This window comes from Lissotriton vulgaris, chromosome 4_1 (genome assembly GCF_964263255.1).
Source record: "Lissotriton vulgaris chromosome 4_1, aLisVul1.2, whole genome shotgun sequence".
NCBI classification, from domain to species: domain Eukaryota; kingdom Metazoa; phylum Chordata; class Amphibia; order Caudata; family Salamandridae; genus Lissotriton; species Lissotriton vulgaris.
Window position 1 is genome coordinate 598459270 of NC_141691.1, and position 144179 is coordinate 598603448.

The window sequence follows — 144179 nt, forward strand, 5'->3', positions numbered from 1 at the left end:
TCAAGTGCAACCCTGACAAATCTGAGGTGCTTTTCTTCGGGTGTCAGGCTGACCCACCATGGCAGGATTGGTGGCCTGTGAATATGTTCCCTCCCTCATCTTCCTCCTTGGTTGCTAAGAACTTTTGGGGTCAAAATTGACAATAGTCTATCGTTGAAGTCCCAGATCTTGGGCTTAACTGGTACTTGTTTTGGTCTTCTTAAAATGCTGCGCAAGTTTCTTCCTTTGCTCCCTCTGGTGCATAGGAAGACGACGGTCCAGGCCTTAATCTGTTCCGGGCTCGATTACTCAAATGTATTATATTTGGGTCTTCCGGACTACCTATTACAAAAACTTCAGGTGGTCCAAAACTCGGCGGCTAGGGCAATTTTTGGCCTTCCCCGCCATGCCAGAGCCTCGGATTTTTTACTCTCCCTTCACTGGCTTCCTGTCAGGAAGCGGATTGTTTTTAAGGCACTTACACTGGCGCACAAGGCACTCCATGAGGTAGGTGCTGAGTACATCCAGAAACGCCTTACCTTCTACAAGCCGACAAGATCCCTCAGATCAGAATCCCTTGGTCTGGCAACGGTCCCTACTATCAGGAAAGCTAGGGCAGGGGGACGCTCTTTGAAACATCTTGCTCCCAAGTTGTGGAACACCCTCCCCCTGGCGCTCCGTTGTACTTCGAACCTTCTGGCCTTTAGAAAAGGTTTGAAAACTTAGCTCTATGGTCAATGATGGGTCTGCCTTCCCTTTTATCTTTTCCTTTCTGTTTCAGCTATGGGTCAGAAAGCGCCGGGACACTTCTCGGAGTAGCCGAGCGCTATATAAGACACCCATAACAACAACAGTGAGCCTCCGATGAGCATTCGGAATCTCACCCCGACATCATTATATTAATGTGGTAAACTCACACAGGAAACTTGTGCTAAGTGCAAAATTATGTCAATTCTTTGTGACGTGTTAAGGTGGAGTCAAGATTACGCTGCTCCAATGTCTTTTATTATGGCATGAGTGATGTGATATGTGAGGTTATAAGCAATGCATGGTGGGGACATAAGTTAAATTAAGCTCAGTAATCTATCACTGGTGTATTCCAGTGTTCTTTTTGTTTTTAAACATTAGCTTTTATATTTTTATATCACCTAAATATATCATTTTCACCTTTGTTCTTTTCAGTGAACTCCTCTGTTTTTATAACATAAGGTAAAATCTTAGTACCTCATTCAACTATAACCTCACTTTAACCCTTTTTTAGTAAATTTCTGATGTTTTTTTTATAAATCAAACATCGTATTACCAAACTGAACTATAATGTCTATTTAACCTTTGTTATGGCATCGGGTTGGCTATAGAACCTGTGCCCAACCCTCTGGAGTAGCTACCCCTCCTCCATTCAATGCATTTGGCTGTATGGGGCAGTGGTTTGCAATCTGTGATTTGTCTGAGACCACTATACACTGAAGATTCTAAGTACTCATATCTAGATCCAATAGCTGCTGGTTAATTTGCCTCCCAATGCCCACCAAGGTGTAGATGTATTTGCCTTACTTCACTACTTGAAGGCCTCCCATTCTGTTAAGTGTGAATGAGTCGATCCTTTATTCTCTTCAAAGTGGTGTCCTTTTAGTTCTCTTGAGGCCATGCAGATTGTTATATCATCCAAAGTATCACACCGAGATTTCCATGTGGGGATGGGTGATATTTCTCTTCTCTGGGAAATGTGTACCTGAAATGGATAGTGATCAGAGATGATCCAGCCTAAATATTCACCTGAATCAATCGCAATAGCAAGGTTCTGGGGAAAACTATTCCAAATATTCTGACCCGCCAGTGACAATCTTGCACCATGCGCTCAAGGAAGAAGTGGACTTGTGCGGTATAGAAGTGCCCAAAACCATTGCACTAGCTTTGTTGTTCTGGTCCCCAGGTTAATATTTTTAAACTCAAATGTGTAATGGCCTGCAAGTCAGTGTGTTATCTATTGGATCTGGGCTGCCAGATAGTGCAGTTCAAAGTCAGAACCCCCCAGGCCTCCTTGACCGACCCTTATTTTCAAAGTGTCCAAAGCCAGTTAGAGGCAACCGTCATTCCATATCGAGTCAAGAACGAGAGTGTCCAATTCTTTGAAATGCTGTTTAGGGATTATGTCTAGCAGGTTCATGTAGTAATAAAGTTCACAAGATATATTCTTAGACAGGGCTGTGTGGCCAGTTGTTGTTCTTGGAAGGGACTGCCAAAAGATCAGCGGCAGCATGAGACATTTTACAGTTCACCCAATGTTGCCATCTGAAGGGTACCCCGAAATATCGAAACTTGGAGGTCTCCTACTTTGGGAAGGTCTCCACAAGACCCTTCAATGTTAGGTTGGCTCTGAGTTTGAACATATAAATGTAAATGTAAAGTATTTGTAGAGCGCACTGCTACCAAGCGGTTTCGTGGCGCTATTACTCATACCGCTGTGGAACCCTTCCTGGCTTTCCCTGTGAAGTGTCCACTCCTGGGAACCCCCAGGGTGAAGCCAGGCATCCTAGCGCTGTTGGGGCCGTTGTGGAGATTAAGCAAGCTATTGCCCAGAGTTGCAGCGTGGGACCCATGATTGGAATAGGCACTGAGGCGAGAATATCAGGTCCGAGGAATTTTTGAGCCCGAGACCCGCCGAGGTGGGAATCGATCCCTGGTCCTGGGCCAGAGCTCTGCATCAAGGTCTGCCACTCTAACCATTGAGCCACACTTCTCCACATACAGGCTGGTTTCACCCCAGATCTCCTACAGCCTGCATGAACTTCCCAAGATGTGAAGTTCTTTGATGACTGAGTCATTGAGAGAGATGATATCAAATGTCTCCCAGTTTTGGGGGACCCAATCCCGACTAACGTTTTGGAGCTACATGGCAAACGGTTTGCTTGCTAAAGTGAATAAGAGAGAGGAGATGGGGCAGCTGTGTCCGGTACCTAGAAAGACCTCATATTGCTCTTAGATCACCCAGCCCATACGCATTTTTGCGATAGGCAGGGTATAAAGGACATCTATCCATCTGCAAAAAATGTGCCCAAGGCCAAATTAATTCAAAATCATTTGGAGGTATCAAGGGGGCCTTTGCAAATATCCTATTGCAAGGGATTGGAACAAGATGCGCTAGAAAAGATGATAGAAAGCACCCATAAGAAGTTCCTATGATTTTTGGCAACAACTTCCATTAATTTGACAAAAGAGAGCAGGAGCTACTTAGACTAGGGGTGGGCAGCAAATTCCGTTCCGTATGCGGAACTTGCAAAATGTTGGCATTTTCTCGTTCCGCACGAAACGCAAAAATTTCAAAACTTCCGCGATCCGCAGCGGAACAGAATTCGGGGGCATGACGGCAGTAGAAAGTACTCCAGTTGAGTAGAGGTATTGCAAAAAACGGCGGCATCTTCCTGGATAAATAGTGCAGGGCAGGATTCATTCTGGCACGGTGCTCCTGTCACAAAAATATACTTGGAACCTGTCACTAGGTCATAAGCTAGTGTGTCATTCCAACCAAGCCCAAACCCCTGCAAAAATCCTGAGTTGCTGTTTCCTCATTCTGAACATACACGCCACGGAGATTATGAAATAACTAAGGCAATGTGGGGGAGCGGAGGCCGGAAACGGATTCGAACCAAACCATCCTACTCTGAAAGGAACCGGCCCTAAACAACACAGTGTCATAAAGATTTTATATTGCTGACAAATGCCGTGCATTGCAGTAATAAGTATCTCTTGCCTTCTTTGTCTTTTGGCTGTTAACAAGTGGAAAGAAACACGAATATAATTATCTGATAAGATTAAATACTGCGTTTGTTTTCTCCCAGGCAGATTTTCCTCTGTCTTTTAACCCCGGGCGCGCGGGCCGGCACTGCCTGTCCAGACGTGTTAATTAACCGGTAGGGCAAGAGGAACGCTCTTCGATAGCGCCGGAGATGTGACATGTTGGCGACGTATGGGCACAGACCCTTGCTGTACTTTAATGGTGTGTAAGAAAACACTTTCCTGGAGACCACATAACACACTGACGTTGTATGCTGCTAATTGCTGATGATGAAAACCGAGACACTCATTGAATACTTGCTGAACAGATAGGAAAAAAAGTGCTTCATGTTAAAAAATAAGGGCAGGAGTCCAAAGGTTTTCTTAGCCCCTTCCGCAGTGCTGCTGAATGCTGGGATTTCCAAGGCTGCCTAGTTTTGATTCCACCTCATAACTCTTCTTTCCATCATCCTACACTTACTGTATCTCGCTCTTTCAATTTTTTAAAACATTTCTTTTCTGCTTTTGTAACTGTGTTCTTGTCTTTACCGTGCTCCTCATTGCTCTCTTTTCACTCTTTCTCTCTCATCTTCTTGGTCGAAGCCCTATGAGGAAAAGTTAAGCTCGGACACTTACAGTGAGAGCTGATACCTGCCACCTCCAGAAAGCACCTTGCCAAATTTAAACACTGATGGGTAGAGAAAGGGGTAGAAAGATGGCTGGAGACACTGAAGGAAAATAAACAATAGCCAGGCCAAAAAAGAGTAAAACAATGAAAATTAGTATAACATTTTCTCACAGATATAATATCAGTTGAATATATATGGACTTTGCATGTGTGAACTTGCAAAGAAGCCCTGCCCCCGAAATCTCTGCGAGCACGCGAAATTCCGTGTGTTCCCGGAGAGTTTTTGCCGTTTCGTGGAATTTTGCGAAAGGCAATTTCGCTAATTCCGCCCACCCCTACTTAACACCCCAATGGAATTATCCCCTGCACGTTATCAATGGTACATCACTTGTAGGTTTCATTGATAATTCATGGCCTCCTATCATTTTCAAAAGCTGCATACCCCACACATCAATTTCATAACAAGCTTTACGTAATACACATACAACAGGATACTCCATCACCTTCAGCCACACCATCAAAGTCCCATGGACTGATCATTGATACTTCTACTTCTACTTCACCTTCAGAACACCCACCATCCACAGACACCAGCACCTGCTCCCATGAAGAAACTGGACCAGAATCACCGATGACCAACTAACCTCATCACTCAGCAACTCCACCCCAACCATTGCAAAAAACGATGACCTCAACACCTTAGCCCAGAACCATGCACAGATGAATCTCCGACAGCGCCAACACCTTTGCCCCCCTCAAGAAAAACAACAATACCCACACCAAGAAAGGTAGATGGTTCACAACCAAACTTCGAGAGTCCAGGCTCACTTGCCGCTGCCTCGAAAAGGCCTGGGGGAAACCAAATTCACAGAAGCCCACAACAACTTCAGAACTACCACCAACGCCCACCACCAATTCATCAGAAAATCGAGGAAAAAAACGATTACAGCCAGAATCTCCACTCTTGCACACAAAAGCAAAAAACTCTTCAACATCATTAAGGAGTTTGCCCAACCCACCAGCTAGTCCACCAACATTCCTCCCTCACAAGACCTCTGCGACAAACTCAGCACCTTTTTCCACCACAAAATCAAGAGCATCTACGACAACTTCGATGAAGACAACCAACACACTGAACCCCCACCAACCACCCCCGACACCCTGAAGCCAGCGACTGACAACTGGACAGCCCTTTACCACCAAAGACACACTGAGGACGATGAAGTCAATCCACTCCGGGCCCCCACGGACCCCTGCCACACCACATTTTCAACAGAGCTGCCGACACCATTGGACCTTTGCTTTGCCACACCATCAACTGCTCCCTGGCAACCGCCTCGTTCCCTGACGACTGGAAACACGCTGAGATCAACCTCCTCCCGAAGAAACCCTCGCTGAACCCCACCGACCTAAAAAACTACAGACCCATATCCCTGCTCCCGTTCCCAGTGAAAGTCATTGAGAAAGCCATCAACAGCCAACTGGCCACATTCATCGAAGAGCACAACATCCTCAAAATGCTCCCAATCTGGATTCAGAAAAAAACACAGTACAGAAAAGCGCCCTCCTCACCGCAACAGGCGTCATCCGTACCTTATTGGACAAAGGAGAAACAGCAGCCCTCATCCTCCTCGATCTCTCAGTGGCGTTTGACACAGTCTCTCACTGCACCCGAATACGCAGAATCCAAAATGCAGGGATCCAAGACAAGGCCCTCGACTGAATCCGCTCCATCCTCTCCGGCAGAACGCAGTGGGTCAGACTCCCCCCTTTCCTCTTTGACCATACACCTACCACCTGTGCAGTCCCCCACCCAGGGGTCCTCCCTCAGCCCTATACTCTTCAACGTCTACCTGGCTCTACTCTCCTCCATCGTCAGAACCTACGGACTCAACATTGTGTCATACGCAGACGACACCCATCTCATCCTCTCCCTATCCAACAAACCCAACACCGCCAGACACAACTTTTGAGAAGGCATGGAAGCCATTGCCAAATGAATGAAAAACAGCTGCCTACAACTACACACCAACAAAACGGAAGTACTCATCATGGGCCCAAACCCTGATGCCTGGAACAACACCTCGTGGCCCCCCGCCCTCCGAAGCCCGCCCAGCCGCATGGACCACGCATGCAACCTTGGAATCTTCCTGGACTCAGAGGTCAAAATGTACCGTCAGATCAACTCGGTCTCGTCCTCCTGCTTCGCACCCTCTGCCTACTACGTAAGAACTTCAAATGGATCCCCCTTGAACACAGAAAGACCGTCACTCACGCCAGGGTCACCAGCAGGCACGACTACGTCAACGCACTCTATGCCGGAATAAACAAAAACCTCACCCGCAAGCTACAGAACATCCAAAACACCGCCGCAAGACTGGTCCTCAACCTGCGAAGACACTGGCACATCTCCCAGCACCTGCACACACTCCACTGGCTGCCCATCAAACCTAGAGTCACCTTCAAGATGCTAATCCACGCTCACAAGGCCCTCCATGACACCGGAATAGCATACCTGAACAGCCGACTCAAATTCCACGCACCCCAAAGGACCCTACGATCGGCCCTGCTCTCCTATGCCGCGGTCACCCTCACTAGAAAGACCAGATCGGGAGGCCGCTCCTCCTCCTTCTGCACGGCCAGAGCCTGAAACGACCTTCTGCTCCACCTCAGACAGATAACATCTCTCCCCATCTTCGCAAGCAACCTCAATACCTGGCTGTTCGACAGACCCCCCGCCTTGATGGACTGGAACCTGCGACCCCCCCTCCCACCCTCCAGCACCTTTAGACCCTTACCGATGAGTAGTCGCGCTTAACAAACACCTGATAGATTGATTGACACATTCTTAATCACTTACCTGATCTAGCTACTAAAAGGTTTTTTAACTGTTTGATGCAAATGAATAGACTTTGCTTAAAAGAAAACCGCACATTATCTGTAGTATACCTCTGTTCACTTGACATACATAATAATAACATGGACAGGTACAGTGACTAAATAAAAACTAGAGATATAAAATGTTGCAGATATACAATGTAATAACGTAATGCAACAATGAATTGCTGACGCAAATGCACTATGGCCTATTTGTTATTTTAATAATACCTTAATATCAATTCTACAATGTATATGGTTTACTTTGGAATCACAATAATGAAGATTGTAAAAAATATATTAGGATAGGCCAATAATCTCAGATGTTTACTACTGTTGGTTCTAAAAACAATAGTAACTGAAAACCACTTGCATGTCATATAGACAGTTGGCAGGTATGAGCCTGACCCCAGAAGCAGGGATGAGGAAGGCTAGGAGATTATCGGGCCTACTACTGTCAAATTAAAGCTCTTTTGTGGTGAAGGTTTTCTCAAAAGTTGGAAACAAAGTGAATCAAGAACCTGCAGGAGAAGTATTTACTCTAATGGCATCTGCAGTACAAGCTGGGAGTAAAGTAGGCGTGCTACGTGGAAGAGAAAGCACCCCTCAGGAGGCCCCTAAGATATATGCAGTGTTTTCTATTACTTGTGCACTTTCAAAAGCAACAAAGGTTGCTGTTCAATATAATTGTGTGAGGATATACAGATGTTGGTAATGTGGATATGTGTAATTTATTCTGAAATTAACTCTTTCTTACCTTCAGCAAGGTCCTATGGGCCACTGGTTACTCATGAAAATGTTTTTGACCATTTACAAAGGTAAAGGAGTTCCCTTTCGAGACAGTGGCGTAACGAAACATGACGTGGCCCCCCGCAAAGTACATGCAGGCCCCGCCCCACGCTCTGGACCCAATCCCAAGGTCTCAGGCTAGGGGCCTGCCAGTGCCGGAGGAGGACCCCAGAGCTCGCCTCTCCCCCCTGCATTGCGAGGGGGCTTTTATTTCGCCACTGCTTTGAGACCCCTTCCTGTTTGTGAAAGGGTTAGCATTACCCAGTGTTTAATTTGAGCTCGTGGTTTCCGGCGCTCAGCACCAGCACTTAATTGTCAACACCAGCACTTCTTACAGTCTACAACAAGGTGGTGCTGTCTGGCTAATTTAGAGATTACCACAACAAATGTGAATTATTAAATACATATACAATAAAAATTACTATTACCTGAAGTCCAAGCCATTCTTATAGCTTTGGGGGCCTGAAATAGTCGGAATTGTCACACTTGTAGTACTGTGATGGTTAGTAGTTGTGTTGTTACTATCATTGTCAGAATGGCAGGGGCAATGTGTGGTGCAAACTGCAGTGGCCTCCTGACCAGAGGCCTGGCACTTACTTATGTGTTTACAAATTAACCACCGCCATTACCTTTCAGCAGTCTGTGAAATATCAATTATGTGCGACTGGATTTCGGTCGCAAGACATTAATTCATTTCAAATGGAACAGGTATTTGGAAGGGACGACCTAAACATTCCCCTTCCGAATACTGATTCGGTATAGCTTCCTATCCCCATTTAGTAAATTAGTAACCCGTAACCGAATCAGTAAATGGGTTTAGTACTTTCAAAAACACATTTCGATGTCGAAATCACTGTGATTTGCCAAATCGCAGGGTTTGTGACCAGTAGAGGCTTCATATATCTTCCCTTAAGTAACTTGATTTTTCTAAAAAACTCAATGTCCATCACTCAATATGCATTCTGCTATATGGGGGTGGTACAGATCAGAATACAGAGGGTTGTATACTGTACTGAAATTGAATGAATAAGAGAAACAGACTGCTAAATAGAGAGCAAAAGTTAAGCTCAGAATTGTGCAGAGTTAAAAAACACACATGCCCCGCTGGTAATGTGAGAGCTCCACATCAGGCGCCAAACGGATAAGAGTTCAGACAGTGGGGCCAAAGTGGTGATACTTGCCAGCACCTGCAGATAGGAGGCAAGTAATTGGCATATGTTAAAAAAAAGTTGTTAGATGTTAGCATTTTCTAAGCGAGTCTGGCAGGAGCTCCAGAGAGGAATTTAATCAGCGGGCCTGTTTAAACGGGGCTTTGAACACAAGCCCTTTGCTGTTAGTCATGAACTTCAAATCGTCTGCAACTCCTGTTTGCTGACGACATTCAATTTGTTAATTCTGCAGACGGTGATAGGGGTCAGATATAGAAGTGACGATTGTTTTGTGACATTCCAGTCCTTGCTCATAGTTTTCTGATTAATCCCTATAGCATTCACAGGCCAAGTTAAAGAATGCTCAAGAGAGGGATTGCGATTAAATGTTATTTTAATTCTAACCAGGTTTAACAATTCTATTGGAACGGGAGGGAATGCAAGAAGACTAAAATACATTTTAAGAAACACTTATTTTGCCACCTAACTCTTGTATACATCGTATTTTGCACAGCTTCATAATATAAACAATTAGAGGCAGTGGCAAAATTTATAAACAGCAGAAAAAAATGTGTGTAGGTAGCTCATCCAGGACAGGTATTTTGCTCTGTGTTCTGTAACTTTTATATTAAGACTACAAGTCTCAGAATGGAAGGTTAAAAACCTTGACTGGGTGACTTATCCACGAATGGACCTGCTAAACTTGAGAGCTCTGAAGAATACACCCCTTTTTGTGCATAGGCACCTCAGAAGGCAGCACAGTAGACACAAAGCCATGAGTTCCTAATTCTCAGGTCGAAGCTACTGGCTTTACCCGTCCAAAACCACTTGAATTTTGCTTCAAAAGTTCTGTGAATGACAAATGGTTTATATGGTGAATTTCATATTTTGAGGATTTTTCCACGTATGGTTATGAGTGGCTCAACTAGTCTTGAATTTTCTTTTGCATACTGGGACTCGTAGTCCTCATTTCTAATGAGATAGAAAAGACTACAATTCCCAGAATGGAAGGAAACAACGGACTAGACAATTCCATTACATATGGAACTAGCCTAGAACACCCAAGAGGTCTGCAAATAAGTCTAGGTTTATCTGAAGTGCCTGCTTACTGCTGATAACTCCACCTAAACAGCAGCAGAGATGGCCTAAACGTTAAGGGACTGGAGCGTGTGATTTGTAATGTGCTCCCAAATCCCGGTAATGCATTACAAATTGACAGACAACGCATCAGCCGCAGGTCATGGGAAACCTGCGGTGGTGGAAACAAGGCAACAGAATTTATATGATAAGCTGATAAACTAATCGAACAAATTAGGTATCTTTTTTTCTTTGGGATGTTTTAACTGCAACAGGTGATATAAGAATCATCACTTGCCTATCCGCAAACTGGCAAATATGTAGGAATCAGTGAATATATCACACATAAAAACACTAATATATGTAGTCATATGTCCCTCTGGTAAATTCTACTTTGGGCAAATATCACAGAAAATTGAAGATTCAGATCTCAGAGCATAAATCTACAATCTGAAAGGGGGGCAATCACTTTAGTTTAACTCTTCATTTCATTGACACGACCATACTAATAGCACAGCGTCCATTTCAAGCATGTGAAACTGTGAAATGTCCACATGTGAGTGCGATATATGGATTACTTACTGGAAAAGCTGAGCAGTAGGAGGAATTTTTGGTTGTTAAATTGTGTCGGTTTCATGACTACAGAACTTTTATTGGCAGTGAGCTGTGGGACGTAGGTCTTACAGATCTGTTATATTCTTTTGGTGGTATAAAATCAAGAAGAGTTTTCAGAAATTTCACATTATAATTAAATAAGGTGCTTTTCTTGCTTGATGGATTATAATTGAGAAATACTCTCCTGAAGAGGGGAATTGTCCTGAAGCATGATGATAGATTTCTGTTTATTGGAACTAATCACATTTGGTTTGAAATACGTTATTGAACAATCAAAATCTTATTGGAAACAGGATAATTTTTTGGCTCAAGCTTTACTGTTGAAAGGAAATTATTTACATAAAGTGTGCTTTTTTTAATTGAGTAGTCTGCATCAAAAAAGGCTGATATTGGTGTTATATGATATAATGTGGGTTGCGGACTTTAGCAAAAACAGTTGTTAAGACTGTGAAACGTTAAAAATATCTGTCTGGAGGTGAAAAGTTGTTATGCATCTTGAAATTGATTCAGAAATGCATTTATTAGTATATGAAATAGTATTTCAGGAGCACTACTTCATGCACTTTTAAACCTTCACCTTTGTGAATTGGCCTAAAAAAAGCCAATGCCTTATTAGTAAAAATATATAGCGATCACAGTCCGTTTTTTTGCACTAGTTGCACATGAATATTCTCTTATTATTCCTAGTTTATTCCCAAAATTGATGTTTTGATGCCAATTAGCAAAGGAATTTAAGAGTTATGCGAAGTACTACTACGGGTGTACTACTTCATGTACTCCTGAATGGCATTGTGGGTTGTACCCACAACCTTTGCAATACACATTTAGGAAAAAAAGCATAGCACATGGGCTGAGAAGCAACCATTTGGTCATAGGGGTCAGAACTAAGGGCCTCTTTAGGATGGCGGACGGACCTGCGTCCGTCCGCCACCCCCGAGGTGGAGGGACCGTCCGCAGGGGCAGCGGTGGTCCCTCCGTGCGAATTAGATGTGACCACCACCCTGCCGGTCACATCCTGTATATTTAACATTGCAGCGGGTGCTGCTTGAAGTAGCACCCGCCGCAAGGTTAAATATGCATGCTTTTCATTTGCATGCACAAAACGGCAGGCACCGCACTGTGCCTGCCACCTTGTACATGCATATGCTGGGGGGTACCATAGATACCCCCCATGTGCACCCCTCGACACCGTGGGGGCCCACAAGGGCCGCCCCCTAAAGCTATTTTCCACATGCTTTTCCATGGCGGTAAATCCGCCGCGGAAAAGCATGTTTTGACACACATTGTAATTTGGCTGGCGGTGTCTTGCAGACACCGCTACCAAATTGCGGCCAACACCCCGTGGATCAGCGGCGGACGGATCTGCCGTCCGCCGCTGATCCCACCGCCATCCTAATCTGGCGGTGGGTGTTTTGAAGGGCCGCATCGGTGATTCCGCATCCTTCGGGCCGGCGGTGGCTTCCGCCGGCCCGGAGGATGCGGAATCACCGCAATCCTAATCGGCCCCTTAGTGTCTACTATATTCTAAACTATTTTTAGATTCTAAACACTAAATTTGAAATTGCATAAACCAGCTTATTTCACTCTCTTCAACAATATGTCCCGGGTACATAGTGTACAAATGTAAAACATGTAAGCTGCATACACTTGTATGTTCAAAAGTGTAACATAGGCTGGCTTTAGTGCCATTTTGCTAGCTAGGTTGCAGAAACTTGAAACTTTTGTAAATTTGTGCAGTGTCAGAAGACTAATTCTTTTAACTTTATCTGGGGAGAAGATAAGAACAGTATTCTTGTGCCATGTAACCAATTAGTAAACACATATTTGTATTTTATAAGCCAGAAGAATGACTTTTGATATGGTTGCTACTTTACCGCCATAACCTCAGCCAATTTAAACCCGCGGGCTGTGTCTGGATAGCTTGTGGGACTTCAAATAAGGTATCTATATTTAGTTTTTCTCACTCAAGGAGAGGTTTGAAGATTCGCCTATAGGTCATAGATCCAAAGCTCTTTTGGTACAATATACTTCCTGAGCTTCTGGCCCCTCCTGTTTGACAGCAGGGTTGCCACCTTTATTACTGACCGCCATAGAAAAACACTGGCCAGGCAGGTAAAAATCAGCTGAGGTGGCAACTCTATCTGATAGTCATCCATCAAAAGCATAAAGTAACGGGTCATAGGCCTAATCAGACAAAAAAATGGCAGCTTGCACTGCTTTCTGTTCTGACATGGGAAGTTTGACATTCTGTAAGGCTAGTATGTTGATTCCTATTTAGCAACTGAATGTCATAGAAAAAGAACTAAAGTGCATCATTTTAAAACTGTGCAGGCAGGCAGATAATCAGGAACCTTACTCCAACAGGAAGTAGAAGAGGGATATTTAGAATGGATGTATTTCATTTCGATCATGTAGGAACAGGAAAGGGTGGAGTCTGGTGTGCACAGAAAAATTCCTATTGGAACTAACTAAGCAGATTTTCTTTTAGGAGTAATCCACTACTTGATAGAGGATCAGTATTGATCTTTTTTTAGGAGGGGGCAGACATAAGTACTTTAATAGGGGACTTGGAGAGAACAATGTTGAAAAAAGGCATTAATGATCTGCAGTCAGTGAGGATTCAGATCAGTTTATGCTCCTTTGCAAGAGAAGGAACAATAAGGCCAGAGGTGTAGTGTGATGATTTGATGTCAGATATCACTTTGTTAAAGACTCAGCAAGTAATACCGGTGAATTTATTCTGGAAAGAGATCTGATTTTTCTAGTTAAAGTTATCTTCATCAAAGTAGACGAAGGAGTAAGAAGTCCACCTCTTAATTTTGAGGATTGTGTTTTTTGAACTGCAAATTCATTGAATTTTAACCTACGGAACATGTTGTCGACAGATGGATGGTAGATCCTGGTAAATACTGAGCCTGGTAAATTGCAACCTATATTCACATATTACTCTCTGCATACATGTCAGGATTATTTAGACTATTATTTAACATACACTTCCATATTATAGATCAATGATAGCCATGTGTCAAATACATTTTATAATGGGTGACCTTTTAGTTCTAATGTCTCGGTCCTTATGCCACTTCCATTGTGCAGCTTCACTAGTAAATAAATGCATATATCTCTCTTCACCCAGCCGATCTACCCATTTTCCTATTGCACACAATTGTTGAACGATATGTTTTTTTGGTACAGTACCTACTACTTTTCAGGAAATGTCAGTGTGTGGGTGCAAATATTATCTTTATCTAGCTACCTGTAACTGAGGAGGGTTTATGTGTGTGTTTATGTACTGTCTAATACTATCATCTTTACAGTGATAACGTTTGTGTAAGTGATATGTCCTTACTCTGTATCTGTCTCTCTTCACAGCATCAGTGATAACACAGCCCCTGGATTCAACACTAGACAACATCATGCAAGCAAGAGTTGGATCCTCTTCCAATCATAAGTCTGGTCACTCTGAGATCATAATACATGCACTCCTGTCTACATCTATGTGTAACTTATTTTCACTCTTTGTCATTTCTAAACACCTCTAACAGCTGTCTGTCTTGTGACCTATTTCTCTAGGTAAAGGAAATATGCCATTTATCCTTTTGATTTTTTTCAGCCTTTATACCATATGTGTTACAATTCAAAGCTCTCCTCAATCCCACTGTCACAATTCAGAAGGTTTTCTTTATTTTTTTCACCAGTTGCTGAATTGAGGGATGCTTTCTCAGGACATGATAGTTCGGCAGCTGACATTTATCAGTCTTTCCACAAAGGAAACATATGTTGTTGTAGCATGTAAGAACGTGTGTTATATATGAATTATATGTGTGCATGCTAACCAGCAAAGCACATTGTATAGTATTCTAATGCGTCATATGCATCATAATGCTTAAGTGTCATCTGTTGATGGGAGCAATTGTTCCATATCTCTGGTTGAGGCATGCACACAATTTCTAATTTTATCATACTAAATATTTTACAATTTTGTTTTAGCCTATGGGGACCAAGAGCTGAATGGTGATGCCATAGCATGCACAAACGGAGGATAGTGTTCAATCCCATGAGAAAACCCCAACCATTTACAATCTGACATGTATGGTGTTTCTTGAAAAGGAGGAGGTGATTGCTGGTCCCACCCAGGAGAACATCTAAAAAAAGACCTCAAGGCCAGCCAACAGTCTTACTATTATGGAAATCCTGTAAATTACAAGTTTCCAAGCAAAGCTAAAAAGTCATACCCAGAGGTCCAAATCCAGTTTTCTCTCTATTTTCTGAGAGAGAAGAAAACCCTGGTGAAGAAAATGTCTCCCTCATTTAAAAATCTCTCCCACACAACCTTCCAGATGTCAACACTCTATATAATGGACATTCTACTACCATTGTCAAATGGCCACAGTGTAGTTGTGGGGTTGGCATTGGCAAATCATGTCCTTTTGAAGAGCAAATACATGGTGGTGTTGAAAATTACAGCTTTTACCTTTTCTTTAAAAATATAAAACAGTAATTGGGGCATGGGCTTTTTGGATAAGTCAAATGTCCTTCAGAAGGGGGGAAGGATGAAAAAAATGCCAGGGAGGAAGAGTTGACTTTGAAGGGGCGGGCAATGGCCAAAAACTCATTTGGAATATCTGGGGGCCAGTCTATGCTCAAATTCCAATGGAGATAGCACATAAAAACTGTCCAAAAATAGGGTCCAATTCAAATTCAAAAGCCCAAAAGCAATATTAAAATCCAGGATAAAAGTCAAATGAACAGCAAAGATTTAAAGTCCAGACCCAGGTGGAGTAACTTATATGTTACTATGGATTAAGGCCAGGGACCAAGGTCCTACACATCGGACATAAGGACACCCTGGATCTACTCCTCAGGCCCAGGAAACTTGGGGTTGAGGGGCAGAATCAGACACATGCTGAGAATCTGCACACAGTATGGTTGGTTTAGTGACAGACCAGCAGTCGACTGGCTCATGGCCACTTGGAAAGGAGCCATGGTCACATACTCAGGGGCTGGAGGTGGGACGTTACATTATGTGAGAGCTCAGGGGTTTCAGGTGAGAATCTTTACCTTAGCCGCAGATCTTGTGGGTGGCCACTTGTAGTAGGAAGTGGAGTAACAGATGGTTCAGCTGGAGACGATGCTGTGTTTGGGACCTCCAGAGTGGCTTAGTGTGTGGTTTGAGGCCATGATGATGGAGGAGTGTGCTACTCAGGCACCACAGATGTATCTTGTTGCTGGTCAGGAGAATGCCCACTTTCCAACCTCTCTGGCATGCGTTGTTCAGATATACCACCCTCTCAGAGGTTTCCTCAGCTTCCACTTGGATTCTCTCTGATTGGCAGCCAGACACTGTCCTGGTGGGTGCACCTTCTCCTCTGAACGATGCTTCATCCTCCTGTATCCTGGTGTTATCCTCTTCCAGATCAAATTCTTCATTTAGGCCACTAGAACGTATTGTGCCAAAACGTTCACCATGTTTCACGACTTTTTAGAATATTAATTATATTTCCAACCCATAGAGGTTGGTTTGCTACTTTGAATTCTTGGAATCACAGATGAGTAAGTGTTTGGTTATATTCAACAAAATGTCTTGCCAAGGCTGATCTTGTACTTTGGCGCAGACTATTGATTTATGCTCAGTTATTCCATCTTTTACTTCACATAAAAACTGTTCAACATATATTTTTCCCCAAAGACACTTCCCATAGTATACCACTCTTCTTCTATCTCAAGTCATGTAATCAAATATTTGTCCTGACTGGCTGTCATAGGTATAATTATTGTTTCTTTAATCACAGAATTGCAGCTTGAACACCCCAGCACTGTTGATTGTTTTAGTATATAGTCCTACCCAAAATTGCATTCCACTTGTACCGAGGCATCTTTAATATTAGTTTTGTGACAGTAAAAAAAGTAACACTTATTGCCTTTGTGAATGTTTTTTTCTGAATGCAACCATGTCCTTTTAAGACACCCTGGCTTCACTCAGGAAACAAAATGTCATTTTGTGTACGCAAGGATGGAGGTATGCTGTCTTGAGTAGACCTCTTTAGTGCAGCATACTTCAATCTGTGCATTTACTGGCAATCAGTAAGTTTTGCAGAATTGAATCCTACTTCAGTAATATTAGTGAGCTAGGATGCTGCTAATTCTATCGAGGGGTGCATTTAGTACTATGATGAATTTCTACATCTACTGTGGCACAAAATATAAAGGGCCTCATTAGGATTGCGGTTTTTCCGCATCCTCCGGGCCGGCGGAAGTGTTCGCCGGCCCGGTGGATGCGGAAAAACTGCTGCGGTGCCTTCAAAGACCCCCCGCCAGATTAGGATGGCTGGGGCGTCAGGAAGACCGTCTGCCGCTTTTCCGCCGCGGTCGCCTTACGACCGCGGCGGAAAAGCTCTAATATGGATGCGGTGTCTAACAGACACCGCCAGCCATAATAGGATGGGGGTAAACAGATGTCTTTCCGCTGTGGCTTCTCCGCCGTGGAAAGGCATACGAAGATTTATTTGGGGGCCCGTTGCGGGCCCCCAGGGTGACGGGAATGGGGGTGCACATGGGGGGCACCTATGGTACCCCCCTGCATTTGCATGCACAAAGCGGCAGGCACAGCGCAGTGCCTGCCGCTTTGTGCATGCAAATGCGAAGCATGCATTTTTAACATTGCGGCGGGTGCTGCTTCAAGCAGCACCCGCCGCAATGTTAAACATACAGGATGTGACCGCCAGGGTGGCGGTCACATCCTAATCTGCACGGAGGGACCGCCGCTGCCCCTGCGGACGGTCCCTCCTACTCTGGGGTGGCGGACGGACGAAGGTCCGTCCGCCATCCTAATGAGGCCCTAAGTTGTGAAACTGTCCGAGTGCCAACACACTGACTAGTTTGTGACCCAACATTTAGTGCATTGAATACTAAAATACCCATATCCGATATGAATCATTAAGATACAGAATTTTTTAAATAAAACCGGTTAATGTGTTACTAGCCTTTTCAGAACAAGAAATTTGTCATTGTTTGGCAAGATGTCATTCTCACCAGGACTGTCGAAAACATGACATGAAAATGTGTTACATTCTATAACGAGGTGGGCACGGGTAAGAAGGCACAAAGAGTTGCTGCAATCTCAAAAACTCCTGATTTTTGGATGAAATTCCTAGAACGAGAAACTTTCTAATTGATGAAGTTTGCTAAGCTTGAACTTCCTTTACTTCACAAAATTTGACTGAAGTCTCAGAACGGTTCTTTTACTTATGCATAGTGGCATATGGATATGGAGAAACCAAAACAGGGACAAAAAAGTGGGACATGAGCAAAAAGTATAATTCAACATTTGCTGTCCTACCTGAAGATTTGCTAGTTGTTATTACTTTAGTTATAGAGTAGAAATACTGGATTTTATGTCAAAAATGGTACAGTTGATTGGCACTTTAAAAAAAGTTAAAGGATAGATTTGAAAAAATGTTTTTAGTTACATGAATGACTAAAAGCATTTACGTACAAAGACGTCGGAGGGAAAGGTGAGCTAAGTTGTGATTACAAGGTTTTCGAATATAGTCAGGAGAAAGCTAAGGATGCCCTCGGTTCTCACTAGGAAGGGAGGCATCGAGGCTTCTCGGGGACATACAAATCGGCGAGAAGCTCCCAATGAGACACATGCACTGAGGCTTTGAGGCAGTGATTCATTGCTGGGGACATTGCGGACTTTACACAGAAACAAAGTAGACCTGAACCTTTCACCTTCTGAATAATTCTGCATCGCCTCCACTTGTTGAAAGGGCCCAAAATTCCAGTTGAAGGGAGATGTTTTATCTAGGAGTGTATGCACTTTTTACACGTTTGTAGAAACAGAATTAAAATCCAGTGACAGATATATATTTTCGTGAAGCTGATTCTCCTTCACCCCCCCTTGCTGTGAGACTTGCCAGAGTCTCTTTTCATAGTCTCTCGCCCTCAAATGCCACGCCTTCTGAACACATCAGCACCTGCAAACACTATTTATCCAAATTGTGATTTTTACTGCTCCTATATTGTAGTCATCAAAATTAAAGACGTCACCTGCTCCCCGAATGCCTTTAAATATAAGCCCCCCCCCAGCGTATGACCACCCAATCAAGTAGTGCCTGCTTGTTGTGACATCCATCCATCTAAAGTACTGTGTACTTTACTAACATCCATCCATCTAATGTAAAATGTACTTTACTGTTTGCCACGTGCTGCTGTAATATCTTACTAAAATGTGCCTTGTCAGATCGCATCAGTATGTCATCATTCATGATTATTAGCACTCCAACGAGATCTGAACATAAAACAGCTACACCTAAGCTAGGGTGGCGTATATCTTTCTATGATTACACTGATTCTTTTAAGACGAGAATATGTCTGGGTATACAAAGGCAGTGACCCAATAGGAGTGGGAGGTACAGAGCCATGAAAAAAGAACAATTGATTGACAGAATGCAGAACAATGTCATACATTCACCCCAGTACAGAGATCTGGGCCTAAATCCATCGTTTTTTTGCTAACCATGCCATTCCAGTTTGGACCCCGCATATGCAAATCAATCTTGACCCTTCGCCCAATGGAAACAGTACAGCCCAAACTACCAGGCCAGGTCCTCCCTGGACTGGAAACAAGCATCCTACGACCGGTTTCGGGGTTTCACCCCTCTTCAGCCAGGATAGCTCGACTCCAGTGGCATGGAGAGGAGGGGTCCCCTTTGGGGTGATGAATGCAAAAAGAACAGTTGATGGACAGAATGCAGAGCAATGTCATACATTCACCCCAGTAGAGAGATCTGGGCCTAAATCCATAGTTTTTTTTTTCTCACCATGCCATACCAGTTTGGATCCTGCCATATGCAAATCAGTCTTGACCCTGCGCCCCATGGGAACAGTCCAGCCGGAACTGCCAGGAAAGGTCCTCCCTGAACTGGAAACAAGCATCCTAGGACTGGTTTCAGGGTTTCACCCCTCTTCAGCCAGGATAGCTTGCCTCCAGTGGCATGGAGAGCACAGGACTCACATCTGGCCAGACCCGTCCCACTCTGGGTGACAAATGCAAAAAGAACAATTGATGTACAGAATTCAGAACAATGTCATACATGCACCCGAATAGAGAGATCTGGGTCTGAATCCATTGTTTTTTTGCTCACCATGCAATTCCAGTTTGGACCCAGCCATATGCAAATCAGTCTTGACCCTGCGTCCAATGGGAATAGTCCAGCCCGAACTGCCAGGACAGGTCCTCCCTGAACTGGAAACAAGCATTCTAGGACCGGTTTGGGGTTTCACCCCTCTTCAGCCAGGATAGCTTGACCCCAGTGGCATGGAGAGCATGGGACCCATGTCTGGGCATACCCATGCCACTTGGGGTGACAAATGCAAAAAGGACAATTGATGTACAGAATTTAGAACAATGTCAATCATTCACCCCAGTACAGAGATATGGGCCTAAATCCTTCTTTTTTGCTCACCATGCCATTCCAGTTTGGACCCAGCCATATGCAAATCAGTCTTGACCCTCCGCCCAATATGAACAGTCCAGCCTGAACTGCCAGGCCAGTTCCTCCTTGGACTGTAAACAAGACTCAAAGGGCCAGATGTATCAAAGGGTTTTGCCCATTCTGTGTCTATGGGAAAATGTGTTGATACATATGGCCCATAGTGTTGTAGAGCTTTCTAGGACCCTAGTGTAATTTTCCAGATTCATGCCCTTATATAGGTACAAATCACCTTGCCCTTATATAGGAATAGAAATCATACCCATATTTAGACATAGCTCATGCAGTCCAAATACAGGCATAGCTACTTCCACTAGTTCTAAAAAGCCACAATGATTTCTTGGAAAACTCGGCTTCAGCAGTCAGGGACAACCCATTTCTTGAATATTGATTTGTCCTAGAAATCATGGCGTTTTCAAAGAACTACCATTCCCTTGGTGTTCTTTAGTGACGTTATTATGGCCGACTTTACGTCAAACCATGCACCTTCAAGGTATAAATATGCCTACACTTGCCCAAGCAAACACACGGTGGTTTGGAGCAGTTCGACTATCTACTTGCCCGACGCAGCTCGCTACAGCAAGTGCCGAAGGAAGCCGACCCTCCAGCTGATGCACTGACAGAGAGGCTGCCTTTCTCTCGCTGAGAATCCAGCTCCAGTGTTTCCAAGCTCCGATTGCGGGGTGTTGGGAAATCGAGTCCCGAGACAGAGATACCAGACCTCCTTCATTCTAAACCAAGGTACGGAGCTGATTAGACCCTAAGAGAAATCTTGGATAGATTCTTGGCAAAGAAACTAAACTTATGCTACACCTCAATTACTTCTTCCCTCGGACTAGACTTAGGTTAGGTACATCGGGGTAGGTGTATTTTATAAGCACCAGTTGAGTACTTTTAGTCTTTGTTATTTATGTATGTATTTTATGGCTTAAAAACCATACCATGCTTTTACAGTATTATTTTATAATACTCTTCTTGCTGTATGCATTATACTTTACAGACAGTATTACGATTGTAGCAGTTAATTTCTTCTGCATGAGAAAGAAGACTGTTCAATAAATACTTTTATTGAAAACACCCGTCTCTCTATTTCTCTGCACCTCTGATGAAACGAAGCATGCATGATTGACTGAGTGAAATATCTATCTATTGTTTCCACGACTCTAGAGATACTTCTTATTCTTGGGAAACAGTTGTCATTTTTATGCGGTTGTCAGAAACTAATCCCTTCTTGTTTATTCGAGAACGTTTCTAGTGATCTCTGAGCTAGCTGGCACTCACAAATAAGTCTAATATATTCAATAGAGACCAAGTTCTAAGTAACATCTATAGGATATATTATTCCAATGCGCAGAGCCTATTGGGAATATAGGAACTACACTACACTAGGACCAGTTTTGGGGTTTCACCCCTCTTCAGTCAGGATAGCTTGACTCCAGTGGCATGGAGAGCAGGGGTCCCCCTTGTGGTGATGAATGCAAAAAGAACAGTTGATGGACAGAATACAGAACAATGTCATGCATTCACCCCAGTAGAGAGTTCTGGGCCAAAAGCCATCGTTTTTTTGCTCACCATGCCAAACCAGTTTGGACGCAGCCAAATGCAAATCAGTCATGACATTGCCCCCAATGGGAACAGTCCAGCCTGGATTGCCAGGCCAGGTCCTCCCTGTACTGAAAACAAGCGTCCTAGGACCGGTTTCAGGGTTTCACCCCTCTTCAGGCAAGATAGCTTGACTCTATTGGCATGGAGAGCACAGGACCCACATCTGGGTATGCCCATCCCATTCAGGGTGGAAAATGCAAAAAGAACAATTGATGGACAGAATCCAGAACAATGTCATACATTCACCCCAGTACAGATATCTGGGCCTGAATCCATTGTTTTCTTGATCACCATGCCATTCCAGTTTGGACCTAGTCATATGCAAATCAGTCTTGAACCTGCGTGCAATGGGAACAGTCCATCCCGAACTGCCAGGCCAGGTCTTCCCTGGACAGGAAACAAGCATCTTAGGACCAGATTTGGAGTTTCACCCCATCTTCAGCCTGGATAGCTTGACTCCAGTGACACGGAGAGCACGGAACCCACGTCTGGGCATGCTTATCCCACTCGGGGTGACAAATGCAAAACGAACAATTGATGGACAGAATGCAGAACAATGTTATACATTCACCCCAGTACAGATATCTGGGCCTGAATCCGTTGTTTTTTGCTCACCATGCTATTCTAGTTTGGACCGATCCATATCCAAATCATTCTTGACCCTGCGCCCATTAGGAACAGTCCAACCCGAACTGCCAGGCCAGGTCCTCCCTGGACTTGAAACAATCATCCTAGGACTGGTTTGGGGGTTTCACCCCTCTTCAGCACAGTATAACTTGACTCCAGTGGCATGGAGAGCACCGAGCCATGCCTCAGGTGAGACATGAATAAGGAACAGTGGGACAGGCACAGCAGTGCTCAACTAATTTGACCCATCTTTCCAGGTTTATTATATATTATATACCAAGCACAGCATACAATTACTCACCTCTGGTGTTTTCTGTTTATAGGGTGAGGGTTATGCCCAAAGAGGGACAGCCAATACTTGAGCATGTCTAGCACTAAGTGCACAAAGTTGTTCCCTTGGTGCCTTGCATGTTTGGTAGTACACTGAGGTTCCGTGACGGTTCCGTGACGATTTGAACCCGTGTTTTCAAGTTTGTCAGAAATACATAATATTGGTATCAGTGAACCGCAAATGATCCATTTAGCATACCCTGGTGTTTTCGCTACGCTACAAGCAAGAGCACTCCTTTTATTGACATATTTCTAATCTACCCACGGCATCCATCTTAGATCATGGCAGCCATTTTGTGTTTCTTGCCCTCACATACGCAATAACCTCTGATCATTTCATTTCGATTAAGGACACGTAGCCTTAGCCGGAGATTCACCTCTTTCTTGACACGTGCACCTTAAACCAGATCACGCTGTAGCTGCATGACTCGACAAAGACTGCCTCCTCTGCCCGAGGCCAGTCCTGCCAAACTGGTCTTCGTGTCCATTGTCCTGATCATGATTAGGCGGCCGAAGCCGGTAGCCTTGCCCATTTACAACCCACAAGCATCTCTTATCCCGCTTTCCTATCTTCCACACCTGGCTCCGTTCCTTTCTTTCTGAAACTTTATTAGGGGGAGGTAACGAACTTTACGATGAGGCGGTCCGGGTCCTGAATGCAATATTGACAGGGAATTGTGATGAACTAGTGAGAACCCCTCTTCGTAGATGCTTTGTATCAGATTTTATCAACGGTTCCTGTGCACGCCAAATATTTATTGTCTATGACACAAAGGTTTTGGGAATGTACCAACATGTGAAGAATTCGCCTGAAGGCCAAAAACTAGTATATAAGGAGCAACCCGCTTTGTACAATTTGAACAGGCTCCTAGATTCTGCCCGTGTGTAGTATCTGTGACTTCTGTGTCCCTGCAGTAATAAACCTTTGGTCTTTGACGCCACCATCGAGAAGCCCGTGTTTCTGTTCATTTGTGCACCAAGGCAGGTGGAACTCCGGGGTCTTTGGGTGTTGTTCCCTGACACCTCTGGACGGAACCAAAAAGTCCAGAACTCCAATTGGCGCCCATAGTGGGGCGACGTCATTCGGTACCGGTCCAAAAGCCTGAAGGGTTCGAGAAGCTTCGTGTGAAGATTCCTGAGGGAGGCGCCCCACTTCATCGATCCCGGCATATCGCAAAAGTGGCCTGAAGTTCTCTTCCACGAGGGTTTCCCGTTCAGGACGGCTGCAGTGGGCCGTTGCCTTGACCGTCGCCCTGTCTTGGACCCGAGGTGCAGTCCTTAGTACGGCGAAACGTGACGGGTTTCTCCTTGGTGACGTCTTCAGTGACTCAGTTAAGTATTTAGTGATAGCTAGCTGGTTACTTTGTGAGGATTGTTAAAATCCTTGATTGGTTCTTGGTTTGGTTTGGTTCTTGGTAGGATTATCACAGGTTGTTCTGGTTAAGATAATCTATTTGGTTTAGTTTGGGTATTGATACAACAGTTCGTTTTGGTAGGCCTAAATTCTTGGTTCAAGTGCACATATCTGTTTTGTGTTTTGTTTGTTTTGTGTTCCGGACTGAAAAATGGTAAGTCGGAAAATGTTGTCGTGCTTTGGTTGCAACCGTGACTCACGATTGGAGGACTCTTGTCTGGTTCCTCCGATTGGGACTCCCCTATATGATTTATATTGTAAACATGGTGTGGGTCCTATATCTTATAATGAGGTATGGGTCCGTTACACTGCGAAGGATGGTGTCCTTAGTTGGCCACTGCATGGTAGTTTTGAACCCGAGATTCTCGACAACTTAGAAGCGAAATTGTTTAGGAAGAAAGCCCGGCCGGCAATGTTTGATTCTTTCCGTTATTGGCGAAAAGAATCCAAACAGAGAGAAATGAAAAGGTTGAAGAAAGAACAGAAAGAACAAGAAGAGTTGACTCTAGAGCAAGCGGCTAAGCAGTTGCAGGCTAACGAGTGTGAGAAGGCCATAGATGTAGCCATTAGAGAGCATAACTTAGCGATTGACAAGTGCTATCCTGCCTTGCCATCGAAAATGGCTAAGATACTGGAGGATTCCGAAAACGATCCTCTGTTATCTTATCTGTTACGGTCACCTCCACCGTATGCACAAGGTGCTGCGGCTCCACTTGTCCCGAATGTTCAATTGCCGGTTGCTGGACAACCTGGTGTTCCTGCTCCTGTCCCCCAGAATCAAGTTCCCGTACCTCCTGTGATGAATGTGAATGTTCCTACAGCTCCTCCTCTTCCTGCACTGCCAGCCTCTATACCTACATCTGTACCTACTGTTCCACAAACTATTTTTCTCGACACTCCTACTGTTCCGTTATCTATTCCTACCTCTACTGCGTTCTCTACGTCTGCGAGTGTGCTAACTCCACTTTCTGTTCGTCGAAGAATCACTGATTCTGTTACTAATATGCTGTCTCCTTTATATAAAACTTTAATTAAGACTCCTACTCCTGATTCAGTTCAGAGACGTAGTCAGCTTCCAAGTACTGAGGAACGGGGAATTTTAGATTCCACGGCTCTCAGATGGATTTCGAAGAGTAGAAGATATAGTACGAGAGATGTGCTAGACACATTTATGCAGTGGGGGGAACCAACGCAACGGTATGTCTTTGATGAGATGTGCTCGTTGTTACGTGAAGAAATAGAAGAAGATGATGTTGAATCAGATTTGGAAGATTTAATTAAAGTTCAAAAAGAGTTCGCTGCAGGAATGATAGTGGGTGAGAATATAAAAGAAGCAATGGAACTTATTTTAAGTTTTAGGAATGATCCATCTCTTCGTTCGCCGAGAGATTTAGAAAAAGGTAAAATGAAGCTAAGTCGCCAATATCCTATGAGGGAAGTTCCTCCAATCTGGCGCGAAGCAATAGCACGTGATGATAATGCTGGTATTGCAGCTGCTCCAGCACAGTTCCAAAGAGTGTGGATACATATTCCATGGAAGCGAGCTGAAGTGCTAGCGGTGAAACAGGCCTTGCCAGATCCACGCAAGAATCCTGCTGGATATTACAAGGAATTAACACAGACAGTTGAGGCTTGTATAATGAACTTAGCCGACATCAATATGTTATTTGGCAATGTAGTACCGCAACCAGTGTGGGCTAAAATTCGTAGAGAGGATCATCAAGCTGCCTTAGGTGGTGATTGGGCAGCTATCACTGCAGCAGATGGTCAGCAAATAGGTAGTGCGAAACCCGAACCTCTAATTGCTAATCTACCAGGTAGAATAATTGATCTAATGAAGACTCTGATGCCAGCATTGCGTGTAAATTGGGACAAGCTGTCAGCATGCAGGCAGAAGAAAGACGAAAGTGTCTCCGACTTCTTCACGAGGTTTGAAGAGACTTTTGTAGATCATAGTGGTCAGGACATGAGTACAGAAGGAGGACAAAGACTGTTTGTCGATAAATTTGTGCATAATTTGTTACCTGAATTATGCAATAAATTAAAAGACTCAGAAAGTGCGTGGGCTGTATCTACAACAGCGCAAATACTTGCGACTGCGCAGTACTACGAAAATAGGGATAAAGAGGAAAAGGAAAAATCAGAAAAGAAAACGAAAGATTTAAAAACTAAAGTTCTTTTGCAGCAGGCGTATCCGCCTCGCACGAATCAATCTAATACGCAGCAAGGTTCGTACCAAAGGACAGATTATAGCTCATCAAGACCTCAATACCAGTGGAATCAGTGTGCGTACTGTAAGAAAGAGGGTCACTATAAAAATGAATGTCCGATCTTAGCGCAAAATAATGCAGCAGCAGCTCAGAGAGGTCGTGGTGGTTTTGTGCAGAATTCTAGAGGTCGAGGACGAGGTGCTATGCCTCCACAAACGAATGATCGTCCCTCCAATCACTTTGATCAACGAAATGGACAATCTACTCAGCAGAATAGATCTCAACAATATCTTGTTGAGGACTATAATGAAATAGATGAGGGTTTTCAGCAAAATGGGTACTAGGACAGCCATGGACAGAGAGAGGGAGTAGTATCAGTTCCAGTGGATCAGAGTGGGCCTTATGTCGCAGTAGCAACATCAGGTGTAGTCGAACCGTTTCTGTTGGATACTGGTGCCGCAAAAAGTTCTATCATTCATGCGAAACTCCCTGGCGCACCTTTGTCCGGCTCAACAAATGTTTCCGTAGGTTTTTCAGGCGCCCCTGTTTACAACCCGATATCTGGCCCTTTGTCTATTTCTGTTGGACCGTGCCAATTGAAAGCACCCCTGATTTTGACGACAGGTTGTAATGAAAATCTGCTTGGTTTAGATTTGTTAAAACGACTATATGCGACATTGTACTGTTCTCCGGAAGGAGTACAACTCACGTTGGGTAAAAATATCACCTCTCCGATGTACTTGTCAATGGACGCACTCCCGCCAGAGCTACGCTCACTCCCTGATTCTCTTTGGGCGACTGGTCCTAATGATGTAGGTCTCCTAGAAATTCCACCGTATGTGGTAACCTTGAAAACAAATGTAAAATTTCCAAGAATTCCCCAATATAAAATATCTAGTGAAGGAGAGCGTGCACTTTTATTGATTGTGCAAGATTTGATTAAGAAAGGTGTGGTTGAAGAAACTAGAGGAAATGTCTGTAACAGTCCTGTATTGCCGATTCTGAAACGAACTGATCCTACAAAACCTCCAGTGTACAGGTTTGTCATAGACCTTAGAGAAGTTAATAAGATTGTGGTTCCGCAGTTTCCTGTGGTTCCGGACATTACTGCCTTGCTAACATTGATTCCTGCTACAGCCACATGGTTCTCAGTTTGTTGACTTAAAGAATGCCTTTTTCAGCATTCCGATAGCCGAAGAAAGTAGAGATATTTTCGGCTTCTGTCTAGGAGGTCGCAGTTTCAGATTTAAACGCGCTCCACAAGGCTATTGTGAGAGTCCATCCATTTACAGTCAAGCATTAAAAAGCCAGTTAGATTCTTTTGTCCTTCCTCCAGGTTCTGCCCTAGTACAGTACGTAGACGATCTTCTAGTGGCTGCCGAAGACAAGGAAACTTCCAAAGCAGCTACAATTTCCTTATTGCATCATTTGTCTAATTTGAATCACAAGGTATCTCCTTCCAAAATGCAATATTGCTGCCAAGAAGTGACCTACCTAGGTCATCTCTTGTCAAAGGAGGGAAGGAAGTTGACCCCAGAAAGAATAAAAGCAATTACACAGATGAGCGTTCCACGCACACAGAGAGAAGTACGTGCCTTTCTAGGTATTACCTCTTACTGTAGGCAGTGGATCCCAAATTTTTCTCTTTTAGCGAAACCATTGGTAGCCTTGACTGGGAAAAATGTTCCGAGTCCAGTGCCATGGTCTGATGAATGTCAAGGAAGTTTTACTGAATTACGAAAAGCATTGTGTTCAGCTCCTGTATTGGGTACACCTGATTACAGTAAGCCATTCACGCTCTACGTTCACGAGAGAGAAGGTTGCGCGTTGAGTGTTCTGACACAGAAGTTTGGTGATAAACAACGCCCTTGTGCGTATTTTTCATCAACATTAGATCCGGTAGCCAGAGCGTTGCCTAGTTGTTTGAGAGCTACAGCGGCAGCTGCGGCTTCCATTCGACAATCTGCTGGTTTGGTGATGAACAACATGCTAGTGGTCATGGTTCCTCATGCAGTGGATACACTCATGAACCGAACGAAGACACAACACCTTACTAGTGCGAGATTATCTGGTTACGAGCTGACATTACTAGCGAGTCATATTCAGATCAAAAGATGTAATGTATTGAATCCAGCAACACTGTTGCCGACTGATCAAGAGTCGAGTGATTCCGAGCCACATGATTGCTATTTTAAAACGGAGGAAGAGACAAAAGGACGCATTGATTTGAAGGATACTCCGTTATCAGATCCGGATGGTACGCTGTATGTGGACGGGTCATGTTTTAAATTGGAAAATGGTGATGTGACTGCTGCTTACGCAGTAACGACTTTGAAGACGATTGTGGAGACTGCAAGAGTGAGTCAGAATTCTGCCCAAGCTGCAGAATTAATAGCTCTAACGAGAGCATGTGCTTTAGCTGAGGGAAAGAGAGTGAATGTGTTTACAGATAGTCAGTACGCATTTGGCGTGGCCCATAGTTTTGGCCGGTTGTGGAGAGAAAGAGGTTTCATTACGTCCCATGGGACTAAGATCCAACATGGTCAGCTAGTTAATGACTTGTTGGAATCTCTAACCTTGCCGACTGAAGTTGCGATTGTGAAGTGCAGTGCTCATAAAGCAATCACGGATGATGTTGGTCGTGGGAATGCTTTTGCTGATGAAATTGCTAAACAGACAGCTAGAGACACGATGAGCAGAATGTATGTTGCTACGTCTGCAAGATGGATTGCTGAGTCTGGAATGTGTGAGGATACTATGGAAAGTGTGAAAGAGATTCAGAAAGAAGCAACTGAGGAAGAGAAACGTGTATGGAGAGAAAGAAGGGCAAGTTGGACTCGAATGGATGTTGGATTGATTTGACAGAACAGCAGCGTTGGATGTTGCCCGATGCGTATGTGCTTGCAGTAGTAACGATGGCGCATGGAGTAGCGCATATAAGTTCTAAAGGGATATGTAAGATGTTGGCTCCGGTCTGGAAGAATGAGGGAATCAGTAAGTGTGCAGAGAGAGTGGTGAAAAATTGTATGGTGTGCTTGATGCATAATCCTGGCAAGGGAACTCCAACTCCAGCTGGTCATTTCGCTCCTCCTTCCTGCCCCTTTGAAGTGATTCAGTTAGACTTCATTCACATGGAGCGCTGCAATAATTTGAAGTATGTCCTGGTGGTAGTTTGTGCTTTTTCCAGGTGGATAGAAGCATATCCACTAAAGGACAACACTGCCCTATCAACTGCCAAAATTCTTCTCAAGGAATATTTCCCTAGATTTGGAATGCCACGGATTGTATGGTCAGATAACGGAAGTGAGTTTATAGGGAAAGTTATGCAGAGTGTGTGTGCCGGCCTAGGGCTGAAACAGAAATTCCACAGTGCAAACCATCCCCAGTCTGCTAGTTTAGTGGAGGGTTACAATGGCACCCTCAAGCTGAAAATAGCTAAAATACAAGCATCCACAGGATTAGCCTGGCCAGACGCACTTCCTTTGGCCTTGTTATCAACGAGAGCAACAGTACATTCTAGAATAGGGCTTAGTCCTTATGAAATAGTCTTTGGTCGCCCGGCAAATATCTGGGGTGTGCCAAGGCCTAAAGAATTTCGTTCCATAGAATACCCTATGTTGATAGACTACCTTTACGACTTGACTGCTAAATTGAGTCTTATTCATCAACAGGTTTTCGATGCTTTGCAAAAACCTCCGGAGAGTCCAGGGCATCAGCTGAAACCAGGAGACTTCGTTGTCATCAAAAACTTCGCGAGGACGAAGAACCTTCAGCCGAGATTTGTGGGGCCCTACCAAATCCTACTGGCAACGAGGACAGCAGTTCGTGTAGCTGGCCGCAAGCACTGGGTACACGCATCACATGTTAAGCGTGTCCCTTTGCCGCTCCCTTACGACGACTGGGTGAAGAAGGGAATTGGTGCCTCCGAATCTGAAAACACACCGAAGTTCATCTCTTTCAGCGATGCCGAATTGATTACTGACACTCCGAAATCTGACTCTCCTCCTGAAAAGACTCCTTTGAACACTGAACATTTGTCTCCAGCATCAGAAGAAACTTTGCTATCTGCGAACTTAAACACTGCAACAGCTGCTAGTGATACACTATTTTCCGATCAGACAGTACCAGCGAAACAGAGATATAACTTAAGAAGCCGTAAAATGGACAAATAAAGCAGGCAACTGCATATTGTGATTTTGATATATTGAACTTTTGCCTTCAGCCAGGAAGTTTGCTATTGTTTATTGTTTTTAAAATTGCCTTGCCGTCTGGGTAGCCGTAGGGTCGTGGCTGTGTACCTAGTTGAATCTGCAGGGGTCTGACACAAGGTCGATCTTTCTGTTGGTTCTGGGAACTCCCAGGGCTGATAGAGGCATTTTCATCTACGTACACATCATCAGTGGTCGCGAGCGGATTGTAGAAGATGGAGCTTCCTGCGCTGCAACGAGAAAATGTGATTTATGTTCGCAGAAACAGACTTCATAGAATTCTTCATAGCAAATGCTTTTTGATGCAATGTGCCATTACATTCTTGATTATTTTAGCAACATTGGTGGGTGGAATTGTCTTTAGTATAAATTTGATTTTTGTGCCAGTTACTACAGTACCTCCCCTTGATCCTGCCATTTCTACTGTTTCTTCTATACACTCTTTTCACTCGTTTCCGGAACATGAGCAAGCCCGACGCTCAGAATTCACCAACAACACTTTTGTACAGCTCTTGCACCAACACCAACTGGTAGTTAACACTACAGACTGCTGGGTGTGTGGCTTGATACCCCACACTATGGATAAAGGTATTCCCTATCTGGTTTTGCCTTACAGCTACAATGGATCATTTCAGGCCCTCCAAACCATCTTTGCTTATGCCCTTGAAACCTATCCTCCACGTCCACCGCGTTCCACTAAATATAACTCTGCCAACAAAGCCTTAGTCCAGGGAATTATTGACATGGTCAAGGACGTCAATAATACTCCATCTTACCCTAGAGACGAATTGCGAGTATATTTAAGTTGGAATACTTCAGAGTATCGCCTTAGTTTAGGAGAAAGCAAGCGTAAAAGCTCAACTCCAATCTGGGTCGTACCTCACCGAGGTCAGGTCTGTTTGCAAGGTAATGGGAGAAATCCAAGAGCTCAGCTAGGGAGGAGTGAGTGCGTAGAGACTTATGTGTTTCCGGCTAACTCTTCCCCTGCCTTTCTCACTGCTAGGGGTACCTACTTCATTTGTCGAGACAGAGCTTATACATGGTTGCCTGCCGACTTTTCAGGATCATGTTATATTGCTCGATTGTTGCCTCCGACATACACTGCTTCATCTGATTACCACAGAACCAGAGTAGCGAGAGGTGTCTTCAGCAAGGAAGATACCGCTGGTCAGGAAGCTGTAGACTTCTTCAAAGGCTTCCTTCCGTTCTGGGGACCTATGGCCAATAGTAGAAACATACGTCAGCTAACACGGGTAGTTGAATCTACTATTACCGAAACTGCTGGTGCCCTTAGCAACTTGACAGCTGAGCTTCAGGCGGATAGACTCATGACGTTGCAGAACCGTATGGTTCTAGACGTTATACTTGCAGATCGAGGTGGGGTATGCAGAATGATCCAATCGAGCTGCTGTGTCTTTATTCCTAATAATGCTCCAACAGTCTATGAGGCGATCTCTAAAATACACAAGATTTCCGACTCTATACATGTAGACAAGGGAAACTGGTCCTTCATGGAGTGGTTTTGGACTCTGATATCAGCGTGGGGATGGAAGGTTCTAATGGTCATTGGTGTCATCTTAGTATTCCTATTCTCATGCTGCCTGATTATCCAGTGTGGTCCTGCTCTGTGTAGTCTTTGTGCTGCAACTTGTCTCAGAAAACCACCTGCATTTGGAGAAAAGGCACGAGAAAGGATGATGATACAACAGCATGTCACTGACCTGATGAGCATAGAACTAGATTCTGACATAGACTGAGTAATTGCCTATGTAAGGGCAAAAGGAGGGTCTGAGGTTCCGTGACGGTTCCGTGACGATTTGAACCCGTGTTTTCAAGTTTGTCAGAAATACATAATATTGGTATCAGTGAACCGCAAATGATCCATTTAGCATACCCTGGTGTTTTCGCTACGCTACAAGCAAGAGCACTCCTTTTATTGACATATTTCTAATCTACCCACGGCATCCATCTTAGATCATGGCAGCCATTTTGTGTTTCTTGCCCTCACATACGCAATAACCTCTGATCATTTCATTTCGATTAAGGACACGTAGCCTTAGCCGGAGATTCACCTCTTTCTTGACACGTGCACCTTAAACCAGATCACGCTGTAGCTGCATGACTCGACAAAGACTGCCTCCTCTGCCCGAGGCCAGTCCTGCCAAACTGGTCTTCGTGTCCATTGTCCTGATCATGATTAGGCGGCCGAAGCCGGTAGCCTTGCCCATTTACAACCCACAAGCATCTCTTATCCCGCTTTCCTATCTTCCACACCTGGCTCCGTTCCTTTCTTTCTGAAACTTTATTAGGGGGAGGTAACGAACTTTACGATGAGGCGGTCCAGGTCCTGAATGCAATATTGACAGGGAATTGTGATGAACTAGTGAGAACCCCTCTTCGTAGATGCTTTGTATCAGATTTTATCAACGGTTCCTGTGCACGCCAAATATTTATTGTCTATGACACAAAGGTTTTGGGAATGTACCAACATGTGAAGAATTCGCCTGAAGGCCAAAAACTAGTATATAAGGAGCAACCCGCTTTGTACAATTTGAACAGGCTCCTAGATTCTGCCCGTGTGTAGTATCTGTGACTTCTGTGTCCCTGCAGTAATAAACCTTTGGTCTTTGACGCCACCATCGAGAAGCCCGTGTTTCTGTTCATTTGTGCACCAAGGCAGGTGGAACTCCGGGGTCTTTGGGTGTTGTTCCCTGACACCTCTGGACGGAACCAAAAAGTCCAGAACTCCAACACTACACATGAGTACTGGGCTCAGTCTTCACCAACAAAGCCTCGCGGGTTCACCAACATACAATGCATGTAACCAACCTAAAATAAATAGCCAAAGATAATGGTGATACTGCAACAATGAATGTCAGTTCAGACCCATGCAAAGGGGACCAAAATAACCACGTGGTCTAGGATTAATTAGGAACAGAGAAGGTCCCGATTTCGAAAGGTTATACAATTCTAAGGAGTGAAGTGCTTGACCAGGAAAGCAACCAAGCAGGTGTGATTAGCTTTCTAGAATGACTTTACAATATGTTTGTGATGTGTTAGGTGCATGAATTATTACACTGGTTTTGTCCACCAACCACCCGCTAATGGGATCTTTCCAGATTTTATCACCTCACAAAACTATACTTTGGAAAGGGATGGGCCGTCTGCAGAGAAGATAATGTGAACTATTTCTTTGTGGATTGCTAAATGATTGATTAATTTATTTGTGTTTTTTGTAGAACACACACACACCTCCAGGTAGCTTCTTGGGACTAGAAAAACACCAAGTTGGAAAATCAACTGGAAAAGAAAATTCAGGAGAGATCATTGATAAAAAGACAAACGACTAAGGGTAAAGACAACAAAGTTGACCCAGTAGCATTAAAAATAAAAGGTTTCATGAGTGCCTAGTGGTATATAATTTGATATAAGTGGAGCAGGTGGTCATTTCAAAACTTCAGTGCAAGGTACTTGTTGGACTTGGCCCTTTTTACAGGGTTGTCCCCAAACATTTTGCTTCTTCCTCCTATTTTTCCCTGACCTGTGGTTGTTAGTTTTAGGACTCTGGGCACTTTACCACTGCTGATCAGTATTAAAGTGCATATGCTCTCTGTGAAAATTGTGAACATGATTAGTTATCCATGATTGGCATATTTGACTTACTGGTCAGTCCCTAGTAAAGTGCACTTAGTGCGCCAGGGCTGGTAAATCAAATGCTACTAGTAGGCCTGCAGAACTGATTGTGCCACCCACATGAGTAGCACTGAAAAGGTAACACACACCTGCAACTGCTGTGTCTGTGCACAGTTGTTAACTGCCATGTCAACTTGGCAAGTGCACCCACTTGCCAGGCCCTAACCTTCACATTTTCTTACATGTTAGTCACCCCTAAGGTAGGCCCAAGGTACCTCTGTGGGCAGGGTACAGTGTATGTGAAAGGTAGAACATTGCCCTGATGCGCGAGGCATGTCAAAATTGTGAATTACTGCCAATTTCGTTTTTTACTATTGCAAGGCAACCTGTTCCTATAGGACAGAATGGGGAGTTTGTTTATAACATCTGATAAACATAACTGCCCCTGGGAACAAGGTAGGAAAATAAAGTTTAGTATACCTGAACTCAGAATGTTAAAATGCATCTTTTAGTGATGGTGAGTTTTACATTCTGTGTTTGAAAATACCACTTTTAGAAATAGGTATTTTCTTGTTTAACCATTCTGCGTGCCTCTACCTGTTTGTGTATTTCTGTTTTCTGCCAAGGAAAGGAGAAAGACTTTGCTGTGTGCTGTGTGTCCTGCATGAGGAAAGTCTCCAAGGGCTTGAGTAGAGCTTGCCTCCTATTTTGAAGTCTCAGAAACACAAAGACTTTACCCACAGCTCCTGTGAACTTCCTTGCTGGGAGTTCTGACCTGCCAAGAGGTGCCTGTGACTGTCTTGGGCCTCTGGAGGTTGTTTCTGCTGCTGGGATCTGGAAAAGCAACTCAACTACAAGGAAATAGACACATCGCTCTTCTTGCGACCGTTTTTTCAATGCAAAGCCATGGTGTGGATCTCCTCACATCACTGCCGTAGCCAATGCATCGATTGTCGCAGTGGCAAGAATTGATGCATGAAGGGATCGTGGCTGAAAAGGTTGCCTCAGCGCTGCCTGCGGCCTCTTCATCGTTCGCCCACACATCTTGGATTTCCATGCATATTCCCTGTGCTGTAAGTTTTCCCCGAGGCAACCCGCGGATCAGAGTCATCTCAGAATTGACGCATCGCTTCCCTCTACAGACCGGACCTGACACATCGCTCCCCTGTGTACAGCAGAACTGTTGCATCGCATCCACAAAAATCTCAGGAATGACACATCTCTTTGTTTTTCAATGCTTCTCATCGCTGCGGCTGTTTGGCTTGGTGGATTTTGTCTCAACAACAGGTACTTTGCAAGAAATCACACATCTATAGTTTTCTATGGACTCAGTTGCTAAAACCTGTTGAAAGTCATTTTTCTTAATACTTGTATGTTGAATTTTTGTTGTTTTGGTCTTTTTAAGTTTAGATAAAGATACTTTATTGATCTAAACCGGTGTGGTGTCCATTCATGGTGTTATCACTATGTTACTGTGAGTGTACGTACAAATACTTTACACATTGCCTTTGAGATATGCCTGTCTACTTGTGCCAAGCTACCAAGGGGGTGAGTGGGGGTTATCTAAAGTGTGTATCCCCCTTACCCTGACTAGAAGCAAGGGTCCCTATTTGGATAAAGGCACCTACCTCTGCCAACTAGAGACCCCAATATCTAGCAGTAATGGTAGAATTGCCCTCAAACTGACCACACTTTATGATTGGCTTCTGTAGCAACATTTAATCTCTGGACCTCAGAAAACCCCAGAATAGATTAGAAACTGACATCTTTAGGAAACAGACTGACAGGAACAACACACTCCATTACAACATTTTCCATCAACAATTGCTAAAACATCACTTGCCGTATTCTCAATTACTCAGAGTCAAGAGAATAGTATCCAACCCCATCAAAGCCTCCGAACAGATGGAAAACATATTAAACAGATTTGCAGAATGTGAGTACACCAAACAGGTCTTGGAACAAGCTAAAGTACGCTACCACACAAAAACTCACAATGAACTGCTTTCCGACAAGATTAAATCCACACCAAACCGTATGGTAGTTGTGTCCACATTTTCTACCATGAGTGGCTCTTTCAAACAAATCATCAAACAACATTGGCCTATTTTGGCACTGGAACCTGATTTCAAACAATTATTTGCAGAAAACCCAATCTTTGCCTATCAGAGGGGGACAAATCTATGAGAGATTTTGACAAGTCACAAGGAGAACACTCAACAAACCAAACCAAAAGGGACAGTCCTGTGTCATAAATGCAACAATAGCCATAACATCATTCAAGGTTTCACTATGACAAACCCTAGAAAAGGCACCAAGATCAATTTGAAATTTTCAGCAACTTGCAACACCATGGATGTGATCCACCTGTTAAAATGCCCGTGTGGCAAAGTATACATCGGAAAAACCGATAGAAAAATTGAAACTAGGATCAACGAACATAAAAGCAATAGCAGAACCAAGAATATGAAATATGTTGTAACTAGCCATTTCCTTGAACAGAACCACAACATCAGCCTATTGAAATTTTTAGTCGTTGAAGTTGCAGCAAAAAGTGAGGGTAGAGACAATAACAACTACCTATTACAAAGGCAGAACTTTTGGATCAGACATCTTGATGCATCAAATCCACCTGGAATGAATGACAGGATGGAATTTCAATGTTATTTGTGATATTTTATTTCCGTAGATTTTTTGTTCCATTTCTTCTTTTAGTCCTTATAGTTAATTTACTACTTCAATTGAACTCGTTTTGCCACTTCAAATTTGATGATCTTGTTTTGATCACTACCATTTCTTTTTTTTTTTTGGAAAACCTTTATTTATAGAAAAAGTACACCGCTATTCAGCCATACATCCCGGAGGCCAGGCAGCATGAAGTCAACAGGAAGGTTGTGCACAACACCATAAGCAGAAGCGATCAGGTTTAATTTTTAATTAAGAGTGAACTCAAAAATAAATAAACCATGAGGTAGAAAGGCCCAGAAAGGGCCAAAAGAAAAAGGTGTGCAGAAAGCACGATAAACAGCGGAAAAGAAAGAGAAGGAGGCTGAGGACAGTACAGATATAGCGGGCTTTTGTAGCGGGAGGGGGTCGGAGGCCCGACACCCAAGGTTGTGCACAATAAGAATGACAACTGTGAATTATGTGGGGGGTAGCACAGCAGGAGACATAAAGTGGAGTCCCGGGTAGGGGGTACTACGGGGAAGGCAGGGTCTCGGAATCGAGTTCCACGGGGGGGTCGCAGATGTCGCCCCTATAGGAGTTCCAGGCACCCCACACAGACTTCCACATTCTAGGCTTACCCCTAGCCACATACACCGTCTTCTCACGCAGCATGCACCAGTCCATATTTGATTCCCAGAGGCTGAGCGAGGGGGGAGCTGGCGCACCCCATTTCTGGGCGATATCCCTTTTGGCCACCATGTTACCCAAGGTGACCCATCGGGCCTGCGCAACACTATAATCAGACGGGCCCCAGATGTTAAGGAGACATCTCCGGGCCTCAGCCGGCAGGGTCACACCAGTTACTTCTGCCATCACGGCATGTACACGCGCCCAATATCGAGTCACACAAGGGCATTCCCATATGATATGTAGGAAGGTCCCAAGCATTCCACATCCCCTTCGGCACATGCCATCCGTTGACAGCCCCATGTGTATTAGTCTGGGGCCGGTGACATACACCCTGTGCAGTATCTTCAGCTGCACCAGGCGGAGACGCGCCGAAATTGCCACTTCTCTGGGAGAGGAAATCGCCGATTGCCACTCCTCATCATCCACCTCAATTCCGTCATGCACCCAAAGCTCTCTCAATCGCACCAGCAAGTCAACTCGCACATTAATAAGTTTTTTGTAAGTTAGGGAGATAGCGCTGTCCGGCATATGGCCGTCCAACACCCGATCCTCCAGGGGAGATGATTCGGGGATCGCTTCCGCCCCCGACACATAAGGGGAAAGAGCATGGCTAAGCTGAGCGTGTCGGAAATATTCCGTTGCCGCCAATTGGTACTCTGATTGCAACACATCGAAAGACTTGACCCTACCCCTTGCCACCATGTCCCCAACCTTGGATATCCCGATGGTGTCCCACCTGTCGAAGCCCTTCGTGTGTCACAACTTCCCCAATACGTCCGATTCAAACAGCGGGGTGGCCATGGTAACCCTATTGTGCCAGCCCAAAGTTTTAGTAACTGCACGCCAGATATGAACCATAGTCTTAGTGGGACCCGTAAGCTTCTGATCCAGAGACCTAGAGTATAACGCTCTGTAGTAATTCCCGTCCCCCACGAGCCATCGATCCATAGCATAGCCTGGGTTAACCGCCGGGCCGTAGAGGCCGTGATTGATTGCCGCAAGTTGGGACGCCCAGTAATATCGCCGCACGTCGGGCAACGCAATACCCCCATCATAACTCGGTATAGTCAGCTTGGCCAGCGAAATCCGCGGCCTGCCGTCCCACAGCAACGCTCGTTGGAGGGATTCGATTTGCGCAAAGTATTTAGCTGTCACAGGGTCCTGGGTGTTCTGCAGGGCATACAGGAAGCGAGGTAACGCCATCATTTTAAAAAGGGCGGCTCTGCCCATAAGGGAGATCGGCAACTTCCGCCAGCCCTCGACGTCCCGGCGCAGCCGCTCCAACGGTGGAAGGAGGTTGTGTGAATAACGGGCTCGGGAGTCCCGCGACACGTAGATGCCTAAATACCGGAAGCCCTGTTGGGCCACCTGGATTGAGCATCCCCGGGGGAGACGCGGCGTATCTCCGGACAGTACATACAGCGAGGACTTAGCCCAGTTGATTACCAGGCCCGAGTGGGCCCCAAAGGTCCCCAAGAGATCGAAAGCCACTATGAGTGAGTGACAGGGAGAAGTGAGGTATAAAAGGATGTCGTCAGCATAGAGCGACACCCGGTCTTCAAACCCCGGGGACCACGATATGCCAGAGATATCGGGGTGCGTTCTGATCCACGCCGCCAATGGCTCAAGTGCCAGAGCGAATAGAAGCGGGGAAAGCGGACAACCCTGTCTAGTCCCTCTGAGTAGTGCGAAAGAGGCCGACAGCCGACCATTAACCGCCACGTTGGCCAGTGGTGCAGAGTACAGTAGTCGGACCCAGCCAATGAATGCGGGTCCAAACCCCAACTTGGCCAGTACAGCCCACAGGTAATTCCACTCCAACGAGTCGAAAGCCATAGTGGCGTCGAGAGAGGCGAGGACAGCAGGCTCACGAAGCAGGTGCACACGTGCCATTACTGCGTGAAGTCGTCTCAGGTTGAGCGCTGTGTTCCGGTGCGGTATGAAGCCGGACTGGTCCGGGTGGACCAGGTCCGAAATCACGCCCACTAGCCGGTTAGCCAGTATCTTAGCCAGTATCTTAGGCTCAGCGTTCAAAAGGGAGATGGGTCGGTAAGACCGGCAAAGCTCGCGCGGTTTCCCCGCCTTGTGTATCACCACGATGGTAGCCAACCGCTGGTCTGGGGGGAGTTCTCCCACAGCACGGGCCTCAAGGAACATGTTCAACAAGGGCCCGGCAAGCGAGTCAGCCCTGAGTTTGTAGAGCTCAACCGGGATGCCGTTAGGCCCCGGCGCTTTGCCAGAACGCAAGGATTTGATAGCCAAGGCCACCTCGTCCGCCGTCAACGTCCGATCCATGTCGTCTCGCTCAAGGTCCGAGAGACAGGGAAGCTCTATATCTTCCAAAAATGAGGCCGACGCAGACTCCGGAAGAGGGTCCGCTGAGGCGTAGACCTCCTCGAAATAGTCCGCGAAGGATCCAACTATCGCCGCCGGGTCCGTCAAGGTGACGCCATCCGCTCCCACCAACTCCGGGACCACTCGAGACGCAAGTTCCCTTCTATCTAGCCACGCCAAGAGCTTACCAGCCTTGTCCCCGGCGTCGTATATCCTACCTTGTTGCTCCCTACTCAGGGCTTTCGCCGCATCCGTGGCAGACGTGCGGAGCTCGGACTGTTTAAGGGAGAGCGTGTGAAGCAGTTCGGGAGATGGGTCTAGCTCCAATTGGGAGTTTAGCTCAGCAAGGTCGGATTCCAGCCGAACAACATCCTCATCCCGCTGGCGGCGGGCCTCCGCAATCAAGGAGAAGGCCTCGCCGCGCAGCACGGTCTTGAAAGCCTCCCAGAGGGAGACGGCTGAGTCAACTGAGCCGGTGTTTTCGGCAAAGTACCGATCCATTGCTTTGGTCAGTAGCGACCTGGACTTCGGGTCACGGAAGTACCACGGGTTAATGGGGGCCACTCGCGATGACGCGGGGATTTGAAAATCAAAGGAAACCCAAACTGGGGAATGGTCCGAGATACCCCTAGCCAGGAGACGCGCCGTGGATACGGACTGCGCCTGGGCAGCCGGGGTGAGAACGTAGTCTATCCTGGATAGGCTACCATGGGCGCCGGAGAGAAACGTGTACTGTCGCTGGGAGGGGTGCATCAACCGCCAGCAATCAACCATCCCCATCGAACCCAGAAAGTCAGGCAAACAGGACTGGGAAGGACGCAGGTCTCTGGATGGGAAGCGGTCCAGGGTTCCGGACACGACAGAGTTGAAGTCCCCACCCACCAACAACAGACCCTCGGGGAGACCCAAAATGGCGGCAGCCAGGTCCCTAAAAGTAGTTTCCTGTAACCCCGGGGGAATGTAAACTGAAACCAAAACCAGAGTACGGCCCTCCCATTTGCCCACCACAGCCACATATCTGCCTCTCTCATCCGCAGTCACTGACTCCACCTCCAACGGGAGGGACATGCGCACCATGATGCCCACCCCTCGTGATCCCGAAGAGAACCCCGAGTGTGCCACCATTTTAAATCCACGTCTGCTCAGTGCTTTACAAGTGTGTCCCACTAGATGGGTCTCCTGTAGGAAAATGACATCAGGCGAATAACGTTTAAGCATCTGCAAAACAACACCCCTCTTAATGCGGTCCCCTAACCCGTTGACATTCCAGCTCAACAAGTTTAAAGATTTACCCCCCATCGTCAAGGAAGCTGCACCCCCTCCCCACCCCCCGCAATGGCGCCCACCACAACGACATAACAGTCCAAGGAACCCTCAGCCAGAACAAAGAAGAAGACAGAAAAGAAAGTTGAAAAATCACACCCCAACTACCCCCCACCCTGCACCCCTGCATTAGACTATAATCCACCCCAACTAGCAGTGTGCCTGTCGCCCCTTAACTAATCTACAAGAAGTCTACAGAGGAGAAAGGAGACATCCTATCGCCCCCCGTCGTCCCCCATATTAATGACAAAATGAGTCAAAACCAATAGCAGCAATGTCTGAAGTTGAGGTCTCATACGGTCACCCAGCTAGCGGAAAGTCAAACTGAAAACCATCACTCCCGTGCTTCCGCGCCTCCGGTAGCCTCCTCCGTCTGGTCAGCCGGTTCTTGTCGCTCCTGGGGAAGGGTGTCCAGCCAGTGTCCCACCTCATCCGGAAAGTCAAAAAACAAGGTCCGGTGGTCACGCTCAATCCGAAGCTTGGCTGGGTAGAGCATTGAGTACCGCAGGCCCATTTCCCTCAGTCGCCGTTTCACCCCAGTAAAACTCTGACGTTTTTTCTGCACGGCCTGGGTGAAGTCCGGAAAGAAGTTAACTTCGGAGTTTTGGAAACGCAGAGGGCCCGCGGTCCTCGATGCCTGCAGGATAGCGTCTCTGTCCCTAAAGTTAAAGAGCCGTGCGATAATAGGGCGAGGGAAGGCGCCTGACTTCGGCGGTCCCCCCGGTATCCTGTGAGCCCGCTCCACCGAGAAGAACTTACTTAAGCCTCCGGGCATCAAGTTCTTAAGCACCAGATCCTCCATGAAAAGTTCCACCGAGTCCTCCTCGGCCTTCTCCGGGACCCCAGTAATGCGGACATTCTGGCGTCGCGCACGGCCTTTGAAATCGTCCAGCCGGCGCGCCAGCATACCGTTCGCCAGTTTCAAGTCACGCACCTCCGTCTGTATATCCGACACATCGGTGGTCAGGCTAGTCGTCTTAAGGTCCAGCGATTTGACCCGGTCGTTGGTTTTTCCGAGGTCAGTTCTGATGAGGTTCAACTCAATCTTCAGGGAGTCGACCTTGCTGGACAGTTCCTCTCGGAGAGTATGCATTTCTGATTGCACTCCCGTGATTGCACCCATAACGTCCCGAAGCGTTATCTCAGAGTCCTCCGGCGATCGATCCCTAGTCGGGTCTTTAGCACGGCCTGCCAGAACCGGCGAGCCTTTCGACTGGGAGAAGCGCTCTGGGATGGTAGATTGGGACTGGGATGGTTTTCTGTTGACCCGTTGGGACTTGCCTTTGTCCAGGTCCCCCCTGCCCGCCATATTGGCGCGTCCAACAAGATGATCAACAGGGACCAAGAAGTCCAGTGGGAGGTGCGCCACACATTCAATGATGTTACCAGGGTCCGATACACCGGCCGAGTATCAGGGAGTTCAGATATCGGAGTCACACACCGCAGGGTCCAGGCGTATACAAAGGAGCGCCCACATGGGAGCACCGCTGCGCACCACAGCAATAGACCAGTGTCACGGGCGGAGCCACCGAGGTCCGTCGAGCTAACGGGGTCCAGGAATGTCCGATTTTCACTCCGAAAGCGGGCGCCGCATCAGGACCCACTCAGCAATTGATTCCCACAATTGTGGGACAGGATAGGCCTCAGGATTATTGCGGAGGATCGGGAGGTCTTCGGAGCTCCGAGCTCACGCGGCCATCTTGATCGCCGGCGAAGCTCCTCCCCCTCACTACCATTTCTTAATTACTCTTTGTGTACTTTGGTATTATTTAGGGTGTTTGTATTTACTTATTTTCCCATAAGCCACTGCATGTTTCTCATATCCAGGCTTTAACTGGGTGCTTTCTCCATACTCCAAAATGGGGACCGTGAAATAACAAACCTAGAACCAACACGCGAGTCCTTCTTTTCTTTACCTTTTTTTTCTCATTGGTCTTAATAGTCCTCTTTCACTGGTCTTTCTTTCTAAAGCGCGTCCTGATCGCGCTCATCCAACTTCTGGTTTATCACTGCATGCAGGAGGACACTACATGCACGCTTTAGGAGTGAGTATTAAGATTGTGAGCCTATTTTAAATTGCACCTGTTACTTATCATTTCAAATCCATGACTGACCTTGGGGCTTATGGCGTTGCTAATCCACAGCAGGATGAACTCACATGCGTTATGACTAGCACAAGCATTCACTTACGGTCATGTTTTTTTCAACACACTCCAGACGGGTAAAGTTCTGTGTCACGACCATTACGTTGTGACCGCCAAGAGAGCTTGATGGTTGTTTAGCACATTTCTTTTTATTTGCTGCACTTTTTGGAATCGTACACTATACCTTCTTGTGTTTTAGTTCAACAGCACTTTGAATAGCAGATTATTATATATTTGTGGTTCTCACTAAAGCATGATTGATGGAGTATCATGACAGCAGGTTCTTTTAGCCCCGCTACACTGACGCATGTTTACCTCACACCAAACAGAATCATCACGTGGTGTCTTTACACCAGGGATTGTGAGCAGGATGGTTTCCTCACTATGTTATATTCTTTTTGCATCACAGAATTGTCCCATGACGAAGGGCTGAGTGCCCGAAATACATTGAGATGGGCATGAAGTGAGAGGAGGATAATTGCGGTGTAAAACTTTTTATTTGGATTCATCGTTACCATTTCAATTAAAAGAGCATATATAATTTCCTCCATGAATATTGGATAAACCCATTAAATATCCTACAAACTGTTAATGATCTTTTTTGTTGAGATACAAAGTGTTGAATACCCTTTGCAGGGTTTCAGGTTGTGACTAGGGGGACCAACCCTATTCAGGGTGCACTACCTCATGCTTTGAACATTTGACACTCTAAATTGGAGAGCAAAACCCCAGGAGCACACCGCAAATAGGAAAACCTGATTTTTCATTTATCAGGTACATAGGTTGTGCCTGTTCATCATCTTAAAATGTGATTTTACCATTAAAGAGGGTTTGCAATTGCAATTCTTTAGACACCAAACTCTGTATTCCTAGTTGCTGCCAATCGAAAGTTGGCACTTATTAAATGTAATAAAGTAGCCCAATGCTATATTATAGGAGAGGGAGGCCTTGCAGTAGTAAAATATGAATTTAAGAGTTTTTCACCACGAGGTAAAGGTTTAAAATACATGTCCAACTTTTTAAATATACTTCACCCTGCCCTATTGACTGTGTAGTGTCTACCCTATGGGTAATTTATATGCATTAAAAAGGAAAGTATCGACCTAGAAAAAAGGGTTATTTTACCAGGTCAAAATGGCTATTTAGATCTGCACACAAAGTCTGCAAAGTCAGGCCTGAGACTCGTTTTAAAGGCTATTTATGAGGGTGTCACAATTAGTGCTGGATACCCACTAGAACAGAGGTATTCAAACTTTTCCAGGTTGAGCCCCCCAGCTGAATTCCCCCAGATGTTGGGCCCCCCCACCACCCGGCCGAAACCTCGGGAATCCAGCACACCACATGATCGACTGCAACGCGCACACCACGGGCCATATCCGGCAAACAATGCTCAACACAACAAGAGTGCCTAGCAAACTGCAGGCCTGTGAGTGGGTGTGGCGAAATGACAGAGGCGTACCTCACAGCTCAAAACACAATCCTCCAAGGCAAAGGAAGTCATCACAATCCTCCCCATCCATCATGTACACCTTGTCATCCACCAACTCCCCCAACCATTCATTCTGTCCCTCCATCTGTGCCCCATCCACATCCAAACCCCTTCAACCACTTGCAAACCCATCCACCATCCATCCCTCTATCCATCATCTCACCCATCCATCCCTCCATCCACCCCCTCACCCATTCATCCATCATCCATCCATCCCTTCACCCAATCCATCCCCTCACCAATCCATCCACTCTTCCACCCATCCATCCACCCACTCATCCATCCAACCACTCACCCCTTCACCAAGCTATCCTCCCACTCATCCATCCACTCCTCCATTCATCCATCCACTCTTCCACCCATCCATCCACTCCTCCACCCATCCATCCACTCACTCATCCATCCAACCACCCACCCTCTCACCCATCCAGCCATCCCCCCACCCACTCATCCATCCACCCAGTCACTCATCCGTCCACCCACTCAACCCCCCACTCATCCATCCACCTGCCCATCCATCCCCCCCACTCTCCACCCTCCCCCCACTCATGCATGCACTCTCTAACCCATCCATCTCCATGCTCCTCTCCTCACCCATCCATGCACACACCTGCCCATCCACTCTGCCAATCATTCATCCATGTCCTCACTCATCCATCCATCCACCCTCCCCCTCTATCTCCATTCCCCCCTCACCCAGCCACCCATCCCTCCATCCACCCTTCACCCATCCACCCACTCATCAATCCACTCATCCACTCATGAATCCATCCATTGACCTCTCACCCAGCCCTTCACTCCTCCATCCACCCCCCCGCCCATCCACCCTCCTCATTCACCCATCCATCCCCACATCCACCCCTTCACTCATCGATCCATCCATTCATTCATTCACCCCTTCACCCATCAATACATCAATCAATCATCACCTCTCTCATCCATCCACCCACCGACTCGTCCACCATCCACCCCCCATCGATCCATCCACCATTTCACTGATCCATCCATCCCTCCACCCATCCATCTACCCTTCCAACCATACACACATCCATCCTCTCCCATCCATCCCTCCACTCATGCATCCATCCTCTCTCCCACCATCCATCCACCCCTTCACCCATCCATCCATCCCCTCACTCATCCATCCAACCCCCACCCATACATCCACCATGTCACCCACACATCCACCATTCCACCCATCACTCCACCCATACATCCACCACTCCACCCATACATCTATTCACCCACATGGCAACATAACGGACGTCTGGTGGCCGGCTCCACCCGACATCCCTCACACATTTGATGATTCAAATTCGAATCTGCAGACCAACATCCCTGAACACAGACACTTCGGTGCCCCACACAAAGATCCTCATGAGTTGATGACCGCAGACCAGAGCCCACCATCCCGATTCATGGCCCAAACCCGGATTGCAACCTCTCCCTCCCTTCCCAAAATAACTGAAGGACTCCTGCCCCCCCCCCCTCACTCCCAGCCCCCTTGAAAGGCTCGGGCCCTGGGCCAGAGCCCACCCCGCCCGTGCCTCAAACCCTCTCCGGAAACCTTTTCTCCCTTCTGGGAAGAGCTAACTCTCACAGGAGGGGGCCAATTCACGGAGTCGACAGCTTCAGCTGCAGTGGGAGGCAAGGGGTCTCCTCTGCTAAAGCTGAAAGCGTCTGTTTGTTTGCTTTCGTTTTTAGCAGAGGAGACTCTTTGACTGCACTGCAGCCGAAGCTGTCGATTCCATGAATTGGCCCCCTCCTGGGAGAATCACCCAGACAAAGGAATGGGCACAAAGGGAAGATCGGAGTGGAGCGCGCGCCCCCCCTGGGATGGTGCCGCGCCCCCCCAGGGGGGCACGCCCCACAGTTTGAAGAACCCTGCACTAGAAGTATTTAACATACAGGCCCTCTGTATGGGTAGTACCACTTTACTAGGGGCTAACAATTAAATTAAATGTGCCATAAGGGTGTGCGCCAATTTTACAATCTTTAAGGGAAGGAGCACAAGCACTCTAGTACAAAGCATTTTCAGAAAACAGGAGAGTGAAGGGAAAAGGTTTGGGCAATTATCATAAAGTCCATCTACCATAATGAAATTGGGAACATTTGCTGGGATGCTACCAGTATTCCCCCTCCACCAGCATGGTAGTTGGTGTCTAAACTCCAGCCACGTTGGGGCTGGGATCAGAAGGCGCCTTGATCTTTGCTCTCCTCGAGTGTGCATGTCTTTTATGGTTCAGGATGCACAGGCTTTGCTTCACTAAATTATTTTTCTGCAAAATCTTTTTCATTTGCCATATTAGTGTAATAATGCTTAATTTATTTCTTATGCGTTTATTGAGGCTAGTCAACCTCATGTGCTAAAGCCATGTTGTACCATGCATTTATTCTCTGTTTTTTTAGAGGGCAGTATGGTGCACTGTATGAACAGGCTGGTTATGCTGATGTACAGCTGGTTCTTTTGGCAAATGAAAAATTCCAAAGCCTATTGCAGTGCAGCTGTTTCCAGTCACTATTCTATGCCATGTGTTTTTGATTGCGGAATTGCATGGTTCAGTTCCATCAGCATGGCAGTGCTATGTGCAGCGTGGTAGTGTGGGCATTCTAGTTGTGAACAACAGGGGGGGAATAAGACATGTCCCCATAGATGAATGTGCATAGTATGCTGACCAGTAGGTGGGAACCAAGAATTTGATACACGTGCTACTGTGGAGACTACTGACGGTTCACCATTCAGGAAGTGGGACTGTATGGATGGTGGATAAGCGAAACTGTGCATTGAGTCTACATGCATAGCATCTGCAGTAACAGAGTCTTCAGCGACATATATCAGTGCAATGCAAGAATAATTGTGATGTAACCAGGACAGTGTTAGAAGATAGGGCAAGGTGTGATTTGGGAGTTTTGGGGAGCTACAGTGTACCATAGAGGTTTTTTTTTCCACGTTAAGGCCTTAGATATGTGCACAGCAATGGTCATGCCAGTTATAGTGCGATTCTCAGTGATTCAATGATTGGATTGTCCCATGGGATGGCATCGCACCAGTTACATGTTTCTGAAGTGCCAGAAAGCCAGATGTTTCCCAGTAAAGAATGAGATCAGCAAACATGCAATGCATTGTAAAATATTATACTATAGAATAACCTGGTTTAAGGGCCCAGGCCAAATCTTGTAGAACTCTTACACCAGTTATTCTAACTAGGCCAGTAAATCCCTTTACCAGATTAATCGCGAATAATGGACCATGGGGACAATGGCTCTTTCTCCAACGTATTTTTATGAAGTGCGGTTTCCAGTTTTACCCATCACTTTCAGATGTTCCTGCATCTAAGTTACTGCTGTGTGTAGATTAGCTTCCTTAATAACCACTTCCTCCTGCTTTGCACTAGCAATTTATAGCGATTTCTACTTCTAGTTGTGAATAATCTCTTGCGGCTAAAAAGTCTGACTTTTCTACTGTGCATACAGCGCATGTTTATAAGGCACTGCCACCGTTATAAAAAAACATCAGCCACCAATAATTGTAAAGGTCCCATATTGATTCAACATGATCAATGGCTCGACATTAAACTATGAACAACAGTAACATGGTAAACACAGAGCGATCAATCACTACAAATCAGTGTTAGTTTATAGACAGCACAAATGCATCTCCTGCTCAGAACACGGCTAAAATCTGTGTAAAACAGATTAAAAAAAATATAGGCTGAGATCCCCATTCTTAGAAAGCACAGTGCAGGTCATTAATATTGCGGAGAGGGTGATTAGCATAGAGCCCCCTACATTTGTGGCAGCTGTCTTGATGTGTAATGAAAAGGGAGAAAGTAGAATTTAAACTTTACAAAAGGCAAACTTATGCCTTTGTGATGCCTGTGTATAGTGTCTGATTTTGTACACTGTACAAACAGACATATAGCGTTTAATATTAATTGGACCACACTGTATGGTTAACTATTTTTTAACTTTTTGACGGCATCTATATAGAAAGCTGTCAAGTCGGAGCTGTCAAAGGTATTGCACAGATTGTGTGTTAATTAACCAACAGCATGGGTCTTCGTTCTGGTATAGTTTTCTCTTAATGTATGTATTAACAGGTGTCTATTCCTCAATTATTATCGCATTATTGTCCACTGTCCAGGGGGCTGAAGACTAAAGAAAGAGGATTTTATGACTGGTATAGCCCCAGGCAAAATATCTAAAATTCTATTAGAACATTCATCGACTGAGGGTAAAATGCTTTAAATTCACCATGGGAAAGCAGCAAGTCAAGCACTGGAAGGTTGGAGCACCTGTAAATCAGACATTAGTGGCCTAACAATGGGGCATATTTACAAACACATTGCGCCACTTTTGCGTCAATTGTCTCATGTTAAAAGGGATGCAAAAGCGGCGCAAGGGGCTTCTAAATCTGCCCCAATGTTTTTAAGCAAGATTCCCAAGTCCATAGGGGCATATTTACGAGTTCTGGCGCATCTCTGCATATCAGCAAAGATGCGCCAGAACAGATGCGTCACGCAAAACTACCCTTGCATCACGGCAGATGCGCCACATTTACAATGCGGCACGCCATGGAGCAAGGGTAGGCAGATGCGTGATGCATCTCGTGATGTAAGGGCGGCGCATTGCTGGAGTCGCATCGCAAGCGCAACGCAACTCCAGCAATGCTCAGGGCCACCCAATACTTAACAGGCTGCTTCAGTCCTTACGCCTGCTTCAAGCAGGCATAGGGAATTGACGTAGCATCGTCGCGGAAGTGCCTACGTGAAATCTTGTAGATTTCACGCAGGCACTTTTGCAAGGCGCACAGGCGCCGGAACGCCCACCCTGCGTGGGAACGCCCCCATTGTTGCGCTGGGCTTTATAACTTAACGCATCTCCCTAGATGCGTCACGTTGTAAATGCCTCGTAGGGATGCATTACGTTTACGCCGCTGTTGCGTCACGCAAGGCGGCGTAAACATGGCGCAAGGGGCTTGTAAATCTGCCCCCAAGTGTCTAACATTCAGAGCTCGATTCACAACGGCCTTCGCACCGTGGAGACGGGCCCGCAGTCGAGGTGGGGGGCCGCACTCCTGGTGGGACCTCCGCAATGAGAAACTGCAGTGCCCTCAGTGTTCAGTATCATAATTTCGTCATTTCTCATTCTCATGCACTTTATTTAGGGATAGCGTGGTAGATTAACACAGCCCATTGCCTTGCACATGGTCAGAGAACAGGCACAATGACACAGTCTGATACCTAGGATGGTACCTTAGAGCGCGGGCTGTGACAGTAACCCTGCTTCGGGACAGGCACCACAACACCGTCCGGTTCCTCCAAAGGGTGCAGCTGGATAACACAGTTTTGTGACCATTTAAAGTAGCGCATGCGCAGCTAGAGGTCTGGCTCATTGTCCACCTGGTATCTGGGGCGCAGAATACACCTTTATCACTTCTATTTCCCTGTGTATATTAACATATTTCTCCTCCTCCCCCGCAGTGTGCCCTGCCTATACCTCTCCTCCATCTATTACTACCGCAGGTGCCTTGACACAGAACCGGGGTGTAAAGGACTCACTACATGACGGTTATGGCACGGTCATGGCTGTCTTCCTGGGTTGTGTTAGAGGTCAAAGGGGTCCATCCTGAAGCTTATTATTGTTCCCACTTAAGGGTAGAGTCAATCCCAAGGCAACCAGGAATGTGTGGCACTCATAAAATTTGCTTTTGCGTAAATATACAACATTTTGGAAAAGGTATGCGCAATGCAAATCCCGACATTTGGCGCTGTGTTTTAGTACAAAAAGTGTCATTGCGTCTATTTTGGACACAAGTGCGCATTTGGTGCTAAAAAAACACTAAACACATACATGCCACAAACAGCAGCCACTTGCATTCTGATCGCACATATTTTGTATCTGAATGGCGCATGATTACATGATGTGGTGAAGAATAGCATAACAAGTGTAATGTAAAATTACCAACATTATTTGAGATTTCACCAACGTAACGGAAGTGTCACCTAGGCCGAAAGGCAACTCTGCCACAGAATTCCATTTCACTGTCATTATTTGGAGAAACGAAGGTAGAGAATACAGACCAATGCTCTATTGCAGTGGGACTGACCACACCAGCTCTCTATGATCTCACGAGGCTGAACGTTTTTCATTTGAAATAATAAATAAATGAATATTCGACGTACAAAGCCCACAGGCATGTATATGCATTTTTAGTGGTCCTGGTGTTTCCGCAGTCACAACAAGGATGCACAAACGATGTCGATGACATATTAATGCGCATAGAGACTTATAGGGGACAATTTCCCACAGTAAGTCACCCCAGTCGCATATCACATGACATTAACAGTTTCCTAACAGACACATTTCCTGCTACAGGGTGATTTTGAGGCTTTCCTCAAACCCCGACAAAAACAGTGACAAAAAAGCAAAGTAATGCTTCCTGAAAAACTGCTAGAAATACACTGGAAAAGCAAGCCGTTTGTTTGTACAAGTATGAGCAATGAAAACACCTCCGGCTAATTTGAAATAACATATCCTCTGTCAAATTACCATCGAACGTAAGCAATCATTTCAGAATACGCATTTTAGGATAAAACAGATTTTTTGTATCATGTTTACAAAATGAGTTTATATAAACATACATTTTATACTTATTAGTTATTTTATTCAATTGACGCGAATCACCAAGTCCTCAAGAACTTGGTATTTCAAAAACGTACTAATATGCACTGGTGGTTGTGTCTATATAAAAATCATTGCAACATAAGGGTCTGTGAAAGAAATTGTTATTTTGGCTTTCTACAAACGCAGCGTCAGCAAACAGCCTTTCGAAGGGGCAACACCACTCACTCTGCCCAGCCTATTGTATAACGATTCCAAGAGTGCTCTAGGTTGCTTTCCCTGCCACAGGTGGACGTTACTTAAGAGTTTGAGTTTGCTAAAACGTAATCCCTGGTTTTGAAGAAGATTAGAGGTAAAACATATTTTCTTATGAGATGGGGAAATTCATCTCATGTTTCTCCAGCCCAAATCATAAATTAGCTTGCAAATTGCTATATCGCCAATAATGCCCTCTGGTACAATCTCAAACACCTGTTTCTTTTGCATATGTCGCCCTAAGTGGGAAGGGTATGCCCAGACATGGATCCCGTGCTCACTACACAACTGGATTCAAGCTAGCCCGGCTGATGAAAGTTGATGCCCTGAAACCGTCCCAAGATGCTTATTTCCGGTCCAGGGAATACCTGGCTTGGCAGTTCGGGCTGGACTGTTCCCACAAGGAACAGGGTCAAGACTGATTTGCATATGACTGAGTCCAAACTGGGATCGTGTGGTGAGCAAAAGAATGATGGATTAATCCCAGAACTTTGTGACTGGGGGTGAATGTTTGCATTGTCCAGCATTCAGTCCATCAATTGTTTCTTTTGCATGTGTTCTTTGGACCAGGCACGCAGTATGTCAATGAACAGATTACTGCTCTCTATACAGTACAATTGCATATCTTCCAAAAACTATAAATTAAAGTATATCCTAGAAGCGCAGAGAAGAAGGTATTGTGAGTCACAAAACAAGTCTAAATATATATTTACAGACATTCTATACACAGTTCACATATACTACTAGTGTTCTAGAAATCAAATCGTGCAATACCCTATGTATTTATATATATATATATATATACTAGCAGCCCGCCCCGACCTTGTCCGGGAGCAACAGGCTTCCTTGACCCCCGCCCGCCCCGACATTGTCCAGCAGCCCGGGCCCCCGCCCGGCCCGTCCCGTCCCCCACCTGCCCCGACACCCGCCTGCCCAGACATGGGTCCCCTTACCTCAGCCGCCGCTCCTCCCGCCTGTCCGCTGCTGATATACTGCTTTAAATATGTCTGTTCTTCTTTGCAGAGGTGTAGAGCTGACTAATTCGTTCTACAGAGTGCACATTGGCTGGGAAAGCTTACATCATAGCTAATCTTTTTGGTCTAGAGGTGTGTTAATGATTGCTGTTTCACCATAAAAACACGGGATCATTCTATTTTCTCCTGCAGCCTGGGCCCCCGCCCAGCCCGTCCCCCGCCTTCCCCGACATTGGTCCCCTTACCTCAGCCGCCGCTCCTCCCGCCTGTCCGCTGCTCGCACCGCCGCTGGCCTGTCCGCTGCTCCTCACGTCACCGATCCTCCCCCGCGCCATGTCCGCGCTCCCTTACCTCAGCCGCCGCTCCTCCAGCCTGTCCGCTGCTCGCACCGCCGCTGGCCTGTCTGCTGCTCCTCACATCATCGCTCCTCCCCCGCGCCATGTCCACCGCTCCTCGTCGCGCTCCTGGACGCCGCTCCTCTCTGCGCTCCTGACGTGAGCACGCACGTCGCGGCCGGCGCTACTTCGGAGGGACTACTTTTTTTTTTACTTTAAATTTTTTTTATGACCTCTTTTTTAAAATTTATATAGCCTATAACCACCTACACACCCTGACGATTCCAACGGTGTATCGGGTGTGTGGATTGGCGCTGTGGTTCCCGAGTTTACCCGCCTCAAAGACTGAAAGTTCTTCCTTTATTATTGTAGTACATATATATATGTAAACACGGAGGAATTTCAATCCCCTTTTTATCCCTTGCCCACACCCATTAAAGAGCTGTATACATGCCGTACAGATCACGCTGTATATGTTTTGGAGTGTAAATGCAAACTTAAATATGTGGGAAGCACCAAGTTACAGGTGTTTAACCGCATTTTGCAACATCTCAGGGCAATAGTGAACTCCGACTCCAACTATCCTGTTGCCCGGCATTTTGAACTTGTACACGCTAAGAATTTGAACCATTTAACCTACTTTGTTATTGACTCTGTCCCTAAAAACATCCGGGGAGGGGATCGTGAAAAGACTTTGCGACAATTAGAGAGCAAGTACATTGTCCTCTTAAATACCCGAATACCCAATGGGCTTAACAGGGGGGAAGATTTACAAGTTTTTCTGTAAATTCACCTTTGAATCAACCCCTCTTGCTCTTTTCTTGATTGCAATAATCACTGTCAATATTTTTCATTTTCCCACTGTAATTTGTGGAATCCGTTCTTTAATTGTTGACCCAATGTTCAGTAGAACTGTATAAATTACAATAAGCTTTGCTTAACTTATCTGATTAATTCACTTTTGGTCTAGGCATTTAAACTTTATTTAGTCACTATGGCTATAGTGAACATTGAGCAACAGCAGTAATGCCTATTTGTTTTTAACTGTGAAGGGTATCTTTACACTAGCGCAGGTACATGGGGTTCATGACATCACCGTGTCATAACTAATTGCTTTCATAGCATATATGTACTTTCTGCGAAACCTTTATGCACTATGAGCACTTGAGCACTTTTCCTTTGATAACATAAATGGAGGGCGTGTATTAAGTTTTTTGGACATGTTTGGATAAATTGTGCATTTATGTGTTGACGGTCATAATATATGAAATCAGTCTATTTCTCATTTGGCATTTATGTATATATCTGTAAATACGATTATTAATTATTGCACTAGCACTTTATTCTATTTTCAAGATAATGTAATGTCCATTTGAGTATTCGTATTTTGCACATATGCACATAACGAAAGTATTTTTTCTATGTCCTTGACCCCCTTAACTTACTGTTATCATTTCTACCTCTATGTTTGACACAGTATTTAAAGACCCCCATTGGTAATTTGAGGCCATGTGATCAAGGCCGTTTTGTGACGGCCGAAACGCGTCATGCCGATGGCGAGGAAAAATAAAGCCACATCTTAAATCTTATTTTGGAGTTTTGGTGATCTGTTCCACGGTGGTGCGAGGAGACGCATTGCAGGACCCTTTGTTTTGATATATATATATATATATATATATATATATATATATATATATATATATATATATATATATATATATTCACATGATGTTGGACTTCGCATCGCAACCCTACAGCTTCATCAGAACTGACAATGCCCCAGGCAACCTTGATGCAGGGCTTCACATCGCAAGCCCCTTGTTGACGGCATCCTGGATGAGGCAGGATTTAGCATCGTAGCCCCACAGCTCCTCGGAACAGCTGCTGCATGATGCATCCCCAACATGGGATCTCTCTGCAAACTAAGATTTAGGGTACTTTGTTCAACAGGCCTGTAGTGGGCTCATTCTCCATTGTGGTCGAACTAAACTAGTGAATTTATCCTGGTCCACAGTAACCAGATAACCACAGGTGGCACTTTGTTCTTTTATGCACTATTTTCACTTAACTCTTTTAAACTGCATATCTCTGGTTCTACTGATTGGAATTTTGTTGTTTTTGTCTCAAGTAATTTATTAAATGGTACTCTAGTTTTCTAAAGTGGTGTGGGATTTTTTTGCGTTGTGTTTTCCCTTTATTACTATTTGAAGTGCTGCATAAGTACACATTGCCCCTAAGGGGAAACATCCTTTACAACGCAACTTTTACCACGCAGTGCTTTTACATCGCATCTTTTACAACGCAAACCATTACAACGCATTGAGCTGGGGGGCGCTCTAGGATAGGGAATAGATTTAATTTACTATCCAACACCTTCCCTACTATCCACGGGGACTGGAGTTGGAATAGTAAATTAAACTGTTCACTATCCAGCACCCCTCAACACTATGCGTTGTAAAAGCATGCGTTGTAAAAGTTGCGATGTAAAAGCATGCGATGTAAAAGCATGCGTTTTAATGTCATACATCCCCCCTAAGTTAAGCCAGACTGTTTTGTATTAAGCTACCTGATGGTTGGGGTTTGCTTGTTTCTCACCATGACTGAGATTATGGTTTCTGCTTGAGGAGTGCTTCACCCCCTCAACCAGTAAACCAATTTCCAAGAGGAAGTAAATGAAGGGCTGCAGTGAAGGGGTACGTGCAAAGCAAAGGAACTGAGAGGATGCCCTTGTTGACGGCATCCTCGATGAGGCAGGATTTAGCATCGTAGCCCAACAGCTCCTCGGAACTGCTGCTGCATGATGCATCCCCAACATGGGATCTCTCTGCAAACTAAGATTTAGGGTACTTTGTTCAACAGGCATGTAGTAGGCTCATTCTCCATTGTGGTCGAACTAAACTAGTGAATTTATCCTGGTCCAGAGTAACCAGATAACCACAGGTGGCACTTTGTTCTTTTATGCATGGTACTCTAGTTTTCTAAAGTGGTGGTGTATTTTTTAGCGTTGTGTTTTCCCTTTTTACTATTTTAAGTGCTGCATAAGTACACATTGCCCCCTAAATTAACCCAGACTGTTTTGTATTAAGCTACCTGAGGGTTGGGGTTTGCTTGTGTCTCACTGAGATTATGGTTCCTGCTTGAGGAGTGTTTCACCCCCTCAACCAGTAAAACAATTTCCAACATTAAGTAAATGAAGTGCTGCAGTGAAGGGGTACGTGCAGAGCAAAGGGACTGAGAGCACAGTGTACTAGGTCCTGTACCCAAACCAGTATAAGATAATTACACATAAACTTCACATTGTGATGCAACAGATCAATCACATTGCAAAGTGTGCAAACAATGATGGTCACAGAGCATTTTGCCCCACGAATGTTAATGATCCCTTGAGAGTGCCTGCAAATGCAAGGATGGAGGCTTTCCAGTAACAGAAGAACTCCATTCATGTGTTTGCATTTCTTCCAAGTGAACTTTTCTTTAAATATAGGCTCCTTAATTTGTTTTAAAGTAGTAGTAGTGACATCTTTGGGAGCATGAAGTGGTTCCCTGAAAACTGTCTGTATTTACCCCATGGTCACATACCATGAGTTCCAATGTCAAAGCTGCGCCGCAGGGATGACTTCCCTTTTGTGAATCAATTATGACCCAAAGTTGGGTGTTGGTAATGGAGCAACAATTTGTGACCACAACTGCAGTCTCAAACCATCAATCCTTTTATTGTGACACGCAAATAGGAGGAAAACGCCTGATCTTGCAGTTCAGAATGAGTCACAAAAGTTGCTTTGCAAGTTGGAAAAACGTTTCATAATGTAACTTTTTTCAATTGCAATTTAACTCGTTGCGGATGCAAAACCAGTGATTTTGTGAATCACATGCTTTGCAATGAAAAAACCTTTGTGCATCGGACCTCAAATTTCAAGTCAGCATGAGGGAGCATAGTCAGAAAGTACTACATTGTTTAGTGGTGGGAGAGGATCTTGATTCTGAAGAAGACAATGTAAATAAGACGGATTTTGCCTGGCAATAGATCGACTTGAAATCAAAGGTGATAAAAGTGAATAGGATCCTATCTTAAATTGAGAGCCAGGCAGGTGGCCATGTGACAAATAGAAGACCTGGGCTTGGCACGTGTGTCATTTAATAGAGTACTGGTCACAAAAATATATCAGCCAAAGGGATGGGGTCCCGAGGTCTTGAGAACGTTCAGGACGGTGGCTGCATGTCCCCTCTCCTTTAAAACGTGATCAAACCCCCGGAAAATAAGTCGTGAAGGGAGCCACATGCCTCCCTCCCCATTAAGAAAGTGATCAGTCTTGAGGAAAAGGGTCCCCAATGCCTTGAAAACACTTGGGGGAGTGATGCATCCCTCCTCCGTTTAAAAAGTAATCACACCCTGGGGTCCATGAAATGCTTTCCCCTCCCCAAATAAAAATACAAATAAAGCAGGAATGTGAAATGAGTGGGGTAGCCTCCAGCTGGGGAGTGCCCCATGATGCCCTGCAAGGACATTTTAAAGATATTTGTTGATGCTCGTGGTGCCTCTAGAAGGGGAAGGGGCACCACCAAGCTTCCTTCTCATCTCCTCATTCTGAATAAGTTGTGGCTGCCACTGAGCACCATACTGGGATAATTAAAACTGATAGGGCACAAGAGGTATGTTGAGTCTACTCCGACTCCAACCCTATGTTTGGGGCCCAATACAGCTTCTCCACATTAAATGATTATTAAAAAATATTTTTTATAGAAATTCTTGAATCCAGTGCTGGAAGGGAGCGATTGTATCCCATTGCAGATTCGCAATTTTTTGTTGAACATTAAATTTGGTGTGCGAGTTATGGTCTGCTTGGTTGTTGTACGGTTTATGGATTCTGGTCTCAGCTATATCTTGTAAATTTCAGGTTTTTGTGACATTAATTTATAACAAAACCCGCACTTTAAATAGATATGTATGTTTTACGTGAGTTTCTGAGGTTTTTGTAAACAAACACCCAGGTGTTATAACAATAGCTAAATCATATTAACCTTTGCAATCAGATTTTTCATTAAAAAACATATAATACTGACTGCAATAGTGTCAGTGTAGTTATGTTTATGTCTGTTTCCAAAGGAAAGACGCTTTTTGTTTTCTTACAAGCTTTTGTGATAATTGACGAATCTGCCCAACACTTTAAAAAAAAGGTACATCCGCTGTGGGTTCTTCTTAATCGCCAAATGCGATGCAGCGCGTAATGAAATTTGTTTTATTTATTTATTTGTATACTTACCTCCATTAGGCCATAATCCGGAGTTTACTACCCCCCACCCTGCTCCTTCCCCCTCCTGCATCGCTGCCCGGCAGCCCTCCCTCCAGCAGCCGCTACTGGGCCGGAGTGCAGTTCTAATTGCTGTATACTTACACCAATAATATTTCTATGCTTTACAGGGCATGTGAGTGGGTCCCAGTTCTGAGAGTTACAGGACATAAGGGAGGCCTGATGAAGTTGTAAGGTGAGGCGCCCATGGAAGAAAATATGTTGGCTGAGGGCACAGGACCAATAAAGAACGGATATTTAATATCAACAGACTATTGTAATTTGGATAATACTTGTTACAAATGTGTATTTATTTTGAATGTGCTGAAGGCTTGGTTCTCAGAATTAAAAATGTAAACAATTCAAACAAATATTGACATTGAATATGTTGATATGGATATATAGGAGAATGTTAATTTTTCAACAGTTGAAAAAAGCTGCTTTTACCTGCCTAGTAGGATTCTGTACTTACTACTAGTGTAGGAACATTATAAAACATGGGTTGTAAGTAGTGGATTCATCCTTCTCCGATGCATATGTTTTGAAGGAGTCCTTAGATAGTACTAACTTGTAACAAAAAGCATGTGTGACCTATTTAAGCAGGGCAAGGTTCTTACTTGCCTAACACTGAGGATTACAGAACTGCTGGGAAAATGTATATGTTGAGACTTTGTCTAATTTGCAGAACTGGATAATGGTTGAGAGACAATGTTTTCACTGAGACATTATTGCAATTTGGAGAGAGCACACTCTGAAGAGTAGTGAAATGACAGAACGTTGAGATTGACATTTAAAATTCAATTATTTTGTTCATCAGAAAAACACTAAACAGACAACACACTTTGTTCCTTTTGACAAAGCTTTGAACACCTATTGGCCCCATTAGAGGACAAGTGTCATTGCCAAGTGACAAGTGTGTTCACTCACTCGCCATCTCATGAGCACTACATCACATGCATCATACGTAGGGGTGGGCGGACATTTCCATTCCGCCCACGGAATGTGCGGCAATTTGCATCTTCTGCATTCCGCAAAGAAGGCAAAAAAACGGGGCAAATTTCCGCACATTCGCAGGCAGAACGGAAGTTGGCCGCCCGCCCGCCTCCCGCTTCCCGCCCGCCTCCCGCCCACCTTATCAAATTATATTTGAACTGGCTAAAATACAAATTAAATAAAACTTACCTTATTGCGCTGCAAACTTCCCCATCGCGGCTTCATCTTAGAAACTGCGCATGCGCGAGAGCCTGTGCATGCGCATTCCTGGCGAGGAATGTGCATACGCAGGCTCCCGCGCATGCGCAGTTTCAGAGATGAAGCTGCGATGGGGAAGTTTGCGGTGCAATAAGGTAAGTTTTATTTAAGTTGTATTTAGCCAGTTTAAATATAATTTAATAAGGCGGGCGGGAAGCAGACGGCGGGCTGGAAGTGGGCGGGTGGGCTTGCGTACCAGAAATGTTGTGGAAAGGCACGGAGATTGGTTCAATCTCCGTGCCTCTCTGCGATAGTCCCTTCCGCGACTTCCGCCCACCCCTAATCATACGGCCAGAATTAAAAAGATCTCTGTAAAAGTGGCCCATCTGGGGACCTGTAGGGCATTACAGCACCGGCTGACAAGGAGCAACCACCCTATGATGAAGCATGACATCCCTTGAGATGTGTGAGGGCAACAATTAAGAGTCTTGCTGACTCTCTCATCTACCCCCTAGACCAACCTTTCTTCCTTTAGGAACAGTAACCCTTCGTTTTGGATTATGCAGTTTATTTTAAACAATTGCAGCATTTCACTATTATTAGATACAATTATATATAATGTGCCATTCTACCCGTTTATGTTTAAATTAGTTTTATTGTTCCTGCATGAATAGACAAGAAAACACATTAAGCCACTGAGAATGTTTGTCAGCTTGGCATTAACATTCAGCCATGGCTGGCTTTGCAGGGGGCTCGTTGAATGGGGGCTGCAGGGAAGCCGGCAGGGCCTCCTTTGGATTCTGCAGGGTCACAATAATGTCATTGGCATATAACGTTATTAGATGTTATTCACCACCGAACTGTATACCCGTGATTCCACTGTCATCTCGAACCCTCTGTGCAATATATAAGGTGAACAGCAAAGGAGAAATTGTACATCCCTGCCATGTGACCCTTCCGGTCTGAACATTCTCTGAATTTTTGCCATTCACCTGAACAGAAGCACTTGGGGGGAGCTAAATCCACTAAAGATTCAGGAGCAAAAGTGGTCCCCGAAACAAGGCATCTCAGCACCACAGCTAAGCATGGCCAGTGTACTCGCTCAAACGCTTTTTCAGCGTCGATGGAAAAAAGCATTGTCTCATGTTGGAAATGTGTGGCCTTGTCAATTACGTGTAAAATTATTTTAGTGATCCTTCCAGCGACAGAAACGCATTTACTCAGTTAGCCTGATGATGTATGCATTCCAATTCCAGAACTTGTTGTTGCAGCTGTGCTCGTTTGTCACGTACTATTTTATTATCTGCCGAGGCTAGTGCAGTAATTTTCCCTCTTAGAACTGCTTTCATAGCTTCCCATTCCATAGACAGAGGGACCTCAGTGATATCATTAATCACTAAATAATCTTCTATCTCTCTCTCGAGCTGCGTGATTACCTCAGGTCTTCGGAGGAGGGTTTCCCAGAGCCGCCATGTACGAAGTGTCTGGGTATGCATCAGTAGGGAGAGTTCCAGTAGCACTTACGGAGTGGTCTGATAAAGAACAAGGCTCTATCTCCACCGCCCGTACAGCCTATTGCACCTCGTGGGAGTCTAAAAATGTATCTAGCTTCCTAACCATCCAGTGTGCCTCTGCTAGGTTTGTGTGTTGCGTTTCTGGCTTGTGAATGACAGGAGCTGGGAGACGGCTGCAGCTCCGGCAGTCTGATGAGTCAGGGCTGGGTTGAATAGGACCTGGGTTAAATTTAGAGTAGGGGGAGGAGATTTCCTTTCACCTACCTGGGCAAGGTCTGCTTTCAACAATGCTGTCTCCACCTCCTGCCAGGAAGGTGCACCAGAGATGCTGGTTTTGGCTGGGTACAGGCACTCACTACCTTCAGACACAAAGGATTTGTGTGTATAAAAAGGGGGACCCAGACCCCAGAACTTTAGATAACTTCTGTGAAATCAAGAAGAACCTTTGCCAAGGAGAAGGACTGGAGTAGCTGAAGGAAGATTACTGCCCCTGTGCTGTTTGCTGTTTGGGGTTGGGCTGCAGTCATTACTTGTTGCCAAGAAAAGGAGAAAAGGACTTTGCTGTGTGCTTTGTCACCTGCTTGAAGAAAAGATGTCCAGTGGCTTGAAACTGAGCTTGCCTCCTTTATGAAGTCTCGGGGACTCACAGACTTCACCCTCAGCTCCCCTGAATTCCCTTGCTGGGAATCCTAATCTGCAAAGAGGTGCCTGCTGCTGTTTAGGACCTCTAGAGACTGTTTGTTGCTGGGAGCTGGAAGACAACACAATGAGGAAGAAGCGTGTCGCATCCGCACCGATTCCCAATGCATTGCTGTGTCCCGGAGAAGATGCGTGCTGCATCCACATCTAGACCCGATGCATTGCCGAGCCCCAGAGAAGAAGCATGCCGCATCCACACTGAGTCCTGACGCATCAGCGAGAAGATCATCGCAGCACCTGCAGTGCTGCTGCAAGAGTTCATGCATCGTCTGGATCGTCAAATCGCATTGAGCTGCCATTTTGTCGCATCGCACCGGATTGTCGCCACGCATTGAGGCGCCATCTTGTCACATCGTAACCGGAATGCAGTAAGAAACAGACTCATACCATCCTCTCTGGTAAGGAACAGATGCATCACCTCCCATGTGCTGCAGTAAGGAACAGGTGCCTCGCCTCTCCCAAAGCAAGGAACTGACGCATCGCCTTCCTGCGACCCTTTTGTTTATTTTGTGTGACGCATCTAAGGTACTTTGTTGAAAAAGTGTTGCATTTACAACTTGCATTGACTGAACTATTTCTACCATGGAAGAGCCGTATTTTTTATACTGTATTGTGGATTTTTGCTATTTGGTCTTGTTTAGATAAAGAATACCTATTTTTCTAAACTGGTGTGGTGTCCATTTGTAGTGTCTTTACACACTGCCTCTGAGCTAAGCCTGTCTGCCCGTGGCAAGCTACCAGGGGTGAGCAGGGGTTATTTTAGGTGTATATCCCCTTATCAAGACTAGAGGCAAGGGTCCCTATTTGGTCCCTATTTGGATAAAGGTGAAAACCATTTCCAACTAGAGATCCCCATTTGTAACAGGATCCAATTGTGCTTTCTGCTATCGTAGTGTGACAGGTTGGTGTTGTCTGGGTCCCAGGTCCCTAAGCTAGGTTAACTTCACCGACCATTCGCCCAATCTCACAATGAGCTATGTGGCCCAGGACACCGGGGAGGCCGGCTTTGGCTATTTCGTCCTCAGATCCCTGGGGTCCCAGGCAACCTTCAGTGCTAGTGGTGAGGGCCCTGTCATCTACACCTTCCGCTTCAGGACTAGGCAGCAATTGCTCATCTATGCACCCCACCGGCCCCTCATGATCTCGTCCAGGGTCTTCCTCATGGGCTCTCCACTTCGGGGGTATTTACTGTGGGTCTTGCTTAAGTAACCCCTGGACACCGGGGCTCAGGGGCCTTTTTGTCTACTCTCAATTGAGGATGTACGATGTGGGGCACTGCTCTTTAGCGTGTCCGGTCCGCCCTCACCCACATCCTGGCTTGTTTTGTGATGTAGACCAGTCTAGTTTATGGGGGCCCTTCTTAACAGTGCAACTCGATGGGGACAGTGCTGTCTCACCTTGAGGTGGCTGCCTTCGCTACTGCCTTCTGTTCTCTCCAGTCTCCACTGCTTACTGGGCCCCCCGTTCATCACCCCACTCATATTTCAGCTAAAGCACCGTGTTAGGGGGGCCTCTCCTCCCTTGATGACTTTTCCGGGGGTCCTCAGCTGGGATCAGACACTGCGGTCATCCTCATTGTCTCCGTTGCTGCCAGACTGACTGGTATCCTGTAGGCAGCCCTTCTTCTTTCATCAGCAGTGCAACCCCAGATCGGCCCCAGGCTCTGCAGGTCCTGTCCACCAACTCCGCTACACAGCTTCACCTCTATAGGTCCACCCGGACTCTTCTGCTGCCAGCCCGGGACACTGTGCAGCTCGATCACTGTCAGGCTCAAAGTGGGCTGACGGCAGTGTGAGGGCCACCCGCAGCAGTCAAGGGCTCATTGCAAGACCCAGGGCCCCAGCTGCGTGAGCCACGATGCCACCCTTCACCAAGAAACATCCAGGCCTACCAGGCCCCTATGCAGCAGCCATATCAGGGGGCTTTTCCAAGTCTGTGGGCCTCTTCCACATTGTCTGGAACCTTCCCCCACCACACCGGCTACTCTAGTAGCTTTCTGCACTGCTGTTGCTATACTAGCGGGGGCTGGCAAGAAGTCCAGGCAGCGCCATAGCCAGAGAGACGGATGTGCACGTCCTACCCAGGTGCGATCTTGGCCACCGCATTCTATTCTTTTGGTAATCTCCTGTTCTTTTTATCTATAGAGATATTGATTGTCCTGTGTTAAGACAGCCTTCATTTCGTTTTTACTTCATGGAGGGAACCAGAAAAATAAGAAGACTAGTAAGCCCTCCTTCTTCTGATTTAAAAAATCTTTGTTTAATCCCTGTCAAAAAGGATACCTGTGTTGACGTCGCTAAATTCTTTGACTCTACCATTTTAGACAAAATGGAAAGTAATTTGAATGCTGGTGTGAGTAATCATTTCAATCATGGATTGGGTGCAGTTATCAAAAGTCTAACCCAGGGGTCTCCAAACCGGTCCTGGAGGGCCGGATCCATGCCAGATGTTTAAAATTACTACATGTATCTCAATGGGGATATCCAAAAAATCTGGCACGGATCCGGCCCTCCAGGACCGGTTTGGAGACCCCTGGTCTAACCCTTCAGTCTCAGCCGAGAGGATAAAAAATATTTAATCTCTCTTTCTATTTTTTCTCCTCCAATAACTTTTGAAGACCTTCTTTTTTTTTTTAAATACCTTTAATAAAGTATTTTTCCCCTTTTTGTACAGGGCACAGTGAAACATGAAAAGAAAAAAAACAGAATTTATACAAAAATACATATACATATACACATACATGAACATACATAAGCTGAAGCATCCAGAGGGTTTTAAATGTTTACTACTCATATATACTCGAAATTGATATCAAGTGATAAGTAAAATGAACTAAGGCTGCTTTTCCTTACATTTATTTATGGGTTCCCATATTTGTAACCCTAATTGCCTTCCCTTCTTACCCCTCCTTGCATAAATCGCCTTCTCTAAATTATAAGCAGACAAAAGTTTGGCCAGCCATTGATGAAAAATAGTTGGAAGTCGATCAAGCCATGCTGAGGCAATGCACATGCGCAAAACTGCCATAGCTACAAATATAAAGTGGCCAAATTGAGCGTGCCTGGCATTATCGTTTACCCCAAGCAAGATTATTGATGGCGTTAAGGTAGTTTCTATTCCCAGTGACCGTTTTAGAAATATTTCTATTGCACCCTGGATTGGTTGCAGATGTGGCGAAAATATGCGCTATGTCAGCCTCTAAGCTGTCACAGAGAGGGCAGTTGACTCCATTTATTCCTCCCCACTGCGCAAACCTTGCAGGTGTATAATACAATGAGTAGAGTGTTTTATAGTGCTGAGCCTGAAGGGGCGTTGAGCATAGAATTTTCTGCCCCAGCTCTAGTGACAACCGAAAACACTCCTGCCCTATCCCTAGCTTGTCTACCCATTTGGCTTCATATTTCTCGAGGTCATCTTGCTTACATTCAATCAGCTCGGCATAGAATCTTTTTATCCTACAGTCAGCTCCACCTTGGATTATTTCCAGAATTTAATTCTTCCCAAAGCCAGCCAGTCCACCTTTTTTGGCCACTAAAAAAATTCTAACCTGCAAGTATTTGAAAAAACTCCTTGAGTCAAGGACATATGATGTCCATATATCAGAGAATTGCCTCATTCCCTCGACCCCCATAACATCTCCCAGTTTCATTAGCCCCCACCGCCCCATTCTGTAAAAACAACGTCTGAAAATATTTCCCAAGGGAATGTGGGGTTACCAATCAGTCTAGTATACGCATTTAACCTCCCCAAACCAAATTTTTTCATAAACGACGTCCATATGCTGTGTGCTGCAATCACAGTTTGGAATTTAATTCTTTTAAAGTAGCTAGGGTCCATATACTTCAAAAAGACATTCTCTGCGTCAGCACCCAACACCAATGCATATATAGCTACAGTTCCAAAGCGCATCCTCCACCTCCTTTTCTGCTCCCTCTAATAACCCCGTAATATATTGTAGGGCTGTTGCCCAATAGTACAACTTCAAGTCGGGTAAGGCCCACCCGCCTCTCTCCCTAGGAAGTGACATGTACCTCAAAGCTCTTCTAGTCTTGCCCTGCGCCAAAACAAACCTGTTTATCATCTGCTCTATGATAGTAAACCACTTTGTCTCAAACATAAGCGGAATTGCCCTAAATAGATAGAGAAACTTTGGGAGAAGCATCATCTTGACAATGTTGGTGTGCCCTACTATGGACAAATGAAGGTTGTTTAACCTATCCAGATCCTTCTTGGCTTTATTAATTATTGGCCGTATTTTTGTCTCCACTACGCTACCCAAATCAGCGGTAATGCTTACCCCTAAATAAACTCCAGACTGCACCACACGAGAATCCGAGCCCTCTACGTTCCCATTCCTAATAATTTGTGTCTTAGAGTTGTTCAGGGCATATCCTGCAACCTGACCAAAGCGCACAGCTTCCACCTCCACCTGTCTTATAGCCTCCGTGGGTGCTGGGGTAATAACAGCCACGTCGTCCGCATATGCCAGGATCTTGCAATGTCCTCTATAGGTCTCAAATGGGGGAATCCGATCATTCAGCTCCATTTTACGAATTAGAGGATCCATGTACATGGCAAACAGAAGTGGAGAGCATGGAAAACCATGTCTCGTACCTCGTCCAATCTGTAGAGGGAGTGTATATCCTGCATTTACTCGAATTCAAGCTGTAGGAGCTTTATATAGTACGTGTACTGCTTTAATAAAACCCTCCCCGAAACCGGCTCACCCTAAAGTAAACCATAGAAAATCCCAGGAGACCCGATCGAATGCTTTCTCGGCATCTAGTAGCATAACTGCCATCGGGTCTCTCGGAACTTCCATAGCATTAAATAGGGTAATCACCTTTCGTATGTGATGCATCGTGCCTCTTCCTGGGATGAAGCCATGTTGATTGATGCTTACCAATAAGCCTATTACCCATGCAAATCTTACTGCCAATGCTTTGGAAAAGATCTTCGCATCTGTATTCATAAGCGTGATCGGCCTATATGATCCTGGTTCTGCAGGGGGCTTCCCTTTTTTAAAAAATAATCACTATATCAGCTCCTGCCCCAGTATCTGGTACAGATTCCCCTAACTGTGTCTGCTGTATTGTAGTGACCAGATCCATACTAATTACATCCCAGAAGGTTTTAAAAAAATCAATTGGGATCTATTCTGGCCCTGCTGCTTTACCAGAAGGAAGTGCTAACAGGGCAGCCATAATCTCTTCTGCCTCCAAAGGTGCGTCTAAACTTTTCTGATCCTCATCGGAAAGGGTGGAGACTCGTATATCCTGCAGGTATGTCTGTATTTCAGATGGGTCTTTTGATTGCGCCTCATCGTATAGTGTAAGGTAGAACTGTCTAAAGACTTCACGGATCCCTTCAGAGTCTGTAAGGATTCGCCCAGCAGTGTCCGTGATTTCCTTCACTTATCCTATAGCTGCTTTCTACCTAGCTCGAACCTCTAGTGGACGGCCTACGGATTCACTAAGTTTATTGCACTGCTCCCTTTTTTCTAGAAAGATATTAGCAGCCTTGGTAGCTATACTCTTTTCTGCCTCCACTTTTGCCCTGGCTATTTTAATGAGTTCTTGCTCTAGCGGTGCACCTGACATTGTACAATGAGCCAAATCTTGTTCTGCATTTAGTAGCTTTCTAGTTAATTCTGCCATCCTCAACCGCTCCTGCTTCTGTCTAAAAGTGCTAAAACTTAGTGTCTACCCCCGAACATCCGCCTTAAAGGCATCCCAAAACAAAAACTACTGGGTTTGGGCTCCCAACAGCACCGCTTGCCACAAGCTAATAGTAAACAACAGAAGATGCACGTGCTGCTAATGACTTGTCTACCTTATTTTTGGTGAAACATCAGAGGTGAAGCAACTGTTTATTTTGACCACCATGTGTCATTTATTTATTTTATTTCAAATTAGAGTTATTTTTTTATTTAAAAAGAAATCAGATTTTCTCAAGTTCATTATTTAAGACCGTATGTACAACAACAAATGGCATATATTCAAAAATAAACAATTTTTTACAAATGGAAAAATTGGACAACACTAATAACACACGATCAGTCATACAGCTCTCAAACCACGCTATTTACACTATATATACAAACTCATCAACAAGAAACAATATGAATTATTTCAACAATGTAATCACTTAGATTTACAAAGAAGCCAAAAACATTCGTATTTTGTGGAAAAACATTAAGGAATTTTATCACAGTTTTGTTTTTCAGTTTTAGGCTTATATAGTCTACGCGTTTCGAACTCAACCAAATTAGTGAGTTCTCGTCAGGACCAGGTCTCTCAGCCAATTGGAGACCAGAATCAAGTGTGGGCGTGTCCGGAAAAATCAACCATATAGTAAGAGTGAATCTGGTTCCCACGGTTGAGTATTGAGATCAGCCTGGTGGGCGCTGTCTATCTGGAAGTCAATGAATGAATCTTTGTAGCTGGGATAGCCGTCAGCGATAATGTTTCTCAAACGAGTCGCATCAATGCGGAGCAGGATTTCGTTGCCTCTGCCAGGCGTCCTCAATGCGCATTACTTCCAGGTCCGCAAAGGATCCTGGGAGACGCCCACCAGGCTGATCTCAATACTCAACCGTGGGAACCAGATTCACTCTGACTATATGGTTGATTTTTCTGGACACGCCCACACTTGATTCTGGTCTCCAATTGGCTGAGAGACCTGGTCCTGACGAGAACTCACTAATTTGGTTGAGTTTGAAGCGTGTAGACTATATAAGCCTAAAACTGAAAAACAAAACTTTGATAAAATTCCTTAATGTTTTTCCACAAAATACGAATGTTTTTGGCTTCTTTGTAAATCTAAGTGATTACATTGTTGAAATAATTCATATCGTTTCTTGTTGATGTGTTTGTATATATAGTGTAAATAGCGTGGTTTGAGAGCTGTATGACTGATCGTGTGTTATTAGTGTTGTCCAATTTTTCCATTTGTAAAAAATTGTTTATTTTTGAATATATGCCATTTGTTGTTGTACATAAGGTCTTAAATAATGAACTTGAGAAAATCTGATTTCTTTTGAAATAAAAAAATAACTCTAATTTGAAATAAAATAAATAAATGACACATGGTGGTCAAAATAAACATGTGCTTCACCTCTGATGTTTCACCAAAAATAAGGTAGACAAGTCATTAGCAGCACGTGCATCTTCTGTTGTTTACTATTAAAGGCATCCCAAGCAATTCATGGTGCAGTACTACCCCTAATAATCTCCCAGAAGCTTTTAATCCACTCTGTCATGTGCTGTATATAGTTATCATCTTTCCATAGCCCCCTCTCGAAAGTCCACACCCGTTACTGCCTGCATCTTATTGATACATCTAAAGGATAAAGTCAGAGGGTTGTGATCAGAAATGATCCGGGTAAGTCTTTCGATTTGCGACTTTGATAAAAGTGAGTTTGATACAAATAAATAATCCAACCTGACACACAGCTTATGGGGAGCCGAGTCGTAAGTAAACCCGTAGTCATTAGTTTTAGTTTTCCCCAGACATCCACCAATGCATTATTACTTGCGAGGCTACGTATTGCCTGACAAACTCTCTTTTCCGGCCCTGGTATCTCCCATTGGAATCCAAGCCCAGTCCCCCGCCTCATTGATATTAAAATCCCCAGAAAGAACAACACATGTGGCCCATGTAGCCAATTCTAAATCTAGAAAATTAAAAAATCTCAGGATCATCTTCCGCTGAGCCATAAATTGACCCCAGAGTGATCCAGTCACCGTCAATCAGACATTCTATCAACACCCACCTACCCCACTGGTCTTCAAGCTTCTTCCTTGTTACAACATCTTTACATTTGGATAATATAGCCACTCCTCTAGTTCTAGCCCCTTGTTTCGAGTGCGCAAGTAATTGAAAACCTAACTGTTCTAGTAAAAAACCCTTTGTTCCCTCGATGTCTGTTTCCTGTAGGCACACAAAGTCCGCCCGCATAGTTTTCAATAGAGTAGCTACTCGGTTTCTCCTGAGGCGATCATTCAAGCCACACAAGTTCAATGTAACTATTCGAGTACCCATTAAAAAGCATCTGACGATTGCCCTATCTAGTTAACCAACCAAAATATATTCAGGTTTCCTTCAACCTTTGGTGCTTCAGCTAATACTAATTCCGCATCAAATTTGTTCTGTATGCTCCAAGTCGTACCTAATCCGTACGCAGTGTAGTGCCAATCTACATCGTGCCCTGAACTCGTGCCCCCCCATTCCCCTGCCCCACTCCCCCCTTACAGGCAAATAGGTCAATCCTGACCTATGTGTGACAGCTAAAGCCCCAGGATGTCTCATCCCTCCCCCTTCCTATATGTCCTACCCTAATATCCTTGTGCGGTGAAGGTGCTCTATCTCATAAACATAATAGCATGATAACTAAAAACAGATCTTAACTCATTGGTAATACTAGTGACCCTTTTGTAATGGATATCTCAAAGTGATAACAGTGGCACTTTGCTCCCTTTTCTCTTTTAGCTCTGCTAGATATGCTTGGGCCTTTATTTCTGAAAAAAACATCCTAGCTTGGCCATTCACTAACACTTTAAGATGAGATGGATACAACAGAAAGGCCTCACACCCCAGTTTTTGAAAGGGAGATATCAGTTGTCTCATTCGTCACCTTCTCTCAACTGTGGCGTGGCAGAAATCTGGGCGGGCAAAGAATGTTGTGCCATTGTAAGATCGTCTGGCCTCAGGTTTGGCTTTGTCCATGACCTCTTGTCTAAGTAGATAATTTCCCACATGGACCAGTATAGCCCTGGGCTTATCAGCTTGAGATGTTACATATCCTTTCTTCTGGACAAGAGGAAATCGGTGGGCTCTCTGTATTTCATTGTCCCAGTTCCATGCTGTTATGTCGGGAAAGGCCCCCCTGAGCAAAGCAATGACATGCCCGTACGTCCTGCCCTTCCTTCCCTTCTGCAACACCAAGCAGTCTAATGTTGTTCCGTCTCTGGCGGTTCTCGGAATCCTCGAGTTTCCACTGGACATCCGACGTGATTTTCTCCTGATCCTCATTAAATTCCTGCCACTTTGAAACGTCGTCCTCCTGCATCCCTGTCCTCTCCTCCACTTCAGTAACTCTACTTGCTATATCTGCATAGAGTTTGTTCATTTTCCATAGTGACCCCTGTATTTTTTTGTTTGCTTGCTTGGCCTTCGACTTTCTGATCTAGCCTCCCCTTGAATTTGTTTCAAGGTGGTATATAACAAATCCAAAGTGGTAGCCTGTGGTGGAGTGTTAGACTGCAGGTGATTTACATTGCTTCCTCCGCCCTCCTGATATAGCTGGGAGGTAGCGGAGTAATCCCAATCCAACTTCTTAACCACCTCCGACAGTGACGGGCTTCCTGCCACCTTTGACTTGGAGCGAGATCTGTGTTTGTGTTCTTAGCCCATTGGTGAACAGAGGCCCGCTGCACTGAAGTACTTTCAACCGCTGACGAGTCGGAATCCGAGTCTGATTCTCATGTGCAGCTCTCACCAGCCAGCGATGAAGCTGAGTCATCATCATTGAAGGAAAAAAAACAGTCATCACAGGGTGAACCCGGTATTGAGGTAGCGGGGGCCATTCTCTGTGGGGGGGCCATCTGCTTACTAGTGGGATTCGTATTTCTCTTTGCAGCAGAGATTTTCTTTGGACAAACCGGTTGTTGCTCTCTTTCGGAGGATTCCTCCGCTATATCACCCACTTTACCAGCCACCAGCTTGACGGCACTGTTAATGTCTTTTTTATTTTCATTAGTATCCTTGTTAATCTGTCCGCCTGACCCGTATCAGCAGAGCTGGTTAGAGCAGCGCTAAATACAGACGTGTGTAAGTCCCGGTCTCTATCCCCCAACCGCTTGTGTCAAAATGCGCATCACCGCCCGCACTAGCTCCTGGAGTCCTACGCGGTTGCCGGTCTGACCCCCCATTACCGTCAACATCACCCGATACCTGTTGTGCGTGTGTCGGCTGGTGTTCTGCCTCAGCCACTTGATCGGTCTGCACTGGAAGCTGCTGCTCCGCGGGGGGGAATCGCCAGCCGCAAAGTTTCCTCGGATTCAGTCATCCGATTCTCAGCATCCGCACTGCTCCCTGGCTCGTCTTCGACCATCTGCGTGGACAGGTCTGTTCTCCGGTCATCCGCGCTGTCATCGCTTGGCTCTCCTTGCCTTCCATCGATCCTGCGTGCTGAGGAAGCGTTCTCGGGCAGAGGTGCCTCTGGGTTTGGTGATGCCATTGCGGGGAATGATTCGTAGAGGGTAGGTTGCCACAAACTATTTTCCTTTACCGCGGCCCCTTCATTCTTATTCTTCATTTTAGCTCATTTTTTCACGGGCCCCTTCTCCTTTTCCTTTTTCTCCTATGTTCTATCACTGCTGAGCCCTTCTCGTGTCTCATCAGGGTTTTTTGCTGCCTTCCTCTGTGCTTGTGCTGCTGCTCTGATATTGGGAGCAGATACCGGGCCGGATTCCCACTCCAGTACATGTTTTACTAAAATCCAGCAATGCATTATGGGAGATGTAATCAGAAGTAACACATATCATAACAGGTGCTCCACTGAACCCAAAGGCATGTGACACACATCAGCAATTAGCAAGCATAGGACAGTCAGTCTGATTGGCAGTCATGAAATGTATTAATACACAAATGCTGCCAGACAAGTGAGCAAATGTACATTCTGTCTCCACAGGCGAGCCATTGTGCAGGGATGCAGAAGGAGACACAGGAAAGGCACCAAGGAGAGAGAAAACACAGGAGGAGGAGGTCTTGTCGCCTGCAGAGCACACCACACCGCAACTACCATCACCATCACCACCACCATCACCACCACCATGACCATCACCATCACCACCATCACCAGCATCATCACTTCCACCACCACCGAGAGCCAGGAGGTATACAGTTGCTAGCCTCCAGCAGATGGATGTGTCCGAGGAAGACAGCATGGGACGTCAACATTCCATGCTACCAGAGGATGACAACATTGCAGGCACACAGTCCCCCACTGAGTGTGCCCACACTGGTGTCAGATGCCGCAGAGCAAGGGCAGCCAGTCCTGTTGCACAGGGCGAGGATCCAAGCGTATTCGCCGGTCTTTATTTATTTATTTATTTATTTGTTAAGCTTATAATGCGCGCAGCTACCCAAGAAGGGTTTCCCGGTGCCATGACGGAGCACATCATTTTGGCAGGAACCTAGCAAAAAGTTTATTGGTCAAACAACCAGGTTTTGATATTTTTTCGGAACCTTGAGTAGTTTTCTTCTTTGCGTATATGTGGAGGTAGCGTATTCCAGAGAGATGGACCTAGGTGTGAAAACGATCTACCGCCCATTCTTGACAGTTTAAATCTAGGCACACAGAAGTTGGCTGCAGATTGTGATCGTAGGTTGCGTTTAGGTGTAAAAGGATGGACTAGTGCGTGCAGATATTTAGGCGCTGTACCTACTTTTATCCTGAACATATAGCTCAGGGCTTTGAACTTAATACGGTTCTCCACCCTGAGCCAGTGTAGATCTCGTAGATGACCCGAGATGCTGGTGGTTTTTGGGACTCTGCAAAGCAGTCTGGCAGCTGAGTTTTGGACTAGCTGCAGTCTCCGCACTACAGCTTTATTTGAACCCAGGTAAAGGATGTTGCCGTAGTCAAGCCGAGAAGTAATGAGAGCATTGACTACGGTCTTTTGGGTGGAGGTAGGTAACATCCAGAGGATTTTTCTCAGCCATTTGAGAATGGTAAAGCATAGAGCTACTACTTTGCCGGACTGTTGCTTCATGGACAGGGTGTTGTCAATGATAACCCCAAGGTTACGGACATGGCTGGTTGGGACAGGGAGATTTCCCATTTGAGTAGGCCAGTGGGAAGAGTTCCACAGGTCTTGTTGTTTCCCCAAAATGAGAACCTCCGTCTTGTCTCCATTCAGTTTCAACTGGTTGCTAGTCATCCAGTTGAATATGTCGCTAAGACCTTGTTTGAGATGTAAGGGAGATAGTGGGCTGGATTCCGAAAGAGAGAAGATGATTTGTGAATCATCCGCGTAGGTCATAAGAGTGAGCCCTACTTTGTCCGCTAGGTCTGCTAATGGTTTAACATATAAGTTGAAAAACAGAGGGCTCAGAATTGAGCCTTGAGGCACTCCATGCGATGAGACAAAGTTTTTTGAGCATGCTGAAGATTACATATTTTGGAAAGTACAATTTTCCAAGAAAGAACTGATCCACTTTAGTGCATCACCACAGATCCCAATATTTTCCAGTGTGTTTACCAGCCTTTGGTGCGATATGGTGTCAAAGGCCGCACTGAGGTCTAATAAAATGAGGGCTACCGTTTGACCCTCATCAAGGAGTTTACAAATCTTTTCGGTGACGCCCAAAAGTGCTGTTTCCGTGGAAAAGCCGGTTCGAAAACCTGATTGTGAGGGGTGAAGGAGATTGTTGTTTTCAATAAAATGCGTTAGGACTGAGTGAACATGTCTCTCGAGGATTTTAGAGAACACTGGGAGGAGCGAAATGGGTCTGTAAAATTGCTCTCCCACCCTCGCAGCTCCACTATTAAGTGAGGTGCCCCTGCCCCTGCACTCTTGAGTGTTAGTGATCGAGGCCCTCCTCCACCCGCATGTTCCCCTTCGCCTCATCCCTGGTGGTCCAGTGGACCTCTGTCTCCTTTCCCTCACTCTGCTCCTTCACTCGTTTTTCTACCCTTTCTATCTTTCACCCTTCTGCACCTTTCTGCATCTCTGCTCTTTTTTGCCTTATTTCTGCCCATTTTCCCTTTCTCTACCTCTGCTCCTTCACTCGTTTTCACTAGTTTTTCTACCCTTTCCATCTTTCACCTTTCTGCCCTTTTCTGCATCTCTGCTCTTTTGTGCCTTATTTCTGCTTATTTTCCCTTTTTTCTTTATCCCTTCTTTCCTCCCTTTACCTTTCCCCGCCGCTGCTGCCCCCGCGGCCCCTCCCCCCCCAGCGCAACCGGCCCAATCCAGCTCCTCTCCCCGCTCCCGCCTCCCAGCTGTCCAGCCCTCCCCGACCCCTACTTAATGGTGGCCACTGCGCGGCCGCGCCGCTGGTGCACCGAAGGCCCGTCAAAGGCAAGCACGTCTGCGCCCGTCCGCGACCAACACCAGGAACCCTGGACCTCCGCCCGCCAACGCTACGACCCAGCAGCACTCCACGCACTCAACCCAGGCTGCAACAACAACTGCAAGCTAGCATCACCAGCCGACACCCATGGACCCTTCAGCTGTCACCGCTGCCGGCACACCTGCAGCACCTCCAAGAACACGGATCCAGCACAACCCGCCCACAAGAACACAACCGAACCGAAGACCCTGCAATGCATCCTCCTCAACGTACGATCCCTCCACAAACACGCCACAGAAATCTGGGACCTCCTCGACAGCACCACCCTGGACGTAGCATTCTTCACCGAAACCTGGACCAACGCCACCTCAGGACCGGACATCGCCATCGCCATTCCCCAAGGATACAAGATCTACAGGAAGGACCGCCCCACCCACCCAGGAGGAGGAATCGCCATCATCCACAAATCCAGCCTCCGCCTGAGCACACTCCCTGACGAGTCAACAGAACTGATGGAACACGTTCACTTCAAGATACTGGCCAGCCCCACTGCCGCCCTCCGAGGAACCCTCATCTACCGACCCCCTGGACCCCGCGGACCCATCACCAACTCCATCACGGACATTATCTCCCCGCAGGCCATCGCATCCACCAACTACACCCTGCTGCGAGACCTCAACTTCCACCTGGACAATCAACTGGACCCCAACACCACATGTCTCCTGGACAACCTCTACAACATTGGACTCTGCCATATCATGACCGAGCCCACGCACTCAGCAGGACACACCCTCGACCCCCTCTTCACTACAGGAAACTCCATCACCTTCAGCCACACCACCGAACTCTCATGGACCGACCATCATTGCGTCCACTTCACCTTCAGAACACCCACCATCCACAGACACCAGCACCTGCTTCCACAAAGAAACTGGACCAAAATCACGGATGACCAGCTCATCTCCTCACTCAACAACTCCACCCCAACCATCGCAGAAAACGACGAACCCAACACCGCAGCCCCGAACCGTGCATTGATGGATCTCGGACAGCACCAACACCATAGCCCCTCTCAAGAAAAACAACAAAACCCGTGCCAAGAAAGCCAGATGGTTTACGACCGAACTTCGAGAGTCCAGGCGCACATGCCGCCGCTTCGAAAAGGCCTGGAGAAACACCAAATCCACAGAAGCCCACAACAACTTCAGAGCCGCCACTAACGCTCGCCATCAACTCATCAGAGAAACGAGGAAAAAAGCGATTGAAGACAGAATCTCCACCCACGCATACAACAGCAAGGAACTCTTCAGCATCATCAAGAAGTTCGCCCAACCCACCAGCGAGTCTACCGACATCCCTCCCTCACAAGACCTCTGCGACAAACTCAGCACCTTTTTCCACCACAAAATCAAGAGCATCTACGACAACTTCGACGGAGACAACCAACACACTGAACCCTCACCAACCACCCCCGACACCCGGAGACCAGCGATTGATGACTGGACAGCCCTCACCACCAAAGACACACTGAAGACAATGAAGTCAATCCTTTCAGGGGCCCCCACAGACCCCTGCCCCCACATCTTCAACAGAGTCGCTGACACCATCGCACCCATGCTCTGCCACACCATCAACCGCTCCCTGGCGACCGCCTCGTTCCCCGATGACTGGAAACACGCCAAGGTCAACCCCCTCCTGAAGAAACCCTCAGCGGACCCCACCGGCCTCAAAAACTACAGACCCATCTCCCTGCTCCCTTTCCCAGCAAAAGTCATAGAGAAAGTCATCAACAGCCAACTCGCCACATTCATTGAAGAACACAACATCCTCGACTCCTCCCAATCCGGCTTCAGAAAAAACCACAGTACAGAAACCGCCCTCCTCGCCGCAACAGATGACATCCGCACCCTACTGGACAAAGGAGAAACAGTAGCCCTCATCCTCCTAGACCTATCAGCTGCGTTCAACACAGTCTCCCACCGCACCCTAATATGCAGACTCTATTACGCAGGAATTCAGGACAAGGCCCTCTACTGGATCTGCTCCTTCCTCTCCGGCAGGACGCAACGGGTCAGACTCCCCCCTTTCCTCTCAGACCCCGCACCTACCACCTGCGGAGTCCCCCAGGGCTCCTTCCTCAGCCCGATGCTCTTCATCGTCTACATGGTTCCACTTGCCCCCATCGTCAGAACCTACGGACTCAACATTGTGTCATACGCAGACGACACCCAGCTCATCCTCTCCCTATCCAACGAGCCCAACACCGCCAGACGCAACTTTCAAGAAGGCATGGAAGCCGTCGCCAAATGGAAGAAAAACAGCTGCCTACAACTAAACACCAACAAAACAGAAGTACTCATCATGGGCCCAAATCCCGATGCCTGGAGCGACACATGGTGGCCCACCGCACTCGGAAACCCGCCAACCCCCACAGACCACACACGCAACCTGGGAATCATCCTGGACTCCGAGCTCAAAATGGACCGCCAGATCAACTGTGTCTCATCTTCCTGCTTCCACACCCTCCGCCTCCTTCGTGAGACTTTCAAATAGATCCCCCTCGAACACCAAAAGACAGTCACTCACGCCCTGGTCACCAGCAGACTCGGCTAGGGCAACGCAGTCTACGCCGGAATAAACAAAAACCTCATCCGCAAGCTACAGAACATCCAGAACGCCGCCGCAAGCCTGGTCCTCAACCTGCCAAAACACTGCCACATCTCCCAGCACCTGCGCACAATCCACTGGCTCCCCGTCGAGACGAGAATCACCTTTAAGATGCTCACTCACGCACACAAGGCCCTCCACGGCACCGGACCAGCATACCTGAACAGCCGGCTCAAATTCCACGCACCCCAAAGGACCCTACGATCAGCCCAGCACTCCTACGCTGAGGTCCCCCGCACCAAAAAGACCAGATCGGGAGGCCGCTCCTTCTCCTTCCTCGCAGCCAAAGCATGGAACGCCCTTCCGCTCCACCTCAGACAGACAACTTCACTCTCCATCTTCGCAAGAAACCTCAAAACCTGGCTCTTCGACAGACCCCCTCCTTGATGGAGTGGAACCTGCACCCCCCCCCCACCCCTAGCGCCTTGAGACCCTTACAGGTGAGTAGTTGCGCTTTAACAAACTCCTGATTGATTGATTGATTCTGTAGTTTGACAATGTTTCGGGGTCCGCCGTTGCTTTTTTAATAAAGGATTTACCATTGCGTGTTTCCACCTCGTAGGAACCGTAGATTGTGAAAAGGAGGTATTCAAGGTGTCTAATATCACCTCCAGTAGTGGAGAGTCCAGTTGTTTTAATACGTTTATGGGGATTGGATCAATTGGGGATCCTGATTTAATGGTATTGAGAATGGTTTTTAGTCCATCCATTTTAATAGGAGGCCAGCACTCTAGCGTGGCCTTGGCGACAGAGGAGCTTTCCATGTCCTCCAGCATAACAGTGTCGATCTTATTGTTACTTATTTCGATGACTAAGTTGTAAATTTTTCCAATGAAAAAGTGTGCAAGATCCTGACATTGTTGCTCATTTAAAGGTCGGGCGGTCGGTGTAGTTTGAGAACCTGCCAGTTCTTTGACCGTTTTGAACAGAGTTTTAGATCGATTTGTCGCTTCCATTATAGTATTGGACACGTATAGGGCTTTTGCTTTCATACAAGAAGCATGATATTTGTTTCTTGCATTATTATATGTCCCTTTCTTTTTGGGTGCATAGTCTTTCCGCCATTGTCTCTCCAGTGCTTTACATTTTTTATTTTTTATTTTTAACGAATCATTGTACCATGGGGCTGGGGGACGGTGGTTATTTCCTTTTATTTGAGGTGTGGGTAGGCATAGGTCGGCGGCTTTGCTGAGCCACTCTTGAGTTGCCTTTGCTGCACTTTCCATGCTTAGGCCCTTTGGGGGAGGATTTTTACCAAGAGCTTTATTGAAGTTTGATAGCTTTAAATTTTTCCAGTTTTTTCTTGATGTTGTTTGAAAAGAGGACAACGGAAGTGCCGCAGCTAGCAACTCGAGGCTGAATTTAGTTACATAGTGGTCTGACCAGCACATAGGGGTAGCAGAGTGACATACCAGTTCAGTGAGGCTCTTGAAAATAGGATCTAATAGGTGTACTGCTTTGTGAGTGGGGCCAGAGTTAAGTAACTTGATATTTGGGGCTGATAGGTAATCTATTAAATTTGCACATGCGATATTGGATAAGTCATCCAGATGCAGGTTTAGGTCCCCAATCAAGGAAAAAATGTTTGAGCTTAAGTGAAAAGGGGTAATGTAATTAGCCAGAGTAGATGTCCACTGAGTGGAATTTCCAGGGGGCCGGTAGATCAGCATACCAGCTATTGTGAAGTTGGGAGTCAGTGTTATTTTAAAGAAAGCTGCTTCGCACTCTGGGATGTTCACGGGGTCCAGGCTGCATTTCAGCTGCCTCTTGAAAATAATTGCAATTCCACCTCCTGTTTTTGATGTTCTGTGTCTCCGTACAATAGCATAGTTAGTGGGGAGAGCTGTATCAACATCGGGGCCAGCACTATCATGTAGCCACGTTTCAGTCAGAAAGAGTGCGCCAAGTTGCTCTTCTAATAAGAGGTTAAAAATGTCCAGGTTGTGTTTTGGCAAGGAGCGGCAGTTTAGACTATAAAAAGAAAAAACTTGAGCAGTAGAAACAGTCTGCTCTTCCTGCGTTCTATGACCCCTCTTGTTTTCAGGATATGGTTGGATATTCAGAAGTGAAAGATTACAGTTTGGGCAGGAAATATTTTTTGCATGGTCTGCTTTTAGTGTGGTGCATCCACTGTGCTTAAGGGGACGTAAAGCCTTTAGCTGGCTTGAGGACAGTACCTGTCTATTTGGAGGTGGGTGAGCATGGTTTCGTGCTCCGTGGCCCGTCCAGGCCTGGACGGGCACAGACGGCTGGTCTTTGGCTTGTATTCGGCGCGGGGACGAAGCGGACGCTACGCGCATCCGCTGCGCGTACTTGGCAACATCAGGTTTTATAAGGGACAGGCTTTCAGTCAGTTCGGCCTCCACACACTCCCCCAATCACTGCCAACACCGGGATGGAACCCGGAAGAAGTTAAATGCCCTGCACCCTCCAGGACAAACAAGCCTAGCGCTTGCGGTGGAACGGGGCTGCAGAGGCGAACGTGATCAGTAAGTTTTTGGTTATTTTAAAAACGAAGTGCAACAGTGAATTTTAAAATAAAAACACAATTTTTGCTCAATACATTCCAGGTTGCGCTGCAGTAGTTCTGAGTGCGTGTGTCATCCTCAAATGCTGCCTACCAGCGGGTTTCGTAGGGGACGGGCTCTCAGTCAGCTCCCCCTCCACACACTCGCCCAATCACTGCCCAACACCGGGAGGGAACCCGGAAGAAGGTAAATGCCCTGCACCCTCCACGACAATCAAGCCTAGCGATTGCGGCGGAACAGGGCTGCAGAGGCGAACGTGATCAGTAAGTTGTTGGTTATTTTAAAAACGAAGTGCAACAGTGAATTTTAAAATAAAAACACAATTTTTGCTCAATACATTCCAGGTTGCGCTGCAGTAGTTCAGAGTGCGCGCGCCATCCTCAAATGCTGCCTACCAGCGGGTTTCGTAGGGGACGGGCTCTCAGTCAGCTCTGCCTCCACACACTCACCCAATCACTGCCCAACACCTGGAGGTAACCCAGAAGAAGGTAAACGCCCTGCACCTTCCACGACAAACAAGCCTAGCGCTTGCGGTGGAACGGGTCTACAGAGGCGAACGTGATCAGTAAGTTTTTGGTTATTTTAAAAACGAAGTGCAACAGTGAATTTTAAAATCAAAACACAATTTGTGCTCAATACATTCCAGGTCGCGCTGCAGTAGTTCAGAGTGCGCATGTCATCTGCAAATGCTGCCTACCAGCAGGTTTTGTAGGGGACGGGCTCTCAGTCAGCTCCGCCTCCACACACTCGCCCAATCACTGCCCAACACTGGGGGGAACCCGGAAGAAGGTAAACGCCCTCCACGACAAACAAGCCTAGCGCTTGCGGTGGAATGGGGCTGCAGAGGCGAACATGCTCAGTAAGTTTTTGTTTATTTTAAAAACAAAGTGCAACAGTGAATTTTAAAATCAAAACACATTTTTTGCTCAATACATTCGAGGCCGTGCTGCAGTAGTTCAGAGTGCGCGCATCATCTGCAAATGCTGCCTACCAGCGGATTTGTAGGTGATGGGCTCTCAGTCAGCTCCGCCTCCACACACTCGCCCAATCACTGTCCAACACCGGGAGGGAACCCAGAAGAAGGTAAACGCCCTGCACCCTCCACGACCTACAAGCCTAGCGCTAGCTGTGGAACGGGGCTGCAGAGGTGAACGTGATCAGTAAGTTTTTGGTTATTTTAAAAACGAAATGCAACAGTGCATTTTAAAATCAAAACACAATTTTTGCTCAATACATTCCAGGTCGCGCTGCAGTAGTTCAGAGTGTGCACATCATCTCAGGGGAATATGCTCAAGGTGCAGCACCTGCACAGCAAGGCAATCAGATCAGTGCAACGGCAGATGGTCCACATGAACAGACACATGCTGGAAATCAAAGAGGGCATTAACAGCATGAACAATACTGTGGCTGAGGGCAGGAGGGACATGTTAGAGGCAGAGAGGCTTCAGTGCAGCAAAATGGATGAGGATCATTTGGTGAGACGCAGGGACCAGCAGAAATTGGACAACTACACTAAGGCGTTAAAACGCCTCTCCACTGCCACCTCTGTGCTCTGCAGGTGCTCGGTGGCCATGCAGGAGGAGATGGTCCACTGCAGCCGTTAAGTGGCAAGGGGGCTGGTCACAGTGACCAGTGCAATGGAAGTGCTACAAACAAACCAAATAGCCACTACAGGTGCAGGAGATGGGGGCATGGTGAAGAGGCAACTAGACACAGTAGCATCACGCCCCTGATAACCGAGTCCAGGAGGCGCATCGAGCGGCACAGCTCTGCCACAGAACAGACTGCCAGTGAGGACAGTGTGCCCAGGGATCGCAACAGTGCTGCGCATGGGCGCAGGAAATAATGGCAGCCATCACCTGGTATTGTGAAATGGGTGATATAACCCATTTCACCTTTGGAATGTCCATAGCACATCGGCCTGACATGTTGAGGCCTTCATTTTGTGGCAGTGTGCTATGCTATTGCCTGACTTAAGGTTAATAAAACACCGTCACTCAATTACAGTTACTGGCTGTGCCTCCTCACTTACTCAGAAATAGTTATGTGTGATCTCAGCCCGTCTGTGTCTCCCATCTGGTGTTGCTGCCACACCTGCTATGCTGTGCTCTGGCTGTGCATAATCCCCACCCTCATCCTCGGAGTCAGTTAGTTCCACTGCTGTTCCTTTCTTTGTGGCAAGGTTATGCAGCATGGCACATGTTGCAATTATTTTACAGCAGATGATAGGACTGTACTGACGTGCACCTCCACTTTTGTGGGGGCAGCGGAACCTGCTTTTTAGGAGTCCGAATGTGCGCTCCACAACATTGCGCGTAGATCTATGCGCCACATTGTATCTTCTCTCACTTGGGGTAGATGGGTTGAGATATGGAGTCAGGATAAATGCCCGCACGGCATATGTGCTATCACCTGAGTGAGAAATGAAGTGCCATTAATAATAGTCACCAACACATTCATCCAAGGTATACATCAGAGTGTGTCACATTGATTTACCTAGCAGGTATCCTTCTGCAAATTCGCCCCCAGCCAGGCGTGGGTAGATCCCACTGTTCCTGAATATGTAGGAGTCATGGGTGCTCCCTGGAAATGTGTCTACAATGTCAGTGATGATGTGCTCCGCATCACATATTACCTGCACGTTGATAGAATGTGTATATTTGTAGTTCCGATATATGCACTCTGTAGCTGCAGGTGGGCAAATTGGTATGTGTGTCCCATCAATGCACCATATTACATGTGGGAACTGTGCCTTTTGATAAAAGTCCATCTTGGTTTTCTGCAGTTTCGCCTGCGTGCTGGGGAAGCATATGTAGTGAGGCATTCTTTGCATCATGGCATCCAGGAAAGTTCCACCTGGAGAACAACAACGACCGCAACACCACCACCCTGCTGGACAACGTCGCCAACCTCGGACTCAAGCAACTGGTGACCACCCCCACCCACTACGCCGGCCACACGCTTGACCCTGGCTTCTCCTCCAGCAAGGACATCTCCTTCAGCCACGCCACCGGACTCCACTGGACAGACCACAGCTGCGTCCACTTCAGCTTCAGAAGGACCACGCTCCACCACCACCCGCAACAGGTTCCCCGCAGAAGCTGGAACAAGATCACCATCAACCAGCTCACCACATCCCTGAGCCAGAACTCTCCCGCCAGCTCAGCGAACCCCAACCAAGCCGCCAACAACCTTACAAGGTGGATCGGGAACTGCGCAGACGCCCTCGCTCCACTGAAGACCCCCCCACCAGACCCGGCAACAAGAAAGCATCCTGGTTCACCGACGAACTCAAGAGCTCTAAAAAGAACTGCCGAGCCCTCAAGAAAGCCTGTGTTTGCTCGAGAAAGCCTGGCGCAGAGACCCGACAACAGACAACATGACCAGCCTCAAACCCGCCACCCAAAAACACCACCAGCTGATCCACACCACCAAGAAAACCGCGTTCAAGGAACGACTAGATAACAACGCCCACAACAGCAAGGAACTCTTCAACATCGTCAAACAGCTCTCGAACCCTAGCGCCGGAAACAACAACATCACCCCATCGCAAGACCTCTGCAACTCGCTCGCCTCGTTCTTCCACAGCAAGATCGCAGAAATACGCAACAGTTGCAGCACACAGCCGACATACCCTACAACCGCACCAACGCCCCCCACCACCACCCTCCGTGCCTGGACCCCGATCAACACCGAAGACACCATCCGCACGATGAACTCCACCCACTCCGGCTCACCAACCGACCCCTGCCCTCACCACATCTTCAACAAGGCCGACTCCATCATCGCACCCCATCTCCGGGACATCATCAACGCCTCCTTTGACACCGCCACCTTCCCAGAGAGCTGGAAGCACGCCGAACTCAGTGCCCTACTGAAGAAACCATCAGCGGACCCCACCGACCTCAAAAACTACCGCCCCATCTTGCTCCTTCCTTTTCCTGCCAAAGTCATTGAGAAGACCGTCAACAGACAGCTGGCCGCCTTCCTCGAGACAAATGGGTCCCTCGACCACTCGCAGTCCGGTATCAGAGCCAACCACAGCACCGAGACCGCCCTCATCGCAGCCACCGACGACATCCGAGCCCTGCTCAACAATGGGGAAAGAGCGGCACTCACCCTCCTGGACCTCTCCGCAGCGTTCGACACGGTCTGCCACCGCACCCTACTGCAGTGCCTCAGCAACACCGGAATCCAGGAGAAGGCACTGGAGTGGATCATCTCCTTCCTCGCCGGAAGAACCCAGAGAGTCCGCATCCCCCCGTTCAGATCAGAGGCCACCGAAGTCATCTGCGGCGTACCACAAGGATCATCCCTCAGCCCCACGCTGTTCAACATCTACATGAGCCCCCTCGCGGCCATCGCACGCCAACACAACCTCAACATCATCTCCTACGCCGATGACACCCAGCTGATCCTATCCCTCACCAACGACCATGGAACCGCCAGAACCAACCTAAACGAAGGGATGAAAGACGTAGCGGAGTGGATGATGAACAGCCGCCTGAAACTGAACTCGGACAAGACGGAAGTCCTCATCCAGGGATCATCACCCTCCGCCTGGGACGACTCCTGGTGGCCCCCTGCCCTGGGCAGCGCACCCAAACCAATGGACCACGCATGCAACCTGAGCTTTATCCTGGACTCCTCCCTCTCAATGACCAGACAAGTCAACGCCATCTCCTCGTAATGCTTCAACATCCTATGCATGCTACGGAAGATCTTCCGGTGAATCCCCACCGAAACCAGAAAGACGGTCACCCAGGCGCTCGTCACCAGCCGACTGGACTACGGTAACTCCCTCTACGCCGGAACTTCAGAAAAGACTCCAGCGCATTCAGACCGCCTCAGCACGACTCATCCTGGACATCCCCCGACACAGCCACATCTCCGGACACCTGAGAGACCTGCACTGGCTCCCCATCAGCAAGAGAATCACGTTCCCACTCCTCACCCACGCACACAAAGCTCTCCATGACCAAGGACCCAGATATCTCAATGACCGCCTGACCTTCTACACTCCCACCCACCAGCTACGATCGACCGACCACGCCCTCGCCGCCGTTCCCCGCATCCGAAGAGCCACAATGAGAGGTAGATCCTTCACCTACCTTGCGGCCAAGACGTGGAACTCCCTCCCCATCCACCTCCGCCTGACCCAAGACCACCTCTCCTTCAGAAAGCAACTCAAGACCTGGCTGTTCGAGCAGTAGCAGAACCCCCCCCCCCCCAGCATCTTGAGACCCTCCGGGTGAGTAGCGCGCTATACAAATGCATTGATTGATTGATTGAGGAAAGTGTCAAAAAAACAGGACAGGAGTGAGGGCACTTTCTTCCATACTATCTGGGAATGCCCGATTATATTTGACTACTGGAGGCAAGTAATGCACACCATCTCCCAAACACTGGAAGTCTCCCTTACACCAGACCCCCGTAAGTGCCTACTGAATGTATGGGAACCGAATGATCTCACACGCCAGGGACAGCTTTGGGCAACGGTGGGCATTATGGTTGCGAAGAGAGATGTGGCGCAGAAATGGGGGCGACCTTACCGCAATGGTGTAAAAACATGGACATGCTAATGATGACAGAAAGAGCGGTGTATAAGAGGAGGGCCAATCCGTGAAAGTGGAATAAAATATGGTTGCATTGGAACAAGTATCGCAGGGAATTATGTGATCCACTGGTGGAAGATGACATTGACGCCTCAGACGACGAGGGGGAGGACGACTGGGATGGTCCCGCAGATATATGGGAATAGTGGTGGCAAAGTTTGCCGCGTGTTAGCTAAATGACCAGGAACAGACGCTTGAAGGTAGTTGGTTCACAGGAAACCCGACATGATTACACAACCGTATTATCAATACATCAGTGGGGGGAGTCGTCGACACTGCCGTAGTTAAAGTTTGAGTTATACGTATAATATTGAGACTAATTGATTGGTTATGGTTTTTATAAAATGAAAATAAGACATCAATCTGGAGTAAGCGAGGGTGGTATAATTGTAACAAATCTTTACTTTGACGCTGCCGGACCTGAGGTTGTCGGCTGAATGGCTGTGTAACTCCTGTGTGTAGATTTAACTTGCAATGACGCAGCCGGCCCCAGGGTTGTAGGCTCCTCGCTTTGTAATGACGATACATGACAATAAATGTCTTTTAAAAAAAAAAAAGCAGGACAGGCAACTCTGTGACACACTACCTGCCACAGCTATCACACCCTGGTAACTACCGGATGCAAGTAGGTGCAGGCTACAGAGCACCTGAACATGTGTTGGTATAGCATGCACCCTTGGTGTCTGATGCTCCAGGAGTGGGTGCAGGTCCAGTATCAGGTCTAGGATGGTTTGAGGTTTAGACTGTACCTCTCATGGATTTCAGCCTCAGTCAGTTGGAACAATGTAACCTACAGTCTGTACACGTGTTCCTCCTGACTCCAGATCCTCAGTCCTGCTGCTTGCATACAAAGCGCCTTGCAATAACATAGAGGGCCGCCATTGTGTTAACACTGTTGCATTTTGGGGCTGTTTAAATGCAGTGCACCTGATTACCACCTGCTTTAATTCAGTGGTAATTAGCGACTCCTAAGTACCGAAAAATTGAAAAAGTGTTATTAGCGAATTCTGGGAGTTCGATTTGCGAGTTTTTAAGGATTTCTTATTGAGCAATTCTGTATTTGGGGTTTCGGTGTCTGCTAATCACAAATTAAGGAATCGCTAACTGGTTTCCCTTATTTTTTGTGATTCCTTATTTGCAATGGCGTTTAGTGTGACCTACATTGTACATGGCTAAATACCGGTTGGTAACGCAGAAATTCAGCGAATATCTGCGTTACCACTCGGTATTTAGCCACCTACATTCGGCCCTTAGTGCGCTATTGTATTCTATGAAAAATATATCTATGGGAAGGCCGAAAAAATAGCCTTTTGTAATAAATCGTGATTGATTCAGCACATTGGACTCTTCACATCTTCATATTACTAAAATGTGGATCTAAGGTCAGTATAGTGAAAAAAAAGAAAATTGCATTCAGAAGCATTTCTAACTTAACATGGGCAGCTATGGAAGCATAATGCTCCCATTTATATTTTTATTTAATGTGGCTTCTCGTTATCAGCCTACACACTATATGTACATGTTAATTGCAATAATTCCATTTATTAAATATGCTCTAGTAGCACTAACAACAATCAAGGCTAATACAAAACCTATTTGTATGCCACTTTACAATGTTGAATCTAAAATATAATCTTATGTAATTTTTGTGTGACTTTGTTTCATATCTTTTGTGTTATGTTATTTGGTACATTTTATGTTTTAGATTTGGTTCTTTTCTGTTTGGTGTAAAACAGTGCTTATTTCTTGTATTTTCATAAATAATGTTTTACAATAACATTATCTGTATAGTAAAATATTAGGATTAGGTTGATCAAGACATATTTCCTGAGGATTTCTTGTTAATTTTTTTGATGTTTGATTCAAATAAAATGTTGTCGATTTAACTGTATTTATAGATTTGTTTAAAACATAATTTAAGATACACTTAAGTTACAAAATATAATTAAATTCAAGTATGAATAAAATATCTAAAGTTTCATTAATTGTTATAACATTCATAACAAAATTATGCTAAAATACAAACAAATATTTGCAGATAGGTGTATGTTAGCCAAGCACAAGACCTACCTGATAAAAAAGTATGATTTTATAAACAAAGATAAATAGCTTATATTGAGATACATACTGTGTATTAATTTTAAAACTCATAATTGAATTAATTTTATAATTACATAGCAAGATATTATGTATTTATCTTTGACCTTTTGGTAATAAAATCCTACGTTTGTAAATACTTTTCTGGGTTATATAAGTTCAAAATGTATTATTGATAAATGTGGTACATCATATAAAAATCAATATAATTTAAAATATCAGGTAAGAATGATGGCAACATAAACATTCTATCGAGTGTAAAGAAGGCTGTGTTGCCATCATACAACCCAAATTTCATTACTGTTTTATTGACATAAAAAATTATTGCTTTTAATAATGAAAAATGGTAGAATAACAAGGTCCAACGAATATGAGGAGTCACTATTGAGGAATATGGTGACCTGACACTTATCATTATCTTTCACATTTTATTGCAAATGTTGCACCAACTGGAAAGTGGCCAGGTCATTGTTAGATAAAATGTTAATTGCATATGTTACAGTTGAAGGGGATTGAGTAATTGTTTAAAACTTTGTCTTTTTCTTCCAGTTTGAGTAAATGTTATCTTGTCACAACTGCACTATATCTGGTATTATCAAAGAGACAGCGTAAGACAATAGGCAACAACATGGTATAAGAGAATATGGGGCAATACTGCTGCTCAGAAGAGTTTTCCCCTTCTCGTTTCTCTTGTATACAACCCTTGCACTTTTAGCACATTTGCGCTTTCACATTTGCAATGCATATCTGGTTCTATGGAAAGGTCATTGTCAGATAAAATGTTAAAGGCAGATCTCACAAGATTAGGGGGTTGAGTAAATTTATTTTAGCTTGATGTCTTCTTCTTCCATGTTTGTTTAGTAAATGTTATCTTGTCACGCTTGCACTTTATATCTGGTATTACGGAAGAGGTAGTGTAAGACAATAGGCAACAATATGGGGGGTTGAGTAAATGTTTTTTTTAGCTTGATGTCTTCTTCTTCCATTTTAAGTGAATTTTAACTGGCCACACCTGTACAATATATCTTGTTTTATGGAAGAGGTATGTAATACAGGATTCGATGCAATGTGAATGATGTAGCACAAAATCCGTTTTTCATTTGTAGCGGTGTACTATAATCCCATGTGAAGAATGCATCCACATATAATCTTTTGTAGTGTTAACATAAGTTGTTAGGACTTGTAATGTAATAACATAAATGTGATGTGTGTAGGCCAGTATGTAGAATAGGTGAAGACATAATGTGGATTTTAAATGTAACCAGTAGAAAACCACTAACAGAAACACTTGTTTTGTGCAACTGACAACCATTTAATATTGAATGTTTTTATGAGATCATGTCATTTTATATGTAGATAGGAATATTGATTGATTGTGCCTTATTTCCTATGCAATTCGTTAAGCTCTTGTTCCATTTCTCTTGTGTTATCTGAATCTTGTAGGCCTGAAATGCATTTTCCTTGGAAGCTCTCGCATTAGAATTAATAGTTGAATTTCATGTGCATGTTGGATTCTACTCTTTCTCACGTTTGTGTTGCAGGTGTAAAAAGTGCAATTTTTAGTTAAAATAATGTCTTTGTTTTAGGAGTTAGGCAAGGACAGAAGAGGATACATTGAGAGTTAATGTTGATAAGGAGAACTGTTGTATTTTCTCATCGGGGAAGGCCTGGGAATCAAGGTCATGTTGTTACTGTTTGGGAGCATCGTCGTCCTGTGGAAAATTACCTATGAGAATGTGGCCTGATCGGATGGTGTGACCCGAAAGGAATACTGAGAGGACACCTGTGATATGGGAACATTGCAAGTAGAGAGAGAGACCACTTCTTCTCTCCCTTTGGAGAGAGAGCATCTTAAAATGAGTACTGTATTTATTTATTTATTTATTTACACGATTTTTAAAGCGCTGCAATTACCCATGGGTGTCTCGGCGCTGATGCTGTGATTAAGACTACTGGTATGAGAATACAGACACGGTAACCCTTTCTTTAGTTGCTTCCTGAAAGTGAAGGGGTTACTGAGGATGATAAGATTACTGAGAAAATAACCATGTTTTTAATTGCTTCCTGAAAATAATGAGGGTGGGACTGGTCTTTATTTTTAGGGGGAGGGAGTTCCACAGTCTTGCAGCGGCGTTCGTGAAGCATCTATCTCCCCAGTTAACACTTCTTGTTCTGGATATGTTGAGCAAATGGGCAGTATTAGAGCGGAGCGTTCTGGGGGCAATATGAGGTTTAAATGATTTCTTAAGGAATTTAGGTCCTAGGTTGTTAATTGCCTTGTAGACAATACAGAGGGATTTGAATTTTGTGCGGCTTCTGATGGGAAGCCAATGCAGATGTTTGATGTGTTTAGAGATGGGGCTGAATTTTGAAATGCCCAGTAAAACTCTAGCTGAGGCATTTTGTATCATCTGGAGTTTGGCGATGACCTTTTCTTGTGCGTTCAGAAGGAGGGCGTTACAATAGTCAGTGCGTGAGAACACAAGTGTTGAAATTAGTGTTTTTCCTGCCGCTTTGGGGAGATATGGGAGTATTTTCTTGATTTTTCTTAGTGTGTTAAATGATGAAGAAACTACTGAGTTGACATGGTGGTGAAAATGGAGTTTGTCATCAAAAATGACTCCCAAATTTCTGACTTTACTGACTGGCTCAGGTGGAGTGCCCATTTCCTCCGGCCACCAAAGGGGGGACCATGTTGGCTGGATCTTGCCGAACAACATAACTTCGGTCTTTGTGGAATTGAGTTTTAAGCAGCTGGAAGACATCCAACTACTGATAGCCCTCATGCCTTCCTTGAAATTTGCTGCTTTTTTGGGGCCATCCCTGTGTATGGATACTACCAACTGAGCTACTGTCTCAGTAGCTTCAAGCTACCTGACCCATTGAAGTGAAGAGACTTCTAAGGAAGACTTCACACGCTGACACCTTAACCAATCCTGTCTCGAAGAATGCTTAAGTAGAGATGTCACGTTAGCGTTAGTGTAGGGAAAGATTGATGCTTTTGTTTTATCAACGCTCTATCCAGGGTAAGTTGGACTCATGTTTTCAGATTTTTGCATTTTAATTCTTAAACTTATTGTCTTTTGCATGTTGCACCACCTCAACCTTATTCGCAGGCTTGTCTTTATGTTGGTCACGATGTATTTCTACACTCACGTCTTGAGGTGTCTGCATGTTCAATTGTATTTCACCTTGTAATAAATCAAGTAATATTATTTAGTAGTTTGTGGTTATTATGAGTCTAGAGAACCTGTGATTAATTTGATTGAAATTGTTAATGACCTTCCTCCCCTCCACGCTTTCATGCTGAGAAAGAGTACCATAGGCTTGAGGTTCTGGAGCAGAACTAGAACATACGGGTCCGGCTCATTCATGAACAAGATAACATAGGAGGATATTTCTCTCCTGAACATGGCCATTGTTTTAATTCTTTATGAACTTTTTTAATGCATTGTTCTGTGATGTGTAATCTATGGTTTTAATGAACTGAAAAAAACTTGACTCAATGGAAGATCATGGCCAAATATATAGTTTGACAATGAAAAATAACGTTTGTGGCCTGAGGAGTACTATGAGATTTGCTTGCCTTCTTAACCTAGCAAATAATAAGCAATTAATCCTTACAGGGACTACATACACCTTAACAACTACTGCACAATGGACTCCCCAACAGGGGAATCTCCATTTTGTACACCCATTTGCAGGTAATTGTTTTGAACTAAAGCTGGAAACAACACAACACTCTTTCATCTTTCCTGCTTTTATCCAGGTTCGAATTTCCATTCACATGCTGCAAAATGGAGTTACAGATATCTTGAAAGAAGCATAGGATTCTGTACTAAAAGGTCTGCTGACATAATCTATGATGTCTTGAACCTTAAAGACCAATAGCACATCTTTAAGCCATATTACGTGTGTTCCACTAATCCTGGTATCAGTGCATGCAAGTTTGCTCCCAAATGAGTAATACAAGTCCCACATATATAATGCATGAAATACCTAGCAAAATGTGTACAGGAAGAAAACGCCACAGGAATCTGAGTGTGTCAGCTCAAACTATATGAGAACATGCAGTATAACCAAGTTATCCTCAATTCTGGCCAGCTGAACTGGAAATGATGCAGTAATTCCACATGTAGGAAATACCACACCCTGCGGTGTCTTAATTGCCAGATGTGGCCTTGCTTCTCCAAATACTGGCCCATGGGGGTGAAGCCCTTATATGCTTATAGTATCATCTTAGCAAGAACCCTTTTCTGTTGTATTTTAAAAAATATATGTCTTTTGTGTGGCTCATAGTCTTTCCCTAATATATTTTATTTGGACCCAAAAATATATATTTCTCATTTATTAGAATTTCTAGCGTGGGAGCCAACACATCACTTGAATGTGTACATCATTTAGGAGGCTGTTTTCCAAATTCTATGCTCTCAGTACCTGGTAATGTCAATATAAAATGTGTGCTGCATGAAGGACTGGCCATGAGAACCTTGCAACAGTATATTTTTCTAACAAAAAAAGCAAAAAAACTAAATAAAGGGAAAGGCAACATGTAGACTAAAAATAGACTGTGACGCTGCGTGGAAGAAAGCAAGATATACAGATGAGACAACCAAAACAATACTGCAGAGCGAGACGAAGAGGGATTGTTCTACAGCAGAGAAGGAAAGGCCCATTAATCAAAGTGGGTGTATTCCACACTCATGCTGCCCGTGTAGCAGAATGGCATTTGGGTATTTATTGAGTCTTTGTTGATGGGCGCAATGTCCAGTGATCAAACTCAGAACAGCTGTGCATGTTTAAGAAAGTATGCATAGTGAGCATCTAATAACATTTCACCGTTCTTGCACCGGTTAGCATGGTTTTCAGTTGAGCTTTGGTATCCCAAAACCTATTTTTGCAGTTTCATTTTACTTTGTTACTGCATCGGACACAGGGGGCTCTGATTTAGCTGAAAAACCTAACCAGGGTCTTCAGACTTATTTTCAGAATGATTAATGATGAGAACCCGACTACCTTTGAGGTAATACAATCTTCTAAAAGGGAGCTGCTCTTCTTGACTAAATGAATGACAATGATATATAGCATAATTTTTAGACCATTCTTCCATAGGCTTTTGAGTACAAATTGTGAATGTTCTGCAAACCAATATGAATAAGCATTGGCAAAGCCAACATGGCTCCATTTTTGTAGGGGGAAGTATTTGGTAATAGAGGGGTGACAGTTAAGGTGACCAAGCAGCCCATATTTAGGGGGACAGTCACCATCTGTCCCGGCAATTTTCTGAACAATCAGCACACTTCCCGGTTTTTAGAGAAGGATGACTAAACACAGAGGAGGAGGGTTTTCAGGTATTTTACTGCAGAATTAGTTAGGAGTTCCTAAGCAGTCCCCAGTTAAAAGCAATTTAGTTAACACAGGCGATACTGTGTGTAAAGGTTGCATTTCAATTCACGTAGTGCCTCGTTGTCTGTGTTTTCCAGTTTGGTGTGCTTCAGTTGAGCCTTTTCGTGCCCCACAGTCCATGCAAAATTGGAGTCCTATTAATTTGCAGAAAGTCCGAATTTTTGCTTTTCAAAATCTGATACAAGTGTGTGTGTTTGTGTGTATTTGCATGCGTGCGCGTATGTGTGTGTGTGTGTGCACGCGCACGTGCCCCAGTGATGCCACCAGTTCTACAAAGGAAAGGTAGTTCCACAATGAGGCAACGGCTTCTATATATAAGAATATAGAAGATGAGACTAGAGCCCCATTGCTTAACAGACTGCATTAATAACAAGCATTTGTAATGCAACAGGTCCCACATTTGCGAGAGTTTAAGCTTTTGGCCTTGTAAAAGGCAATGCCTTTTATTTATATGTTTTTATATTTAACCCATAAAAAGGCTCTGTCATTTACAATGCCAATAGCTTAAGCTCATGTAAATGCCAGATCTATTCAAAGAAGCAGTAGCTATTGTCCTGGGCTGCTTAGAAAGTGAAAGAACGCATGGCGCAGTAATTGTTGCAGGAAAGCATGTCATGCCTGCACTAGGAAAAACTATTCAAAGAGAATAGTGCTTACAGACTAAAAAAGACTCACAGTATGACAACCGAAGTAAAAGGGACAGTCCTCATGGAAGGTTACGAATGAAGACAAGGCAGCACTAAGGAGGGACTAACAAGTCTATCAGCAAATCAGAAGCCACCATTTACAAACGACAATAAGACAAGCCAATGACATATATGGCCGGAGAGTGGGCGGGGCTTCTTTTCCATACTTCAATAGAGCATGGATCGTAGAGCTGCACATGCTCTGCCTAGACTCGAGCTAAAAAGCAAAGCAGTCTAGTATTGGCTGCCAGGATCTTTCCGTTGCTAATGCTTTTCTGAATTGTTTTTGTAAATCTTTCTTACAAATAGATAAAGTTCCTTGAAAAGACTGATCAATAGAGAGACTTGAAAAGTCAGATAGCTAGAGAGATTTGTAAAGACAGATAACTAAAGAGAGGTGCAAAGGCAGCTAAAGAGGCTTGCAAAGACAGATAACTAGAGAGGCTAACAAAGACAGATAGCAATGGAGATTTGCTAAGACTGTAAGCTAGAGAGGCTTGCAAAGACAGATAACTAGAGATATGTGCAAAAATAGATAGCTGGTAAGATTTAGAAAGACAGATAGCTAGAGAGGTTTGCAAAGACAGATATCTAGAGAGGCTAGCAAAGACAGATAGCTAAAGAGGGTTGTATAGCTAGATTCATGGTGTTGCACAGCTAGATATATGATGTTGCATAGCTGGAGACATTATTCGACAATAGTCAACTCCCGTAGAGACTACTCACATCAACTACAGACACTGGTTGTCCGTGGCGTTTGTACTAAGAGGACTTGAAGGTATAACCTCTTACATCCACCCACTGACCTGGACCTGTGAGCTGCCAGCTTTAATATACGCAGTAGGAGAACTAGTGTTCCGGATGGCAGTGGAGTCTCCTGCTGGAGCTTGCGCTTCATTTTTGATGGTCCTCCGTGGCATTCATGCCACCGGTATTTAGTGTGGATTTTAGGATTTATTTGGCACCCTCAAAGGTTCTGGATTCCATGTCTGGTTGTCCTGACTTTGGTCTGAGACACAGTCTGTGCTCCATCTTTCATTTTGTCCTGAATGGGCCTAAAAGCTAAAGACAGATATGTGTCAACACCCTGTTTATGAAGTCCCTGGAAGGAGTGGATTATATAATGTATTAAATACACTGTATGTTGTCCGAATATCAATGATTGTCATTCTGTATATACCTACGGACTCCATAGACTATCAGTTAGAGCGATTGTGAAGGAATTTTATGCACAGCCCTCGATAAGTTTATGTGTGGAAGATAGTAGTGTTTTTTATAGGGATATAATTTGGTTTTGTATGACTCCATTTGAAATGTCCTGCAATATTTTGTAAGTTTTTGAATATATGGGGAATTGGAATGTTTTATGTACCACACTTCACAGTAGCTCGCTTCAAATATGAATAGGGGGGTCTTTGGCCATAACCTACCTGGAGGACGCACGCCACATCACGCCACACGCAGCCTCTGCCCCTGGGTCCAGGAACGCTGTAGGTCTCGCCGCCATCACCATCCCACGGCGGCTGGAGACTACAGCTCCCAGCGGGCTTTGCGTGGACTTCCGGTTTCCCGCTGCCTGCGCGCCCGGAGGCGCTACAAAGGCGGGTCAACCCCTCGGTGGAGCGGGGGTCTTTGGCCATAACCTACCTGGAAGACGCACGCCACATCACGCCACACGCAGCCTCTGCCCCTGGGTCCAGGAACGCTGTAGGTCTCGCCGCCATCACCATCCCACGGCGGCTGGAGACTACAGCTCCCAGCGGGCTTTGCGTGGACTTCTGGTTTCCCGCTGCCTGCGCGCCCGGAGGCGCTACAAAGGCGGGTCAACCCCTCGGTGGAGCGGGGGTCTTTGGCCATAACCTACCTGGAGGACGCACGCCACATCACGCCACACGAAGCCTCTGCCCCTGGGTCCAGGAACGCTGTAGGTCTCGCCGCCATCACCATCCCACGGCGGCTGGAGGCTACAGCTCCCAGCGGGCTTTGCGTGGACTTCCGGTTTCCCGCTGCCTGCGCGCCCGGAGGCGCTACAAAGGCGGGTCAACCCCTCGGTGGAGCGGGGGTCTTTGGCCATAACCTACCTGGAGGACGCACGCCACATAACGCCACACGCAGCCTCTGCCCCTGGGTCCAGGAACGCTGTAGGTCTCGCCGCCATCACCATCCCACGGCGGCTGGAGACTACAGCTCCCAGCGGGCTTTGCGTGGACTTCCGGTTTCCCGCTGCCTGCGCGCCCGGATGCGCTACAAAGGCGGGTTAACCCCTTGGTGGACCGGGGGTCTTTGGCCATAACCTACCTGGAGGACGCACGCCACATCACGCCACACGCAGCCTCTGCCCCTGGGTCCAGGAACGCTGTAGGTCTCGCCGCCATCACCATCCCACGGCGGCTGGAGACTACAGCTCCCAGCGGGCTTTGCGTGGACTTCCGGTTTCCTGCTGCCTGCGCGCCCGGAGGCGCTACAAAGGCGGGTCAACCCCTCCGCGTCGCGGGACGCGCGCGGGCGACGCCGGGCGGAGCCCGGGCAGAGGGCGGGCCGTCTGTGGCCGTCCGGGGACGCCGAGGGACCGGACGGGCCACCCCCCTTGGTCCCTCGTCTCTGACACCACTCCTAGGTACTGCACCCTGGCCATAGGGACCTTGCAAAGGGCAGTGGAGCCCCTGAAAGTTACACGCTAAACCCCCACGGCAGCACGCAAGAGGATTGGCTGAACCCAAAGCCGCACCTTGTTGTGGCGATAAGGAAAGAGACCAAGGGGGAACGATGTCCACTCACCCTAACACACGCTCGAATGGGACCAAGTCAACCAAGAGAACAACCCCTAAGACAACAAGGGGGGAAATAAAGGAGGCTGCCCACGCAAAGGGGAACAAACCTACAGCAATTGACTTAATGCTAAAAAAAGTCACAGGGGAAATTGAACGAATGGAACGGAGTTTATCCTCCTCGCCAAATCTCAATGCCATCTCTCAAACACCCCCTAGAGACGTACTACTAATTGATAGTTTAAACACCAGGGCAGTGTGTCACAAACAAACTATGACACAGTGGATGTCCCTTGTGCGCAAACCTCAGGGCTAGAATCCCCTGAACTTATTGACACGGCCCCCCGAAAAGTAAGGAAGCGAGTGGGGAGGAATAAGGGTCAGCAGAGGCAGAGGAAAGCACCCCCAAGAACCAACTCCCCAATAAGCCTTCAAGAATATAATTCACAAGAAAATAATCCCCGAGTTGACACTATTCCCCCAGGGTGGATCGAGATAGTAGTAACAGACATTAAAAAACAGCTAGAATCCTTCATTGCGGCACAATTAAAACCCATCATAAGTAAGGTGGATAAAATAATGTGTGAGTTCTCCAAACAATCTAAGGCATTAGAACACGCACTCGCAAAGACTTCCGCTGACCAACCACAACCGACAGTGGAAACCATAAATGATAAGGTAAACACAAAGAGGGCCCAAAATAACAACTGTGTTAGCCATGTCCAACAGGCTATAGCTCAGATTCATGAGGCCCCCAGCACTGTCCAAAACCCCAAAGGGGACACAAACGTTAACCCTAGAGGGAGACATCAACAAGGTGCGGATAACACACAGAGGGAAAAACCTCCCATACAACCATTAATGCAATGGAGACAAGACGAGCGCCTGCAGAGTGAAGGGAATTATAATCACTGTCACACAGACTCTGATCCCTTTTATAACACCAATACTCAGGCACCACACTTAGATTTACCCCCCGAGGCAAATCCCTTTGTAATAATCTTTGCAGGGGTCCCAGAAAATAGGCCTAACGAGAGAGAAACACATCCACAATTGCTCTCAAAAATTTCTAGATGGTTGAACATCCACAGACCCTTAGATACTGGGGAAAGAGGAGAGATTCTAAGTGTAAGAAGGGTAAACTGGGTTGGGAGGAGAAAGAAAGATATCAGAGGTGACTGTATAGTCGCAAACTTCACGGACACTAGTCTGGTAGAGTATATCCTAAAGAACTCCAACAGGAACCAAACCAGCACGATTTGTGCCCTCCCACTTGGGTATTTCTACCCAAGGACACGAAACAACAATCGTGGGGAGGATGAGGGAGGATGGACGCTGGTTAGATCACAGCGCCCACACAGACCTAGACTAGCAAGCCACCTCGAACAGCCCTATCCCCAGCGTGACTACCCTCAATGGAGAAACAGATATGCCCCATTTCAATCTCTAGAGGACATAGATTGACTCAAATTCACTCCCTCCACCCAAAAGAACATAACAGGAAGCCCAGGCACTAGTAGCTATCTTGGCCCACTAGTAGGGAATACAGGGGGGAGCGTGGAGAGTATATTAACCAGGGGACTAGACTCACCCCGCCCCCAGAGGGAAAAGGAAAATACAACTAAACTAGATTTCCCATTAGATGGGACGGAGAGAGCAATTGAAACCCACATGGCAAGAGGCAAAGAAAAGCGGGAGGGCCTGACCATCCTATCCTGGAACCAACAGATCAAGGGAGACGCCTAAGGTGGTCACTGATCAACCCCCAAGACTTTTATGTCAAATTAGTAAATGAAGGGAAAGATCACATAGAGACCTGTCTAGATGCTACAATAGAGGGCAGAGGAGTAGTAGAGGCGTTTGAATCCTTAACCAAAATCGTACAGAAACTCCTGACAACCAAGAAGCCCATAAACCTGCAATCCATGCCCAGATGGTTTGATGCTAACTGTTCAAAAGCGTTAAGAGACCTAAAACAGAGCCTGAAAATGATACCAAGGGACAAAAATGAAATCACTTGTTGTAGACAAAACTATAAAACCCAGATCAAGATCAGAAAAAGTACCCTTCAAAAAGAAACCTGGGCAGACTTACGGGAGGCCGGCGAAAACAAGGACTATACCCAGTTCTGGAAAATCATAAACAAACCATGTTTTCACGATTCAAGCTCCCCAGTCATTAGCTCAAACATTCTGCCGGAACAATGGATTGCCCATTTTAAATCGCTGTACAATCAGCAGAATGTAGACGTTGGTGACGGAATATGGAGGGGGCCAAGGGCGGAAAAACTCGAATTATGCTTGGATGAAGTTCTCAAGGCAATACTAGGGTTAACACGAAACAAAGCCCCAGGCCCAGATGGAACCCCCCCGGATCTTTTCCTGAGTAACACGGACCTTTGGGCCCCAATGGTAATGAGAGTACTGAATGCAGCCATCAAAACGGGCCTGCCGAGATCATGGTCCACTGCGGTGATTGTCCCGATTTACAAGAAAGGCTGTAGGGACAGCCCGCAGTGTTATAGACCAATCTCGCTCATCGACGTCTCTGCCAAGGTACTGGGGAGGGCACTCCTTAACCGCCTACTGGACTGGACTGACACCCATAACATTCTGGTGGACACCCAGTATGGGTTCAGAACGGGGAGATCAACCACCGATCAGTGCCTCAACCTGTACCTGCTCACTGCCAAGTACACTAAAGCGTCTGAAGGTACCATGTATATGGGGTTCATGGACTTAGCAGCAGCGTTTGACAATGTCAATAGAGCCAAACTATGGTCGATCATGTTCAACTTGGGAATCGACCCGGATCTTATCAACATCCTGAGGGAACTCCATTGGAACACCAATGCCAAGGTCCGCTACAGCGCGGGCGGGGTGAGTACCGATCCCTTCCTGTGTTCGGGCGGGGTAAGGCAGGGGTGTATCCTGGCACCTTTTTTGTTTTCCCTCTACATAAACGGCCTGGAGAGCGAACTAATAGCACTAGGAACTGATTGCCCAAAGGTGGGCTCACGTCATCTGCCAGTACTTTTGTATGCTGATGACGCCGTCCTCCTAGCCCGGACGGCGGTCGGACTGCAACTTCTAATCAAGGGTTTCGCAGATTTTATGCGGAAATTGGACCTATCTGTAAATATGACAAAATCCTTTATCATGATAGTGGGGAAAAAACCTCAGAAGAAATTCGTATTTAAACTAGGGGATCATGTTCTGGACAGTGTTAAAACATTCCCATATCTGGGTCTCTTATTCGATGAGAAACTGAAGTTCGCCCCGTTGGTAGAGGAGAGGGCGAGGAGACTTGTCTCAGCAAATGGAGCCATTTCAAACTTTGCTCGCCGAATGGGAAGGTGGTCCCCTGAGCAGGTGTTGACTCTGTACAGATCAGTCAGCATCTCAAAAACCATTTAGGGATCTGAAGTCTGGGGTTTCAGAGATGCTCAATTAATCCAAAGTGAGGAGGAGAAATTTTTTTAAAAACTGCTAAAACTTCCGCTGAGCACCTCCGCTGCAGTAACACACAATGAGCTGGGAATATCATATATTTCAGACTTGATTAGACTGAGACCTATACTGGCCTGGATCAAAATTTGGCTAAACCCCAACGCGGAACTATCCAGACAGATTATCCAGGATTGTTTGACGAAAGAAAAATGCCTCCAAATCCCCTGGCTGAAATATATTAAAGATACCCTGGGGGAAATAGATGAACAAAGATTATTTTTGGACCCATCCCGGGTGGACATATATACCAGTCACTCGGTACAAGGGCAATTGCTGGATAAATTTGGTGGCAGGAGGAGGGAGCTTGACTTTATTAAATCCTCCGTAGTTGCTCACTCGCTAGTCTCAAATCAAATTGGCATGGAACCTTACCTCTTTTTATTGTATAGTCAGCATGAGAGGTTGTTAATGACTCGTTTTAGGCTCAACTTGTTGCACCACAATTTAGCTCATCCATCAGGGTTTACTGCAACAGTTGAGCAGAAGGGTGCCTGCGGCTGTGACAATAGGTCTCCGCAGGACACCCTTCATTTTGTATTATTGTGTCCTTTTTTTAAAACACCTCGTCAAAGATTTTTAGTAGGGGTTTTAAAAGACTCAAAAATCACCCATGCCAAATCTGCTTTATTGTTTCTACAAAGAGCCACTGAAATGCGAACCCTATGTGCTATTATAACTTTTCTTAAAATTGCTTTTAAACTGAGAAACACTATGGGCTGTTGAAACTGGTAGGCAAGGGAGATATCTATTATGTGATGCGGGGCTTTTGTATCTCATCTGCACTTTGGTCCTACTACTCGCAAAAACCCTTCTTTTTAAAAAAGTGGTGCCCCTTTTCCTTCCTTTTTTTAATGATATGTTGCTAAGAAAGTTTGTGATCATGTTTTTTACTGTGATGTATTTTCATGATGGTTTTTAACCTTCGAAATAAATAAACAAACTGAAACTGAAACTGAATAAAATGTGAATACTTAGATGGAGTCAATAAAAGAAGAATCTCTGATTTTAAAATGTTGCAAGGACTAGATCCTTGCAGAGTGAGAAAAATACTGGTTTGCAAGGTCATTCTCCGGCTTGTCTTTCTAGGAAAGTATGTAAAAGTATTTTTCATCATTTCATTAGATTTAGTAATGCTTGTATCTTTTCCTGCTACTCAGTCATATTTTTTCCAGTATAACGACAGATAGCTAGAGAGGCTTGCAAAGACAGAAAGCTAGATAGGCTAACAAAGACAGATAGCTGGAGAGATTTGCAAAGACAGACAGCTAGAAAGGCTTGCAAAGACAGATAGCTAAAGAGGCTTGCAAAACAGATAGCTAGAGAGGCTTGCAAAGACAGATAGCTAGAGTGATTTGCATATACAGATAGCTAGAGAGATTTGCAAAGACAGATAGCTAGAGAGATTTGCATAAACAGATAGCTAGTAAGATGTACAAAGACAGATAGCTAGAGAGGCTTTCAAAGACAGATAGCTAGAGAGGCTAGCAAAGACAGATAGCTATAGAGGGTTGTATAGCTAGATACATGGTGTTGCACAGCTAGATACATGATGTTGCATAGCTAAAAAGATACACTGCATTGCTTAGATAGATACACTGCGTTGCAGTGATAGATAGATACACAACGTTGCATCGCTAGATACACTATGTTGGATACCTAAATAGATGCACAGCATTGCTTAGCTAGATAGATGCAGGGCATTGCATAGAATAATAGATGCATGGTGTCCAATAGATAGATAGGGTTGTATACACAGAGAAGGTTACATAGATGGAGAGAGGTGGATAGATGGAGCTGCTAAGATACATAGCTAGGCAGACAGGGTTGTAATGGTAGATAGAAAAACAGATAGAGCGGCAAAGATAAATAGGACAAGAAATTAGAATAAAGAGCAGAGCTAAAATTAGCTATGTAATAGTTAAATTGTTATGTAACCAGGGTATATAGGAGCATTGATTGAAATCACACTAGAAAACCAAACAAGCAGAACACAAGACAAAATTGGTTAACAAATAAAACAACATGACAGAGCATTGAAAGCAAACTAGCCATGCAGATAGGATAGCCATACTAAATTGGTTTACACATATAATTGTAGTCTACAAATAAATACATACCAACATTACATAGATGAGTGATGTTATAAATGCACATCATTGCCTGCATACTAAAATAATGACAACTTCATGGAGAACAGTCTCAAATGGGCACCGTTTGGTATGCTGTAAAAAACAATAAACAAAGGCCTTATAACAATACTATGAAACTGCCACACTGTGGTTTTATAAATAAACCTAATTTTTAGAGAGATTCCTTATTTAGACTAACATTGCAGGCTCCTACTATGTAACGGGATCAGCCTCTATATATATGAAGGGACAAAATAATACATATATATATTATAAAACTCCCTCTCTGTTTTATTCTACCCCGCGATGTATGCTTAGACAGTAAATGTATACCAATCTATACCAAATATTGACGTATGTACTTTTACGTGTTTTATCCTTGTCTATGTAGGAACTTGTTGTACACCTGTCTGTGTGTAAAAAACGAAATGACGGTCACCTGATGAAGGCCTCAGGCCGAAATGTGTTGTGTTCTATTCTACCGCATTTTGCCTTCATATAATTTTCCATCGACCGAACATATCGTACATCACCGTTTTTGTATTCAACTGTATATTGTTATGTGTTTTTGTTCACAATAGGTATTGCATGTTATTTATTGTCACGGGTATGAACTATAATGGCTACTCTATGAACTAAGTGAATTTACATTTTTTTAAACAAATAGAAACACAAAACTTTGTTGTCCGAAATGAAAAAAAGATAAAAAGATGAAACAAACAATAAGAAAAATAAAATAATCATATATTTTGCATACGTTGCTGTCTAAGCGAATTATTAATGTCAATGTAATGAATATGTAAAATGAGGTAGTAACAAGGGCACTAATATTATCAATTGGTTTGTTATGTTTATTTTTCCCTCAGAAGTCAGCAAGGGAACCACATAATTCTTGTGTTGTCCGGATGGCTCAACTAAAAGCATGTGGTTTAATAAATTCATCAAGTGCGTTTAATAGTTCTTTAGCCAAGTTGTGTACCTGATCAATTTGATTGTTTATATGGATTTTAGGTGCCTCTTTTATTTTCCTGGGGTAGCTGGTGAGCTTAGAGGTATAGGCATCTTTGTCCATATAGGTTTTCATATTATAACCAACATCAAACAAATTAAAACAGCACAAAGCTGCCATTGAACTTCTTTGGTACAGGAAATCCAAGGCCTCAGTTTTGAATTTCAAGGACCTCTATTAGTTCATATAAAATATTACAACATTCTGCTATTAGCTTTAGGTTTATACACAGGGTAGACTCCACTATACATATCACACTCTTGTACCAAGCCATGGGTAAATGCATGAGAGTTGCTATGCATTTCTACAAAGGAGCTGTTCCTTAATGGAAAGTCAACTTTGAAATGGATTCCTGCTCCCACAGATGTTTTTGAGGATACCTGAATGTATTTATCTCACAATAACATTTAACAGCAGGGATGCTCAATGCTAAATCTAATGACCCTCTATTGCACCAACCAGATCTGGCCTATGTAAAATAACGAGCCTACATTTGAATGGCATTAAAGCATATGTCTGTCCACAGGATGTAAAAGGACTCCAGTCCCAACAAGACATGTTTTTATCAACTCTCTTACATCAGTGAACGTCAACTGACCACAGTGACACACATCTTTTCTGGAAATCAGGTTACCTAAAAAGGCTAGCAAGCCACCCCTCAGTTGCTTTGTTCAAGGTTGATTATTGGAAGAAATATGTAGTCTATTTTCTATGTATGCTGATAGTAGGTGGTAATTTCCTAGAAAGAATCAGTAATGTCTGAAAGACCCTCAAATATGGGTGTAAGCTGGTTTTAGGTATCTGACCAGAAGTCTTGTTGGGTAAGTAATTAACAAGGCTAGCACAAGAAAAGTATAAACATGCATCTGCTTGAAGTGCTGGGACTTTAGACAGCATTGGCAAAAATTAAATCGCACCAGCGTAAATCATCTCATTTTTTAGAATTTGACATTACGCTTGTTATGCAACATTTCCAAAATCATGCCATTTGCAGTAAAACTGCACAGCAAATGTGCAGTTTGTGGTAAATATTTCCCCCAATAGCTCAGGAACCAAATCAGATCAGCATTTCTTTGCCATGCATTTGTGTTGTTTCACATTCGTGCATCAATAATTAACAGGACGATGCATTTTGTGCTTAAATATAGCACTAAATAATGGATTTCCATTTCACATTAATTCTTGTAATATTGTGCAGTTTTGCTGAATTTTTACGGAATTACATGAACAAATCATGTGAAATTCGCACACCCCTAGATTTTAGGAAGCTCTACAAATTGAGAAAGTGATTTTCCAGACTTGGGGGTCATTAGGATGGCAGGCAGACTTAGTCCGCCCGCCCTCCTATTGGTGTTTGGGACCGCCCGCCATAAGGGAGGGGGTCCCGTGGGGGGATAAGGATGCACCCGCCACTGTGGCAGGCGCATACTGCATTTTTAGCATTGTGGCGGGCGGTGCTCTCAGCACTGCCCGCCACAATGCTAAAAATGCATATATGCATTTGAATTAACAAAGCGTCAGGCACCGCGCTGTGCCTGCCGCTTTGTTAATGCAAATGCATGGGGGTAACCCCATGTGCACCTCCCACCTGTCCTTCCCTCCGGGGGCCCACAGGGGCCTCCAAAGTGAAGACCGCATGCCTTTCCCTGGCGGCATCACCGGCACGGAAAGGCATCTGTTGTGGGCCATGCTAATATGGCTGGTGGTGTCTAATAGACAATGCCACCATATTAAACCTTTTCTGCCCCGGCCGCAAGGCGACCGGGGTGGGAAAGCGGCGGACGGTCTTTCCATCCACCGCAGTCCCCCCCCGCCATCGTAATATGGCGGGGGGGAATTTAGGTGCGGATGGCGGGCGGATTGCCCCTCTCAGGCTGGCGGTAGCCACCGCCAGCCTGGCGGGGGCAATCCACCCGCCATCCTAATGACCCCCTTAGAGTCCTTGATAGAAAGTTACATATGGATGATCATTGCACATTTAGAGACCTTCTTCAACATTTCTGTATTGATTGACAGTACGGAAAGTACATTTTGGTTGGTTGATTTGAATCATCTAGTTGAAGCAAAAAGGGTGAACAGCTTGATCAAGTAGGGTGGTGAATGTCTATGTCTGTCTTTCTTGCGAAACATTGGAATTTGAAAAATGCTCTTTCCTTTGCTGGTAGCTAATTAAGCCCTAGAAGGATCTCAGATCAGGTGTGATATAATTGTGTTGATTTAGGCCAACAAGGAACCAATCAGCATGATTCTGAATCACCTGAATCCTGGAGATTGACTACTTAGGATGGATAACATAGAGACTATTCCAACATTCAGGGTAGGAGCTAACCACAACTATGATTAGGGACATTTTCTGGGAGTGATGAACATCTCTGAAAACATATTTTGAAACATAATTTATCTGGGGTTGTGACAGAGAGCTTGCTATTAAAGACACACCAATGTTGCAGGTGTGTTCCTCTAGATTTCATGGAGAACCCAATGATTGAGGTGAAGGAAAACACCATGATCCGAATTACAGTTTTCTCATCATTCAGGCATAGACAGTTTTTCTGCATGTAGCAGTGACTTTAGGGTGGGCAGTGGGATACATTTGGTGAATTGCAAAACTGTCTTTAAGTCTGAGATGGAGCTTGGTATGGTCAGCATATATATATTATCCCACAGCTTACGAATTTGGGAACTATTTAACACTGAATGTTTAATAGCAATCATGATAATGCTGATCCTAGAGGCACCCCGCATGTGACGTTGGTCGTTCCGGGGGGAATGGACCCAATTTGCCATGACAGGTATAATTTTGTAGTAAGGGGTAAAGCAGTGCAGCACTGTGACACTGATGCCTCCCAAATAAGTCAGACTAATGAGGAACACCTGAAGGTTAATTGTATTAAATTGTAACCAAAGGTCTTAAAAAGTGTATAGAAAATTGTAGAAGTAAGTCTGTGCCCAAGTAGGGTCTGAAGCCTGACTGAACGCCGCTGAGAAGGCAAATTGATTCCAATATTGTTTCACTTGCCCTAGAAACAAGAGGTAGAACAGATATAGATTTGTAATTGAAAAGATTTTCATAGTCAAACATAGGTTTTCTTACAATTGGGGTGAAGACTGCATGTTTGTGAAGTTGAAGCCTTGGGTCTGTAAAAGAAAAAAGCATTGATTAGCCTAGTGGTGAGTAGCAGCAGGACAGTAACGCCCTAGTTGGGATCTTTGGCATTCCAGGCTTCCTCAGAAGGGGAGGATTTTGTGAGGGATGCATGAGTTTTCTATATAATTTTCATTGGCTGTGTGACTTAGGAAAGGGTACAACATGAAGGTGATAGTGGAAGAACGTGATCAATCTGAAGGGCAAGGAAGTAGATGGCCCCTCGTAGGGTTTGAATTATATTGATGAAGAAGCATAGAGGCTGTTGCACAGAGCAGGCAATTTGACATACAATCATCATCTCCCTTTAGAGGCTGAATAATTGTTTGTTTGAGTTGTCATCCTCAGCATTGTGGGCTTGAAATATGCATTTTTGCCTGTAGGGTGAAGTATGCAATACAATAAGAAGCCAAGAAGGAAATAAGGGTACTATAGGGATAGCCCTCCACTCACTAAGTATCAATACAAAAAATCCCTGTACCCTAGGCTCGGATTAGTATTCATCTAATAAGGCATATCACTGTGCTGGAAAATATCCACTTTAATTCCTACGCACCCGCCTACTGGAACTTAGAGTTAGGCGTTTACCTTCAAATGCCAAACCGTCCAAAACAAATTATTGTTTCTTTGAACATAAAAACAAAGGGGGAGAATCCAGCACTGCTTTTCAACTCGACACGACCACCAGTGACTGCTCAACTGAGACAGTACGCCATCCCACACTTAGAACGAGACAAACATAAAATATGTGTGGTGAGGAGGAAGGCACCTCACGGGAGAACACCTTCGGGCCGTTTGGCAGATGTTTGCCCCTTTCTCATCATCGGTCGCCTTACCTTTTCAAAATAAAGTGTCCAAACAAACAAAACCACACATGTTGTGTGCAGACAGACAGGTTCAAGACAAAACCATCCAAGGAATCACTCCTGGATACAGAAAAAGTGATTAAAAATCAGCAGACACACCAAATTTACAAAAAGGCTGGTAGCTTAATATCGCATACCAATACCCATAGCCAACATGTTTCACTGCCCTACAAACTTATCGGCAGATTCATCAGGGCTCACCACTTGGTCACTGCACCAGTATTGGACATCATCATAGTGGAAACTGTTGAGTTGAAAGATAAGGCCATAATTAAAAACCACCTCATGGGAACACTCTCAAAAATTCAAATGTGTTCGTAACTGATACACAATCCAATTACCCGTATCCAGCAATATCCTCTCATACCAGCTGGAAGAGGAAGAGACTTTTTCTGTTGATTGTCTCAGCAATCTGTAAAGAATATGTACGTTGTTACTGGAAGTTAAGAGCACATAAAACAAATATATCCACTGTCTATCTAGCCTCACTAGGCCATAAACGAGATTCATTCTGTTTTGTGTATAGCCACCGGGGATGTTTCAGATCTAATTAAAACAGTGACCCGGTCCTAACCCGGTCGAATCATTACATTTGCACCCAGCGTTATGCCAGATATATATGCCAAGCTGACACACACATCTGTTTCTTCCAAAAAGGTTTTAAAAGATTTTATTCCAAAAGATTTTATTGGTCATTGTTGTCCCCTCTCGGTAGATATTTAAAACAACCACCTCTAACCAAATGTATGGTATCGCGGGACCGTACTTTGATAAACTCTCGGTCCCACGTACTGGGCACTACTATCCCTTCAAGATAGATATGTCAACTGCAACCTCTACACATACATGTGATATCGTCGAGATCGTACCATGATAGACTCTCGGTCGACCGTATTACATCGCGCTAGAAAACCTATAGTCTTGTGATGTCTTAATTACCACCCCCAACACCTCACCGTACACACGGGCACCAGGACCGGAACTCATCCCAGGAACACAGAGACGCGCGCTCGGACGATTTTTAAGTCAAGAATCGCGCGACTAGGTCCCGGTCACATGGTAAAGCACGTGCCTCAGGGGGAAAAACAGGAAGACTGGAAAGTGTGGGTGCCAACTTATAGTGGTGTTTACGAGCTCAATTGCTTTCCTCAAAGGTTGACTGATAGAAGTTCTGGATCTTGACGGGCCAACTCAAAGCCACCCGTACTCTAAATTAGAACGATGCAGATATTTGAAAAAGCACCTCTTAATTTGGGGAAGACAATTAAAATTAAATTGTGAGTAAATAAATTATCACGTTTAGAGTATGGTTGTGTTGCATGGTTATAGGTGGCTACATCGAGGGAAAACTCGCTCAAAGGTCATCGTATTTTTGGAAACACATTACTGCTGTCATAAAATTGTTATGTCACCCTCCAGATGACTGGGAAAAAGATATGCCAGTTCCATAAACTATATATGTTGTTATATATATTACTATATAGAGTGCAGGATATTAAACCATATAGTTAGCTCAGTATTCGATCGCTCTCTTGTATAGAATTTAATTCACAACTGCAGTGAGTCAATACTAGTGGACAACAGGAGCTAGGTCACAGAGAATCCAGAACAGAGTTCCCAGATGTAACTTATCTAACTCTGTTCCATTCAATAATTTCATTCATTCATTTCATTCAGCCCCCGGGTGTCACTGCCTTCCTTATAAATCCATCTCGCCTCTTTGGCCAACAACACTGCTTCAACATTACAGGGGTTGCCCTTGACTCTTTCAAGTACCGTCCACGTGAATCCATGTTTCTCGGAAGAACAGTGTTGGACCAATTTAGTTGTAAGTTTGCCTGCCTTTATCGTACTCAGGTGTTCCTGAATACGGACCTTGATTTTTCGTGAGGTCCGGCCAATGTATTGAAGCCCACAACTGCACAACAGTCTGTAAACGACGTTGGTAATGTGTTGCAGTTACTGAAGTGGTTTAAAAACCACTTCTTGCCTGATGCCAAAGTTACACTGTTACACTTCCTCGTGAGCGGACACACAGAGCACGACCCACGTGGGTAATGCCCATTTGGAATGGTGGTAGATTAATTTTTCAGTACCGTCCGTTCACGAGTGTGGACAAGCCAATCCTTAAGATTGCTGGATCGTTTAAAAGCAAATCTAGGTGGTGGCATAGAGAAGGTAGAGCTGGATAGAATATTCCAATGTTTTCTAATGGAATGCCTGATTTTTGTTGCCATAGGATCAAAGTTCATTATCACTGGCAGGCAGTCCTCTCTTGCTTTATTTGTTTGCTCTTTTTCTAGCATTTTTAACCACCTTCCGGGGATAATTTCGATGCTCGAGTTTCTCAGTTAGAACCAATGACTGTTCAAGGAAAACATCGGTGGTTGAACAGTTCCTTCGGTACCTCAAAAATTGGCCCACCGGGAGCAGTGCTGGATTGCCCCCCTTTGTTTTTATGTTCAAAGAAACAATAATTTGTTTTGGACAGTTTGGCATTTGAAGATAAACGCCTAACTCTAAGTTCCAGTAGGCGGGTGCGTAGGATTTAAAGTGGATATTTTCCAGCACAGTGATATGCCTTATTAGATGAATACTAATCCGAGCCTAGGGTACAGGGATTTTTTGTAGGGTGAAGTAACCTGTAGTCTCTTGAATACATGTTGCATGATGCCTAATATGGTAGACATATTATATTCTAGTGTTTTTCTACGACACTTCTGTTTCATGTTTCAATGGTGGCAGTGTGTTTAATGCAGTGATTACTTTCTTCTCAAGATGATCAATCATACTGTCTTATGCCCCAGAGAGGGGGAGAGTTGGATTCAAAAGCGAATGACTAAAATCTTCAGGTTGAAACTTAATCAAGCTGCAATTTTATGGAGTGTAGGAGCACTTAGGCTATTTGCAAATCTTGATTTCCTTGATTAGGTTGATTAGACTATGGTTTTACGTTGATATCCAAAGGAAGCGATCTGGGTGGAGATCAGGAATCAGGACTCATGAAAAACAGTTGGCTAAGCAGTGACCTACCAAACCAGCTGAAACATTATATTTATTTATTTTTAAAGTTTTGTATAGCGCTAGCTAGACCCGTAGGTTTCAGAGCACTTCACATACATATTGTGCAAAGCCGAAGGGCCTTAGAATACCTAGAAGGCTGAGTAAGTAAGCAAACCATTGAAAAAAAAATACACTATGAACAATAAATAACTGTGCAACGGAGGGGGAGAGGACAAAAAAGAAAAACAAGGTGATTAGCATAGTCCGTTCGCAAACAATCCTTGAATGGGAGTCAACTCTGGATATTGAGATCTAGGTTAGTTGACGTTGTTCAGGAAAGTATTTATTAAGGAGATGGAGTTTGAGGTCTCTTTTGAAACAAGAGAAGGAGTGGTTGCATCTGAGGACTCCTGGGAGAGAGTTCCATATCCTGGGAGCGTTGCCAGAAAACGATCGGTATTGGGTGGTTTTCTTTTTTGGCGGAATGAGAAGGAGTGAGTTGGAGCTTCCCAGTGTTCTGACTTGACCTGCTCTTACCAATTTGTTGTTCAGGTAGTTGGGGGCCAGATAGTGGAGGGTTTTGTGTGTGATGCAGGCCACTTTGTAAATACATCTCCCTTCCATGGGAAACCATTTGAGGGAGTTGAGAGCTGGGGTGATGTGATCAAATCTTTTTACTCCAGATACAAGTCGAGCGGCCATGTTCAGCACTGCCCTTAGAGGGGCTAAGTGAGCTTTTGGAGTCACTGTAAGGATGGCGTTCCCGTAGTCGATTTTAGAGAGAACCAGGGATTGAACTACCAAAGGTATGTTTAGCACAATTCCAACCTTGTCTAATTGCCTGTGAAAATGAGGAGTTGAATGTTATATTAATTGCAGCAGAGTGACTATAATATGAGGTGACATTATATTTTTTCTCAGATCATGAAGCTTGAAAGTTGTATATTTCCTTAATTAGGAATTTTATTAAAAAAATAAACACTCTTTGGTTACTTTAGAGTGCTGTGTCATACACATAGTATATAATGAAATCATTAAAAAGAGATAAATTGGAGGTGACTGACCTGACAAATTGGGGTAAAGCACAACGTTTTTGATTGAGGGACTTCAATTGTTAGATGCAAACAGCTGGAACTCAAACAGCTTTTCCTGGATTCTTACTTCTGAGACCCCAGTTCTCAGTCGTAAGATATCCTTTTAATGACCAGTATAAATATTTGTTGTGCTCCACCATTATTTTATCATTACATGTGAACATGAATAAGTATTTACTATCTGTAATAGCAAACAATATTGATGTAGTGCATTCCAAAATTAATCATAGCCCATGGTTTTAGATAAAGTGCCTCTTGCTTCCTTTTGATAAATAGGGGTTTGCAAAATTCACATAATCTGCTTTTGTGTAATTCCATAAAATGTTTGGAAAATAATTTGAAGTTACAAGTAATTACACAGAATGCAAATCCATCATTTAGGGCTATTTTTTATCGCAAAACGCGTCGGTGTGTTAGTTTTTGGTCTGAGGACGCATTTCACACTAAAAAATAGCATGAAAATCACACTTGCAGAATACAACATCCGCTCGACTTCTGGTTGCTCCCATGATGTCTTTTTACAGAGAACTGTGGGGTAATTATACAACTGGCATAATAACGTAATTTCGGGAATTTCACGAATTATGCGTAACATGAAGTCCCCCAAATTGCGCAAATTACTGTGGGATAATTTAGATATTACAGAGGACTTTTTTTTCTCAAAACTTATTTTATTTGTGCTGACAGCCGCATATGGCCCATCAGGCCTAGTTCACGCACATACAGGTCAATGTACATATATACGGCAGTAGTATCTGCGTCAGTACATATCAAAAACAAAATACCATTCAATTAAACAACTAAATGTGCCTTGCCCCTGCTGTGCTCCCCAGCTATCACTCAGGAGGTTTGAGAAGTGAGACAGCATGGTCTCTGGCAATATGCACGTGCTGCCATTCAACAGGGTAAGTTAGGTATGGTTTATTTCAAACAATAACTCCTGAATTTGAACACACATCCATAGCAGTTAAAGTGTTTGTTTCCATGCATCCAGATGTCAATTGTCCAGATGTTGACCTTTATCCTTCCCACTTTGGCTTTCCGCACTCTTGTTATCAGAAGCAGAATCTTCAGATTGTAGGCCTGGTTTTCAGATACCGTTAGGCACTGACCTGGCTCATGGATATAATGATGGAAATCAACCTAGGGGCAGATTTACAAGCCCCTTGCGCCACAATTACGCTGCTGTTGCGTCATGCAAGGCGGTGTAAACGTGGCGCATCCCTACGAGGCATTTACAACGTGACGCATCTATGGAGATGCGTCACAGTGTAAGGCCCTGCGCCACATGAAACCTGTGTCAGGTTTCATGTAGGCGTTCCGGTGCAGGGGGTGCGTTCCATCGCAGGAATGCCCCTGAAAATTGACTCAGTGAAATCTACAAGATTTCACTGAGTCACTTTCCCAACGCTGATGCGTCAAAACCCTGCGCCTGCTTGAAGCAGGGGTAAAGCTTGACACACCACGTTAAAGATAGGGCAAGTTAGAAAAGTGCTGGAGTTGCCTGCCGCACGCAACACAACTTCAGCCCTGCACCAACTTTACGCCCAAGATGCGGCACGCATCTGTTCATTCCTGCGCCATGGTGCACCGCATTGTAAATGCGGCGCATCATGGGTGGCGCAAGGATGAACTTGGGTGCCGTATCTTTCCTGGCGCATCCCTGCCGATTTGCAGAGATGCGTCAGGCAACGTAAATCTGCCTCCTAGTGCGCCAGACTCAGACTGATGGAGATTCAAATAATGCGAATGATGGGTCCTGAAGATACCCAAGTTTATGCATAGCGAGGACATCAAGGAATCAACAACAATAGTGCACGTGCACTATGTTCAGGTCAATAGAGCCATTCCACAGTCTGCAGAATTACATGTGCCCTATTGAATCTGGAAATACCGACTTTTTTATGTGGAGGGTAAAACGTCTCTGGTAAATAAAAGCAGGATTGTGCATCGACCCTGTCTCAGTTTCTGATTCCAATGATAATATGACATATATGGTGTGCTACAGCATGCCTGACGCTGGTGCTGTCAAGCTGTGTTTTGTGCACAGACTAAAAGTTGTGGTGAGTTGGTAATGGTCTTAAAACGAGCCAATTGTTTCTAGAATTATGAGCCTAGTGTAATAGCGCCAGACATTTTGTGAAAGTGATTTGGAGAACTATTTAATATGTCTTCGGATGTCTGGTTCATATTAGGATGCCCTTCAAATGTCACATCAAAATGTGGATTGCCAAAAAAGATATTGGATATAATTTTAGCTGTCTCCTTTCATATTGCAGTTTCTCTTTTAAAGAATTCACCCAATGTTCATTCTGCAATTTTCCAAATACAGCTCGCTCTCTTTCTTTGAGTGCTAGGGACCCTGTTGTAATCTTATTAAAGTAAGCCTTATATCGTCAGTAAATGGAATTCTTTTAAAATTGAACCATTTTGAAATAAGCAGATTTGCATTGATCCGGTGATGTATAGAGCCCAGGCCAGTCTATCTATGTGTAAGCAAATTAAACGGCTTAAGCACATAGAGCCATGCTGCATAATCCCGCACTGGAAAATCGATCCAAGGAAACTCCCCGGGGAACCAATCCCTTGTCTGTTTATTAAAGAGACATCTGAGGTGTCTCTTGGCAAATGTGTGTATGTATGTGTGTGTGTGTGTGCGTATATATATATCTATATCTATATCTATATCTATATATATATATATATATATATATATATATATCTATATCTATCTATATCTATATATATATATATATATATATATATATATATATATATATATATATATATATATATATAGTATCTTTGTGTGTGTGTGTGTGTTTGTGTGTGTGTGTATTTTCACTGGAAAAAAACAAAAGTTAAAGTAACGTTATAGTTAGGTAAAATGTTCAGTAACAAAGTAGCATTTTAAACTTTAAAGACCACTGACAATTCACCAGTTATAGTTAGCTCAAGTAAATATAACTCATACCCTAAGGTAACTATAACTTACACCCCCTCCCTGAGCAGTTCTCTCATCGATAAATTCACTGCAAATGTTGCAGTGATATTATCTATGATGTCATAGAAGGTGTAATTTCTTTGATGTAATATGTAGGGTAATTAGCAGCTCTTGGCGAGGGGCTTTTTTTTAAAAAGGGGAGGGGGCGCACGGCTCCCCTCCCAGATTCTTTTTAAAATATATATATGTATTTTTTTATTGGACAATTTTTCAAAAATAAATACATAAATACAAGAGGAGAGTCGCCAATAAAAAAAAAGTTCCTAGCAAATGAGATCAATCCAATAGCACTAACAATCCGATTGTCATAATGTCAAATACATTCATTGGATTGCATCACAAAATTAGCAATATTGCACACACCCAGCTTGTTTTAAAATTGAAGCATGCTTCACACTTATGCCCCAAGCCATGATTATTCAAAAGGAGCATAGCAACACCCTCCATCAAATAAAGTGCAATAACACTGTTTTTTGTCTCCCAACACGTATATTCAGAAAAAACACTATGATTTAATACACATTGTATCTAAAAGATACTCACAGTTTTATGCCCAATGGGATCACACCACCCCCTACTAACCACAATTGGTCACTACCACTGAATGGTCACACTTAATAAATGGGCATGATCAGTCCGAGTGAGCTATCTCCAGGTCCTCTTTCCAATGCTGAATTTGTGCCCAGATACGGTTACCCATTTTCCTGGCTCTCCGTCGTTTATGCTCAAAGATCACTTTATCAAGATTAAATATTGACAATAGCCAAGCAAGCCATTGTTGAATTGAGGGGGCAATCAAACCATGCCAAACCAATGAAATACACATTCGAACCACTGTCATGGCCACAAACAAAAAGGGATTATCAGATTTTGTAGTCTCAGCGCTATACACACCCAGCAACATTAGCTGTGGAGTCAGCGTAACCTTCATATTCAGCAGTGTTTCCATAAACTTTGTAATATCCCTCTTGAGATTATCTAAGACTGGACAAGGGCAAAGCATATGAATGATGACGGCCTCTAGGCTTTGACAGCATGGACATCAGACACTAACCATGTCCCACTCATTTTTGACAGTGTGTAGTAAATATCAAAACTTTTCTTATACTGTTGTGCCTGCAGCCCAGCAGAGCACAACACAGTACGACCTTAGTCAAGAGATTTATAAACGCCACCATTGGTTGTACTAAGTTTCAGCTGCCATTTATCACTATGTTTCTAAAGATCATCTTGCAACATCCTATTCAGGCACCCATATATCTGACTGATTGAACACCCCTCCTTGATCACAACAACCTCCATGAGATCATCTTTGGTAAAACCTCTTGGCATCTGACTTTCCTATTGAGAAAATGGTGTATATTTAAATACTTGAAAAATTCTTTCTGGTTAATTATGTACGTGTAGATTCTCAAACGAAGTTATAGTCTCCTCTTCATATTCTGGGAAGCGCTGCATTCCTTTGTAGTGGAGTATGATAATTCAGCCTCCCCAATACGATCTCTTTTCTCAAGCGGATTAAATCCCATATGCCGCCCAAAGAGTCTTAAAGAACACCTTCTTATTAAAACTATGTTCAATATCCCTAAGAAAGCAGTTATTAGCCTCTTCCCCAAGTAAGAGCTCATAAATGGCAGAAGTGCCACCGCCATCCCATCGATCAGCCAAGTCTCCTCCCACGAAGCAACACATATAATGTAGTGCTGCAGCCCATTGATAAAGTTCAGATATGGGACGGTCACCCCACTCTTTCTCATATATTTCAATGCCCTTCTTGTCTTACCATATGCCCAGATGAACCTACAGATCATGTCATTCATTTCTTTAAACCAGCACTTCTGAAATTCCCATGGAATCCCTCCAAAAAAGTAAAAGACTTTAGGCAAAATTATCCTTTTCACAATATTACAGTGCCACCGAAAGATAAATGCATCTTATCCATCTTACGAAAATCTTGTTTTGCTTTCTGAAAATCTGGAGTAAGATTGTTTTGCACAATTTGATCCACCTCTGCTATAATATTCACTCCCAAATATAGAGTTGAGTCCACTACTTGTTTGTCATCTAGCTGCACCTGTCTATTAACCACTACTTGTGTCTTGTGCTGATTTAGCGATTTCACAGGAAATGTTCCCAAATACAAGGGCTTCCATTTCAACCTCATCTAGTGCCAAGCTGGGATCAGGGGTTATGACTGCTAAATCATCAGTGTAAACCAAAATGTTTGTATTCCATCCCTGACAATACGTAGGCTTAATTTTAGTATTGGCTTCAATTTCTCTAATCCGGGGGTCAATATAGCAGGAGAATAACATTTGGAGCAGGGACACCCCTTCCTTGTGCCTCTTCCAATCCGTATCTGATCCAACTGCACCCCCCATCAACTGGACTCTGGCCTTAGGAATGTAATAGACTGCCCAGACTGCTTCTATGAAGCCCTTATCAATTCATAACCATTTCAACGTGGCCCATGGATAACCCCAGGAGACCCTATCAAATGCTTCTTCTGCATCCAGCAGGATTGGTGCCATAGGGTCTCGAGAAGTAGAGGCTGCATCAAATAGTGTAATAACTCTACCTATAAGTTCAGTGGTCCCTCTTCCCAGAATGAAGCTTTGCTGCCTGGTAGAGATCACCTTCCCTATAACGTGGCTTAACAGTGAGGCTAAAACTCTAGAAAATATTTTGGTGGAACTGTTATTAAGCTTAATTGGTCTATAAAATCAGGGTCCGTCAAGGGCTTTCCTTTTTAAAAAAATACTATTACGTTGACCATGGACCATGACTCTGGTGCTGGTTGCCCCATCGTCACTTGGCATAGTACATCAACTAAGTCGAGGCTGAGGATAGTAAAGAACACTTTATAAAATTCTAGCAAATTCCTATCAGTGCCCACCGCTTTAGTCAAGGGGAGAGCCTTATGGGCCGCATAAATTTCTCCTCCCGTTAAGGGAGTATCTAAAAAATCACGATCTTTGGGGGAAATCTTATCTGCCAGAATGGGATCAAGATAATTCCATATAATCTCTTCATCTTGTTCCCCTTCAGCACAATAGAGTCTCTCATAAAATACTCTAAACTCCTCGCGAACACCAGCCGAATTGGTACCAAGATCACCTTTACTGTTTCTAATTTCCACAATCTCGCCTCTGATCATGTTCTGTCTTGTACAAAACGTCAGTAAATGTCACAGTCTCCCACTATACTCGTGACATTCCCACCTCCATTCAAGATATTTCTCAGCGGCTCCTGATGGTGAAATATCACTGATAGCTGCCCTATCTAAAGCAATTTTATGTTGTATTTTTCAATACCTTAACCGATTAAAACAGCAACCATAAGCTTCTCCTCGTTATACCTCAGTTCTCCATACAGCTCGCTCAAAAGCTGAGGGTGTCTTTTCTGCCAACTCAGGCGGAAACTGAGCATTTCTCCGGTTACACTAGCCTTGAAAGCATCTCACGCTGCTCCCATAAAGACACTGCCTCATATTGCACTCCAGAAAATTATGGATCCACTTACTCATGTGAGAGATATATTCTTGGTCCACCAACAGACCTCTTCAAGCGATAAACTTTGCTAACGGTCTCTGCATTTGACTGTCAAAAATGCCAAAACAACAAGCTTCCACAAATCCAAAATGCTGATGCCAGACACAGTCTTGGCCTGAATACACATGACCACATCATCCCTGCTCTTAGGGTACTACACTTTTTACCTTTCGTAAGAAGAATATCTATCAAATCCTTATTTTCAGGGATCCTTCCATAGGGGAATGCAAATTGTGTGTTAGCTACAAAACAACAAACTCGCTTTTAATTAAGATCAACCCCAAACTGGTATATGAATTAAATTAGCTACTGAGTTTTCTCCATCATGGCCATAAAATCAATACTTCACACTAAAGGAATTGTCAGCCAAATTGGCCATACTCTTATGCCTGGTGTCATGTCCCAGAGTTTCATATATCCAGGCTCTTGACATTTCAAAGACAATGTTCACTCCGGATGGGATGCCATCAACAATCACCTTGAGAACAAAGTTGAATATGAGATTCATATCAAATCTGTCATTTCATGATGCTCTGAAACAGTTTGTCATTAAATGCTTCTGGGTGTACAGAGATATCACTAGATTTGGGCCGACTCCTGGAATGGGTCAACTGATATCAAGAGTCAGACTGAAGACAACGTCATTGGTTGCATCTTTGTCAAAATGGACAGCATTACAAAGGTGCATTACAGCAACTGCCTAAGGGGTGTGATACATAAGAGCTTTTTTTGGCACTTCTGTGTCTCAAACGTCATCACAGTGATGTCAAAATACTTTTGAGGCTACCAGAACAAGTTGAAAAGATTTGAATTGCTGATGCCGGATGGAGGCTTGAAACTGGAAACTTGATAGAGAAGTGTTTTAGGCACTGATGCACAGGTGGGGCCCATGTGAGGTGTATCTTTTTCCCCACTCCTGATATTTCGACTGGAAACCAGACCTTGGGCCGTAACAGTAGACATCTTCCTGCAAGTTGGTCAAACAGAATGTAATGCTCTTTACCACCATTTGCATTGATATCTATAATACAGTCCTAATTGTGAAGGCAAGTGGTGGATCTAATTTTGATAACACTAATTTGAAACTCTTAAGTGGGTTTCTATTTTTTCTGGAACTTCTTCAATCGCTCACTCCCATTTTCAGATGTTTCAATTGATGTAACAGCATATCTAATGAAAATTATGACAGATGCATTCTTTTATCAGGAGAGAGTGCTTCTCCAAGGGGAACAGCATTTACAACGCAACTTTTACCACTCACTACCTTTACCACGCAACTTTTACAACGCAAGTCGTTACAACGACTTGCACTGGGGGGCGCTGTAGGATAGGGAATGGTTTAATTTACTATTCAAAACCTTCCCTACTATCCACGGGGACTGGATTTGGAATAGTAAATTAAACTATTCACTCTCCAGCGCCCCCCAACGCAAGTCGTTGCAGCGACTTGCGTTGTAAAAGTTGTGTGGTAAAGGCACACGTTGCAAAAGCATGTGTAGTAATGACATACATCCTTCTCCAGAGGGTTTCTGTAGAGGAGACTCAGCATCTAATTTGGCAGTGTAAAACTTTGGACTCATGACAGTATGGTTCTGTAGTGTTTTTTCTGATAATGTTGCTAAGATTGAGACTGTTTTTGATATTTGATAACCGTCTGCTGAGGAATAAAAGAAGAAAACTCATTCCTAATCCTTACAAGAGTTTCCTTATTATAACTGAAAAATACTTCTCAGTAGGACATTTCATACTCGGCCCCACTAGTGTGCATGGTCTTCTATGGTATTCTAAATATGGAAAACTATATATAAAAACATGAACATACATTCTCTGCAGCACGCACACTTATCTGCGTTTAAGACTCTGCAGTATATCTGGCCCACTTCCAAACCTCAAAAATGGCACCCACTTCTTTCTTCCACATACAACAATCTACGACCAGCACGGCTTTAATCATGTACACAGAGGCATAGGCACAGGAAATATGCCTGAAGTGGGTGCTGCAGAACCCCCAGAAATAGCCATGCTGGAGTTCAGGAGGTGAATGAGCAATAAAGTGCCTTAAAGTTTGTCATTATCATTGTCTCATTTCCTGTGCATTCTAATACCAGTTTCAAATGTTAGGCTATGTCTTCTGAGAAATTTCTGCTTAGTGTTTAACATAGAGATTGGTATTTACTTCTCTTAAAGCCATGTGGTAGGATTTTTTAAAGTGAACTATTTAACAATCTTGCTGGAGTACAGGGGGTGTAAAAGTAAAGGTTGCAAGATGCTATTGTTTCTAACACACCGTTTACCTGTAAATGGACATATTTCCAAATATATAATCAATTAAGAGAAGAACTGCATCCCACAGGAACTTATACCGATCTACCTCATATATGTTATTTATATTTGCCTTTGTTATAAGTTTAGCCATAGCATAATATTAACGCTAACTTCACATGTGTTATGAATATATATCATCTATCTTACATCTGTTGTACTTTAACTGTTAATATATTTGTTAATCCTTTACCTCTTCTATGTTAAGCGCTCTGATACCCACGGGTCTTGTTCGCGCTATACAAAACTTTATAAAAAATAAATAAATCAATAAATAAAAAAATAAATGAAACACTTTTTTTGTAATTCTGAAGTGTGATGGAAACAAAAATGTTAATATGATCAAAAGAAATAGACACTTTACTTAGTGATGTGCAAATGATAATAATTCACTGAGACTCGATTTCTACATATTGTCATTTGCGCACTATATCGTTTTATCAGTAAACCCTCATCAATGTAGTGAGCATTTAAAAGAAAAATGTAATGTTTCTAAATGACAGTGCACTACCACACTAAACTTTAGTAATATATCTGTGACAGTATGCTCTAAACTGCACCACCAGCTACATATGACACCCTTACCAGTCTCTTGCTGAAAGAGCACAGAGAATCTGGAGACACCTCGGGAATTGCCTGAGGGAGTATTGTAAGTGCGTAGGGGAGCTCCACTTTGAATGTTCATGGGATATCTTGAAGGTCTGTTTGAGGCCCCTGCAGCAGCTCTTTTCCTTTGGCTGAGGCGGGACTTAGTCCCCCAGAAGGCAGTGCTTGTGACATGGAGGTGACATCAGTCTTCCCAACGCCTCAAGTCCAGCTCTGGTCCACAGCGTGGGGATAAGTTGAGGCCTCTGTAGCAACACTTCTCCATTGGCTGGGGTGGGACTCGGTCAGGCAGTGCTCGCAGCACGGGAGGAGGGCCATCTTCTTTCATCTGACATTTGCCATCTTGAACTGGTTATGGGTAGGCGTAAATCACGGTGCAACTCCGTTACGGAAAAGGCAAAAGTGCCTCAGCATTGTGCCTCTATTATATCGTATTTAAAAACAACAGTAGTAGCCCTGACTCAGGAGATCCAAAGTGCAGAGAAGAAGTTAGGTCTAGGGGTCGAAAAAACAGTATCAAAGATGTTACCTACCGGGTCCCGGGTGAATGTACACTTAGGGGGTAGCTGATCAATATACAATAATGGGCTGCCCTGATGCAAGATATTACTCGATCAAGATCTATGGAACCCTCACCAATTGAGGGGAGTAACCTGGCAGTGGATACATCGTTCCTTATAAGAGTAGCCCCACTAATAAAAGGAAGGAAAGAGGCATAAAGGTGGGCACTATTATGGATGAAAAAGCATCAAGGCAGGCCCTGGAAAATCCTTTGAAAAAACCTCTGGATTATGATCATTTGCTGTATCCATCGATAATAACAGCTGTGGATGATCGTATCCAGTCGCGTCTTGAACCCCTACTTGCAATGCTTTACAAGAGCTTAGCTAAACTTGTCGAAACTCCTGTTGAAGGGCTGATGGGTAAATGGTCCCACATAGAGACTCTTTTGGCGGATCTTAATATACTAAATGTGTGAACAATAACACTCATGCTGAAAATAATTTGTTAAATACCATCTGAAGTAGACATAGAGTTAGTCAGCTGGAGGGGAGTGTGATAGCAGTCAGCATCATGATGTGTCTAACATTGATACGGTCAAGCCCTGAAAGGCTCTTGAACCGGGGATGACAGTAATTAGTTCAACTCACCTGGGAACTCATCTCCATCCTTGGTTGGAGAACCCATCTCCTCTAGTGTGTAGTGAAACATCAACATGTAAAGTTGGTAGCAGTTGCAGATTACACCTACCTCCTGAGGCTACTCCATTGTTTGAGATATTAATAGGGGTACCACCGTTAGAAGATGAAACAATCAAATCTACCTCAAAGCTCATCCGTAAAACGAAATTCTGGTGTAAAAACGTCTCGGATAGTGGGGCAGTGATGTCCCCTCATATCATCATGGCCAGGCAGGTGGGATGGGTAGGTTGGAGACCTAAACTAGGAGAGGGTGACTGCATTATTATCAATTTTGATAAGGCTGACATCTTAGGGAGGTTGTTTCATGAAGGCCCGAACTGGGGTCCAGGGGATATTAGAGTACTGCCCCTTGGCTTCTTTTGCCCCCCTATGGATGTAACCCAGGCTGGAGATAACCAAGATCTACGTAGACCAGCTTTTTCACAAAGCAGGGGTCTTTGAGGGGGGGTTGTTTATGGTACCTCGCGCGTTTGTTTAACACGCTCCTGTCGGATCGTAGAGCTCTTGGAAGGGGCTGTTGCACCCGTTCCTCAGCTTGCTTCGTGAGTGGGCTGCTCTGCCCTAACTGATCCGGAAACCGACCTCCAGTCCAGAGAAACAGGTCAACGCCTTATTCTTTCACATTTGAGCACTTAATTTTGTTAAACCTCACGTTTTCCCACCACCGGTCCTGATGAATGCCCGTAAGTCTTAAACCCAGGCAGATAGAGGCAGAAACATGTCGACCTTTTTTTAAGAATACCCCCACAACTCCCCCCCTTTTTTAACCACTCTGACTGCATCCAGTACTCGTAACTCAGTCCAGGTGATGCACTCCTATAGAGTTTACCAGACCAACAACCAAGTACAATAAAGAATCAGAACTCCCGACTGTTGTGTCTTTTTAACAGAACCCTTATCACTGGCTCACTACTGCGTCAACCATGGGTAAGAACCTCCTGGTGGAGGCTGCATTAACCGAAAATAGACCTAATGATTATGCACACACGTGATCCATAAGCGGAGAACCAAGCTATACCGCTTCAGATACCACCATACCCATCACGTGCATGAGGGTCTTTTTTCACTGGGACATCCTCATTCCTGCATACCTAATGGTTGAGCAGGACAAGTGATCCATTCCCCTTTGATGATTAAATGCTATTTTGGAAAGTGAATGGATCCACAATCCATCTCCCTCACCCTTGATTAGAAGTATTACTAGTATAGACAGCCATTGGGCTTCAGTTTCTCCTAGACTCTTTTTCTGATTTCATGAGATCACTAGATCCAAGTGAAAATTTCTCTAAATCGCACACAATCGTTATGGACCCAAGATAAAAAAGATCTAATACTAATTTCTGTGAAGGAAATTAAATCACAAGGGTATCCACTTTGTCTTATCTAGGGGTACTGTTCGATGAAAGGGGTACTTGGGCACCGTAAAAAAAGCAAAAAGAAATGCCGTAGTGAGAGAGACAGAAGAGGTCCATGATTTTACACATAGGCTAGGGGCCAAACCTATTCATACGGTGTTAAACATGCATAGAGCCAAGTGTACCGCTATTGCTAAAGTACTACTCTATTGAAAAAATCTCCAGCATTATACCCGTACCTACATGAAATAACAAAGCCCTATCACCGCTTCCTTTTAACAAGATTTAGATTTAGCCTTTTGCACTTTGTTTTGGCAGGACCACAGGGGTGGTGTAAGATTGAAGATTTGGGCCCTTGCTCATGTGATAAATTCATCACCCAGAAAACTTTGCACTTTATAATGTGTTGCGACCATTATCATCATATTCGCAAATGCTTTTTAATACCAATACTGGAAAATTAAGGTTTTATGTAGCCTAGACCTGCATTAATATATTTGCGGATGTTAAATAACCCATGGGAATGTTTTGATATTGCCAGCTTTTTCATTGCTGCAGATAGATAAAGGAAAAAAATGTGTTTCTGAATTGGTTTCGAGTTGGTTCTTATACAGTAATGATAGCTAATGATTTTATTTTGAGGTTTTTGGTATATAAGATCACGTTCTAAAACAAATATGCAGATATACGATCCTTTGTAATGACTGCATGATTTTTATTCTGATGTTTAACGGGGCTTACGATTATCACCCACATGCATCAAACTCCCGTTTTGCGTTTCCAAATTTGCGATTTTTACCGAATCACAAATATGGATTCGCAAAACGGGATGCATCATTGAAAGTGCTAAATATTTCCGATTCGGTAAAAATCACAACTTTTACAGAATCGCAAATATTATGCGAATTCAAAATTGCGAATTCGCTATTCCCATTGATTCCTATGGGCCAAAAGGCCCATAGGAATCAATGGAAATTGCGAATTCGCAACTTTGAATTCGCAAATGTTGATGCATTCCATGGGTGCAGGGGGGGGGTCCAAAGGACCCCCCCTTGCACCCCTGAAATGTATTTTTAAATGGATGTTTCACACACACATGTCCTAAGGACATGTGTGTCTGTAACATAACATTGTTTAAAATGTAAATTAGAACATTTTAAACATTTTTCGCAAATTACCATGAGGTTCAACCTCGTGGTAATTTGCACTTGCAAACATTGTATTCGCAATGTGTTTTCAGAATGATGCATTGCATTTAAGGAATCGCAAATTTGCGATTCCTTAAATGAAATCGCATTCTGGAAAGTCGCAATATTAGCGATTTTCAAAAAAAAATAATGATGCATTCCAAAAAGCATTTTTGGAATCGCAAACGGCCGATTTTAAGGAATCGCACCGTTTGCGACTCCAAAAATGCTTGATGCATGTGGGCATATGTTCCTAATGAAATATGTGTACGTTTTGAATGATTCTCCTACGTTTTTATGTAGTATACTTTGATGGTTTTGAAATTAACTGAATTAAGGGCCAGATGTAGGTAGCCAAATACCGGTCGGTAACGGCCAAAAATACCAAATTTCGGCCGTTACCGACCGATATTTCGATATTGAGATGTAGGGTCACAATAAAAACAGATTCGGTAAATATGAGTCGGTAATTTTAACGAATCGGTAATTTTACAGAATCAGTAATTTTACAGATTCAGTAATTTTACCGATTCGGTAATTTTACCGAATCGGTAAATAAGAAATGCTAAAAAATTATTTTTGAGATGTAGGTAACTTCTAAAATACCGAATTTCTTGAAATTCGGTATTTAAGAGTCGGTATTTACCATGGATTGAAAGCAGGTGGTTACCAGGTGCAGGACATAAAAAACGGCCTAAAATGCAACAGTGTGACCAGAATGGTGGCATTCTACGTGATAGCAAGGCGGCTACGGCTACAGGCAGCAGGAGAGAGGGTCTGGAGAAGGGAGGAGCAAGTATACAGGCAGAGGATAACGCTATTTTAACTAACGGAGCCAGAGATATTGCAAAGGTACAGGCTACACCCCCACACCATCCTGGACTTGATCAGGGACCTCCACCCAATTTTGGAGCACCCAACCCCAAGGGCACATGCCATCACATACCATGTGCAGGTGCTGTGTAGCCTACACCTGCTTGCATCTGGGAGTTACCAGAGTGTTATTGCTGCGGTAGGTGGGGTGTCCCAGAGCTGCCTGTCCTGTTTCTTCAGGAAGTTCCTAGAGGCCATGATACAGAGAATGCATCATTACATCATCTTCCCTGAAACTCACGCTGAACTGCTCAAGACCAAGACTGACTTTTATCAAATTGCACATTTCCCACATGTCATCGGCTGTATTGATGGCACCCACATCCCAATATGCCCACCTGCTGCCACAGAGTATATATACAGACACAGAAAGTCAACCCACACAATCAATGTACAGGTAATCTGTGATGCCAAGAACATTATCACGGACATAGTGGCCAAGTTCCCAGGAAGTACTCATGACTCCTACATCTTTCAGAACAGTGGGATCTACACACGCCAGACAGCAGGGTAATTTGGCGAAGGATACCTGCTAATTAAAACACTGTGTGACACTCCCTTGATACATATTGCAGATGTATGTGTGCATGTGAGTAATGGCTTTCTCATTTTCAAATACGGAATAGTGCATATGCCGTCCGCTTTTTTATCCTGACACCTTACCTCAACCCTTCAACCCCCAGCCAGAGACGATACAACGTGGCACACAAATCTACTAGGAACATTGTGGCGCGCACCTTTGGGCTGTTAAAAAGCAAGTTCCGCTGCCTCCAGAAAATTGGAGGGGCACGGCAGTACTCACCAATCATCTGCTGTATGATGATTGCAACTTTTGCAATGTTGCACAACCTTGCTCTAAGGAGGGCACCGAGGTGGAATTGCGCGACTATGAGGACCATGATGATGAACATGCACTGCCTGAACCCAACACAGCAGGAGTTGCGACACCAACAGATGGCAGACACAGACGGGCAGAGATCACACGCAACTACTTTTAAGTAAGTGAAGAGACACAGACAGGTGGAGTATGCACCCAACGTAGTTTAATATTTGGCACTACGCAGGTAATCAAAAGCACAAATGTGCAACACAAATGTAATCCATTTAATAATGGTAGTCCTGGGTCACTTCCCCATTTACTGTACAAGTAATTTCCGCCCACGCCAACCACTGCCAGATGTAAGTGGCTGGCTCTCTTCACTGTGTGTTTGGGCCGTTGGCTCACCATGGTGCCTGCTGCTCCTCCGTGTCCCAACAACAAGGGGGCTTGTCATGCTGCTCCTACTGGTGCTTTCCTCACTTTCCGGTACATCCAGAACAGCAGTTTGTGCTGTCTGTGCATTAATCAGCACCTCTACAGCACTGGTCATCCTAGCAATGCCCCTAGACACTGCATTGCGGTTGTGTGTGAGCCCCTCCTGCATGTTGATGCATCGTCTGCATAGCAGGGAAGTGGCTGTGGCCAGGCGGTTCATTGCCTTACTTTGATGCTGCGCATGCTGCCTCTCCTTGCGCCTTGCTAACATGTCCTGGTCCAGTTTACTGCACAGAAGCTGCACCGATTGTGTCATGTCCCGCATCCCTGCAGACATCTCCTTGTTCACATCAACCAGTTCTCTGATGCCCTGCCCTATGTGTTCCATATTTGTGTTCAGGTTCCTCATCTGGCGTTGCACAGACTGGATGGTCTTCCCCTGCATCCTTTGAATCTTGACCATGCTACCCTCCAGCCGACGGAAGACACTTGGACCCTCCACATGTCCTGCAACACTGCTATCTCTGGGCCTGCGGCGTCTGCTACCTGTACGGGCACCCTCTGCACTGGACTGCTGTGTGGTAGAGCTTCCTGGCCCCAGCCAAGGTTTGAGTGTCATCCCCCTCCATGTCACCTGCTGATGACTCCATTGGGACTAGTGGGGCAACTACATGCCTCTTGCTCTTTTGTGATGCAGGTGTTGTTAGAAGCAGTGATGCAGGCAGTTCAGGTGAGGACAGTGGCAGAGGGGATCCTGAACGTTCTGGGGACGCATGCAGATGTGGAGACATTGCAAGGTCTTGGAATGGTGGCTGTGTTGTTGGTGCACCTGTGTCCTCTGTGACATTCTCTGCACTTGTGGCTGCCTCCTGGCTGTCATCCCTCTCTGGTGCCGTGCCTTCCGTCTCCCTGGTACGCCTGCGAGATGTCTCGCCTGTGAACATATAAGCGTACATTAGCTCTGTGCTCCTGCCTCACAGCCTCTACAATTAAATGATTCACACTGAAACACTGTACATGTTGCCTGCGCTTGATTATGTCTGCTATGATTTGCCTAACTTGTTGCTTGCTGTGCTGTATGACATGGTGTTTCATTTAATGACTACATGTCCCATAATGCATTGCTCCTGTATAGTGCTACCTCTACTGGACTGGGGTTAACTTTGCCACATAGGGAAAAGGGAAGGTGATGGGGTGGGGGTGATTGCTGTGCATGCCTCTTACATTTTCTGGTGGCAGCTCTGGCTGAGCTGTCTGCATCTCCCAGTCCACAGACGCTCTCTGGTTCAATGGTGGACCCCACCAGCTCCTCCAGCTCAGTCAGGGGGGGGTGCACGGTTCTTCCCTCCTCCAGTTTTTTTGGTCTCTTTGTGGAGCTCTGCAACTTATTTCTTAGTTAGGCTCCTCAGGTCATACCACCTGTGTTTCAGGTCATCTATGTCCCTTGGAATCACTCCTACAGCATTCACCTTTGCTTGTATGTCCAGCCAAATCTTCCTTTTGGCAGATTCAGCCACAGTCAGGGACAGCTTGCCAAACAATTTCTGGTGTTCCTTCACCACCTCCTCCACGAGGACCTGTAGCTCCATGGTACTAAAATGTAATTCTTCTCTTCCTCTCTGGAAGTTCCTTTTCACTGCTGCTTGCCATTTTCAAAGTTTAAAAGCACAAAACTTTTCCTGTGGCTCAGGGACTCCGCTCAGCTTTCACAGCCTCTCCAGAAGCTTCTAATTACTTGCAGCTGCCTGTGTAGCCACTTCCTGGTAGGGAGGGGGAGGCTGGTAGCACCGGATTGGCTGCCTACTTAAGTTTTACTTTTATTTGCTTTCCGTTTCGGTATTTACCGAGTCGGTATTTCCCATTCATTCCTGTGGGCCTTTTGGCCCATAGGAATGAATGGGAAATACCGATTCGGTAAATACCGATTCGGTAAATACCGATTCGGTAAATACCGATTTGGTAAATTCCGAATCGGTAAATACCAATTCGATAAATTCCGAATGGCAGATTCCGATTCTGAAATACCGAATCGGTAAAATTCAGTATTTTAGAGTCAGCAAAAATTGCAATTACCTACATCTAGCCCAAAGAGATTCTGAATGACTGGCTGGCAGTCTCTTGCTGAACAGGTGTGGCTCATTTGCTGCACTTGGTCTTTGTGCGATGCCTAGATTTTTCACAATACCTATGAGCTGGGTGAAGTCACATTGGTGGCAGCACCCTACTCTGAAAATTGTTCCCGTCCCACTACCCAGAAGGCGCCTAAGAGACCAAGGGAAACCAGAGTGCTTCTGTATACTTGTTAATGCTAGGATGCACTACCGGAATTTACATAAGTTACACAACAATTGAGAAAGTACTTTTGTCCTCACGAGGGAATTAAAAGTGCTGTATAAATACCAATGCAATACTATACCTCAAATAATTCTGAAAGCCCCCTAGATTTTATAGCAGGATCATAGCACGCTTTGTCTGGGGAACCTACCAAATGCCCTTGCAGATGTTGCTCCTAAGATGACTCAGTCCCCTTTGGCTACTTTACATCCCTTCGTACTAATTCTCATATAGTAAAAACAAGCTTTAGCAAATACAATAGGCATTAGTTTAGGGCGGCAATGCATGTAAAGACATGCAGAAATGGCTTTACCATGGGAAAGCACATTAAACAAACATTTCCAATGCAATAGGTCTTTCATTAGGAAAGTTTGAGTATTTTGAGTATACTTTTACTTAAGTATTAATTTTTAAAAAAATTAAAAGCTATTGTTATTTGTAATATCAATACATCTAAGTCAACTAAATACAACACATATTGCATTACAAATGCTATAGGTATCACATTTGCGAAATTTAAAACTATTGGTATTGTAAATGACAAATGTTTTATTTCTGTGTTGATTTTGAAAATAGCAAAATTAATAGCTTTGTCATTTACAATGCCAATAGTTTTAACTTTCGCAAATGTGATACCTATAGCATTCGTAATGCAATATGTGCTGTATTTAGTTGACTTAGATGTATTGATATTACAAATAACAATGGCTTTTAATTTTTTTTTTAATTAATACTTAAGTAAAAGTAATTGTAATTTATAATGGCAATAGCTTAAACTTTTGTAAATAGCTTTTGTGAAGATTATGTTCAGTGTATTTTATTGTGTCAAAAATCTAAGAACAGAAGTGAAAGATTAACATCTTTTTGTGACATTTGTAATAAAGCTTGAAACATTGAGAGAACATATTTTAACCAGTTGTTGTTGAATGGTTGCACAGATTGATGCTGTGGTGGCGCTGAGTGATGTTGTGGGGGCGACGAGTGATGCTGTGGTAGTGCATAATGATGTTGTGGTGCCCCTGAGTGATGCTGTGGCACCCTTGAGTGATGCTGTGGTGGTGCTGAGTGATGCTGTGGTGATGCGATAGATAGAGTGAGGGCGATAGATAGAGTAAGGGCAATAGATAGTTAGATAGAGGGTGATAGATAGATAGATAGATAGATAGATAGATAGATAGATAGATAGATAGATAGATAGATAGATAGATAGATAGATAGATAGATAGATAGATAGATAGATAGATAGATAGATAGATAGATAGATAGATAGATAGATAGATAGATAGAGTGAAGGCGATAGACAGATAGAGTGAGGGTGATAGATAGATAGATAGATAGATAGATAGATAGATAGATAGATAGATAGATAGATAGATAGATAGATAGATAGATAGATAGATAGATAGATAGATAGATAGATAGATAGATAGATAGATAGATAGATAGATAGATAGATAGATAGATAGATAGATAGATAGATAGATAGATAGATAGATAGATAGATAGATAGATAGATTTAAAAAAAAGTGTCACTGCCAGCATTTTACCCCCAAGCCCGTAATCTTAAAAAACATGGAAAGTGCTATATAAATGCAGGACTCCATTGTACTCCATATTCTGCCCCTTTCAGTTGTATAAAAGTCCACTTGTGACATCACTTCCTACCATGAAATAGCATCACTGCGATGTCACAGAACAGCCTATTAAATGGGTAGAGAAGTAAGGCATGCCATCAGGATACTAAATCATATATATTTGTTAATAATGCCGCAAATAATGGTAAAAATAAAACTCAAATATAAAAGACATCTTAGATATACACACATTAGGAAACTGGAAAAGAGATACCCTAGAAAGCCTGGCATAGTTGCTCCGGAAGGGCAAGAGTAGCAGCAGATCACACCTGGTCACCAGCCAATATTATCTTTATTAGGATACTCCTGCAATCTCAATATCGTGAAGATAACACTCATTTTGGGGGAGTTTCACTTAAAGTTACTGTAACATTCATATGGTGAATGATTAACTAAAACTGCAGCAAGTGCTTCAGGGTCATATCCGGTATAAGTGTTTAAATAGTGCTACTTAACTTGGGCTTGGGGTTGGACGGAATGAATGAGTGCGGCAGACTTCTAGGCGGGCGTGCGGCCATGTCATGCAGTTCACATTCTCTGCTGGTCTATTTTCAGCCTCTGCTTTAAGAACGTGCATCCAATTGCCGGTGGGAAGTACAGATAGGGTCCGATAAGCAAAGCAGGTGGATGCGAACACTTACCACATCTCCCTTCAGCTGTATCCGCGTTACAGCCTCGCTCTAACAATTCTTTAAAATAAAGAGGGGATTTTTCACTGGCTGCAGAAAATCTTGGCCATGAAATTGGCATAAATACTTTCCTGTTTATCATGGCCACAGACGGTACAAACTATTTCCTTCGGCAACGACGCTGCGGAGGAGTTTCTGCTTAATGTCTGAAAGCAGCGAGTGTTAACCCCTTTGTGTTCCACTCCCTCCCCAGTGCTGCGCATGACCAACAGCCGATGCAGCCCCGCCCATCCTATAGAACGCCCGCACCACCGCGGTTAAGGCGTTAAGCTTGGCTGTGTCTCGCATCGTCGAGAAGGAGCTGACCCGTCCGTGAAAATCCACTGGTTGAAACCTAAGCGTATCCTGATGATTTGATCCAAGGCCGGCTGGGAAAATGTATGGCGATGTGTGGGCAGGAAGAGCAATTTGCTGCGAAGGTTCATGGAGCGGAGCAGCTGGGGAGAGGTACAGGCATGGAGGGGTGGGCAGAAACAGGGAAAGGGAACTGTGCGGCCAGGGAACGGTATGGGCTCGGAGAGCTGTGCGCTGCGAGAAGGGCAGACAGATAACTGCGGGTTGGGAACAGGCTGGGCAACCTGCTGGCAGGAAGATGTGGTGCAGGCTTCGCCGTGAAAATCAATCCAAAAAAAACAAGCCTGTTATATATTGCTGAAACACACAAACATGCAGACCTTGGTAAAACTGAAAGAAGTTAATCATGCCTCACATATCCGCTCCTGCCTTTCATGCGCATTTTCACCAGCCTCCGCCGGCCGCCCCCGAATCTGTGTGAAAGTGAAAGCATGGCAGAGCGCAGGAGAGGTGCATAAGCTCACCAAAGCCATTGCAGTCAATGGCTGTGACCGCGCGCCTTAGGAGACTCGCCCTGTGAAAGTGTGGGAGAGCGCGAGAAAAGACGCACACTTTCACAGCGCCTGTCTCCTAAAGCGCACGGTCACAGCCATTGACTGCAATGACTTTGGTGAGCTCGTGCACCTCTCCTGTCCACTTCGCGAGCTACACAGCGACAATAAGTGTCGCTACGTGTGCAGCGCATGCGCTGCATCGGTAGCGAGACCTAAAATAAGGTTTATTTGCTTAGCAAATGATTGGTAGTTGTGCTGATAGTGTGTTGGTGGTGTGACTTTGGTACCGGTTTTGGTGCTATTGGAGGTGGTGATGTTGGTTGTTGTTGTGATATTGGAGAACACAACGCCCACATATTTCAAATTGTAGTAAACAACGGTCTTGACGTTATAGCGCCAAGACCATGTGGACTTTTTTATTGTGATGAAAATGTAATAATGAAGTAGTAACAGTAGTTTTTTTATTAAAGGTGCCCTGCTGAAAAACCTATCTGACAAACGCTGACTCCTGCTGAGCCCGTGGAATCTGCGACTCTTTGCCTGCATTCTGGTCTCCCTCCCGCCGCCGCTGTAGTTCATCTCGCGGCCGCCAAGCGGAGGGAGACTACACCTCCCAGCCTGCCCTGCGACCCGTCAGCCATCACCGGGGTCACCGCGCCCGGAGGCACTTCAAATTGACGGCGCCCTCCGCGTCGCGGGACGCGAGCGGGACGCCCGGACTAAGCCCGGACAAAGGGCCGGGCTTAGTCCACGACTGGACTGGACAAAGACCTTTGATACACGTTAGCTGCGAGGTAGTTATTCATGCTAAAATCTCCGAGGTTTCATTTTTTTTTGTTGACTGGGGAGGTATAGTAATTCCGGGGATCTATGTCGTTACAACGCGTTATTTTACAACGCAGACCGTTACAACGCAGTTTTTACAACGCAGGTACCATTACAATGCATGCCATTACAAGGCATGTCATTACATAGCAGATACTATTACAACGCATGCCATTACATCGTAAGTATAGGAAAGTATATCTTTTTTTTAAAAATGTAATAAAGTTAATTTAATTAATTTAAATTAATAAATATAATTTAAAAATTTTAAAAACAGTGATTAATTTAATTTAACTTAATTATAGTAATTTAATTAATATTAAAATTGTAATTAATTTAATATATTTAATATAATATAATTAATGAAATATAATACATTTATAAATTGTAAATTATATAATGTAATTTATTACAATAAAAATAATTAAAATAAAATTAAAATAATACTTAATATAATTTAATTTATTACAAATAAAGAAATTTAATTAATTTAAAAATTGTAAATAATATTATTTATTTATAATAAATAAAATAAATAAAAAAAGTAATTAATTTAATGTAATTTAAGTAATTTAATACAATTAATTTTTTAATTGTAAATATTGTAATTAATTAAATTAAATTTAATAAAATAAATTAAATAAATTAAATTTATTTTAAATCGTAATACCCCTGTACCCCAAAAACCAAACCCAGCCCTAAAACCTAAAAATACCCCTGTACCCCAAAAACCAAACCTAGCCCTAAAACCTAAAAATACCCCTGTACCCCAAAAACCAAACCCAGCCCTAAAACCTAAAAATACCCCTGTACCCCAAAAACCAAACCCAGCCCTAAAACCTAAAAATACCCCTGTACCCCAAAAACCAAACCTAGCCCTAAAACCTAAAAATACCCCTGTACCCCAAAAACCAAACCTAGCCCTAAAACCTAAAAATACCCCTGTACCCCAAAAACCAAACCCAGCCCTAAAACCTAAAAATACCCCTGTACCCCAAAAACCAAACCTAGCCCTAAAACCTAAAAATACCCCTGTACCCCAAAAACCAAACCTAGCCCTAAAACCTAAAAATACCCCTGTACCCCAAAAACCAAACCCAGCCCTAAAACCTAAAAATACCCCTGTACCCCAAAAACCAAACCCAGCCCTAAAACCTAAAAATACCCCTGTACCCCAGAAACCAAACCCAGCCCTAAAACCTAAAAATACCCCTGTACCCCAAAAACCAAACCCAGCCCTAAATCCTAAAAATACCCCTGTACCCCAAAAACCAAACCCAGCCCTAAAACCTAAAAATACCCCTGTACCCCAAAAACCAAACCCAGCCCTAAAACCTAAAAATACCCCTGTACCCTAAAAACCAAACCCTGCCCTAAAACCTCAAAATACCCCTGTACCCCAAAAACCAAACCCAGCCCTGAAACCTAAAAATACCCCTGTACCCCAAAAACCCAACCCAGCACTAAAACCTAAAAATACCCCTGTACCCCAAAAACCAAACCCAGCCCTAAAACCTAAAAATACCCCAAAATTACTTAAATTAATATATTAATATTTTATTTTATTTTTAATATTAATTAAATTAATAAAATAATGTAAAATGAAATTTAAAAAAAATAATATACTTACCTATACTTACGATGTAATGGTATGCGTTGTAATAGTATCTGCTATGTAATGACATGCGTTGTAATGGCATGCATTGTAATGGTATTTGTGTTGTAAAAGTTGCGATGTAATGGTAGTGCGTTGTAAAAGTTGCGTTGTAACGGTGCAATACCTAATTCCGGTATTGTAAGCGGGCCACCAGACTCGTACACATCTTGTATATTGCCTACAGTTTTTATATTATGTCTAAGCAAAAGTCATTTAGTGCTCCTTCTAACACCATGGATAATTACTTAGTACAGGTAGTGGCAAAAATAAACAATGAACGAAGGTCCTCCTTGGGACTTAGTGCTTCACCAATATTGACTCAGTTGGATTCCACAATGGGAGATTTGCTGGACGTAGATCCAACTAATGTAACTGCAACAGCGTCCCAGACTAATATGTGTAGCCCTCTTGTAAATGTGTCAACAAATTCCAACGTAGACATAATAGCAGAGGATGACTTAGAGGACCAGCATCAAGATTTAGTTTTTGTAGAGGATGATTCTCCCCAACCAGCACCTGTTCCCGCTCCGAGAGTAGTAAAAGGGGCGACTAGGCTCCAAACTAAGCGAGGGGGGCTGCTTTCAAGTAAAAAAAAACCAGCAACACCCCCGAGTAAAAGTACCTCAGAAGATATAGGGGGAAATGAAAATGATAGTATGGGATGGGATGAGGCCAGCATTAAAAAACTCATGGGTATGTTGGACTCAAAACTAAGCCGTATAATCAAACCACTACTATCTAAGATTGATCATCTTACAAACAAAGTCAATAAATTGGAGTCTCTATTGGAAAGTACTAATGCCAATGTGGGGGATATACCAAACCAGGTGGCAGACAAGATTGAGCAAAAACAAATTGTGGGTAAAACAACAGAGGAAATAGGAAAGATAGTGGCTCCGACTCATCCACCTTTACCACAAGTAGAAGCAGGTGCAAATAATGCTATAGCTGATGATCCTAGGGTAGAGTTTCCATTGATTACTGAACCAATTTGGGGGTTGGAAGGTGGTCCAGTGGAACTAATTGTGGAAGCCTCTCCACTAATATTGGTTCTAGCTAATGTTCCAATCTTGAAAGAAGGCCAGAATGAATCTCCCCAAGCTCTATCACATAAAGTATTGTTTTGGTTAAGTAACAATATGCACATTTCTCCCTGGGGTAAACAAAAGTTGTCAGAAGACCTGTCATCAACAAGAAGAGTAAAGTGGATAGGAAGTAGTTCTAAAAAATTTGTGGGCGACTGTGTGATACTGAATTTTAAATCTCCTGATGTTTTACCTGAAATACTATCTAATTTATTCCCCCCCGCAACGTAGAACAGCAGAAATAATTCCTCTTACGCTGGATTTCTTTTACAGCTGAAGAGGATTGGTAGCAAAACCAAGTGTGCTAAGGACTAAGTGGTCAGTGGTGGGTAGCAGAAACACAAGGATGGGCCAAATATGTGATTGGGGGCTAACCACTGAAAATAGGTACTCTGCGCTGTCCAATTTAAATGAGTGCGATTGACTCATAGGGCCAACGTACAAGCCAGAAAACCCACAGGAGGGGCTAACACCTTTTCCTACCTTAAATACGGCCTGTAAATTGACCAATATCCATGAAGAAAGACGTAGGGAAGTTTTAGATCCTAATGTAAGGAGGATCGAAAACGCAAAACAGGATAGAAATAACATCCTTATGCAGGAAATGTCCGGTGGCTGGGTGCCTAAACAAGAGTTTTCTGCTCCTCTAGATACCCTAATGGCAACCCCAGAAACTAGATTACCCCTAACACTAGAACAAATAGAAAATGACAGGGGACTGCGACAGACAAGACTACACCAGGATAAATCAACCCTGACCTTTATGTCATGGAATGTCGCAGGTGTAGCAAATAAAATGGCAACCCCAGAATGGTGCGAGTTCATTGACCCTTTTGACATCATCATGTTACAAGAAACATGGTCATTGAATCCAATATTTCGTCAGGGGTATATAAAGTATTGCATCCCTGCAACAAAAAAACGAACCGGCCGACCTTCGGGAGGCCTATTAACATGGATACGTCAGTCATTGAACTGTACAACAAAAAAAAGATCCCTACCAACTAACGATATCCTAGGATTTGACATTAGATGGGATAATGGCCAGGAGTTTGCCCTCTATAACATATATGCCAGGGGGGTTGGACGTGGGAAAACTTCTGATGTGGTGTCTGCCCTAGAACGCGAATTAAAGCTCTTACCTCTGAAGCCACACATTATAGTAGGCGGAGACATTAATTCTACTTTTGAGCCCTTGGGAGAGGAGGATAGGGACCTATATCAAGAGGAAGACAGTAAATGGGATATTCCCCAGCTTGAGGTGCCTATAATCAATAGCTGGAGTACTGTAGCCATCCAAGCGAAAAGCCTATGCCTGGCAAGAGGTTTAAGAGCGGTAAATGGGCGTACGCCCTCTGATCGAAAGGGAAAACATACATTTGATAATGGCTGAGCAGCTAGCAGAATAGATTATTTCTTATTAGACATAAGGGAATGGAGTAAACTGGTAGATATGGTCGTGGAGCCAAGACTGGAAAGTGATCACAATCCCCTGTGTATGACCCTCCACACATACCAGGGGAGCATGGTACAAAATAGCAGGGATAAAATGGTGACCAAGGATCTAGTATGTTCAAACAATCAGCGACACCTGAAATGGGGGAGGTTCCTAGAAGATGCAGGGAAGCTGGACGATCTGAAGAGATCGGTGGTTCGTGAAATAAATAGCATTAAACCCTATATTGGGAATCCGGATTTCCAGGCCCATATGGTAAACGCCCACAATGCATTTTTTGGCAAATTGCAGGGCTTTTTCTTAAAAACTGTAAATCAGAGTGTGAGTAAAATACAACCACCTAAGCAGAGCTGGTATGATAAGAGTTGTAGATTGGCAAGACAAAAACTGAGTAGCGAATTAAGAAATGGAAAGGCAGGCGCAGTTAGGAAAGCGAGGGACCTATATAGATTAACTCAAAAGCAAGCTAAGAGACGATGGGACGAGGAACACTGGCGTGAGTTGAAGCATGCATGTGCAGCTAGGGACTCTAAGTTGTTTTGGTCCACGGTAAAATGGACAGGGGAGGGGCAGCTCCTCAACCCCAAAATCACGTGGGAAAAGACAAATGGATTGAGTTTTTCGAGCCACAGTATGCCCGCAGTAAAACTAAATCCACTGAGCTCCCATCCTAACCGTGTATTATACACACAAAGTATTCAATGAAAATGATGTCAACATTGCTTTGGATTGTATAACGGGGGGAAGAGCACCTGGAATGGATGGTATGCCGGCAGATGTCTTCCTAACAGATAGGAAATCATGGTGTCTGTACTTTTCATGGCTGGCGAATGCAGTGGCAATGGGAGGAGAAGTTCCTCCCACCTGTAAGGGTGCGGAAATAATTCCCGTCTTTAAAAAAGGCGATAAATCCCTTCCCAAAAATTATAGACCCATCAGCTTGATAGACACAGCCCAGAAGCTGATGGCCCGACTAGTCCAGAATAAACTCCAGTCATGGATAGAGGAAAATAACATTCTGTCGCCATACCAAGCGGGTTTTTGACCACTGACCAGTTCAATAGACCAGGTATTCTACTTCATCGCTATCTACTGGAGAAACGTAACTTTGAAAAACTGCACTTTATATGCCGTATTCGTGGACTTAAAATCAGCCTTCGACCTTGTGCCACGAGAAAAGCTGTGGAAAACTTTGGCTGAAGTAGGTTTAAGTCCGGAATTGCTCACCTTTCTTGTGCGTCTCCATGAAAACAATTACGCCAAAATTCGGTGGGGAGCACAGGGAGAAGTGACCGATTCATTTCCAGTAGAACGAGGGGTACGGCAAGGGTGCGTCCTGGCCCCTACATTATTTTCCATTTATATCAATGGTATTGTGGAATATTTGAAAAAATCACCTAACGATGCCCCAATCTTAGCTGGCTCACATGTCCCCGTCCTTATGTTTGCGGATGATACGCTTATTCTTTCCCGCACACCTAGTGGCCTTCAAAAGGCTGTTAACTTATTTGGTGATTATTGTGATAGTCGAGGCCTTGAGTTGAACACAACCAAGACAAAATATATGTGTTTGAACCGACAGTCTACATTTAAAGGGGTAATCAAGTACAAGGGTATTCCCCTCGAGGAAGTGAAAGATTTTTCCTATCTAGGAATAATTCTCCAAAACAACATGAAATGGAAATCGCATATTAATACTGCAACACTTAATTTCAGCCAGTTATCAGGTGTGGTGGCCATGAAACACAAAGCTTCTTTGACAAAGCCCATAAACTGTGCTCTCGAAATTTACAATATGAAGATCTTGAGCGCATGTTTGTATGGTTCTGAACTTTGGAGCCTATCAAACCTGGAGGACTTGGTTGTAGCGGAAAATACATTTTTGCGAGGGTTAACAATGGTACCAAAAAGCACACCCATAATTCCATTGAAGTTAGACCTGTGTAGGAAAAGCATTGATGATATTGCCCGATTACGGCCATTGTTGTATTGGAGACGATTGATGGTGACCCCTGAGCTGTCTCACTATGCTGATGCATTGTTAGATGTTGTTAAATCTGATTGGTTCCACTGTATTGTTTGGCTGAAAGACCTGCGGGGCCTACTGGTAAAATTAAATTTGGATCATCTTTGGGGCAACAGGGATGTGGGCTGCTTCCCGACAAAAGCAGAACTGAAAGAAATATATAGGGGGATGGTATATTCCACAATTTACTCTACTGGGAAAGTAGCCAAACTTTCAGCACGGTTTCTGGATATAAAAATGGTACCAGGATGTGAAACCTATTGGGACATAATTGAAAGCCCACAAGACAGGAAGTTATACTTTCAATTCCGAGTAGGATCACTGCCGGTAAATGCCTTCAAGAAGCATTGGAGCCCACAGCGGGACGAATATTGCTATTTCTGCAAAGATCAAACGGAGCATATCTCCCACTTGTTGTTCTGTTGCCCCTTATACGCCAATCCACGGCGGAAATGGCTACGACCAGTTTGTCTAAACATTGGTACCCGGAGCCAATCGACTGCCCTCAGAATACTAGAATCGGACTGCTCGCCGCCCTTTGCAATTGCTGTAGCAAAATTTCTTGGTTGGGCCTGGACAATTCGCACCCGCACTTTGGTAACCAATGAGATGAACTGAAACTGTTTTTATCTGATTTTTATGAAATAAGCAAGTCGTTTTAATTGCACAGCGTTTTTCGACTGTCAAGTGTTTAATATGTATTTTAATTTAACTTTTTAGATGTAGTATTTATTTGTAAAGTGATTAGGGAGGAAATGCTTTGATGACAAATGTCGAATAAAGCTTTGAAATCGAATTCAAATGTCTCATGAGCCTTGTACAGCAGTGTGCAATTCGTGCCAAAATTATCACAAACAAATCTTTGACTTAGGGAGTAGCTGAATTTGCCTGTTTGGCCTTTATACATTTTTGGTTGAGATAATGCTAATCTGTAATATCAACAGGATTGGAAACATTTTTGATTACAGAACGCTTTTCACACTATTTATAGGTGTTACCAATTTTATTTTGTACATGTTTTATTTCAATAAAGGTGAATGTAGCAAATGTTACCTCTTTGTCTCTATGCTTTGTAAGAGCAAAGTCACGGTTGTGTCAAATAAATCTACTGTAACATGCCTGTTTGACGAATTCAGAATACACGACCCAATCATCGAACAAACATCGCATTAAAAAGCAAACCAGGTGCACAAAACACAAGGTCAGACAATGAAAGAGGACCGCAGTTGGCTCAGTCAAGATTCAGATCTGTGGCCAGCATGTGTCTGGGCAGAAGGTCAGCAAAACTCTCTCCTCAAATAGTGTATCTACTTGCTACACTTTGATACCTTGACAAACATATGCCAGCTATTTTGAAACTCGCGGATTCTTCAAATTGATTCATGCTTATTTAGTGCATTGAGGGACTTGGATTGAACAGGAAAGCATTAGATATTGCCTTTACTCCTGACAATTAAAGACTACCCACCCCTCTACATACCATGGCAGCAGCGGATTAAGAAAGAGGAACTACCCGGGTGGGATTGTTTGCAGAAAAGTGAAAGCCTAGAAATCATTGAGCACATCTTTGCTTCCAAGAGCTCATTACCCTAAAATACAGGTGATTAGTCCTTGTATCCAGCCAGCCCTATTTACATTGTATGCTTTTGTACCATGCAATGCAGGTGTTAACACTCTTTTCATGCAGAACATGTCTTTGGGTGCTCAGCTTTCCACAAGAAAGAAAAGTACTATGTGTGAGGATTTAGAGGATGAAGAGTTGATCTTTTTAGGACTAAAGCCTACTTGAGCTCGGTTGAGTAACACAATGCTGCTGAATAGCAGCGTGGATTGTGCTCACAAAGAGTGGTATCAGTTTACGGGACAATGCTGAGAACAAGTAATTGGAATTTGTTTATCTTCAACTACTTTAATAGATTACTTCTCAGAGCATCACACTAACATAAAAGTTCCAGCAGCTTGCAAGAATTGCCAATGGTAAAGGCAGCGCATAGATGTTTGCACCAGCTCTGATTTGGGTAGGCTTGAACTCACCTCGAATCATCACCACTGGTTACAGCAGGCATTAGTGTGTACCAGGCAGATAATAAGAGAAGTGGAGCATTTTATGTTGTTTTCCGAAGGTCACGTCTTTTTTTTGGTGGGTTGTCAGCGTGGAATTAATGAGAAAGTTGGCGAGTTGGCGATCAAAGAAAGACTGTTTTTCTGCTCTCTCTCTTTCCTTTCCTTGATATCTATATTTAATAAGATTAGTACTGTGGTTGTAATGATAGTCAAGGTAGATGTTTCAGAAAAATTACTTGGCTGGTTTGGGGGTAATGCAGAATAAAATTAACTTGAATTGTGATGGAAGGAAAGTTAGTAAATATTGTTCACTTCCATGCTTCTCCTGTTCACCACATAGCCACACCCACCCCTCTTCTCATCACTTCCACCCTCCCCTATCTTCTTCACCTGCATTCCACAATGGTACAGGTATGTAAAGAACTTAATTAGCAAACAGTTGAATATTTACTGCCCTAATCTGATTAGCATATCGTTTACATTTGAAACACATGGCATTTAAATAAAGCACATCATGAATAACATGGAAGTTTGATATGAAATTTATTTTTGTTAATTTTTATAAAGTAGAAAATGTGTTATTTTATCTATTAGTTTTTTCTTTTTCTTATTTCATAAAAGATTTTTTTCAACATACATAAATATTACATAGACAGAAAAAATATACATAAAATGACATATACATAACGTAGTTTAGGTCGATGTTTTTAAAGATGTAGGCAATATGTTGTTAGACAACGCGCGTTTCGGCCTGTGGCCTTCATCAGGTGCCCGTCCTACATATATGACACAAACAATTACAGGACAAAAGATTGCATGAATATTTATAAAAAGATCTCAAGTGAAAAATCAATCGCAAGCTATTATTTCTATTTGAGCGCCTTCTCTGTTGATTCTTACAGAAGAACTAGAGGTTCTGATAATATTCTTATGAGTGTCTCAGACCATCTTTAATGTTTTCTCATTTTGATATATGAGTTTCTTGAGATGTTATCAGAGAATAAAACCTTAGTATTACTCGATACCGTGGTAGCGTGGGGTTCTATTTTAGGGGCGACTGTAGCTACAGCGAACTAATAGTGCATCCAGCATTTCTTCTTGGAGATGTCTTCTTGATTAAGATCGAAAATGCTATGGCTAGGGGGTTCTGTTTCAAAACGGGCTCGAAGTGAAGTTTTCAGCTGTGGATTGCAAAGAGCTCATATCCTATTTTTTGCATCCATTAGTGCAGTGCTGGATTGCTATTCTGTCTCTATTGTCTGTAGACTAGATGCAATAGGGGATTTTTCGCTACCTGGTCGCGCAATTCCGACGGTATGTGGTACATCCACCCACTCCATGTTCACTTCCCATCATTCCCTATCCCTACTTCGACTCATTTCCACTGTTCTCTGCTCTTGCTCTCTACAGGGGCATATTACCAAGCAAGAGCGATAATTATCGCTATTGCTTGGTTAGCGTGAAAGAATTATCGCCGAGCTGCGGCGATTTTTATCGCAGATAAACCTTGGTATTACCAAGGTTTATTGCAAATGCGATAAAAATTGCCCGCTATGCATGAATTTCGCTGAAAAGTCAGCGATATTCATGCATTAGCGAGCTAATGCTCTTAGCCATGTTATCCACCTTCCATTGGATGGCATGGCTAAGAACTGCTATGGGGTAGGTGTTAGCTTTTGGAGATATTCGCGCTCAGCGCGAATATCTCCAAAAGTTGGTAATAGGAGACAGCGATGTTAGCGACTGTTTCCAGTCACTAACATCTTGGCACGCCCACTTTGCATGTCATTAGTGATAAATATCACTGACATGCAAAGTGGGGCCCAAGATGGTCGCTATCTCCTACTAGCTGTCGCTAACTGGTGTTAGCGACACCTAGGTAATAGGGAGATCATTTTATCTCCGCTTTCTTTGCTTTTAAAGCCAAAAAAGCGGAGATAAACCCCCTTGATAATATGCGCCGACATTTTCAATTCCATTACATCAGCTACTGCCCTGTCCCTCCCTCTCGCTCGATGGTCTATAAACACTCTAATGTGACATGAATCTGATAACATAGCACTTTATGAAACACAGAAAAATCTAAATAACCTAGGGCCTGATGTACAAAGCCAGTTAGCAGTTGCGCACACAATGATTAACATATCACAGAGTTTACGACTACTAATTGTTTTACTATGTACTAAACTCATTTTATGTTTCTGTAAAGGGTCACATAATCTGAAAATGATGTTATAAACACAGAACAAAAAATAGCTCTTTACTATGTACTAAAGTCATTTTTCAATTAAGTAAGTAGATTCAGAATCTCAAAATGTGTTTAGAAAGGTATAAAGAATACTAATTTGCAAGGGGCACCGTTGGGAATTGTAAACATTCTTTGATGGGGAGGAGGCCATGAACCAGGTGACCACTTCCAACTCTCAAACAAACTTTTCTACAAACAGTAAACATATATCTTTACATTCAGATGTGCTTCTTTTAAGGAAAACGGCTGCATGTAAAAAAGTTTTACTTGATTTAAATGCGATCACAAACCCGGTAGTGTGCTGACTCCAGCAGGGCACCCCCCTGGTGATGGATCAATCAATCAATCAATCAATCATAACACTTGTATAGCGCGCTACTCACACAGAAGGGTCTCAAGGCGCTTGGGGGAAGGGGGC